At 35.5% G+C, this 133,822-nt stretch overlaps 1 protein-coding gene across 1 annotated transcript; it reads right to left on the bottom strand.

Moving 5' to 3' along the window:
- Positions 1–36,936: 36,936 nt before the first annotated feature.
- On the bottom strand, positions 36,937–103,547 carry LOC148947207 (exportin-2-like). Its single transcript, XM_089097320.1, is given in 14 exon segments — positions 36,937–37,282; positions 58,170–58,310; positions 60,313–60,480; positions 62,054–62,151; positions 64,317–64,549; positions 70,147–70,455; positions 76,336–76,581; positions 81,166–81,355; positions 85,299–85,439; positions 88,110–88,430; positions 89,814–90,160; positions 93,464–93,653; positions 97,881–98,029; positions 103,426–103,547. Coding segments are annotated over 14 exon segments (2,931 nt in total). The 5' UTR covers positions 103,511–103,547; the 3' UTR covers positions 36,937–36,969.
- Between the last annotated feature and the right edge of the window lie 30,275 nt (positions 103,548–133,822).

Here is a 133,822-nt window from a genome sequence, read left to right as displayed (position 1 = left end):
TTTAAGTTTACCCCTCCCCCAATCCCAAACTAGCCGGCTGCCCCTCCCTAGGATAGGTCTCTAACTATACCTATGGAAATAAGTTATAGACACTAGAGAAGAAGACACTGGGTGTCATCTTCACTAATTTGAATGCTCACTATCAAAATTGACCAGCACCACAGTTGATATTTCAAGGTACTGGGAATTTTACAAGGACTAAAATCTATATTTTCTGGTGCATCAATAAACAACTTTCTAATACCTGAACTGACTAAGATTTTTCTACAGTTGAAGGAATGCTCTAAAGACTTTTGGACCCACTTCATTTTGTTTTAAATTGTTGCAACCAGTTTTAACCAAAAAATTATAAAACTTCTTATTTATTTTAAACAAAATCAGAATAAGCCATAGGCTTGTCTCGTTACAAAAAGGATTAAAAATACAGTAACTAAACTATAAATGTAGCATTCCCATAGGTCTGTCGCATTACAAAATAGCAACAACAAAAATATAGACAACGTTTCTTATTCTGAGCAACGAAGCTATAGATGTAATAGTCCTCCCCCATTATAAAAATAACAAAAATGTCAGTAAACATGTAAACAACTCAGTAAACATGAGTTGGTTATCTGTGTATTGATAGGCAGCATAAATAGTAAATTCTGTTGGTCTATCACATGGCAAAAAAAAACAAATACGTCACGATGAACAAGGACAAAATTTCCTATTGCTCTTTTAGGAGGCACTAAGTAAAATATACCATTCTAAGACCATAGACATTATGGTTCCATATGGTTCCTTCCGTAAAAAGCTTTTCCAAGCACAACTCCTTTAAAAGCTGTATTATTTGTTGAAATGACATGATTATGCAACATATTCCATGATTTAATGGACCAATTTAGAAAAGAACCATAAGGGCTCAACTAAAAGAAATCACCACAACATCAATTTCTAATACTTTTATCAACTTTAAATATGTTAACCAAACCTGATCCATCCCCTCCTAAATTGCAGAGATGGTAGGCTCAAACGGCTTAGCCTGCGCTCATAAGGTAAATATTTTAAATAAAGAACAAATCTAAATGCTCGTGTTTGAACTTTTTCAATAAGCTATGATTCAGATTTTCTTGTTTGATACCACACAGATGTGCTGCATTTAACAGTAAGTTATGTCATTGTCTTACACAGTGTAGTAACGGGCTTACTATACTGGCTTCGGGCTTAGGCCTTTGAAAATTCTAAGTCTTCCCGAATTTCTGGGCAATTTTCATTTAAATTATGTACCCTTAGATTCCTAATTTTGTGCAATTTCAAATATTATGGTCACTTTTTTGAAAATGCACTAATAGGATAAGCTTATCGCAAGTTGATAGTAAATTACTTAGTTGTCTTACGAAGTTATAAACAAATTGAATATTACTGAATTATAATACATATTTTTAATATAAGAAGTTTAGTGCGTCATTTAATTTTAAAAGCTAAAACATCATTGATTGGGAGTCATTCCGATCAACAATTATTGCTTAAAACCCATCTTTTGCCGCCACAATCTGTTTGTCAATGAATATAATCTCTTTAGAGCAGCTTATTGATACTGACCACCAATATCTTTTACCACGTATTGTAGCTATTCGTATTAATCACCAATATCGTAAGCCCATCGTTGATCGCTATAATCCATTTATTGATCAATACCATCCCACTAGGACAGTGAATTGATTACTAATATCGCTGATCACACATCATATTCATCACAAATATCGCTGATCACACATCATATTGATCACCAATATTGCTGATCAAATTTTGTGCTGAGTATGTTTTATCGATCACCATTATCATTGACTAAATATTGTAATGGTTATATCATATTAATGACTATATCGTGTACCCATTGTTGATTTATAGTATATTTAATAATCAGTTCTATCTGTTAGAACAGCATATTGCAGGGAAAGCTTGGCTTTTCCAAGATTTACATTCTGATTTTTTTTTGGCTGCTGAAAAAAGTATGGAGGAATAAAAAGGTAAGTGTTAAAACAAAGATTAGGACATTAAAAGCTACGGCAATGACAATAGTCAAGAATGGCTCTGAAATACGGGGCATCTAAGTTTGACCACGATATGCTAGATGCTTTCCAGCGAAAATGTCTAACAGTAATTTTATTAGTCAGTTGAATCGTATGACAAACAATAAGTTCGCAAAAAAATATGGTTTAATCCTGCTTTCTAGGGATGTATTGAAGAAAATGTTAAGATTAATCCGTGTTTTATGATTGGAGGATGATGGGTTGTCAAAAACAGTGCTTTTTTAACAGTTCGAGAAGGGACCAAACGAAAAGCACCACTCCCTCGAAAGAGGTGGTAAAAAGTAATAAGAAATACTTTAAAAGAAGTAGGAACTTCATGGGAGCCAGTGAATAGTGAAGCCCTAAATATAGTGAGATGGCTGAGAACATGAACAGCTGTGTTGGCCACAGGTAACTTGGCGCTGCAAAGAGTTATTCGTGTTAGTTTTTAAGCATGAAATTGTGAAACAGCAAATGAATGATAGTCAACTGTTGCACCAGAATCATATCTAATACAAACTTGATTAGGTGATGTGGCTACTTAAAGTCTTACCATTGTCATTGCTATGTAAAAAAAAAAGGGAAAACGAGTAAACTAAAAAATATTCACTAACCCCAAAAATTGTTATTACGGCTTAAATGTCACAACAGATTGTGATATTATCAAAAATACAAGTTATACAATTTTTTCAAAAATTTAAAAGAGAAGAAATAACGGAGTGTCTCATTGAGTTTTCTGGGAATAATATATTTTACTTCTAGTTTATTGTGCCATATTGAATTTGTTTTTGTTTCAATACCAGCTTTATTTGTTGTCTGATAGAGGACAGAAAGACAAAAGAACAAATTTTAATGCTTTTATTAATTTTACGAGTAATTTCTCTTTTATTTGAAATTCTTTCAGAACATCCAGTCAACTAACTGGCAAACTGTGAGACTGAAGCTACCTCTTCCAGGTACAGATGTTGGCTGGAGAGTTGAATTCAGACCTTGTGAAGTGCAAATCACAGACTTTGAAAACGCAGCCTTTGTTTGTTTTATTGCTCTCCTTACGAGGATAATTATCTCATATAAGCTCAATTTCTTAATTCCTATAAGCAAGGTAAATCTAGATTCTGTTTTGTTTCTGTCTTGTTGTGAACAATTTAAAACGTTTGGGTTAATAAAAAATTGAGGTATTTACACAAATGTGTAATCTTTAACAAAATAAAAACATATTGGGTTAACCAAAGACGGAATTTTACAATAAAAAAGGTAATTCTGAACCTAATTCTACTTACCTTGGGTTTAGTAGTGTAAGAAATTGATCAACAGTAAAACAGAGCCTAAATTCTTAGGAATTATATTATTAAAATATGTAAATTTTTCAGATTTTATTTTTATCCTAATTCTTTGGCTACATCACACGAACCGGGATATAATCACTGGCAGGCATTAAAAAGTCGGTTTTCTAAAATTTTTCAAATCGTTCCGAAGACACACTCTGGGAAAGTGAATGCAACCATTCAAGAAATGAAATTATAGTGATCCAATGAATCTAGATCTCTGGTGCCCACCGTGGTAAAGTCAGGAGTAACGCATATATATGAAATCTGACTCTACTAGAATAAATTTTGATTGTAAGAAAAGCAGATTTGAGGTATTGCTGCACAACTACGTAATTCCAAGTTTTCACTTATGCCAAATCTATTCAGAAATAAATAGATTTCAAGCTTTTTGAACCAATTGGCTCTTGAAAACCAGCCTTAATGTGGGTGTCTTCAATAGGGCTTATTCTGTTTGGCTGATCATAGTTTGTTGTGACATAGTTTGTTATGGAGTTACTTTTGTATATTGAAGCTGACTCTACTGAAATAATATTGATTGTAGGAAAACAGACACAGATTCGATAAATTTGTTGTTTATATTGGGGGTGGAGTCACTTCACACAAAACCTAATGAAACTCCAATATTAAAAGAACTGTTTGTTTTTATAATGAAATAATCGACTGAAGAAAGAAAATCCTAAAGTATAATCGGTAATGCAAAAATATTAAATAAAACATTCATATCCGGGTTGCAGCGGTAGATAGAACCCTAGTAAGAGATGATCACGTCCAATACTAATCTGGGTTGCAGCGGTAGCTAGTAATAACGTAGTAAGAGACGATCACGTCCAATACTAAGAAATATAACAGCCAATAACTCCTAAAGCTAAAGTCAGATCAAAACAAGAAGTACAGTATTAGAACTGCCTTGTCCGAAACCCCTATATAGAAAACTAACAATTCATTGGATTGAATAACAAGGGAAATATATTGGCTTGAAAATCAAGATAAGTGGCAGCTACTACGATATTCTGCATCGAGGGGGATCTATTTTTGTTTTTTTTTTCTTATCCACAGATAGCTTGGCACTGTAATATCGTAGAGAATTGTTCAATGGCTTATTTTAAAGGAAGTTGATGGGGTTAAAAACTTTTTGTAATTAAAACTAGTTATTTATAATATAAAATCCTTTTTTTAACGAAAAAACTGCATATCCATGTAAAAGATTGATGAATGGCGTCATAATCGTAGGTATTTAATCATCATAATAGAGAGCTGTTTAATGGTTCATTTTAAAGGAAATTGCTGTATATAGTAACCTTTTGTAATAAAAAAACATTGATATAAAATAAATTCTTTCGAAAAATTCTATTTAGTATTATATTTCTACATAAAGTATTAATATAGCTCATCATAAATTACATTACAATTACATCAGAAATTACAGGAATCATTGTATAGATGATGAATTTTCCTTAAGAAATCATCATAGGTAAAAATTTCCCATACCGGGAATCGAACTCGGGCAAAATAGGTGAGAGCCAACTATCCTAACCACTAGACTATATATAATTTAAACATCTAATTAATGAAATTCATGTTAATGATAAAAGACGATCACTAGAAGAAGAACCATTGTCTCAATCAAACAGTTCGTGGTAACAAACTGTAAGTAAGGAGTGACCCGGCTCAATAGTAACCGAAACTCTAAAAGAGAAATTTTGAAACCGACAGATGCATCAAAAGAATTATATTTTTATGCTGATTTCAAATATATACTTATCAAAAGTTACGCGCCTGAGAAAATTTGCCTGATTTTCAAAAAAAAAGGAGACACACCCCCTAAAAGTCAAAGAATCTTAATGAAAATCACATCGTCAGATTCAGCGTATCAAAGAACCCTACTGTAGAGTTTTTCAGCTACTATCCGCAAAAATGTGTAATTTTTTATTTTTTGCCAGAAGAAAGATCACGAATGCATGCTTATTTGTTTTTTTTATTTTTTTTTCCCCAGGGATGATCGTATCGAACCAGTGGTCCTAGAATATCGCGGGACGGCTCAGTCGAACGGAAATTAAAAGCTCTAGTGCGCTTTTTAAGTGACCAAAACAAATGGATGGCAACTAGGCTTCTCCCACGCTCATTTTTCCCCAAACTCACCCGATCAAAATTTTAAGATAGCCATTTTGTTCAACATGGTCGAAAAATATAATTACTACGTCTTTGAGGATGACTTAATCACCCGCAGTTCCCGGGGGAAGGGCTGTAAGTTATGAACTTTGCTCTATGTTTACATATAGATTGGAAAGTATACGGACGTTTTCAGGGGGAATTGTTTCTGGTAGTTGGGGGGGGGGCAGACCGGGGGTTACGTGGGAGGATCTTTCCATGGTGGATGTTTTCATAGGGGAAAGGACATTACTATGAAGGGGGCACCGGATTTCCCAGCATTATTTAAAAAAAACGATCAGAAATTAAATTTAAAAAAAACGAGTTTTCAACTGAAAAACTTTTCAACTGAAAACTAATCAGCATCAAAACTTAAAACTAGCAGAAACTATTACGTATATGATTGGGTTCGCCCCCTAGTCAATGCCTTGTTCTTTGCACTAAAGTTCTTTTAGTACTTTCATAAGAGCTATTTATTCTAATTAACGGCTTTTGTGATTAAGGGGTTATTCTTAAAGAATTAGAATAAAATTCGAACTTTAGCTTAAAGAGCAAGGTATTGACTAGGGGGGGGGCGAACTCCCTTAATATACGTAATACACATATACGAATATAGAATTTCGTTACGTAAGTTAATTCGTAAGTTATGTATATTTATTAATAATAAAAACGTTCGTAAATAAAATTAAACAAGTTTCGAGAAAGCCATTTAACCAAATAAAAGTAAAATTAATATTCAAATTTTGTTACTATTAAAACTATATTATTTTTTTTAATAATTATTATATGTAATAATAAAAACCCCTAATATACGTAATAAAAATATACGAATATAGAAGTTCGTTACGTGAATTAATTAGTAAGTTACGTATATTTATTACTAATAAAAAAGTTCGTAAATAAAATTAAACAACTTCCGAGAAAGCCATTTAGCCAAAAAAAGTAATAAAAATATGAAAATTTCGTTTTAATTATTAATATACGGTGAGCCAAAATCAAAACCTCCATTAATTTATAAACGTTCAGAAATTAAATAAAAAAACAAGTTTTTTTTAACTGAAAGTAAGGAGCGACATTAAGATTTAAAACGAACAGAATTTATTCCGTATATGAAAAGAGACTGTCCCCTCCTCAACGCTTCGCTTTTTGCGCTAAAGCTTAACTCTTTCTCACAACTCTATTTTTTAAAACAATAAAAAACTTTATTGACCATTATAAAGACCATAACACCCCATACATAATAACCTAACAGAGAACGGAAGGTACGAAAACCTTAGCTTGATGTTTTACTGTCCAGTTGCAGCCAGAGTCACTAATTTGTAGCTTACGATATTTTAAACGAAGGGTATGTGATTGTTTTAATGATTAGCTTACCCCCTCCCCAAAAGAAAACAAGTTATATTCGTCAAACAGGTAATTTTAATGTTTTGCCAATATAATTCGTGAGAAATAGAAAAAGAGGAGTACATGCAGTCTTTAATGACATATATCTTGGGTTGTGATGTTGTTGTTTTTTTGTTTTGGAGGGGGGGGGCTAAAAAACAATGGTTGTCTAAATTCAATAAACCTAAAACAACTAAGGTCAGACTTTAGTCAGGAAGCCACTCACCAAAAATGTGACAGGGGGGTGATCAGTGAGCAGCAGAGGGTTTGACAACGGAATACGGGGTAATCGATAGCGTTGATTACGAATATTGGCACTATGTACTCGGCCGGGGGGTACTAGTCTTCGAAATTCGGAAAAATCATTTTTTTTTTGCTGTTAAAAAATATGCTTCGCAAAAACTTTCAACAATGATCACGCAGCCTATGGTAATTAATGCCGCTGATTATGAGTGCCATCGCTATACAGTTGGGCTCATCGCTGATGACCTTGAAACTTGCAATTTTATTGTTTTCATTCGTCAAAAAAAAAAAAAAAAAAAAAAAAAAAAAAAAAAAACTCTAATATTCAAGCATTTGGCGAGTAACGGATAGTTATACTTTGAAACTGCACAGTATACTCATTAGTACATACATGAACTCAGGAATTTGCGCACATGACCTTGAAGATAAACATCTTTTCATGCCTAAGTGAAATTACTAATAACATGAACAAAAAAGACTGGCATGCTCTTCTGATAACAACTGCTAACTATTTCGTGTAATGCACTTATTAACAAACAAAATTTAGAAGACAATAGCTCAGCATACCAAACTTATCCATCTCTGAATTATAGCCCGAAGAAACATTCATACATCGCCCCCCCCCTCACAGCCACAACGTAAGTCGCAAGGTCTAAGCCAAGATACTAGCTAATCTTTGATCTTGAAGATAAATCTTTTCATCCCTAAGTGAAATTACTAGTAATATGAGCAAAAAAGACTGATATGCTCGTCTGATAGCAACTGCTAACTATTTCGTGTAATGCACTTATTAGCAAAAAACTTTATAAGATAATAGCTCAGCATATGAAACTTATCCATGTGAGTCCGAATTATAGCTAGAAGAAACATTCATACATCCCCCCCCCCACCCCCAAAATGTAAGTCGCATGGTCTATTTCCCGCAAATGAAATATTTACGTACATGACCTTGAAGCTAATGCCTAAATGAAATTAGTAATAATATGAACAAAAAAGACTCGAACCCTCTTCTAATAGCAACAGCTAACTATTTCGTGTAATGTACTTATTAACAAGTAAATTTTTAAAGATACTAGGTCAGCATATCAAATTTTTCCATCTGAGTCTGAACTACAGATAGAAGAAACTTTAAAAACTATAGAACTAGAAGAATTAATTATAGAGCATAGAAGAAGCATTCAAACATTTCCAACGACAGCCACAAAGTAAATCACAAGGTCTATTTTCCGCAAATGGACTATTTTTGTACAGCCCTTGCACGAGCAGTACTCAGGGGCTGCACCGTCTGGGAATACCTTAAGGATGGACACAACTGGCCTAACCTCACCACCCTGAAATGTCCAGCCAAACTGTAGGGGATCTAGAAACTGCGGCTTTGGTCGGTTCGCTTGTAAAAAATGTCCAACTGGAGGTAAACACGCTTAGCATGGCACTCAAAGGCAGCGTCAGATGGTGGCAAAAATTTAAGCTCCCGCTCTCGAGGGTATAAATGTACTCGCAAGTCATCAAGAGGGTAAAGAGGTGTAGATCTTTACCGTATGCGGCGACGATGACTTTTTTGCAAATACAAAGAAAACTTTTGCACAGAAGGATCGATCTTTGACCTCTATCTCTTTCACAAGCAAAGCAATCTGTTCCTGCAGTCCCCATTTCTCGACAGCCTTAGCCACCACTCTTTTTCCTTTAGAGAACATAAAACCAACTGTATCACAGCCCGAAAGCGTATGAAGAAGGCAAATTGATAAAAATATATGGTTTGGCAAATTCCTGCAAAGTTGGTGTATAGGCACTGAATATTCACGGAATCACGCAAAAACTTACCTCTTTTCACAATTTGGGTGGTATCCAAGGAATAGCTTATAATGATAGAACAAAAGGACAGCAATATCTGTGTCATTCGCATCAACATACACAATATCGCTACCCCTCTTCAAACAGTCCAACATGTGCAACACAACTCTAGTATCCGCCTCTTCATGGGTACAACTCAAATGCTGTTCAAAGTCTGTATCAATACTTCCACTTCTGCTGAGCATCACTACTCTCATCCGGTCTTGAAAGCCTCCAGAGATGTAGACAGTTAAACCTGCTTGAAGTACATGCACTAAGTTTTCGAATTCGTTAAATAAAAGTTCAATCAGTTTTGCCTTTGCCTTGCAATTTGATAGCATCGAGTTCCAATCATCTAGCTTTGAGTGTTTACCTAGAGATACTGCAAATTTGTATGGAGATCTAGCCAGATTCCATCGCTTCGATGGAGTCTTTCTATTGAGCTAAGTCACGGAGATCTACCGCTGAGACAGGCGCATTCGTGTTGGATAGATGCCTATGCTTATCCGAGCTAAAAATTGGGTTACTCCGCATCTTTACCAATAGTTCAAACATGAAAAGGGTTAGAGAATTTCCATCAGTTTTGCCTTTGCCTTGTAATTTGATAGTATCGAGTTCCAATCATCGAGCTTTCAGTGTTTACCTAGAGATACTGCAAATTTGTATGGAGATCCTCGCTGCTCGTGGCAACCACCACAGTCCTTCAAGTAGATCATATTGCCTTCTTTGTCACAATATCCAAATATTCCGTCATATCTATCTGCAAGGAAATGCAGTTCTTTAATGTCACCGTTAAAAGACACAAGAGTAGAAAATGTTCGTTTTCCGTAGCTCTCAATGGTTTCCGATTCAGTTGGCCGGTGGCTTCTCAGGTACGGCATCAAGTCTACCACCCTTGAGTGAGTTGACTCAATGCTAATCTCGACGTTAACGGGCCACTCATTCAAACCACTTTTTGCTTTCAAATACTCCAGAAGAGCTGACTTGGTTCCTGACCGAAGTACAACCTTCCCAGAAATTGCACTTCTCTCAAATATAGAAGGTGCATATGAGAGAAGCTCATGAGAAAGCAAATTCCTCAGATGGAGAAAAACCCCAAAAAGAGAAGAACTATACATGCAAATGATTGTAAGAATACAGAGAGAAGGACACATCAACCATCTTTTGCACTGTGAGTGATGAATGTTTCATGATTTTCACATGTAAAACTTACCGTCAGTAATTATATCACTTGCATCAGGCTCCACTGAAGTAGCAGCAGCATCCTTCTTGATTGATTCTAGCCAGATTCCATCGCTTCAATGGAGTTTTTCTATTGAGCTGAGTCACGGAGATCTACCGCCGGGACAGGCGCGTTCGTGTTGGATAGATGCCTATGCTTATCCGAGCTAAAAATTGGGTTACCCCGCGTCGTCGCTAATATTTCAGAAATGAAAAGGGTTAGAGAATTTCTAGATCACTCATTTTGTACAACAATAAATTCCCTACAGAATCCATTAATAAAAATGTACATTATGTAGGCAAATTTCCAAGATGGATCAAGATTATTCCAAAAACGCTATAAATTATGTTATCTTTTTCGTCGATTTTTAGGGATTAAAACTGAACGACCAAAGATAAAACAATTTTGAAAAAAGAATATTGAGCATTATTCAATTTTCTTTGATTTGAGCTATGGCTTTGAATTTTATAGCTTTGAAGTGGTTTTGAATTTTATATTCATTTTAAGGGAATTTTTGTCGGTGGAAATCGATTTTTAGGGAATTTGAAGAAATGGGGATGTTGCACCCACTTGTCGACTATATAACGTCGATTTTTGTATTCAGCATGGTCGATTACATCAAACTGCTTTCTGAAACTTTCTGCTGCTTGCTGATCACCCAAAACCTTAAATATCAACATTTTTCTCGTGTGGCTCCCTGACAACTTAGTGTCTGGGTGCGAACGGAATCCAACTTGAGAATTTCAGATCCTTAGAAAACAGCAATTTTTACCTTGAAGTTTCTTAGCTCTGATCTGTATTTGTGTTGTTTTTTTTATTCCAAGGCCTTTAAAACACTCGCATATGTTTTATATTCCCTCATCTTCTTTTCAAACTAGGAATTACTAATATTTTTATTTTATATTTTCTTTCATTTGATGGAAGGAATTTGTACTTAATCTTTGTCTAAATTGTTGATTATAATCAGCGATAATATTACTCCCCCCTCCCACAAGAATTAAAAATCCAGGAATCCATGGTGTGGAAGATGTCTTCTTAAACTAACAGCTAGTTCAACCCCATGGTTCGTCAGAATTTTCCTCTAGAGGAGGGGCTTTTCTCCCACAGTTCTATCACTGTTTATAGGCTAAGTCTTCAGTAAGCATATTATCTGTGAAATATAATCCAAATTTTGACAGGTTGACGAAAATATGAAGCGTTCACAAGAAAAGGATGCTATCAAAAACTGCAAGTTTTACTTCAAAAGCAATCCGTTTGATGGCGATAGCAGCGAGGTAACAGAAATGACCATCAACGAAATCATTAACGGGAAGGTAAAACCACAAATAAGTCGAACTAATAAGATTGTCCGTGTCAATAGACTTCCTCTAAACTCTAATCTGTAATGAATTTACTGGTCAAACTGAAATTGGTCCTTCGGTACCGGGTCTATATCCTTAGAAATCTAAAACTGGGAATGTAGTTTGCTTATTCTGGTGCCAGCGTGGTATTCATAGGCATTGCATGTTGTATTGGCTGTATTTGGTACTGAATTGGCCGTATTCGGAGGCACACTTTGCCTATCAACAGCTCCCTCATCTCACGAACAAGATATTGTAGACACTATGATAGTACCTTCATGGATAAAAATTTCCAATATGATTACAAATTAAATATCCATAGGTGTATTTAACCCTTTACTTGATGGCTTGCAGCTAGGTCAGCACGGATGAATTTATTCTTTTATTTGAGGGTCATAAATCAAATCGGGAATAAAATGGAATGATTGCAGAATATTATAGGGAATTATAGAAGCCCTGGTATTTTGAGAGGGCACATGTATAGCGGGGGTATCAATGGGATCATTGTCTGCTAAATCGGTATGCTTGGAAAAATAAAGGTCAAGGAGGGGCTACTTCCAACCCCTCGTCGTCACCAGGAACCAAAAATGGAAAGTGATCAGAATACAAATTCCTTGGAGGCTATAAAGAAATAAGCTTGGTTTAGCCCAAGGAAAAAACAGATACTGAGCTTTCCAATAAATGCCATCCTTCCCCCTCAGAAGACATTGTCAGAAATATTTGTAACTGAAAATCGCCTCTATGCTAAATACCCTGTGCAAATGTGCATATAATCATACCTTCTATGAAATGCTCCCAAATTTTCTTGACTTCCCGGAATTAGTGAGTGGTACCCCTGATTTTAGTAACCTACGAATTCTATGGGTGCCGGAATCAACTGGAACTATCTAGCTGCTGACCCGGCGCTTAATGACCAATTTTAGCATAAACCTGATTTGACGGTTGCATTCGAAAAGAAGTAAGATGTATCGAAAATATTTTGATATATAATATAAAAAGAAGGGGAACTATATGGAATATAATGTTTACGTTTGATTAAACTTCTATTGATTGTGTGTAAAAGAAAAATCCACCTATTTTTTATCATTTCACGGAAATTATGGGCGTTTTCTTTCAAATACTAAACGTAGTCTAACGATGTAACATAAAAAAAAGTACATATTACAACTCTGTGATCCGAATTGGAAAATTAAATCATTTCAGAATAAGATCGAAAGTTAAATTTTGGTAACGAAAAAAACCCTTTTTTGTGTTTCTTTTTTTACAATATACTCTTTAAATATGTTTTCACGTGGAGCCCGAAAATCTAACGTTGCATGCACATTTGAACAAGAGTCAATTCTAGAGAATAAATGCTGAGGGGATATAACAGGATTGAAGCAATAGATATGAAGACTGAAGAAGGAGTAGGGGGAGTTTTCTTACCAGTTCCGGTCCAAATTTTAAATTTCGAACAGTTTTAAATCCTAAACTTTATTTTCATACGACTCTGAATCCTTCATTAGTAAATTAGAACTGATTCCAATTTTGCAGCCATTAGTGAAATTAGCAACCATGCGACAAAATGTTAATTACCTGAAATCCTTTTGTCTTGACGGAAACTTGCCAGAGACACTAGCCTTGTTATTAAGACTCTTCCTTGGGCAAAAGTACCAATTTTTATCATTTTATAGTTTTTTGTATCCTTTTCAACCTAACCTTCTGACCTTTATTATTAACACTTCCACGTAAATAATGGTATCTATATCATTACGTTAGGATATATTAAGTCTAGATGTTCTTTGTTTTTATCTTGATACTAAATTTAGAATTAGCGGGATGATTAATATCTTCTCTGATTTACCTACAACTAAAGATTCGCTAACTGAAGTCCTTTTTGACTTGGATTCTAATAATTACCTTTCAAACAGTTCACGGTAACGAACTATAAGTAAGAAGCAACGCGGCTCAATAGTAACTAAAAAACGGAATTTTGATACCGATGGATATATCAAAAGAATTGGCTTATTATGCTGATTCCAAATATACAAACTTCATTAAGTTTAATGTTACGGAACAAAGGCTACGAGCCTGAAAAAATTTGCCTGATTTTCCAAAAAGGGGGAAAACAACCCGTAAAAATTAAAGAATCTAAATGAAAATCACACCATCAGCTTCAGCGTATCAGAGAACCTTATTTCAGAGGTTTCAACCTCGTATCTGAAAAAATGTAGAATTTTCTATTATTTGCCGGAAGAAAGATCACGGATGCGTTTTTTTCCCAGGTGTTATCATATTGACTCAGTCATCCTATAATATTCGGAGAGGACTCGGAAATTAAAAGTTCTAGTGCCCTTTTTAAGTGACTAAATAGATTGGAGTGTGAGTATACCCGCTCCTCTGCCCTTTTTTTCCCAAAATCGTCCGATCAAAATTTTGAGATAGCAATCTTGTTCACCATAGTTATAAGGCCCAATAACTACGCCTTTGGGCATAACATAACCCCCCAACAGCCCCAGGGGAAAAGTCTTTAAGTTAAAGAATTTGCCCATTATTTATGTAGCGATGAAGGTTCTATTCGCGTGACTATATAACTGTGGCTGTAAAGATATTATTAGCTATAAAAGAAAGGGACTGTGCTTAATTGTGGTCATAAATATTGACAGCATCAAATCTAATATCGTACTTTAAAACTGCGAACTTACACCTTATAAGTTCTCCGATAGCGCCGCTTATAGCGCCAAAGATTGTGCCATCGATCCCTGCGCCACAACAATGGGGAGTGAAGTAAATTTGTAACCGCGCCACCCTCAATTATTGAGAGAAAATAACATGTGTAGCAATATAAATGTGACCTGTTTTCTTCGAGCGATCTGGAGATCAGATTCCCTGGGAACGTCCTTGGAGATTTGCGAACTAATTACCTGTTATCAGACTAGATGCAGACACATAAAATGAAATAAACACAGGTAAAAAACAATAGATTTATTGGGACTTACATATTTAGGTGCACAGCAGTGAGTCACTTCAAACGACAACAATGGTGACAGAGATATAACAATCAAAGAATTGCAAAGATCGTACGCCAAGTAATTCTGTCTAAGCGGTCCTGATTCTCAAATACGAATATTTCCAAAAAGCACTTTTTCCCCACTATCAAATGTAGTTTTTTTGCGCTGTGAGAACTGGTTCACCATTGGCTTGAGTGGCCCAAGGATGTGAACCCTTCGTCCAATAGATTGTTTTAAATATTTCTGATGATTCAAACATTCGCACGGTTCTTATCATTTAAACTTCCTTAGAAATATTGTGCGTAGAACCTTTCTTATTGCTCACTGTCTTAGCGAAATCCAAAGCTTGGATAGCACCGTTGTTTGTCTGAGGCTAACTGCGGTTTTTTTCTCTTTGCTGATTAAGGACTTTTAATTTTCGAAAATAGATTTATCTTAATTATAGGAGTCGGAATTATATTTAGATAGAAGGAACTTTGTTTCGGTATTTTAAATACATCGTGTTTTACTCCCGGTACATATTACCCTTCCTATCAATTAATGACGTCCCGTCATTAGTACTTGCTTGCCTTTGGGCTTTTAAAATGTTCGCAATTTATTAACTATTTCTTCTACATAATTATTTTATATTTATGTTATGGCTTAATCAGGAGTGCTAAAAGTTTTCTCTATTACTTTTCTTATTTTGTTCTACGTCCCTATCTAAAATTCATCTACCGGACTAAGATTATTCATGGTCATAGGCTAGCTACTATACTAAAGATTTTTTTCTTCTACATCTAACACTGATTACTTTTACATTTCCAACAAGGTTGGGGCTATTCTACCTTCACATTTTTTTGAATTCACTTTTTACAAGGTTTTTTTTTATTTTGCTGTTAATATGGCACAATATTTCTATCTATGCTACATTAAATGAATAGCTCGACATCTAACATTACAACGCTACACATAACTCTATCTGGACATCTAACATTACATATAAGAACGATTTACCACACACAATATTGGGTTTAACATCTTCACTGGTAACATTAAAACACTTTCACTGGGTATGTTTGCTACGCAACGTTAATGATAGGATATTGGGATTTTTGAGTTATCAAAGTTGTTAAGAAGTAACATATATAAATTCACATCTATTTTATCACCATTCGAGTCTTTAGTGTACTCAATCCTTCTGTTGTAGATTATTGTCCTTCACTCTTTTCGTCTTGGCAAAATTTCTTAAAGCACTTACGTTATGGTTTCTTCATGGGACAGTTCAAGCACGATTGTGTTCGCACGACAAGCTTTCTCTAATTGTTAACTGGGAAATGATGCTTCCAACTACAGGTGTGGGAATATGCTATCAGGGTTCATTCTCACCTGCTTTTTGATAGTTCATAGGGTGCCTTATCATTAAGGGGTCGAACACTGGGAGTGCGTTTATTTTCTTCTCAGCATATCATTTTTGGGATATTTTGAGGCACATAGAGAATGTATTCTCGCACAAAATTGTTCATTTGTGTCTCTTATAAAATTGTTAGCTCATGGCTTGCATCTATTATCCTTTGAGGTAATTCCTAGGTTAATCATGGGGGAATTGAAGTTTGGGTTTGGAACAGGTCGACATCAAACTATAGTGACTCCTTCAACATATTGTCTTTATCTTGTGGGAGGGGTATATTGTCACTGAGGGGTTGGTCACTGGGGTTAATTTTGGTTTCCAGGTCCATTGTTCAGAAATTATCTCGTAACATTTATGGGATAACAGAGATATGAACTTTCCACACAGAGGGGATAGGATGTATTCCGAGAGATGGTCGAAAGGGATTCGACGCGTAAGTCTGTGACACATAAATAGTTTTTGGGGTCATCAAATATCATCACTATACAGTCAACTGGTTCTTGGGTCCATAATGATTATCAAAGGCGATATTTATGTATTTATATCTTGTACTGATCGATGGGGTTCTCAGAATTTATGTGATTATATAGTTCGATAAAGCACTGGATACTGAAATTCGAATGTAATGTTACCTGATACGTAATATGGTTTGTGGTCGAAGAAACAATGATCGAAGAACCAGTGATATCTGCACTGGGCAACTCATTGTAATGCTCGATATCCAATGTGTCAATCCACTTCCTGTAATAAAAATAACGAGGCAGAATCACACGTTCTTTAAAGTAAATACTCATAGTACAAATAAGTCACGTATTGATCGGGTACATGAATTTTACGCTATGAGACAGAGTTAAGTAAATACACTAATATTAGTACAGAAAACGAAATCTTTATCATGTTGGTTGAAATATATGTGTAAAGTTCCCCTTGGGAAATTCAATGCATAGAAGTTTCTTCTAAGTTTTTATAGCCTAACGACGATATAAAAGATTAATTCTTTAACTTTAAGTGTGGTCTCTTATTATGCTTTCTAATATACACTACTACATACACTTTATTTTAACTTCTTTCAACACTTAGCTTATTTTACATTAGATTTAAAATAATCATTTAAACAGAGTTTATACTACATGACTAATTTTGAGGTCTAATTTTACAACATATTTCATGCCTGCATTGTTCACGCACGTCCGTGCTGTTTAAGAAACGCATGTTGCAGCGTAATAACCACACGGATTGACGTAAACGATACTACAATGAGGGAACAAGATATATCAAGGACGAGTGGAGACCTCTATACCCACTCGTTTTCTAATGTCTTCCCTATTTTCTGACTTAGATGTTCTCATTGGGTTCCGGCTTTAGCCTCTGCATTTCAGCTATTTCCCCGTGTTCTTTGCTTGGTTTTTACCTTCTTAGTCTCAGGATTTTTCCGTAATTAAAAGTCAATAGGGTTCTTATGGTCAGGGAAGTCTTGAATATGAAACATACGGCCAATAGTTGGTTCCACCAGAAATTGGTCGATTCTTTGAGTTCATTCGTGTTTCTTTCTAGTCTTGTTACTTGTTGAAACAAGGTCTTGAAGGGTTTGGGGTCCAATTTCATAAAGATCTTCCATGCGTCATGGCTAGCTAGCAATGAATTTTCCTGCTTGTATATTACTCCATGTTTTATAATATCTTGGGCCACTGCGTGAACAAGGAGGATTATGATGATATTCTTAAGCATCATCTTATTTTTGTTTCTAGAATTAATTTATCATTAATTTTACCCATTTTTTGCAAAATTTTTTTGTTTACTGCTTTCTTATTATTATATTTTTTTGAAAGGCACTTTACTTTTTACTTAGGTTATTTCTTATTATGTAATCATTTTGTGGTATTGGCCAAAGAAAACTGATTTATAGGTGTAAAACAGAATAATTATTTTATGATTAGATAGGTTAGGAAAGTAAAGTTAGGACTTCCGAGCTTAATTCTGGTCGTGATATACCTCTATGACTGGTTGAGATATAACTTTAAAGCTTAGCTAGTAATCGTTATACAATTTAATTTTACATTATATTTCTCGAGTAAGAAACACATGAATAAGCAAGCGTGCAGCACGTAATTACACTGGTATCCTATTTTATGTGTAGGCCTAAAATAATTATAATCTGCAGTAAGACAAAATATTTCATATAATTAGACGCTTCTGTACTGGTAATTTCTTGTTTTGGATAATATCCATCTTGGTAAGGACATGGGTCGATTTTTCATAGAAAATCCGAGGGCGATTACGCCCACAACACATTAAAAGCTGCATGGGCTTTGAGTTCCTCCCCAGGCTTCTCACAAAACGTGGTCCAACACCACTTGTCGTTCTCAGTAGACCACGAGCTTCCTACCTTTGGTTATTTTCTGTTCCCACCTTTCTCTCTGATCACCAATGTTTTGACATCACTCGTATTATATATATTTTTTTTCATTAATATTTACTTGGTTAACTTTACTTGCACACGGTTAAATTTATTATGGTGGAACATAAGTTGATTTTCATAAGGAATTTGAAATTTTTCTTTACATTAATTAGGGATATTTCCATCTGTCAGGTTTTTTAACCGTTCTGCCTGACTGCGTCGTTATTTTCTCCGCGGTTTGTTGGGTTTTTTTGTTTTTAGGGTTTTATATTGAAAAAAGGTAGAAATTTTTTTATTGTTTTTTAAAAAATTATTTGCCTTTTTATTTCGTTTGTTTCGCGTGTGCGGCTGCTGAAGTCGGTCTTGATTTCCCTATTTCTTTAACTACTACATGGTCTGATTCGCCGTCAGACTCTTCGGAACTAGTTTCCGACGAATCCGGATTAGAACTTTTAGAGGTGGCACTTTTTGAGGTATCGCCTGCCCTTCCTTCGTAAATTTCTACTCCTCTAGAAGTAGAAGGTTTATTCTCTAAGTCCTCGCCTTGAGTTTTCAACTCGGGAGATTTGAAAGATTCTTGAGAGCTTTGGGAGGAATCAATAGTTTTTGCGGGGCTCCTCCATTGTTTGAAGGCCATGTCCTCAGGGGGATGGGGCAGTTTTTGCACTAAGGTTTCCCTCCATGAAGTCCACTGTTTAGACTTGACCTTTGACACAGTTATATCATGATATTGTCTTTGCTGGTCATCCTTGGGAGTTTTATTCTCGGGCAATGTACTTTGACTCGTTTTTATGGGAAAATTTATTAAATCCATAGCTTCTCGCAGGTTTGTTTTAGTTGAATCTTTGGGGGGAGTTTTCTTTAAAGTAATACCGGGGGTTTCTACAGCTCTGTTTAATTCTTCCTGTAAAGACAGGGGTCTTTCTATTTGAGTTGCAGGGGAAACCATATCGTCTGGAAATCTTTTGGGGGGACAAGGGGTCAAAATTCTATCGGGGAAAAATTGGGTTTTGGAGATATTGTATAATCTAAATCTCCTGGGCTCGCCGATGAATAACTTTTTGGATCTTTTGGTGTTTTTATTTCAGGAACAAATCCTGGTATTAGAGACTTTTTCTTGGGAACAACTTGATTTTTCATAGCTGAATCTTCTTCAAAGTTTTCCTCACCGTTGCCATCTTCAGAATAGTTTCATTTAAGATTCCAGGGTTGCAGATCGGATTATTTTAAACTACGTGGTTCTTTTTCTGCATTTCACAAGTTAGCCGAATATGGGCGTACTAACAGCCTCTTCCAACGGATAGCTCTTTTTATTCTGCTATCATGCGCCTTGTAAGTTCTTCCGCTATCGGAGTTCTCCATTTGAAAAGTATAGTCGTTATCGTACTTTTTGACTATTCTGTACGGTCCAGAATATTTGTTGGAAAGTTTTTTTCCTTCCGTTTTTGCTTCGTTCTTTAGGTAGACGCAGTCTGCTACTTTGAAATCTATACTCCCCTTGACTTTGGGTTGGTTTCTTAGCTCTTGGTTTATTTTACATATTTCCAACTCTTGCCTAACTATTTCATAAGTTTTCCTCATCCTATTTATGAATTCTTGTTTGTAATCTTCCAAGCTATTATAATACTGCCGAGATTCAATAATCTCATTATACGGGAGTCTAAAATCACGACCAAAAAGTGAATAAAATGGATTGTCTTTGGTTGTTTCTGAATAAGCAGTGTTGATTACGTTAGTTAAATAAGGTAACAATTGATCCCAGTCGCTCCTATTGTCTTTTGTATAAATACTTAGTACGTTCGAAAATATTTTATGCCTATTTTCTATTTTACCATTAGCTTTTGGGTGGTATGGAGCTGTCACCATTTTCTCTATATTAAGAAAACTCATTAAATCTTTTGTTACTTTTGAAAGAAAATTGCTTCTGTTGTCGCTCAAAATCCTATTTAGAACGCCAAATTTTGAAAATAATTTTACTAACTCCTTACTGGTGGCATAAGCACCTTGATTTTTTAATGCTTTTGCAAAAGTAAATCCTGAAAAATTGTCTATAACTGAAAGAATACAAGTATGGCCTCTGCTAGAAACAGGCAAGCCTCCGCTCGTTCCGTATAAGTCAAATGAGATAATATCGAAGGGGTATTTTGCTACCGGGACCCTTCCCATTGGAGGATTAGGATAAGCTGGGGGGATTATTCTTAAGTTACAAGCTTCGCATGTACTTACAAATTCTTTAAGTTTTGTCATTGCCGACGGCACGTAAAAATATTGTTTTAATTTATGGAATATTTTCATTACTCCTAAATGTCCACCTGTATCTGAATGAAAATATTCAAATGCAGGCACCATTAAGTTTTGTGGTAATACAGGTATTATTGAACTTTGGTTTCCATTTGTCTCAGCAGTCACAATTCTTCACAGTATTTCTTCATCAAGATTATAGTAAACATTATCTATCTCTTTTCTAAGAATTCTGAATTCATCCGGTAGCTCGTTGTTATTCACAAAAAAATTAATAAGTGCTGAACACATATCGTCCTTTTTTGCTTTCTTATTATATTTTCTAAAGACAAGGGACAATAGTTAACCTTATTTTCCTTTACTGCGTCTTTGACTTTGTTTTTCTTACATTTGTGTTTGCTCTTAGCATTGATAGCGTTAACTTCATTTTCTTCAGCTTCCGAAGCAATATTTTCTGGGCATCTACTCAAAAAGTTGCAAGCTGCGTTTTCTTTACTTTTTAAATGTTCAAATCAGTAATCGAGGTCTTGGATTTTCATAATCCATCTAACTAAATTTCCCATGAGGTTTTTAAATATGCGCAGGTACTGCAAGCTTTTATGGTCTGATCGTAGTATAAATTTTCTACCAATTAAATAGTGTCTAAATTTGTCCAAGTGGTGGATTATAGATAATAATTCTAAGTTTGTGGCACAATAACTACTTTCGCCTTTTGATAAGGTTCTAATCGAATAGCATATAATTTTTTCTATTTTTTTTATTAGAAGGTCCTTGTAAAGGATCAGGGTTTCCTATGGGAATTATTTGCAAAAGAAAAGCCCCAATGCCTTTTGAACTAGCATCGGTTTTGACCACAAATTCTCCGTTTTTGAAATCAGGAAGTGATAATATTGGTTCAGAAGTGAGCGCCTTTTTGAGACGGTCTAGGGAAGTTTGAGCTTCCTGGGACCAGGTAACATTTTGGGAGTTCCCTTTAGTTAATTCCGTGAGGGGTTTCGCAATTTGGGCGTAATTGTGCACGAATTTTCTAAAGTAGCCAGTAAGACCTAGAATTCTTCTTAATTCTTTCATAGTTCTAGGGGGTTGGAGGTTTTCAACATATTTTATTTTATCAGGGTCTGGGGATATCTCTCCTTGTGTTACTACTACCCCTAAAAATTTAATTTTAGGTTGAAATAAATTTACTTTCTCAGGCCGGCATTTTAAATTGCTCTTGTCTGAGCTTCTCGAACACCTTAGCTAACGTTGCTAAGTGTTGTTCAGTGTTTTCTCCCACGCATATGACATCATCAACAAAATGAATTATATTCTTTAATCCTCTCAACAGGTGTAATAGGGGTCTACATAGCGCGCTTGAACTTGTTTTAAGTTCAAATGGTACCCTTAAGTATTCATATGAACCACATTCACATGTTAAAAATGCAGTTTTATGGACATCTTTTTCGGCTATTTTCACTTGGTGGTAGCCTTGGGTAAGGTCCAAGGAAGTAAAAATTTTGTTTTTGCTTGAAATTGAGTCAAGAATTTCATCTATTCTTGGTAGAGGAAATTTATCACTAACTACTTGTTTGTTGAGGGCTCTATAATCTACTAAAAGTCTAAGATCACCATTCTTTTTTGGCACTAAGATCACTGATGCGCTATACGGACTTATAATTGGGCGTATAATTTCATTTTTTTCTATATTCATGGATTTTATTTTTTAACCATTCTTTGTGCTTATATGGCAAACGATATGACTGTTTCGCTACAGGATTACCAGTCGTTAAAATTGATTGTTCATAAAAAGGTATAAGCCCGATTTCATATTCAGATGCAGAGAATAAATCCTTAAAAATACATAATAATTAGCATAATTTGTTCTTAAGTTACTTGTTCGTAATATGATCCATATTAAATTTTTTTTAAAAATTGCAATTTAGTTAGCGGGTACCTGTTATTTGAGGTTTTAATGCCATTAACTAGGTTTCTTTTAGAATTTTCCCATGTATTTAAATCATTCTCCGTTAAAACCTGGATTTGAACTAAACACGTCCCCTTTTTTATCGTAATTGTATCATTTTCGTGGTTATTAGTTACCCAAATAAAACCTTCTCCTTTGTCATAAGATATAATCTGTTCCTCGCATAACAGATTTTCGGGTATTTCAGATGGGGTCGCAAACCATATTTCGGATTTGCTAACCACTGGTTCAATCATCTGTGATATTTGAATTTTTGCATCGTTTTGGGGATGGGGACTTTTGTTTTCCTTATCGCGAAACCGTAATATTGCTCTTTATTTTCATTATTTATTAGATTCATACTGGCGCTATGCTGCGCCATTGCGGCATCTTGCGGCGTCACGTTGGGTTTTACTATGTTTTTCCATAATTCCGCTATTTTCTTGATTTCGTTTGACCTGTACTGTTGCATATCTCCTATTTTTATTTTCGCAGATTCAATACTTTTATTATTTAAATTTACTTCATCTCTGTAATGTCTTTCAGAATAATTGGACAAGTTAAAGATTATTCCTTTTCCTCCTTGCGAGATATGAGGTCCAAAAGATTGCGACATTATACCGTCAGAAATTTTGTTTACTGTTATGTTATCTTCGTATCCTCTGTTACGATTTCTTAAGGTAGAAATTTCTTCCCCCACCTTAGCTAAGTAGACAAGCCTCTTGTTTGCTACGTTTAATAGTACTCTAGTGGAACTTAAAAATTGTGCGCCTATAATTGCTTCATACGGGAAGTTATCGCATATTATAAAATTTTTCGGGAAAGTCCTATTGTCCCTTTTTACGTTTAGGCAAATTGAACCCCTTGCATCCAGTTTATGCTCTGTCACACTACTTAAATTGGGATTATTAGGGTTCCTCTGTTGCCTAATATGCAGAGGCAACATATTAAATACGCATGAGTTTATGATACTAATCGTTGCACCAGAGTCAATCAAAGCTTTAAAGTAAACGTTTTCTGCACAAAAATCATTAAATATAGGTAACGTATTATTATTATCACAACAAGACTGCACTACCTTTGCTTTGGACCTATTAAATATTTCTGGCTACCACTGGGTCCAATTTATATTTCTGAGGAGTCTGAAACGTTTCCCTGAGGATTTATTTCATGTGTCGGTGCCTGTAATAAATATTCAGACGTATGAGTTTCCGTAGGCATATCTAATTGATTTACGTCTGTCTGCCTTCGCCATGTATTATTATGGTAACGTGGATGTCCTGTGTCAGTGCCGCTTGCTGGCGCTGACTGCCAATGCCGTTGGCTTGCAAAATTTTCATTTCCCATCGGCAAATTTTCGTGATTTCTATATAGCATTCTCGCATTATATTGGCTTTGGCTAGTATTTGGGTTTTCAAATCGGTAATTAATTTGTCTGTTGGGGGGAGGGTTATACAAATTTGGTTGGTACGTGTTGTAAGGTACTGATTGGCGCAATCTTCCCTGGTTATAGCCTAGTGCACCACCGGCGCTAAAATTTGTTCTTCCGAACAAATGGTTGCCGTAATTTTGCGTATTACCGACAGCGATTCTTGGTATGCGATTGGGGACATAACGGCACTCTCTCGCGATGTGCCCAAACCGATTGCAATTATAGCATCTTATTATTGTATGGTTATTTTCGTAATTGGATTGTTTGACAGGCTGAAAACGTACTGTTTTTTGCCTAGCGAGTTCTTGCGTTTTGTTTCTTTGTCGTACTGGGGAGTTATCCCTTGAAAAGAAATTGGGGGACGCCTGGTCGCTCTTGAAGTTTATGTTCACATTTGAATCGCCTAGGCTATTTATTTTTGCTTTACTGTGATTTGCGACCATCGTGTCGACTTCGATCAATCGCTCTACCTCCTGAACTGTGAGATCCAACGTCTGAATATTTATGGATATTACCACTCTATATAGTTTTGGGGGTAGCCCTTGCAAAAAGGTATTTAGTTTGAATTTTTGATATAGTTGCCCCAAACCACTTCCGTATTTTGCCTTTACAGAAATGCGTATATTATCAAGGTATTCTCTTATATTCTGGGAAAAGCCAAAGCTAACTGTTCCGTGTTTTAATTTATTTATGGAACTGGTTTCTATAAACCTATCTTTAAAAGCTTTTAACAAGTTATCAACCGTATTTATTGGCAAGTTGGCGTTATTGCCTATGGTATGTTCAATCTTTTTCAGAAAGGTTAAGGCCTGGCCATTAAATCGTAGTAGGAGGATTTTTCTTAACGCTGCTGGGTCTATTTTTGTTAGTTGTACACACTGGGATAATTGAATATTAAATTCGCCATCGTCTGACAGACCATTGTACTCCGGTATAGACTTTGGTATTTCTTCATTTTTGCGACCAATATCTGCACTATTAATAACTCGTTAAGGTCGTCCGACATTTTCTTTTTTTTGCGTTTTAATCAACGTAAAATAAATTTATTTTTTCACTTAACCTATTTTGGGGGAGCCTATTATCCCTATGAGATATTTTAAAGGGTTTCCTGTGGTAGCTTAGCGGTTATAGGCCTAATCACTATTTTTATATGTCTGTATCTCCCTAATGATTAAATTTAAATTACAAAGTTTTATAGCCTAATTAGTTCGCAAGTTTTCCTCCAATTTCCGACCGTGCCATTTGTAGCGATGGAGATTTTATTTGGGTGTGACCATATAAATGTGGATGTAAAGATATTATTAGCTATAAAAGAAAAGACTGAGCTTAATTGTGGTCATAAATATTGACTGCGTCAAAGGTAATATTATGCCCAAAGGTCGTGAACTTACATCTTATAAGTTCTCCGATAGCGCCGCTTATAGCGCCAAAGATTGTGCCATCGAGCCCTGCGCCACAACAATGGGGAGTGAAGTAAATTTATAACCGCGCCACCCTCAATTATTGAGAGAAAATAACATGTGTAGCCATATAAATGTGACCTCTTTTCTTCGAGCGATCTGAAGATCAGATTCCCTGGGAACGTCCTTTGAGATTTTTCGAACTAATTGCCTGTTACTAGACTAGATGCAGATATATAAAGTGAAATAAACACAGGTAAAAAAACAATAGATTTATTGTGACTTACATATTCAGGTGCACAGCAGTGAGTCACTTCAAGCGACTAAAATGGTGACAGAGATATAAAAATCAAAAAATTGCCCAGATCGTGCGCCGAGTAATTCTGTCTAAGCGGTCCTGATTCTCCAATTCGAATATATTCAAAAAGCACTTTTTCCCCACTATCAAATGTAGTTTTTTTCTGCGCTGTGAGAACTGGTTCACCATTGGCTCGAGTGGCCCAAGGATGCGAACCCTTCGTCCAATAGATTGTTTTAAATATTTCTGATGATTCAAACGTTCGCACGGTTCTTATCATTTAAACTTCCTTAGAAATATTGTGCTTAGCACCTTTTATATTGCTCACTGTCTTAGCGAAATCCAAAGCTTCGATAGCGCCGTTCTTTGTCTGAGGCTAACTGCGGTTTTTTTCTATTTGCTGATTAAGGACTTTTCATTTTTGAAACTAGATTTAGCTTAATTATAGGAGTCGGAATTATCTTTAGAAAGAAGGAACTTTATTTTGGTATTTTAAATACATCGTGTTTTACTCCCGGTACAAGCCAAATTTTCTCAGGCGCGTAACTTTTGATGGGTAGGACTAAACTTGATGAAACTTATATTTTTGAATCAGCATTAAAACCTGACTCTTTTGATGTATTTACTGCTATCAAAATCCCGTTTTTTTTTGTTTTTTTTTTCATTGAGCCGGGTCGCTCCTTACTTACAGTTAGTTACCACGAACTGTTTGATAGCTACTACACCTATTGACTAGTTTGAACAAAATTACAATCTCAAGTTTCAATTAGTGTTAAGCAGAGGCGGTACCTAAAAAGAGGAAGAAGGTAGGGCGGTCATTTACAATTTGCAATATTGTTAGGTAATTTGCCTAACAATAGGCAAATTGCATAATATATCGCCCTTGCTCGCAGGCTGGAGGGGGGGGGAGATGTGTCAACCCCGGAGGCGTATTTATTTGACCTTTGAACTGTTTTGAGCACAATGGCCCAAATTTTGATCAAATCTCAAAATTTTGATTTGATGCATTTGGAAAAAAAGCTATGAGGGAAGAGGGAGGGGGGGATGGTTGTCCTTTGATCCCTTTTGACTATTGAAAAAGGCGCTATGACTTTCAATTTCCAACTAAAGTTTATGCGACCACCCCTTGAATAACAACTTTATATATAAACAATAAGCAACTTGCATAACTTATGACACTTGCCCCAGGGGCTGGGAGGTTCAACCCTGGAGGCATTGTTTATTTGGGCTTTACAGTATTAAAAAAGAACTATCTCACAATTTCGACCGGATTTATTTGGGGAAAAAGACTTGGGGAGGGGCTGGTTGCCCTTTAATCACATTGAGTTCTTGAAAAATTAACTAGAATTTTCGATTTCCATTCGAATAAGCCCCATCTAAGGTTTGTACGACCAATCCCTCCACCAAAATCCTTATATGTTAACAGTGGGCAATATGCATAAGTTACAGCCCTTGCCCTAGAGCCTGGGGTATTTGTCAACCCCTGAGTTATTTTGATTTTCCGACTATTTTGAACAAAATAGCCCGAAAAGTGAATCCAAAATAATCGGTGGAAAAGGGCATGAGAGGGGGCGGGCTGATTACCTTCCGACCATTTTTGACTCATAAAAAGGCCACTAGAACTTTCGATTTCAAATCGACAAAGTTTATTGAATGAGTATACTGAATGAGCATAATATATAAATTGAATGAGTATCCTCCGCATCTTATACAACCACCCATTCCATAAGAATCTTATTTGTTAACAATGGGCAGCTTGCATAACTTTCAGGCCTTGCTTAGTGGGCTGTGAGGGGCTTTGTCAAACCAGGAGGCATAATTATTTGACGGTTGGACTATTTTGAAAAAAATGGCTATCTAAAAATTTTGATCTGATACATTTGGGTAAAACAGGGCATGGGGGGGGGCTAGTTGCACTGCGATCACTTTGAAAAGACCATCTCTTCCATTAAAACTTTATATGACAGCGGGGCATAATTTACAACTCTTGCCACCTGGCTCTGGGGAGGGGGGGGGGAGGTTGTGTTAACCCTGGAGGTATCGCTATGCGATCTTTGAACATTTTGAACAAAACGGCCATCTCAAGATTCCGATCGGATGCATTTGTTGAAAAAAGGGCATGGGGGGAGAGCTAGTTGCCCTCCCATTACTTTTGAATCTTAGAAAGTGAACTAGAACTTTGAATTTCCAATCAAATGAGTCTCCTCCTAAGTTTGTTTGACCCCTCCATAAACACCTTATATGACTCCAGGGCATAATTTACAAACCTTGCCCCCGGTCTCTTGGGGGTTGTGTCAGCCCTGTAGGCATTGTTATATGCCTCCTTTGGACCATTTTGGACAAAATAGTCCAAATTCATTTTTGGACTATTTTGGACAAAATGGCTATCTAAAAATTTCGATCGGATGTATTTGTGGAAAAGAAGGTATTGGAGTTGCTCTCCGACCATTTGTGGCTCTTAAAAAGCACACTACAACTTTTAATTTATAACCGAATAAGCTCCTTTTGAAGTTTCTAAGACAACTATACAAAGTGCTATGGTCAGAAAAAAATAAATATAAATAATACATTGTGCCCTCTGTAGTAAGGCAGCGCTATTGCACTGCCTATGATTTTTCACCCTGCTTTTCCTTGCATAATTCGATTCTTTGTTAGTTGGATATTTTGGGTTATTTAACTTTATTCCATTTCTTTATTGCCATAAACGCTTCTGCGTGAATCATTATTTAAAAATGAATCAGAAAGAATGAGGAATTTCCTACTTTATTTTTCGAATTTAAATGAAGGAAAAAGAAGGAGCTGGCAAAACCCTCCTCAGGGTCTTAGAGACACGGTAACTTATTGCAGAAACCAAGTACACAAGCAAGATACTTTTGGGAGATGGGGGAGTATGTCACAGAAAAGTGTAATTTCTTAAATCTTTGGCACTTTAGGAATCTTCCCTCCTTTGGCACTTCCCTCAATTGACTTACTCGTTTAGTGTGCAGTGATGCACTATATATAATTTTATTGAATATAGTCCGTCATTTAACTCACATTAAGTGCTAAGAGGAGATTTGTCTCATTTTTTTTTTCCTGCTTAACTAGTTGCCAGAGATGTTTTCTAGTCAACTAATCAAATTGTTTGAATTTCTTAGTCACTCTAGTAATTTCTGTTTGCGAAGCCATTAAGTAACTCTTTTTATGGTTAAATGATGGGCTTCTCTCTATCGACTGGTTCTGTCTGAACTGCGAGGAGTTCATAAATGACTATATATCTACCAAACATGCGGTATCTCATAAAGTGGCGTTTACATACTTGTCAAGTTAAACTTCCATATCTAGGTACGTGTCTGTCCAGACGTCCATCATTCAGGCAGTGACCATTAATTACAAAATTCAGTGCTTAGCTGGAACAAGTTACAACGAAGCATCGAGCTCTAGATTCTAGAACTCTGTGCTGAGGATTTTATATTCTACCCATTAGGAAGCTTTTTTTAACACTATAATTATCATTTGCCCTCCTTAGTGGCGTTCACATGTACCTTTGGCTGGATTTCTATGCTAAAGCAAATACATGGCCAGACATACATGTCTAGGCATGGAACTCTTGCTGGACCTGGAATTGAACGCCGCTTCGTGGAAGAGGCAGTGTGTATAGCTCCTTTGAAGTTCGGATTTTGCTAGATAATGCATTTTGGCCAAACTCGGTTTCTTTTGTCTGTCATTCTGTCAGATTTAGTTCGAGATACCGTCTTTATTTATTGCACATTATTTTGGCAATATTTTTAATGTAACCTGGTATATATATATATATATATATATATATATATATATATATATATATATATATATATATATATATATATATATATATATATATATATAGTCTTGATCTAGAGCTTATGGTGTAAAGAACTCTTTTTTTTGGATAAAACCCAGTAATTTCCCAGTGGACACTTATTTGAAGACTTTTTATAATCGGCTTATCTATGGTTTTGTTATTTTGACCACTGTGATTTCCCCTGGGAACAATTATTTCGGCTCAGTTTTGCCGATTAGAAGTTGCCAACAGAATATTTTATTACGCAAATCATATAAGCAATTTTCAACCTTTCTTAAGGTGCGTTGACAGTAACGCCTTGTTTTCAGGATGTAGACAGAATTAAAGGACAAATTATTCTTGAATGCTGTGTTGAACTTCATGAGCCGTAGTATGGAAAGAGGAGAAAAACTGGAGTGAATAATTGATACAGGCGTCAGATTTTTCCCACCAGAAGAAATTCTGAAAGCCAAAGAATCGTTCCATTAACTAATGCAGTTTGCTACACGCTGTAAATTCACGCTAAACATGAAGAGAATTTTACCGACATTGGTAGATGAATTTACCAAGCTCAAGTCAAAAAGACTATATTGTCGACCTTTGTTATCGATTCTCCCAACTACGTCTCAACTACTAGTGAAGCTACTGCAGCAACCGTAGCTATTAAGATGAATGAATTGTCTCGAGTTATTAAGAACCATTTTGCTATTAATGCCAACAAACCCATCGAATGGCCAAGCGCTTCAAATCAGCCTGATAAGCCCTCCTATGTAATCGTACTGAAAAATCTGACCGAGTCGCTTGATACCCCGAGTGCTAGGAAGAGATTAATAGATTCGGTATGTGCGGATACTAGTGACATATCTGAATTACGGAGAGTCAAATCGGACTGGAAACTGGCGGTTCATTCGAAAAACACAGCTGAAACCATTGTTGAGTCAATCAAGACCAACCAGCCGCAGATCTCTGCTGCCATAAAGAGTCCTAACTATATTGGTGCAGTGAAACGAGTCCCCTCTGACGTACCGGCAGATGAGCTAACTGCACTGATCCCCAGGGCTACGAAGTCTGAACAGCTTGGCAGTTCCCGTACGTTCAAAGTATTTTTCAGCTGTTGATCGGATTTGGATAATTTTCTTAAAGACTCTGTGAAGATCTATTACAAAAAACTGCCCACTGAAGAATTCTCTTTCTTACTCCATCATTGGTACTCATGTCACAGCCCAGGTCACCTAACTTCCGAGTACACCAGAAGCCCAGTCTTCTTCAATATGCGGCGCGTCTGACCACGCCTCTAAAAAGAACTATGCAGAAAAGTGTAATTGTGCTGTGTTTTGCGTTTCCTGTAAGAAAGTGGTTCATACCTGCTATAGCGTAAAGTGTCTAGAAAACCAACTAAAAGCAAGTAATTAACATGATGAATAACGAAATCTCTAACATTTCACTAATTTCTTGGAATATAAACGGAAATTTTTCCGAGCGGTCTCTTGTGGTAGACCAGTTAGTGAATAAATATAATGTGATTTGCCTGCAAGAACATATCATCACAGAAATTGGCCTAAACCTACTAAATCTCTGGCCGTCCGTCTGGCGGTATTGCCACGTTGGTTAGCAATCGTCTCGCCTGCGATGCATACGAGAACAGTGACAATTTTCTTGCAACTAGACTCGATAACCTGCTAGTTATAAATGTGTACCTTCCAACTGATTACCGTGACGATAAATCTGATAGTGCCTTTGCTATAAGTGCTGCTAAACTAGCCCGCTGGCTTAAAAAAGCCAAACGCGAGTCCCTTGAGTGCATAATAGTGGATGACTAACTGTAATTTAGAAGTTGATATTAGTACCCAAAATAGTCGTTGTTGCATTCTAATAGGGATACTTGAGAACCGTTTTACTATTCACCGGAAGAACCAGAACTTTTCGTATATCCACCAATCTGGTTCTAAGTCCAATCTAGACCATATTGTTAGCTCTAGTTCTTTGCCAGTACGCGAGGTACTTGTCCTTCCGAATAGTTTCACTTCGGATCACTTCCCAGTTCAGTGTATTATCAGTAGGTCTACCTCGTTTCTCGCTACGAAAAATTAATCGGTTCTCCCTCAAAGGGGGTATGAGGTTCCAGTCAGGTGTAAAATTCATAAAGACAAGTTCTAAGTTTCTTGTGATCTTATTTTGTCAAAAATTTGTTTACCGTTTGACCTACTTATGAAATTCTAACATCGTGATGAAAGAGATGCGCGGCTACGTCTTAAAATTTATTACGCCGAACTGACCCATGCTTTTCTGTTTGCCGAATCTCAGGGAGTACCCAAGTCTCGTGCCAGACAAAAAACTCAAGAAATGGGATGGTCTTCTAACCCTCTGTTACAATTAGCATGCGACTGAGCTACCTTCTGGTACGGGATATGGAAAGAAAGAGGTAGACCACGTTCGGGAGTAATTAAAGAAATTAGAGTTGTACCGAAGTATAAGTTTTGAAAGGAGCTTGCTTGTCCACACGCGAAGTTGAAATCAGAGCTTTCTGAGAAAGTCGTCAAAAATTCTAACCTGCTGTGAAAAATGTTTGATAAGAAGGAGTCACTGGGTCCGATATCCCATCTTTAACATGGATAAACTATTACCTTGATGAGTTTTCAGCCCCAAAACAGGATCTTAACATTTCTGTTCAAGAAAAGCTTTTATCCTTCCTCTGATTTATACCATATAGAGATTTACTAATTACCCAACCACAAGTTGCGTCCGCGACCCAACGTTTGAAAAAGAGGAAGTCGGCTTGTATTGACTCTGTGTCCATCGTTTACCTTAACCATTACAGCTAAACTTTTATAGGCCACCTAACTCATCTCTTTCAGGTGATCGTCACTACTAGAATTGTACAATTAGCATTCAGTATGGGTTTACTTCTGCCTATTTCAAAGACAGGACACAGTAATTCGGAATGTGCTTCGTTCAAACCAATCAAAGTGGCACCAACACTTAGCAAAATTTTTGAACTTTCGGTCATTGATGAATTCCAGGAAAAAATGCTGGACTCCCCCTTCACAGTTTGGGTTCCAGAGGGGTCTTGGTTGCGCCCACGCCATTTCTGCTTTGGTTTCAGTCTTGAATGACGCTGATGAATCAAAGCAGTTCATTTTTATAGGTTTGAGCATCTCCCGCCGTACCTACGACTTGCTCCTCAATAATCAATTCATTTTGTGTTTGGAAAAGAGAGATGTACAGAAAGACATCCTACTACCCATCAAAACCACACATGCCCACCTGCAAGATAATCTCTGACTTTCTGACCATGGTTAAACACTCAATTGTTATAAATCAGACATGATGCTGTCATACAAAGGTACTCTTGATGCCACAGCAAAAAATAAGGATTGACGAGGACCAATCACATCTCCTTGTGCCTTTAATAATTGTTTTATTGAACCAAAGTCTACTATCGAGACAACATGCATAGCTCGTGGCATGGACGTTACAATGAAAGCCTACGACGATGACATTCTGAACCCTAGCCGCAGAGTCGCAGGTACAGAGTCCACGTTCTCCACACTACAAACAAATTGCAGTCGCATTGGCCTTGAATTTAACCCGCAAAAATCGGATATTCTTCTGTTCAACTGGCGCTAAGAAGAGATCTCGTCTCTTAGGCTGGGAAAACTTTCTGTAGCCTATATCTCAAAAACTATTTACCTTGGTTTACTAATTGGAAAGGATCTCAAAACTACCCGCTCCCTTCTTATTCAACATCTCTGTAAACGCCTGGCTTTTGCTTAAAGTAGAGTAGTCTCATCTAAAATCCGTTTCAACTGTTCACTTATGGATCGACTTTATAACGCAGTATCGCTTCCCCCTTTTCTTTATCTAAGCCCTTTTTGGAGAATTTTTCCCGAGCCAAGGAAAAGAAAACTCAGACCCGCGTTTTTTAAGTATATAAAGTTATTGTTGCGGTTCTACTATGGATAAGAAATTTGCACCTTGTTAAACATTTAAAAATTATTGACCCAACTGCAGTTATAATTGAAAAAACTAAACAGTAGAACAAGAAAGTTTCTTACCACCCTTGGTACCGTTTGCTACGACAGTGAATCACTGTCCATTTAATATTATTTGCACATATCTTGTCATATTTAGTCTTTTTACCATCTCTTGTCATATTTAGACTAGTTGATTGAGTCCGTTGATTTTGAATTGAAGTTATAAAGTATTTTGCTGTAGGTTAGTTGAATTCGAGTTATCAATCATATTGCTTATGTTTCTTCAGTACTTGGGAGTTTAAAAAGTAAAATTTCTTACGTATCTGCAGTGCAGTGTGTAATTGAGTTTTTGTTTCTCGTTATTTGTAATTTGTTCGATTATGTGCAATGTGTTTTATTTTTTTTTGTGTGTGTTTTTTCTTTTTTAGTGATACTCCGTCTTTTGTACCTTTTTTTTGACGGGTAATAAATAAATAAATAAATAAATAAATATATACTTTATATGTGAGTAATACTTGTGTATGTATATATTTATTCTATTTCTCGAAAACGACTCCATATTTGTTCGAGAAAATTGATATCTAGGGATACTTTTGCATAAGAAAAACGATCTAGATAGGTCAGAAATCTGAGAAAAATCGTTCAGAGCCGGAAATTTGGTTTTTCCAAATGATGTCATGTACTATGTTAGTACATCATGTAAGCATTTCTTATGAATCATATAATTATTTTCTTATATGATGTCATGCATAGCATAAATAAGATTGTTGAGTTTCCAACGCAAATGTTATTTATATAATATAATGTCTGTTGGAAGGCCCAAAAAACGAATATTTGCAGTTGCAGTTACTATAAATGATGATTCTTTGGAACCAACACCTGAACTATCGTGTCAAAAATGAAGAGCAAAGACATAGGCGGTTAGAATATATGCGAAAACGACAATTAGAGCGTGTTAAAAATGAAAATGAAGAGCAAAGACACACGCAATTAGAAGACATGCGACAACGAACAAGTGAGGGAGTCAAAAATTAAAATGAAGATCAGCGAGTCAATGAAAACCAACCTGGACAGTGAGAATCAAAACCTGGCAAAATTGAAAATGATATAGATGATGATTAGGTTTAGGATTTTGACATGGGTAGGGTCATCACTGCTTACCATACCTTTGTTAAAAAAAAACAAAGGTTCGGCGACATGTATTTCAATGACGAAAGATAAGCCGAGGTGTAACGAAGCAAACGAATTGATAATGATAGCAATGATGATTGAGTTTTGGATTTTGACATGGATAAGGTCATCAATACCTACCTTACCTTTGAAAATCAAAAATATGGACTGGATAAATCGTTGGAAGAAAAATAAGTTTTTGTCCCACCACCTCAACAATTAAAACAAACAAAGTTTTGGCGATATGTCTTTCATAATGATAAAAGACAAGCCGAGGCAAAAGAAAAGTTTTCGTCCCACCACCTGAACAATTAAAAGAAACAAAGGCTCTGTGATATGCCTTTCATCAAACAGTTCGTGGTAACGAACTGCAAGTAAGGAGCGACCCGGCTCAATAGTGACCGAAACTAAAAAACTCTAAATTTTGATACGAATAGATACATCAAAAGAATCAGATTTTTATGTTGATTTCAAATATATAAGTTTCATCAAGTTCAGTCCTACTTATCAAAAGTTACGTGCCTGAGAAACTTTGCCTGATTTTCGGAAAAAGGAGGAACATCCCCTAAAAGTCAGGTCAATCTTAATGAAAATCACACAATCCGATTCAGCGTATCTGAGAACCCAACTTTACTTGGGATCTTTACATGGAGGAAGTTTTCATGGGGGAAGGAACATTGCTATGAAGGGGGCGCCGGATTTCCCAGCATTATTAAAAAACGATCAGAAATTAAATAAATAAAAAAAAATTCAACTGAAAGTAAGCAGTAACATCAAACATTAAAACGAACAGAAATTATTACGTATATAATTGGGTTCGCCCCATAGTCAATACCTCGCTTTTTACGCTAAAGTTTTTCTTAGTACTTTCATAAGAACTATTTATTCTAATTAACGGCCTTTGGGATTAAGGGGTAATTTTTAAAGAATTAGAACAAAATTCAATTTTTAGCGTAATCGAGGTATTGACTAGGGGGCGAACCCCCTAAAATACGTATTACAAATATATGAATATAGAAGTTCGTTCCGTAAGTTAATTCGTAAGTTACGTATATTTATTGCTAATAAAACAATCGTAAATAAAATTAAACAACTTTCGAGAAAACCATTTAACCAAAAAAAAGTAAAATTAATAAGCAAATTTCGGTTTAATTATTCATGTAGGTTGAGCCAAAATCAAAACCTGCATTAATTCAAAAAACGTTCAGAAATTAAATAAAAGAAACAAGTTTTTTTTTAACTGAAAGTAAGAAGCGACATCAAAACTTAAAACGAACAGAAATTATTCCATATATGAAAGAGGCTGTCCCCTCCTCAACACCGCGCTCTTTACGCCAAATTTTTTATTGTTTTAAAAAATAAAGTTGTGAGACAGAGTCAAACTTTAGCATAAAGAGCGAGGCGTTGAGGAGGGGACAGCCCCTTTCATATACGGAATAATTTCTGTTTGTTTTAAGTTTTAATGTCGCTCCTTACTTTCAGTTAGAAAAAAACTTGTTTTTTTATTTAATAATGACAAAAGAAAAGCCAAGGCAAAAGAAGAAGTTTTTGCAGCACCTCCTGAACAATTAAAAGAAACAAAGGGGGTCGTCAATACCTTCCATGCCTTGAAGAATCAAAAACCTGGACTAGATAAATTATTGGAAGAAAAAGAAGGTTTTCTCCCAACACTTGGACAATTAACCGAAACAGATGCTAGACGACATGTTTTTCATAATGACAAAAGACAACCCGAAACGAAAGCTAAAGGTCAAATAAAAAAACCGTAATTTTAGAACGGCACCACTTCTAATTTAAGGTCCATTTGGACGTCATGACATCAAGAAAAGGCTCAAATTGTCTGCGTTTAGAAGACAAGCGACAGTGAGAATCTATATATAGAAGCCTGCCGAGTGCGGGGCCCGGTACTATATATATATATATATATATATATATATATATATATATATATATATATATATATATATATATATATATATATATATATATATATATATATATATATATATATATGTGTGTGTGTGTGTGACTACTTATTATATCATATACTGTTCGTTCACACATGCTATATACAGTTCTGCATAGCACCATATATATATATATATATATATATATATATATATATATATATATATATATATATATATATATATATATATATATATATATATATATATATATATGATGTTATAGACTGTAGTGTATGATATTTGTGCATTATATGACTAGTAAGTAGTCACATAGAGTAATAGTAAGTAGTCAATAAAGAGCCTTAACACTAAAATATAACAAAGTATAAAACGGCAATTTGGCTTCTGAACGATCTAAATAATTTTTGATGCATAGTCTTCAATTATATATTTTTATTAAAAAAGAAGTAATGCGAATCACAAAAGACTTACATTAAAAGCAGTCAAATACTTTTGCAACACAGATAAAGCAGCTGGGCTCATTTTTGAAATAACATTAGGATAGAAGCCAGGTTTGGCTTCACAGGCTTTTCTTAAAAGCATTATAAAGTTGGCAACAGCGTTAGGTACTTGAGGCACAGGATCCTCTTCAAATTTTGCAGCATGTTGAAGTTTTACAAAGCCACCAGAATAAAGGCTTTCTTCAGCATCAAAGGACAGTAGAAATTCACTCTCTGTTTCTTGGACAGGTAGCTCGAAAAACGCTAACAAGCCTTCTAGTAATTTAGCCCTAAATTATACAAAGATCATTAACCCTTTTTTTAGGTACTGGTCACCTCAGTTAGAGACAAAGAAAAGAGAAATTAAAAGTAGTAAGGCAATAAGGACCACTGAATACACAAGGAATTACACAAGAATATGTGTGCAGTTTCGAGTATACAAGACCTGCCAGACAGGTTTCTGCAACTACGCCCATTTTCTGGACCAATCAGAGACAATGGATACAGAGGGTACTCCATATATGGTGACTCGATTATCATAGCTATGATGCTATAGCATCCAATCCATAGCAACCAGAATCAATAGAAGGAGAGATTTTCATTGTAGTTAATATTAGTAAGAGAATTGAATTCAGAGAGAGAACAGTTTATTTTTTGTGCTCTATTATTTGACAAGATATTAGCATAGAAAATGAGTGATATTAGCATAGAAAATAACCTTTTTTTTAGATACTGGGCACCTAAGTTGGAGACAAAGAAGAGAGAAATTAAAAGCGCTTTAACAAATAGAACATTCTAGAAGTGAAAATTGTGATACAGCATGATTAGATAAAGTGCATTTCAAAGTAAAAAATACGGTCATGTACACAAAGAAACATAAAAATTATAAGCTTTCATTAGCAGCAATCATCAGAAAACACTCAAGTAAAACACTAAATTTATTAATACTAAGATTTAATATTTAATACTAGAAAATACGGCCATGTACACAAAAACACAAATATTATTAACGTACATCAGCAGCAATCATCAAAAACACTTAAATGAAACATTAAATCTAGTTAAAGTAAGGATTTTCTTTTAATGAGCAGAGTTTCTAAATACCTCGCTGTTCTACAAATAAATGTGGCTAGACCCCGGCGCCACGCCGGCGCATCGACCGAACTCCGCCAATGAGAGGTCCGTTTGACCGCCGCCGAAGTGTCGCAACGCCAACCGGCGTGCCGCAAGCGCGCCACCGCCGGCAGAGGCGGCGAGCATTTGGCTGACTTTGAATTAATTTTGCGGCAATTCTTTATTGCGTCAACCGCAAAGTCTGAGCTTTTTTCTCTCGTGTGGTTAAGTATTTCAATTGTCCTTATTAAAAATCAAGCAGGGCTTGCACTATCCCACAATTTTCGGGAATTTATCCACAAATCCATGTGTCACCCCGAAAAAAAATTTGGTTCCCCGAATCCCCGAAAATCACCCAATCACGGTGCCACGTTGCCACCTCAAGTGATATATCACTAGTGACTGTCCCTGCTAAATATTACGTTGTATACTATAATTCTTGTTCGTCAATTTTCGTCTCTTGTGTTACTTAGCATATAAACCAGACAGCTACAATTACAATATACATGGCTCTTCATATGTTGACAAAAGTATCGTCTTTATGAAATTAAATATAAAAAAAAAACAAGCTTTTTAAAACTGAAAGTAAGGAGCGACATTAAAGCTTAAAACGAACAGCAATTATTCCGTATCTGAAAGGGGCTCTCCCCTCCTCAACGCCTCGCTCTTTATGGTAAAGATTTTATTGTTTTAAAAAGTAGAGTGGTGAAAAAGAGTCAAACTTAAGCGCAAAGAGCGAGGCGTTGAGGAGGGAACAGCTCCTTTCATATACGGAATAATTGCTGTTCGTTTTAAGTTTTAATGTCGCTCCTTACTTTCAGTTAAAAAAAATTCGTTTTTTATTTAATTTCTGAACGTTTTTCAACTAATACAGGTTTGATTTTGGCTAACCGTGCATGAAAAATTAAAACACGATTTGCACATTAGTTTTGGCAGATTTATTCCGTATATGAAGGGTCGCCCCTCCTCAATACTTGCTCTTTACGCTAAAGCTTTTAGCACTTTTAAAAAAGCTTCCTACTCTAATTAAACAGCAACTGTGTTTCAATTTTAGTAAACAGTCAAACTTTAGTATAAGGAATAAGTTATTGAAGGGGACAACCCTTCATATGTGGCATAATTTTTGTTCGTTTTCCAAATAATGCCGGTGAATCTGGCTCATCCTCTATGAAATATACCCCTTCCCCTCACGGAAAACCCTCCGTGGAAATTTTACCCAACGTAAAGTGCACCCCCCCCCCGCCGTAAAATTTCCTCCAGACAGTTCCTTCCTCGCTGATAATCCCCCTCTGTGTAAAATTGCTTTTATACGATTCACGCTGAAAAATTCTCGTTAGAATTTTTTAATTGGAATAAGACTTTAATCTCTAATCGATTTCTCGATCACTCCAGAAATGCCCCCTTCCGTGGAAATTATTTGCCAGCAAACAAAACGCACGAAAAAAATAATTCCCCCGGATAATTCCCCCGGAACACCTCCATTTAAAAAATTTGGCAAAGAGAATGTAAGACAATTAAAAGGAATTTCCCATAGTAATTCTGTCAAAACCCTCCAGTGTAAAATTTCCCCTCGAATATTCACTTATCGGATATTTTTCTCTCAAAGAAAAGATTCTCCCCTTAGAAATCCATCCCAAGCACCCCCCCCCCCCCGAAAAGAAATGGCTGTATACTTCCCAATAACAAATACTATATGTAAACAATGGGCAAAGCTCACAACTTGCAGCCCTTCCCCAGGGACTGTGGAGGGTCATGTTACACCTAAAGACATAGCTATTAGATATATCAACTATACTGAACAAAATGGCTATCTCAAAATTTTCATATGTTGGAGGGCCTAGTTGCCCTCCAATTTTTTTGGTCACTTAAAAAGAGAACTAGAAATTTTGATTTCCGTTCGAATGAGCCCTCTGGCGATATTTTTTTGGGACTACTGGGTCGATACGATCACCCCTGGGAAGAAAAAAACGATAAAAACAAACACACATCCGTGATCTTTCTTCTGGCAGAAAAAAAAAATACAAAATTCCACATTTTTCCATGTAGGAGCTTTAAATCTCTACATTAGGGTTATCTGATACGCTGAATCTGATGGTGTAATTCATTAAAATTCTATGACTTTTAGGGGGTGTTTTCCCCCCTTTTCGAAATAAGGCAAATATTCTCAGGGTCGTAACTTTTGATGGGTAGCACTAAACTTGATGAAATTTATATATTTGAAATCAGCATAAGAATCCGATTCTTTTGATGTATTTACTGGTATCAAAATTGGTATTTGTTTATTAGAGTTTCGGTTACTGTTGAACCCGGTCACTCCTTACTTAAAGTTCACTACCATGAGCTGTTTGATAAGGTTAAACCGTTTTGAATGCAGTTTTCCGATTACTATAAGATTCTTACGTCAATCGCAGTCAAGAATTTTATTCTTAAGTTGAACGGAATGCATACACTGTACAAGTTCAGCTGGATTTTGAAATTTATAGTAAACAGATTGTTCCGACAGCTGAATCGTAAGTTTGTAGAATTTTGTTTTCTTTTGCTATTTTTAGATACATTTGCTTAATGTTTAATGCACAATTATTGAACGCCTGATAGATTAAAGAAAATACAATCTTCTTTCTGAAAATTTTTTACCCCCCCCCCCCAAAAAAAATAACCTTCTATTGAGACAAAATTTATTTACAGACTATGTACAAGGTTCAGGAATTGAAGATTCAAACGGAAGTGACCCCACAAATATGATTTATAAAAGAATTGTATGTTCTTGCCTATAGGGGGGGAGGGGGCTATCATTTAAACAGGGATGCCAAAAAGCTAATTATTTTTTCATTTAAATCGAAGATAGAAAAAAACGCTATCAAATTCCCTGGAAAACTGTAGAAATATTTGGATACACCCAGGGCCCCCCATTTGGACTTGTTCATTGTCTTGGATATTTTGGATTGCTCACAGGCTACTGTCCTAATTTGGCTTTTGTGTGTGCTCCTTTTTAATTAGATTCCTTGGATCGTATTGAATACCACGGCGAATCTATTATCTATAATTTCAACTATTATGCAAGGTTTCTGAAACACCACAGCTATTTCGTTTCTACCAGATGTCTACTTCTCTTGATCAATAACGAAGAAGACCAGCGTCCAGCCAGCGACTTGAGAAGTTTTTAACTCATGAATAGACCCGAATCTGTTGTAAATTCAAACTGGGATTTGAGAAAGACTAATGAAAACATTAATGTTTCCAGTCAACATTGATGACGCCGGCGGCGCGCCACCGCTGCCATTGTTGGCCCCAGCGCCGCCAGCCTTCCTTTATCGGTGCGGCGCCGGGGTCTAAATGTGGCGATGTTTCAGATTTAACACATCTGGGAGTATCAACTCAGTTTTTCCAAACATAGTTCCCTTATCGTAGAGAGCCCCTGACACCGGTTCAAACGATGCACCAAATCCTCCTCCGTAACTTTGTAAAGCGGGCAAGCATACCTGTCTTCATCGCCGCATCTTTCTTTTGAGTATCTTTTAAATCTTGGGCTCATTGGAAGGCAATTACTTGTTTTTCTCGGGTTTTTGGTAAATAAAACTTTAAACTCAAAGTTTATAGGGGGAACTTTCCAGGAGAAATTCTTCACGGAGGATTTTTGTCCTCGCTTTTTTATTTCCTGGCCTTTTTATCCACTTTTACAACTTTAAGCACTTCATTATTCCCAGCTTGTTTGATTCAATAAATTAATAAGTATATAAATTGATATTTAATATTGATAAACAAATTAATAGATTGTGGTCATGATAAGATTGTTGTAGGCTAATTAAAACTAATGATAAAAATAGTAATAATATTGATAAAAATCACCATTAAAATCAATTATTGAAAAATATTACATATCATATTAGTTAAGTATGTCATAGTGGATTCATGAATCTACTGTTCAGTAGGGGCCTCTCCCAGGATACTCAGCGTGTCCCCAGGTGGCGACAACGAAACGCCCTACATATATGTAGGGTGTCTCAATAGGAGATACGGACCAAGGGGGACCCTTTTCCTAAGAGTCCATAATAAACACTGGAGTACCCTCGCCCGGGGCCATAAATACAGGTGGAGGAGGAAGAAGGCCCATCAAATATAAACTCAGTAGGTCCTCCGGTGTGGGGACACTTCCTATGGGTACAAACCATCTTGAAGTAATGGGTTATATGCATGGTGACGCAGAGCACCATCGTGGAAGGATACTCTACAGAAGGACAGCTGCGGCAAGGCGCAAGATCCAGATCTATGGACAACGGCCTCTGCAAAGGGCTGTCTCAACCCTTTCGGGGTAGTTGCATGACTGGGGACCTTGCGGTCAACTCTATTCCCACTTGAGGAGTGGCAGCCCTCGAGGAATTTAATAGCCTAGTAAACGACACAGCATTCACATGGGATTCTGATTAATGAATAATTTTTCAGGGCTTGGTCTGTTTTCGGGCGGAAAAACCTCTTCCTAGCTAATCTATCTACTATGGGTTGCCTCCCAATAGTAGCATAATATTTGTAGACATGAATATATAATGAGTCGGAGGTAATAAGCTTCAGATTGTCTGTGCAAGATTTCGACTCTTTTTGGTAGAAGAACATCGCCAAGTGCTGAAAATCATGTTGCGACCAAGATGGGCACATGATTGCATAAAAGCCTCCATTTAACTGGGGGTCCCAGGGATTGTTTCTGTCCGGTTCTAAGCCGGCTTAAGCGCTTCGTTGTAGACTTGAGAAGATGTTTTGGTCCCTGTCCTGTACTGGTATCCGAGACCATTGCTTTTCCTGAGGCCAAAACAATTTAATCATTTAAAGAATACGAAAATTGAAAGTTTCAATGTTACGACGTAAAGAATAAATATCGTATCGACATCTTGACTGACGAATTCAGATGATTCGAACTGGACCTATGCTTCTAATTCTTGTTTGGGCTCGGAAGATATTAATAATAGAATACTAATAGCTCATTTTATGCCTAGAAAGTTCAGGGTATCCCTTATAGTAGAATATGCCCCTGTAGAACCGACTGACGGAGATACTGATGACTCAGATGAATTTTACTAACAGTTACAGGAGCAAATAAACAGGGTCCCAAGTAGAAATATGGTGTTTTTATTAGGAGATTTTAACACCCAGGTCGGTAGAAACAAGTATAAGTGGTAACCTAGCCTAGGTAAATTTGGTGTAAGAAAGGAAAACAGTAATGGCTACAGACAACTGCAATTTGTCTTCAGACAACTCCGACTACAGACAACAGACAACTGCAGGTATAACAATTTAGTTATAACCAATATAATGTTTGGTCATAAAATGGCTCACAAGTTAAAATAATATTCACGTGATCGTAAGACAGCAAACCTTATTGATTATGTTATTGTAAATCGAATATTGGCAGGATCAATACAGGAAATTAGGGTGTGTATGAGTGCTTCTATTGATGTTAAAAGTAAAGATCACCATCTAGTAGTGTCTAGGGTTAATTTAAAGCTGAAATGTCGGAGGGGTAAGTACCTCCAAGAAAATTGTGATGTTGGTAGACTCCAGGAGAAGAACTTGAGAAAAACTTCCCAGGAACAGCTGAATATGAAGCTAAAGAGTTTAAAATTTGACTATGTAGAAGATGGATGGAATAATTTTAATAAAACAATTTGTGCAGTTGTTGATGTTGTCTTACGGAAGAAAATCATGAAAGGAGCTAGGACTATTAGTGAAAAAACTTTGTGTTAAACAGAGAGGGGAAAAGGACTGTACAGGAATTATCTGAGCGACAGTGCCTGAGTTATCAAACACTTTTGATCCTCAGTTTTATAGATTATGAGCAAGCGTTCGTTAGTAGATTTCTTTAGCTCCTACCTCTAGTTTTGGATCATTTTATTTTCTAGCACCGTATTAAGAAGGTAAAACGGTAAGACTTCTTAATACTCATTCTCCCAATTTCCATGTATGTCTATTGGTCCTCTACCTTCATGCCGAACAAAAGAAACCCCTCATGATATTATGTAGTTTTATTGTGTATGAAATTTTTATGTATTATTTTTTTTTTATTTTTTTTTGTTACACGGTTTCGCACTCCTGCTTCTTATAGATTGAACTTGATGTTTTTTTTGTGTTCTTTTTTTTTTCTTTTTACTAGTAGCACACCCTCGCAAGCAACGTTTTTGGTGCACTACCGATATTTTTTGTTTCTGTTTTTTTTTTTTGATAATGAATTACTATTACTACTACTACTACTGCCTGTTTTATCTAAAATGTCTTTTATTTCAAGTAATTTTCATCTCTTTTTTTCTCTGTGAGAGTAAATCTTCGTAACCTGCCTTAAGAAACCCATCACGTAGGTATTTTCGAAGAATGCTCTGCCTTTCCATGACGTAAAAATAACAGTTTACCAGTTTTTTTATTGCACATGTAAAAACAATAACAAAATCTCTGGATATTTCGGTTACATACACAGTGACCATCATCAGTAGATAAATTCTTTATCTGCTGATGACAGTTACTGTGATGCGACCGATTTATCCAGAGATTTCGTTATTGTTTTTACTGTCTAATAAAAGGATTTGTCTTTATTATAATTTTACTTGTACGCAACATATCACTCGGTAATTGAACAACTCTCAATCAAAATTTAATCATTGAGACTAGTATGTAAGTAGCAGATATTAGAGGCTATACTAATGAGCACCATCTTTGTATTTACCTTCTTTGGTTTATACGAGTTTCAGGAAATCCTGGACAGCGCAGTAAATAGCGAAGCGGGTACTGTGTATTATTTATTTATTTTATTTTTTTCTTTAAGAAGGCACTTCGTATGGAAGGAGTTGTGGTGGAAATTTTGGAAGGGGCTCCTTCGATTGGACATTGAGCATTCTAAGGTTCTTTTCAAGGTCAAAAGTAATTGTAGGGTAAACCCCCCCTTCCCCCCCCCCAGACACACACCCCTTTTCCCAAAGTACATCTGATCAAAATTTTTAGACAGCAGTTTTTTATACATAGGTCCAACAGAAAGGCACAACAACTGTCCCTCTGGGGAAAGCACCCTATAATAGCCTATAGGGCGAGGATTATAAACTGGAAATTTCCCATTGTTTATATATAATACTGTTTATTGAGAAGGTGGGGCATGTTTGACCCTTGGTGTCCAAAATACCCAAGGGCATTAAGGTGAAGCTTTCAGGGGATGTTGCAGGGAGTGTTGAACTAAATAAAAACACCTACGCATACTGGTTATGAAAAGGGCGTATCTCAGGAATACCTTATGGTATTAAGCTGAAACTTTCAGGGAGTTATGAGGGGGATGATCAATTAACCAAAAGGCAATATTTGCACGCTACTATTACTAGTACTATTACTACTACTTCTATTGCGACTACTACAAAGGCTAAGGGTATTAAGCAGAAAATTTTTAGAAATGTTCAGGGTGAAGTTGAACTAAATTCAAACACATTATGTGCATCAAGGTTGCCAAAAGGGTGCATCATCAATATAGGAACGATTTAGAATATTCAGTTAAAACTTACTGGGTATGATGTGGGGGGCGCTGAACAAACCAACAGTCCATATTTACATGCTACTACTACTGCTGCCACTGATACTCCGACTAATACTCAAGCTCAGAGTAGTAAGGTGAAAATTTCAGGGAATGTCGAGAGGGTACTAAACTAAATCAAATGCACTGTCTCGATGTATGTCGCCAGAAAAAGTTTAAAAAATATCGCCAGAACTGCTTAGATTATGGAGTCGAAACTTTTAGGGTATGCCGAGAGGGATGTTGAACTAACCAAAAGCCACTACGAGGATATTAGTCCGGCCGCTGTTAAAATTACTGCTACTACTGAGGCTAAAGTGAAACTTTTAGGGGATGATTGGGGGCGAGTTACAACTAAATCAAACCATCCTAAGTGCATGCAGGTTGCCAAAAGGGAATATAAGCAATACCTTAGGAACAGTTTAAAATATTAAGTTGAAGATCCGAGAGCATCTTGAAGGTAGGTTTTGAACTCAGCAAGAGAGATTATCTGCATAATGGGATGGTCAATTAACCAAAAGGGAATATTAGCACGCTACTACTCCTAGTACTATTACTACTACTATTACTGCTACTTCTATTGCGACTACTACAAAGGCTAAGGGTATTAAGCAGAAAATTTTTAGAAATGTTCAGGGTGAAGTTGAACCTAAATTCAAACACATTATGTGCATCCAGGTTGCCACAACTACTACTACTACTGTTACTAAGGGTATTAGGGTGAAGGTTTCAGCCAGATTTAGGGTGAAGGTTTCAGCCAGATTTAGGGTGAAGGTTTCAGCCAGATTTAGGGTGAAGTGAACTAAATCAAAACACAGAATGCAAATGAAGGTTTTTCAAAATTAAATGAATAGTAAGCCAAAGGGTACAAATCTCGCCCATAGCCCGCCAACATATTATCATACCCAACAGGTGGGGTCTGCACCCTACATTGGGAATCACGGGTCTAGAGTAATAAGCTGAAACTTTCAGGGCTTGTTAAGGCGAATGTTAGAATAACACTAAGTGGGAATGTTGAGAAGGATGTTGAAATAAATCTAAACACACTATCTCAATTCAACTTATTAAAAAGCTGACAGTTATAGCCTAACCAAGCACTTGGGGTATTAATCGAAACTTACAGTGCATGTTTAGGGGTATGTTGAACTAACCATAAGATACAGCTTCTGATACTTCTACTGCTGCTGTTAATACTATTTCTAATACTAAGGTTATTAAGGAGAAATTTCCACGAAATGTTGGAACATTTTTAATTAAATTGAAAAAAATAATGTATATCCAAACTGTAAAGAGTGCGTATCAGAAGTATCTCAAGGACATTATAGAGAATTAGGCTGAAAGTTCCAGGCTATATTGAGAGGTATGCTAAGCTACTAAAATTATATTATGTATATAGTGTGACTATAAGTAGGAGTAGTAGCAGTATATTACTGCTTCTGCTATTAGTACCACTATTACCAAGGCTAATGGTATTCATTTGTAACTTTCAGAGACTGTTGGGGAGAAGTTGGGCTGAGTCAAAATTCTATGTGCGTGCAGATCATCAAAAGTGCATACAAGCAATATCTCTAAAACAAATTAAAGAATTAAGTTGAAACTATCCAGGGGTGAGGAGAGAATGTTCAACCAGACCAAAAAGGCACAGCTTGAATACTATTACTGCTACTACTAATGATCCTATTACTACTATCCCTAATACTATTCCCAATGCTCTTGCTAAGATGACTACTACTATTGCTGTTGGCAAGGTTATTAATAAGACTTTTAGGAAATGGTGAGGGCAGTGTTGAACTGAATCATAAAAATAATGTACATGTGGGTTATTAAAGGGATGTATTAACATTATTAACCGGATGTAGTAACGCCTTAGGATATTAAGCTGAAACTTCCAGGGGTACAATTATTACTGCCAATTGTGTTAGTACTTCTTTTACTAGTATTACTGCTAACTAAATCAAAATAGTTTAAGTGCATCTAGGTTGTCAAAATAGATCAGTTTGTTAAGATATCCAGGCGGAATATTTTAGGACTGGAAAAGGATATAAAGTAAAAACTATCAGGGAAAGTTTATGTTGCTTTAAAATTAGATCAAAAGGCAGCATTTCCATGCTGCTTGTAAATAACAAATTTCAACAATATCTTAAAAATTATTGAAGGCAATAAGTTGAAACTTTCAGAGCTACTACTATTAATTTTTCTGTTCATACTACTGAACTAAGCCAAAAGGATGTAAGTGCATCCAAGTTGTCAAAATAGAATAGACAGAATGTTTTAAGAAGAGGATAGAGCGTTAAATTCTATTTTTCATGGAAAGTTGAGGTACGAAAATAATGCAATATGTAGAGTCTGTATCCAGGTTTTCAAAAGGCTGTATACTGTTAGAAACTGTAAAATATTTTTGTCAAACATATAAATATTGAGCCAAAATCTAGATTCTAAGAGAGAAAAATCGAAAACATTTAGAATATTCTTCTGTTAACCAATGAAAAAGATTATGTCTAAAAACAAACAAAAATTAATTAAAAATAAACTTATTCCCTAAAAGAAGTTTTCCAGAGAAAAGTAGAGTTACATTCAACAGAGATGAGCAGAAATAAAGTCAAGTTATTTTCCAAGCATAAAATCAACGTAAATCATCATAAAAAAATAAATGAAATACAAAACAAATGGAAATAATAAATCCAGAATTATTAAGACTTTCTGGAATGAATATCAGCATATATATTAAGTCAATCCACAATCGTTTGGTTATTTTTCAATAATATTGGTTATGATGGTATTTTTTTCGTTATTATTAGAAATTAATACACATAGAAAGAAATAAAAACTGTTTTCAGTAAAGTACAAATTATGTTCTGGTGTTCAGAAGGAAAGGGAATGGAGGATCTTTACTCTGCTTAGTTTAAGCTCGTTTGAATATGGGTCGGCTATGCAACGTGATTACTTTTCTTTTTGGGTTTTATTTATTTATAGTTAAAGTTAATAGTAGGAGTATGGTGAGTAATGTTAATAGTAGCAGTAGCAGTAATAGTATTCACACTTTACATTATTGGTCTAGTTCAAAATTCCCTCTTTGTGCCCTGATAGTTTCATCTGAATACTTTAATCTGTTTCTGAGATCTCGGACTTAGCTGATACGTCCTTTTGACAAATTACATGCGCATAGTGTTTTGATTTAACTCTCTAATATCCTTAATCTCCTTAAGTAGTAATAATAATCATGCTAATATTGGCTGTTGGTTAGTTCAAATCCCACCCCCCCCCAAAAAAAAATCAATTAAAATGTCACCTTCATACCCTTAGCCTTATTGATAATATTAGGAACCGTAATAGCATTAGTATGCCCAAATTGCCTTTTTGTCAGTTGAACATCCTTCTCATCATGTCCTGGGTCCTCAAATTGAACACTCAAAACCATTCCTAAAATATTGCCGAGATTTCATTCTGACAATCGTTTGCACATGTGGTGTTCTGATTTTAGTCCGACTTCGATCAACATATTTTCAATTTTTACCTTAATACCCTTAGCCTTAGTAGTAATCACAAAAGAAGTACTAGGTGTAGAAATATAAGCGGTGATAATAGCAGTGTGAGTAGCAGTAGATAATTCCCTCCAACATTCCCTGAGAATTTTACCTTAATGCCATTGGTTTTTTTTACACAAAGTGTCAAACACGCCCCCTTCCCCAATAACAAATTCTATATGTAAAGAATCGGCGAAATGTGTAACTTACAGTCCTTGCCCGAAGGACAACATATTTCGAATTTTACACCTTAATACCTTTAGCCTTAGTAGCAACCATAATAGAAGTAGCAGGTGTAGAAACATAAGTGGCGACAGTAGCAGTGTGAGTAGTAGTAAATGACACCCCCAAAATTCCCTCATAACTTCACCTAAATGCCATTGACCTTTTTTTTTACACAAAAAGTCAAACACGCCCCCTTCCCCAATAACAAATTCTAGACGTAAAGAATCGGCTAATTGTGTAACTTAAAGCCCTTGCCCGAAGGACTGTGTAAGTTGTCATCCCCAGAGTCATAGCTGATGAACATTTCGACTGTGCCGAACAAGATGGCTGTATCAAAATTTTGATTGGATCTTTGGGGGACAAGGCGCATAGAAGGAGAGATGTTTACCCTCCAGTCTCTTTTGACTTTTTAAAAAGGCACTAGATGTTTCAGTTTGTAATGAAATGAGCCCTTTCAAAGTTTGAAAACATGTGAAGTATTAAAAAAGAAAATGAGACTGTGATCTTCTGTAAGCCCTTAAAGGCTAGAATATAATTTTTAAAGTACAGAAACAATAGATATTTTGCAGTGTCTTTTATTTTATTTTGTTATAACCAGTGGAGAATTTATGTACAATTTAAACAAGCTCTAGCTCACAACCACCTCTTTATTTTGAACACCGTAAAATATATAGCCCAAGAAAACACAAAACCCTTTTTTTTTGTTTTTTTTATAGCAATCTTTAGTATTCTATCTCAATCAGTATCCATCGTCAACGAATTATTTGGAACTTGATGTCATTCTTGATAGTACTTAAAACATCTTTCTGTAATTGTAAAACTACAAAACTTTCTATTTTCGTCGATAGAGGGTAGAGACTTCTGCAATATGGTTCTCTGATGTGATGAATTTAATGGGGCAAATTGCATCAAGACAAAATACTCTTTGTGGGTGTTTTCTCCCTTGTTAGATCCCTGACAAATAATCACAGGCTTGTAAGTTCTGGTGTGTAACTTAAATCTAATTTAATCGTTGCATATCTTTAAACCAAAACTCTTACCTAACTCACGTCGAAATCTAAACTAATTTCTATTCTTTTTTTAATATATTTTGCTTCAACTATTCCAAAGACATCTTCGGTATAACTAATATGCCTCCAGTATTGCTCCAGCAAAAAAAAATGCCTTGATTCCTAAATATTCTAAAACTCAGAAGATTTCTTCTTCATGTGTTTTTAAGACGAAGGTGCTATTAACCGATATTCTTCCAAAAGTGGCTAACCCACTTTTAGGTCTACACAGGTAAAACCCATGCAAGAAGGGGGGAGGGGTACAGAGATATAAAAATACAAAATAACTCTTTACTATTAGCCCGAGTCAGTCTTTAATAGATTCTTAGCACAAAATGTCTGACTTGTAGTCAATGGAGGTAATGCTTGGTTAAGGGGTAAAATAATTGGCAATTTAGTCGGCTTCTTGCTTTTCTTAAAGTAAAGTAATTTTTTTTTTTTTTTTAATTTAAACAACGATAATTTAGACACTACAAAATTGGAAAGTGTTCACTCATATCATCAACTTCTTCTATTGACAAATTCTAAATGTTATCTTTTGAGCTTCAATATGAATATCAATCCCCTGTTCACGCCGTTTTGCTACCAATTTTGAATACATTCCTGGATTCAGTGGCCTAGTAGGTTTTCTCACACATGGACGATTTTCTACAACTCTTGGTCTATTAACTATAGAGTCAGGCGTGGTTTTATAAAACAAGGATGGCAGTTTTCTTGTCTTTTCCGTGAACTTTCCCATTATCTTTCTATCCACTTTGTCTTTCGTACTTCCACGAATTGATGTCACTGGAAAGATTTCCACTTGCTCTTTATTGACTTTTGCTTTAGTGATTGCACGAACTGATGGTAGCTTAAGAGACTTCCTTCCTCTTTTTATTGATTTCATTTCTTCTCTTCCATCGTTGGTAGACATAGGACTGGTAACCATAGATAAACCAATTGTTTTTCCAGCTTTCATTTTAGAATCTTTATCACTGGGGTATAAATTCACTCTCTCCCATATAAAGTCCATATTAGTTTCATCGTCCGACATAAACAGATCTCCCTCTCGTACGGGCAACAGTGCACAAGCGGCTAACATCTTTTTCTAAACTTATCGTCCAAGTGTTTGTAACAAACTATTCCAATTCACAATCTAGCATGTGATTTATAGCACAGATGACAGTCATTTTATATTGAGAGCCATTTACTACTTATAGCATTATGCTTATTGTATAGATGACGTTACCCAACAGTTCGTAATAACGAACTGCAAGTAAGCAGTAACTCCGGCTGGACATATACCAAAACTCTAAACAATTTTTATAACAATAGACACAATGAATAAATTGGCTTTTTAAGGTGATTCCAAAGACAAAAATTCATTAAGTTTAATGTTATCCGTAAGAAAAGACGAGTCTGAAAAAATGTACCTTATTTTTTTTAAAGGGGGAAACACCCTTAAAAATTTAAGCTATATTAGTGAAAATCACACTATCAGACTAGGTATATTTGAAAACCTTGCTGTAGAGGTTAAAAGCTTCTATCTACAAAAATGTGGAATTTTGAATTTTTTGCCAGAAAAAGATAACACATGCATGTTTATTTTTTTTTTTTTACAGGAGTAATTACATCAAACCAATTGTTCTAGAAGATCGGAGAAGAAGCTAACTGGATTGGAAATCAAAAGTTCTAGTACCCTTTTTAAGTTACCAAAAAGATTGGAAGGCAAGTAGACCCCCTTCTACGCTCCTTTTTCCTCAAAGACATCTGATCAATATATAAAACATCCATTTTATTCAGCCTAGTTGAAAGGTCCGATATTTATGCTTCTGATGATGAAATTACCCTCCCTAGTCCCTGGGGAACGGGATGTCAATTACACAATTTCCCCATAATGTTCACATATAATATTTGTTACAGGATAGCACACTCATCACAGTGGAAGAGCGTTCAACCGCGGATCGAGAAACCAAGAGTTCAAATGCGTTTGTACTCATTTTTTTTCAAAAAAAAAAAAAAATAAATGAATAGCTATGATAGTGACTAACATCAAATAGTTAATTTTTTTTTATTTTTTTTTAACTAACTGTAAGTACGTAGCGAATCGGTTCAATACTAATCGAACACTAAAAAACAGAATTTTGACAACAATAGATTTTGCGGGTTCAGGATGCATGAATAGGTTTAAAAATGAATGTTAAGAAGATTACGTCGTTAAGACTAGGAATAAGTTAAGGGAAAGAGGTGATTTTTGGCAACGAAAAAATCGATCAAGTGGACAGCTTATCTTACATAGGTAGTATTCTTAGTAAAGATGGTGGTTTCAGCGAAGATATTAACAGTAAAATAGCCAAGGTCCTGGCTATTTTTCACAGTTAAAAAGTTTAGAAGAACAGGAAGACAAGTCTGTGAACGAAGATTATAATATCGGAAGCTAGTCAATACAGTGGTCAAGTATGGTTCTAAAGTGTGAGGGCTCCAAAAACCAGAGGAAAATTTGCTATATGTTTTTCAGAAATATTGCCTACGGATTGTTTCGGGTACCCAGCTGAGAGACTGTATCTCAATCAGCAAGCTCTACGAAAAATATGGTGAATCCGGCTTTCTATGGCTATGAGTGATAGTATGAGACCGATTGTCTAAAATTGTCCTTGTCGGCCAACCGTCCAGGGCCAAACGAAAAGCAGGTCGTCCCCGAACGGGGTGGGAGGATGTCATAGGAAAAATTTAAGGAAAATGGGAACTTGTTGGGAGGGTGTAAAGAGGGCGGCTTTGAATAGATCGGGACGGAGGGGGAGCGTGCGTAGCTGTGACAGCTTCGTGCTGTAGTAAGCTGTTAGTAGCTGTAGTACATGTTAATTAAAAAAGCCTTGGATTTCATTGAATTTATTCTGTAAACAACAAAATATACATGATTTTTAAGAGGAATAAATTACTATTTGCTGATTTGTTTTTTGATTTATCCATAATTTGTACAAAAATACTTAAGAGGTATAAATTATTTTCCGTTATAGGCGTCTTCTATGATAGAACAGTGAGAATAAGAAAATGACTGGCCGTAAAAACACCTCTCCCCCTCCCCAACAAAACATAGTGGTTCAGATTCATGAACAGAATAAACCTGACAAGCTCTATCAATATCTGAGATCAAGGATTTGTGACCTGGTAGATCATATATGGAATTAATCCATAGAATTTGAAGAACACAGTCCTTTTTTAGGGGGAATGGGTTCTCGTGCCAAAATTGCCCACCTTTCAGGTTCTTTCTCACAGTGAGAAAATATGACTTAGTCATAAATATTTCACGTTTTTCTAATTGACGCGTTTTTCTAATGCCCCTCCTCTTTCCCCCCTTGCGAGTGACTTTGCTTCTCCTTGCTTTCTTTAGAGGCATGCTCGTCTATGTATCGTATCATGAGAAGCTTGGATTGTTTATTAATGGCAGTAAGTAAAGGATACATGTTTTAAACCAAATTGGCAGCAATCTCAAGAGTTTGAACAATTAAAATCAATCAAGCACTTTCCACTAGTAGCTATTTTAGCCCTCATAAACTGGGGAGGCAAAATATACGAAAATATTTTTTTTAATCAATCAAGTACCCTAAAGGGAGCGTAAAAATATAAATAAAAGGAAATTAATGTCAGATGTCAGAAAAAAAGGAGAGGGGGTAGCTACCCCCCCCCCTCCGCCCAGAACCGTAGCTGTTTACCAGTCTAGTAAATAAAAAATAAAAAAGATTTTTTAGTATTTAGTTTACAGATTGTGCTATTGTGACACTACTTCCAGGATCTTCCAATTTTTATGATGGTTTCATGTTCTATTTTGATTAGCAGGATAAGATAGGTGGTGCCCAAAATGGATAAGGCAGTAAAACTTCTATGTGAAGAAATAGAAATACGGCGATGAGAGTGGTCAAGTATGACTTCGAAAAGCGGGTGCTTGAAAGTTTGAGAAAGATATACTTCATGTTTTCCAGAAGAATTATTTGAGGATAGTTTCAAGGTGCTAGTTTGAACTACTGTGCATCCAACAATAATCTGTACAAAACCTTGTTTTGATTTCACTTTCTAGGGCTGCAACGACTTTTAGATAGTAAGGTCAGATTTGTTGGATGATAGGTCAATTGGGTTTTTAGTGGTCCATCTGGAACTGAATGAAAATGAAGGTGTCTTCGAATGGAATGAGGAAGGGTCGTAAGAGAGGATGTAAAGGTTGAACTGGTCCCAAAGTTGACTGGGCTCCGACCCATCTAACAAAAATTTCCGATCCTGGGCCCCACCTTTTTGCTGTAATAGAGAAAAGAGGTAGTATATGCTGTACTCTACAACTAAATGAGTCTCTCAATGAGAGCTTACGACTTTTTCGATGCTTTCACGAGGCTGTGGCCTTCTGAGACAAATTTAGGAAGGCTCCTTAGAGAATCACAAATTTTTGAAAAGCTATTTAGGTAACTACAGTTCAGACATATTCCTGAGATGAAAAATGCAATAGGAAACAATACATTGAGCGAGTATCAGACAAAAAGGCAATTTTTTATTCCTTTTAAGTTCAAATTTAATCATATTTATTTTTGCTATTAGTTTTGTCTCTCTCCTTCCTATCTGATTTCTGAGTACATCCCTATTTGAAGTGAGTTACACACTGGTGGGTCCTCTCTGAGATCACGAAAATGTAACCATTCTTTGTGTTTTCTTTAAGAGTCACATACCTTAAAGTTACATAATATTAAAGTTGTTTAAGTCACACTATACTTTAATTCGAGGTTGAGCATTACTTCTATCATGTCTAAGTCATCATTAGAAGGACAAGAAGGATCCTTGTCAAGTTGAAACAGTCTACTGTCTACTGTCAATCTACTGTCAAGGCACTCTACTGAAACTGAGCTTTTGGAACCACAGTTTTTTAAAAGAGTTTTTAAATTCACAGCTTGCTGTTGTAAAAGAAAATGAATTCCAACATGAAATACATTCTATGCTGAAGATTTCTTTCTTTCTTTTCTTTAGAAGATGTTCAGTGGTGGGGGGGGGGCGAAGCTATTTTGAAGACCAAGGTGTTTCATTTTTTTTTTTTAATCTGACGTATTCTCAAAACGTTTTTATGTCAGGGTTTTCTTATCACTTCTTGTCTCTACTGGATTGAAAATTTAAGCTTCCTTGAATAATTGCAGGAGACTTTGACTCAAATGCAAGACTTTGATTCGACTGCAGAAGTTTACATTAAAACATTTGTAGTCAGATGAAAAGTCTATACATTATATATATATATATATATATATATATATATATATATATATATATATATATATATATATATATATATATATATATATATATATATATATATATATATATATATATATATATATATATATATATATATATATATATATATATATATATATATATATATATATATATACATATATATATTATATAATCAAACCTTGCATGCTTTGTTTTTTTTTGTGAATTCTTTTTTCCTTCTTTTATATTAGCGAGGATAACATTATTACTAAACTATTGAACACATTTGAGTTTCTAAAAAAGCAACTAGTTAAAAACATGGCAAGCGTATTTTCTAATATTTGCATTTTGCCCAAAATGTTCTCAGTCACTTGTTATTGCCCAATGCAGAAAGGTATACCCCCTCCTCCTCTCTCTCTCTCTCTCTCTGTCTAGAGTCTGGATTTGTGCACCCACAAAGGAAGTAATGTGGCTATGAGACTGGAAAAGGGGAGTAAAAAAGTGCGAAAAACGTAGTAGACCCCTATCTTCCAATTTTCTGGGAAGGAGGGCGTCCTTTGGACCAATCTTACGACTCCTAAATGAGACAATGTTAAAACATAGATTAAGAGCTAAGAGATCCAGATGGTTTGGTAGTTATAATTTACTTTAAAAAGTCAGAATGTCGTATTTATTGACTAAAATAATAGATTCAAAGACTATTGCCTGACGGTATGATTTGCTTACATACCAGATGGTTCACAAACTACAAGGACCGCATCTTTGGCTAAGCTTACTAAAAACATAGCAACACATCTTCATGTTCATTAATTTAAAGTCCGAGTATAACTTCTCTGAAAAGTAGAGACCAACAATTTCCTCCTCCTTGAAATTTTGAGTGGATCTTCTAGGAAAGGTTCCTGGATCATATAAAAAAAAACAACTCGAAGCTCATGATGGGACAAAAAAGTTCGTTGAACTTTGGAATTCTTTAGATTAAATAAAAAAATGCAAAAAACATTAAAAAATTTGAGTTTTTCATTAAAAAATAGTCATTCATCTGGGTAAACCAAAAAGTAGGCCGTCCCCCATGTTGAAATAATTTAAAGTAAATTCCATAATGTAAAAACAGCTTTTGTTTATGCACCCTTATTCCTTGTCTTTACGCATGATGAATGATATCTTATTTTTCTTCGAGTTATGAGAGCATAAAACAGTTGGTGGGTAAGTACAATCGCGCAATGGATAGCATTCTCCAGCTTGAAATAGCAAAACCAGCGCAAAGATTGAGCCAACAACCGTCCAGAGCATTATTAAAACACATTTTGCAGCAAGTTTATAACCAGTCAGTGACCGATCCTGAGCGGCTGAACCAATGTGAACCATTTTCACTAGATGTAAGACTTGAAAAAAAAAAAGAGTAATTCTGTGCAAAGTTAGTATTTAGCCTTGTGGGTAGAGTTTCCAGTCATTTTAAATTTTACTGCTTTTGTCGTTTTGTTGCTGTTAGTTAAAAATAAAGCCTGGGGTGTATGAATGTAAAGGTAGGTCGCAGTCACTGGCCCATCTCTTCTATAGTAATGACTTCGTTTACTGAAGCAGCCTGGTTACATATTGTATAATTGCTTCTGTTACTTGTCGCGTTACCAACAGTAGCGCGACTTTGGTATATTACAACAATAATGGTGTTCTGTACAATTACAAGATTCTTGGTAGTTGGTAACTTGAGTTTGAGTTGGCAACTTGCTGTAACAGGAGAGACAGTTTCCCAAAACAGGAGCATTGGATGTATTTACTGAAGATAGTTGTTAACGCCACATCAATTCTTGTCCACTGAAAAGTATCTTTAGCAGGACATCAGTCTAGTCTACCAGACGTATTCAGGAGCATCAAGAGCTGCACCAGCTCCAGTTTGCTGCACCAACCATGAGCTGTACAAAGCATAAAACATGCAACGCCAATTGGGAATAGGACTATGTAAGGCATATAAAGAGTAGTGAAGGCGGAGCATACGAGAAGAACAAGGAGCGCAGGTGGGTTCAATATGACAAGCATTTTTTACCAACTGCCTAGTATGAACTGGCGGCTATTTATATAAGGTTAAAACATCCATTGAAACTAATCAGACTAGGCAAGTCCACAAAAACCGACAATTTTTTAAACTTCTTGTTGTTTTTGTAACAGAATGCGGTCAATTTTCAAATCCACGTGCCCCAAACAAAATATGGTGGGCGGGATAACTAATCTTCTTAGAAATTTTGTCTTTGTTCATAAAACTCGGATGCCGCCTTTAAAAGACTTGTACATTTATACTTTATCGCGATGTTCTTTTTGAGAAACAGTATCTATTAATTCTCATTAAAGGGGTTCTGAGAAAAGACGAAACTTTTTTGAAACCTGAGGCAGAGTATCGCAACAGTTCTTAGACGCTAGTTGAATATTCTTGTTACTCTTTAAGGCATAACTATAAGCAAAGTAAAAGAAAAAACACAAGCGGAAATTTTGATAAAATTGAAAGAAAAAACCTTACCAGAGCTCTGGAGAAGATACAACAAGATCAGTGTTACACAAAATGAGGGAAATACCAACTGCGCTTATTTTCCTTTCGCTCTTCTGGGACACTTTCTGTAATTCAGCGATGAAAACTCGTTCTACCACCATATCAAACATACTACAAGACAAAAGGAGAAAATGATCAGGGCAAAACATTCGAAAAAACAGGTTTCAACCCCACTAAGTGTTTCGAAATAATTAAACCGAAATAATAAAGTATGAACGACTTGTTACATAATTTTGGAGATATATGGATAAACTTCAAAGATGAAGCATATAATGCCCTATGTCAGTCAATAAGCTCTAGAGATGTTAAGAACTTCATGACGGTCAAGGATGTCAACTAGTGGAATAAGTCCTTCCACACTTTGCTATTGATTTATCTACCAATACCTTCCAAAAAGAGCCTACACGATACCACAATGCTCATTACTGATCCCCTAATGCCCCCACAGAAAATTCCCTAGTTGGAATTACAAAGGAATCATCGTGCAGAGAACTCAACCATACGAGGGGACTCAACTTTCACTACTTGTAGTTTTCAACTGAAAAGCCTTTCCAAAATTCTTAGGGCCTATTCTTCCCTATCCCCAAATACCAGTTAACAATTGTTAGGTTTCTTTTTATAAGAGGAAATGCTTTACCTCAAGTTTAAAGACCTCAACCCTCAACCCTGTTGATTAGCACTACAAATGCAGGTATATCTTGGGTATACTGAAAAGCAATATTTTTTTTTTTTCGGTTCAGTTTTAATTTTGCTCTTTATTGACATCAGAAAACCTCTTTTTTATCTGTTATTCTTTACCAAAATATAACTTTATTTGTCTATTTGTTTGATTTGAATAATATATATTCCATTACCACACTGACTATACATGACACATGAGGTATGACAAAACAGTTACATTGTTAGCTAAAAGATAAACATAACACTCAAAATACTTTTCAGTACTCTTTCCATTTATACTACTTAATATCCTAAATAACTTAATACTCCTTAATATCCTTATACTACTTATTATCCTTAATCTATAGTACTTACTATCCTACTTAATAACGTACCACAAACAGTTACATTCTTAGCTAAAAGATAAACATACCACCCAAAATACTTTTCAGTACTCTTTCCATTTATACTACTTAATACCCTAAATAACTTAATGCTCCTTAATATTCTTATACTAGTTAATATCCTTAATTTATACTACTTAATATCCTAATAAGTAAATATACCTTAATATTACTTAATATCATACTTAATAACGTATGAAAAACAGTTACATCATTAGCTAAAAGATAAAATACCACTCAAAATTTATATAAAACTATCTTCACTCTTTACTTGTCAAAGCCAACTAGCTAAGCGAGCAAAGCCGCTTCAGAACGAGCTGCAAGACCCTTTTCATGCTTCAGCAAAAATCTATTAGAATTCGGTAAGTGAGTCACAGCAGTTAGTAGAGAGAATGTTTAGGAAGAGAGAGAATTTGGCAAAATGAAAATCTATTTAACTCAAATCTTCATTACAAGATAAACTTTTTTTTCAATTAAAGAAAAATATTACAGCTGAATTCAAATACCTTATTTCCAAGTCCGGTATATTTTAAGTTTAGTACACTGTATCTCTCAAAATTTGCCAAATCTAAAAGTTGAAAAATTTGGCAAAGTTGTCAAAACCAGCTAACAAAGCAGGCAAAGCCACTTCAAAGCGAGATACAAGATCTTGTTAATGCTATTACTACTACTAACAACTCCCCGCAGCTGCATGCTGTTTGAGTGAGGCCAACACAGCTACGCACTCTCTTCCTTCATCCCAGTCTATCCAAAACCTCCCTCTTTACGCCCTCCCGGGAAGTCAAAATTTGGGTAAAGCTAAAATAATATGCGAACTATTTTTACAAGTGAGACAATTTCTTCTACAGCATATCTTTTCGCATTTTGGTGAAGTTGTCTGTTATAGAAATTGTTCCTAAGATCCAAGGAAAATTCCCTAAGAAAATGTAGCCTAGAAATATAATTTTCCATATTTCCAATATCTCCCTACCCCTATAAAAAGTCTGTTAATAAGCCCATCTTCCAACAGTTTAGTCTTACGTGGATCTCTGAAAGATGCTACTACTTACTTGGGCTGTAATTCATTGATGATTTCAATTAAGTTTTGAGAGGAACGATGAATGGTAAAATAACTGAAGAAAACGATCAATCCCTTAACATACTGGACTGTCTTCTTAGATGACAAACGCTGGAATATTACTAAGAATATTTGCTTCAAGTAAGCATCGATATACTCCCTGAAAACAAACAAAGGAATTTCAATTCAAAAAAGTTAGTATAACAAGAATGGTAGATAGAAGGGTAGACATTTTGCATTCCAGCCTTGTAATTGTTTTTTGATATTTGAATTTGCTCTGGTGACCTTTGCTGACTTTAAGTCGATTACTAACCATTCTTTCAATTATTTTCCGATATGTTTTCCAAGAGTTCTATCAAGCTCTTTACTAAGATTGGTTAGTCGTATCGCGTATATTTTTGGGGTCAACTTTACGTTTATTTTCCAGTATAGTTTTCTTCTTCTGAATTTTCTTTCATAATTTCTGAAAAGAAAAGCATATTCTTCTTTCTAAAAAAACAATTTTATGATCAATTTATAAAGAATTTGAAGGTTTATGATATCCTACATTGACCTTAGTACAACTTGAAAAAAGTGCTTGAGAAAAGACAGCTTGAAAAAAATGAATATAGTAAAACATATTTAAACCATCAAAAATATTAGATGTTTGAGCAGGGAGGATAACTTGAGCATATACCTGACGGCAAGTTATCTCTCCTTATTAAACGAACTCCGATAGTTGATAAAAGATCAAACATTACGACATTTTCCCTTTTCCTGTTTACATACATAAAAATAAATAAAAGACTTGCATTAGAAGACCAATAATTCAAAATATTCACGGCATCGGCTTACCCTGGAATGAAAATGAAGTTCCTGAGATACTGAGATCCTGAGAGATACGAAATGTGAGAGATATGAGAGGATACGACCTTTCATCCCCACGCTACACTCTGTAATTTTTCTTTTAGGATTTTTTATATTACCAAGATAAATTTCTGATTCCATGCCTAGGTCAAAATTCTATTTGAAAATTCTGACGGGAGATGTTGACCGTACTCCCCCCCCCCCAAGATGGCTCTCTTTTAGTTTCCTAAATAGCACATAGGCATTCAGGATTTTAAATTTAAATAGTCTAGTTTGATTTTTGACTAAAGAATGTTCAAAAATTGTAAATATGGAGCTTTAAAAAACTCTGTTCTTGTAATATACTTACTTATCATAAAACACTTAATTACTTTATTGTTGTAGTTGAAGTTTATTACTGTACATACTTATTTTTCTCTACGGTATAATACTAGAGCAATTAGTCTTTCTTAAACTTCAAATTTTATACCATGTTGTGTAGCTATTTTGTTAATATTTTACTGTTTACCGTTTATGTGTAATAGTAACTGTTCGCTTTGTTTTACTAAAAAAATGTATAACGGTACAAAATGTGCCACTGTGCTAAAAAAGGCCTAAGGCCGACAGAAACTGACAAGTAATATAAATAAATTTTATATAGACCAAAAATGACTGGCAGTTTTGGAGTTTTCATTCAAAAAAGTTAGGCCAAAACTGTCTTTATAGGGCGCAACAATTATTAATCGACACTAAGATCCAATCAGTCTAGTGAAAAAAGTAGGAGGATAAATTTTTGCAGAGGGAGAGGGAGAGGGGGAGAGAGAGAGAGAGAGAGAGAGAGAGAGAGAGAGAGAGAGAGAGAGAGAGAGAGAGAGAGAGAGAGAAGTGAAGAGAGAAAAAAGACTTACTTGGGAATTTCAGCCACAATAGTGCTCAAAAGGTTTAAACCTTCTTGGTCGTATTTTGGCGAAGAAATAAGTTTTTGAAACACACCCAAGAGACCATCCTGGAAATAAAAAGTAAAAATTTTAATTACTTGTACTACTTTAATTTTAATTGCTGGTTTTATTATGTGATTTAAAAAAAAAAAAAATTATGAAGAAAAACCCTGATAATTCACAGCTTCATATAGAGGTAAAGAAAGCTTACAACGCTGAAGCAACCAATATTTAGAGAGGAATAATGATTTTTTTTTAAACCACACGGGCAGATACACATGACCAGAAGGAAGGGAGAGGGTCTAAGACTCAATCTTAAAAGTCATAATTTTCATTCAGTTCTCTTAACCTTCAAAAAACCTTCTAGCACATATCTCCAGTACCATGTATTGAATCAAAATTGGCATTCAAATTTATCTTGTAAGTTCAAAGTAACTTCTGTCTCCCTACTTATACATATATACTTCCTATAACAAAGGGTATGAACTATTCTATTATAAACTTTTCATTATTCAACTTGATGTGGCTTCAAAAATTAAACGCAGAGCAAGGGCATATCCTGGGGGTTAAGGGGTTCGACCCCTCCCCCCCCCCCCCGAAATGTTTGTCTGATACTTAAAACGTAACAAAAATGAATATATAAAAAATTTTGATCCGTTTTAAAGTTTTTTTGTGAACACACTCCTCCCCCCCCCCAAAAAAAAATTCTTTCATAAAACCACCCCTGAAACAAATCCCTGATATGACCTCTCTCGATATGTTCGTCCGACTCGTAAAAACGCAACAAAAATGAATATAAGAAAATATTTGATCCGTTATTTAAAGCTTGTCTCTGTACCCCTCTCCCCCTCGAAAAAAAATTCTTTCATCAAAACCATCAGTGAAAAAAAATACCTGATATGACCTCCCCCGAAATGTTTGTCCGACTGGTAAAAACGCAACAAAAATGAATATAAACAGATTTTTGATCCGTTTTTTAAAGCTTTTTTCTGTAGACCCACCCCTCCCCCCGGAAAAATTCTATCATAAAACCACCCCTGAAAAAAAAATCTCTGATAAGACCTCCACCGAAATGTTAGCCTGACTCGTAAAAACGCAACAAAAATGAATATAAACAAATGTTTGATCCGTCTCTTAAAGTTTTTTCTGTAACCCCCCCCCCCCCAAAAAAAAAACTTTCATAAAACCACCCCTATAAAAATCCATGATACGACCTCCCCCGAAACGTTTGTCGGACTCGTAAAAACACAACAAAAATGAATATAAATAAATTTTTTTATCCGTTTTTAAAGCTTTTTTTTCTGTAAACCCACCCCTCCCCCGAAAAAATTCTTTCAATAAAACACCCCTGAAAAAAAAATCCTTCATAAGACCTCCGCTTAAATGTTTGTCCGATTCGTAAAAACGCAACAAAATGAATGTAAACAAATTTTGAAACTTTAAAAATGCTGCAATAGAGGAGTAAATAAAGGAAAAAAAATACACAAAAAACAACAAAAATATAACATAAATAGTAAAAAAAGCAAGGAAATACGACTTTACGCATTACGAATTACGCATCGGAAATTCTAGACTGGTACGTTTTGTGGTAATACCTCGACAGTACCTCACCCAGACTATGTATTATACTATTTTAACTTATAATAAATCTACTATAATTATATTATTTATGATAACCTCGGCAAGAAGGAGACATCTAATAATGAAAAGACAAAGAGAAAAAGATCCCAAAATGAAGAACAAAATCACAAATATTTCGCCTCTCTTTAGAACTAAATAGAAAATAAATTAATTAAAAGAGTAGAGATAAAAACTAAAATAATCTACAAAATCTGAAATAAAAATAATACAAACATAAAAACAATAAGAAAATAAGAAATATTTTTTGTAGTATTAATTGTATATATAAGTATTGGCTTGTTTCTTATTTTATAGCTATTTTAAATTTTCATATTTTAATTTTGTATGTTATAGATTATTTTAGATTTTATCTTTCCTCTATATTTAGCAATAAAGACGCCTAGCTTTATACAGGCGAAATATCCATTATTTAGGTGGTCTTTTCCGTTCCTTTTACTAGCCTCAGACCCGTTGTTTGCCCTTCATTTTGAGATTTTTCTCTCTTTGTTTTGTAATGGCTAGCCAACTCAGCTTTCCATCTTCTAACAGTGGAAAGACAAAGAGTAGATACAGAAAAGAATTAGAAAACAAAAGTACAGAATCATGTACTTACTAGTTTACCGATTCGAGTACATATTTCTTTACTATTCAGCTTTAAGTAGGCTTGAATAAGCCTAGCAAGACCAATAATGTTGGCCGAACTTTCCCAGAGAACTGGAGATAAAAGAAGGGGATACAAAGCCATATACGCATCTGGAATAGTCCTATCGGGGCTATCAGCTCCATGCATAGCACTACGCAGCTCCAGTAACAGTGCCAACACTTGGAATACATACGGAACGAAATCTGAAAATAAGGACATGCCGGAATTAGAATTTACATGATAAGTCGTTTAGACTCGCGTCGCGTATAGCCATTAATGCATGGCATTTAATCATTATGGCATCACGTTTAGTCGGTATTGCATCGCTTTTAGTCTTTATGGCATCACATTTAGTCATTAATACATCACCTTTAGTCGTTAATACATCGCGTTTAGTCATTAATGCGTCGCTTTTAGTCATTAATACTTCGTGTATGTTTCAAGATTCAAGCAAGTGCTATACCTTTCAGTATAAAGATTTGAGTTGCTACACTTCCAGAACCCCCATACTCCCATTTGCATATTACCTTGTTCTTTTTCAATGTGAGTTTTCTATTGGGAAGACAGGACTCAATTTATAGAGAGAGCATACTCACTTGATAGAGGGAGGGGGGTAAACACAGAAACAGTGTTTTTATTGTCACTATGTCAAAATATTGTTACAGTATATTACTATGGCCATTACGTTTCATTAGCCCCTTATATCGGTGAGTGTGCCTATATGCGATACAGAAGCGTCGGCACTTAAGATAGGGAAGAGATATTTGAAGGGACAGACTTGTCCAAGGGGACTGGTGAGAATTCTCCCTTGACCAGTCAGACCCAAAAGTTGTTTTTGATGGAATGATATTACTTATTACCTTATCTTCACTTTACATTTCCGAGCAATTAAATAGGCTTTTAAAAAGGTATGATAAGGCTTAAAAATCTATTATAAATTCTACCATCAATCATTTTTACGATAAAATTCTATTCAGAATATTATTAAGAATAGATTGGTGTGCATAATTACCCAGATTCCCGAGTGAATTAAAACCTAGTTACGTAGGGGAAGGGTGCCCCCCCCCCAAAAAAATAAAAATAAAAACTAGATATTTTACAACTATTTGATTTCCAAACAACTGGACCTTCTTTTATGGTCCCCGACATAATGACTTCGTACGCACCTGCACCATGCTGTCAAAGTGATATACTATGTTTGGGGATATAATTTTAATACAGTTTAACAAAAGCCTATAGTAGTCTTTTAGGCTGTCGAAACGAAAATGGATAGGCCTGGTAGTCAATATGGATGCAGGGGCAATTTCTTTAAGCGGCGTAATAATTAATTAATAATTAATAACCTTACTGAATCTGATACATACTGTTTTTTCTCTTTTTCAATTTTTGCTGCTATTGAATATACCTAAATCGTTCCTGAAACAACAAAATCGGAAGGAATCAGGATTCGGCATATAGTAATTTTAATATAATGTTTGCAGCTGGAATCCATGACCTTGGTACACTGGTTTTACGCATAAGTAAAATGATGGTTGCATTCAAGATTGTCTTACAGAAGTATTTAATGACAAGTCTATTGTTCATTGTCATGGTACTCGGAAAAGAAAATATATTCTGAGGTCCTTTTACTAATTTCAAGTAGGACTGCTTTTTCAATTATATATACAGGGGGCTAATCTTTAGAATAAGCTTAGCTCTAATGGTTAGGAATTACACATTAATGAATCTAAATTTGAGCTACATATGGGGTCTGGTCTCTGTAGGTAGCAAATTACTTAGTAATATGATACTTTTTAGACTGAGCGATGCTACAGACATAGTTTTAAGAGACAAACAGTGCGGTTTTAGAAGAAGTAGAGGATGTGTCGACCAAATTTTCACTCTTAGGTTAATAATTGAGAAGTGCCTGAGTTGTCAAACACCTTTGGTCCTCAGTTTTATAGATGATGAGCAAGCGTTCAGTTCTGTTGATAGAAGACCTTTAGCAAAGGTCATATCCTTGTATGGTATACCAGACAAATACATTAAAGTGATTAGTGCTATGTACGAGAATAACACTGCCGCGGTTAAGGTAGGAAATGAGATTAGCAGCTGGTTTTGTACTAAATCAGGAATTAAGCAGGGTTGTGTTCTATCCCCCTTATATGGATTATTTTTATGGACTTTATCTTAAGGAACACAGGAAAGGCAATGAGAGACCACGGAATCAAATGAGGAGGAAAAAGTCTCCTGGACTTAGATTATGCTGATGATTTAAGCATCCTAGATGAAAGTGTGAGCAAAATGAATGAACTTTTAGAGATTATGCGAGTTCAGGGTGCTAGAATAGGTTTGAAAATTAAAGTTAGGAAGATTAAGTCACTAAGGCTAGGAATAAGCGAAGATGAAAAGGTGGCGTCAGGTGGGCAGCTTCACCTAGCTTGGTAGTATTATTAGCAAAGACGGTGGGAGCAGTGAAGATGTTAAAAGTAGAATAGCCGAGGCTCAGGATGTTTTTACACAGTTAAGAACAAGTTTGGAAAAATAGGAAGATAAATCTGCAAGCCAAGAATAGAATATTAGAAGCTACAGTAATGGCAGTGGTCAAATATGGCTGTGAAGCGAGCGTTGGGACTCACTTTGAGTTTCTGAACACCAAAGGAGCTTGATCCATATAACGATCCATATAACTACAAATTAGCGCTGAAATTCTCTGATTTATGAAAAAACGAAACAAAGCCACGAGAATCTATGCCTCTTCGAGTCTCTTTATATACTTACTATTTCCACTACTTACAATTTCCTGGAACAAATATTTCCAGAGAGCTAATTTTTGGTTATTCTCATAAGTTGGTTTCGGGAGTGGATTTCGTCGTTGGTGACGCCAAAGGGTTTTTGGCTATCAACAAAAGCAGTTCTTTTAAAACCACTCCTTGTCGATCCCCAAAATCCTTTGGTATCAGAAAGGACAAAATCGTGTCACTTAAATCCTCCTCTATAAGGTTGTCCATCTAAATTTTAGTACTAGAGGACCAAGCTTCACTCGGGGATGCAAATCTTGAGGCATAAAAAAGGTGTTCGCGTATTTCCCCCCATTGAACTACCTTTCACCGCGGAAATGCATTCCCACTTACCCTGATTCACACGAGAAAAACCTTTTTGTATAATTTTTCTAGATTTAGTTGTATTGATATTCATTTAATTTTTTGGCCAAGTCAATTCCCGGATTGACTTTACTAAAAAGGAAAAATAAAGTCAATTTGTACTTTTAGAAGAAGAAAAAACTCACTTTTAGAAGAAGAAAAAACTAACCTTTAGAAGAAGAAAAAACTTACTTTTAGAAGAAGAAAAAACTCACTTTTAGAAGAAGAAAAAACTCACTTTTAGAAGAAGAAAAAACTCACTTTTAGAAGAAGAAAAAACTCACTTTACTTTTAGAAGAAGAAGAAACTCACTTTAGTTTTAGAAGAAGAAAAAACTCACTTTTAGAAAAAGAAAAAACTCACTTTCAGAAGAAGAAAAAACTCACTTTTAGAAGAAGAAAAAACTCACTTTACTTTTAGAAGAAGAAAAAACTCACTTTACTTTTAGAAGAAGAAAAAACTCACTTTACTTTTAGAAGAAGAAAAAACTCACTTTTAGAAGAAGAAAAAACTCACTTTTAGAAGAAGAAAAAACTCACTTTTAGAAGAAGAAAAACTCACTTTACTTCTAGAAGAAGAAAAAACTCACTTTTAGAAGAAGAAAAAAAACTCACTTTTAGAAGAAGAAAAAACTCACTTTTAGAAGAAGAAAAAACTCACTTTTAGAAGAAGAAAAACTCACTTTTAGAAGAAGAAAAAACTCTCTTTACTTTTAGAAGAAGAAAAGACTCACTGAACTTTTAGAAGAAGAAAAAACTTACTTTTACAATAAGAAAAAAATCACTTTTAGAAAAAGAAAAAACTCACTTTTAGAATAAGAAAAAACTCACTTTTAGAAGAATAAAAAACTCACTTTTAGAAGAAGAAGAAACTCACTTTACTTTTAGAAGAAGAAAAAACTCACTTTTAGAAGAAGAAAAAACTCACTTTTAGAAGAAGAAAAAACTCACTTTTAGAAGAAGAAAAAACTCACTTTACTTTTAGAATAATAAAAAACTCACTTTTAGAAAAATAAAAAACTCAATTTTAGAAGAATAAAAAACTCACTTTTAGAAGAAGAAAAAACTCACTTTACTTTTAGAAGAAGAAAAAACTCACTTTACTTTTAGAAGAAGAAAAAAAATCACTTTTAGAAGAAGAAAAAACTCACTTTTAGAAGAAGAAAAAACTCACTTTACTAAAAACGTATTCCAAAATAACAACATTTTAAGTTGAAAATGTTGCTAAGATTACTCTCAAAGTTCAATTGACCTATCTGTCGGGAGGCGGTGTTACCCGTCCCCTGAAAATTCCTCAGGCCAACCCCCCCCCCCCGCGGAGAATTTCTCCCGAATAATTTCCCCAAATTAAAATTCCCCCATAAGCAAAATAGATACCTCAAAATGTTGATCAGATGTCCTAAGGGGTAACAAAAGGACCAGATATAAAAAAACAGTTTTAGAACAGGGGCTGTTTGGTCTCCAGTCACTTTTGACTTATAAAAAACGACCAGAACTCTCAATTTCCGATCGAATCAGCATCCTCCTAAGTTTCTACGACCACAGGATGGAGGTCAGGGATGAGGAAGAGGCACCCCCCTTCTATACAGAATAAAGTCTGCTAATTTTGGGGTTTCATGTTACTCTTTATTTTCATAATAACAGCGTAGAACAGAAATATTCCCAGAAATTAGGAGGGGTTAAATATTAATTTCTACCTCCACACCCCTCTCACCCCTTCCTTAGAACTAATTATGTATTTACCTGAAGGCTCAATGAGAGTTAGAATGTTTTGGCATTAAAATGCACCCTTTGAACCATCTGCCCCCCTCCAAAGCTTATACGACCACACTTCTCATAAAAACCTTATATCTTAACAATGGGCAACTTGCAGTTTACAACCCTTACCTCAGGTGCTTAAGAGGGGTTATCAAACCCAAAGGCACGGTTATTAGATCTTTGGATTATTTTGAACAAAATGGCTATCTCAAAACTTTGATCGGATGCGGTTGGGAAAAATGGGGGGGGGGGGGATTTTTCGGGGGATTCAGTAACGTTTGTCCAACTGTTAGTCTTTATTTCGACATTTTTTCTCCGGTTGATGGGCCTAACTTCATTTAGCAGATGATTTAAGAAAAATATTTAAAGGACGCTGGGAGGGGCAAATGAATTTTCCCAAAGCCGTGAATAAACTGATCCTCAATTTTCCCCAACAGAATCCACCATCAGCTTTTACTTTTGTAAGCCAATTTGACCAGCAATTGCTGATCGAGAATTTTTTGTAGGATTGCTGAAAAGTTTGAAACACAAAGTGCACGGAAACGGCTTATTCACCAATAATCTTCATTCAATATTTTTGTTAAGACGGTGGAAAAACACCTAAGTTTTATGTCTTTGTTAATATTTAAAATGTTTTTTTGGCGCGTCTATATAAGTATCTACTATTATGAAAACAATAAATAGTGCAGTAGTACAACTAGTGGAGGTGTAAGTGCTGTGATGCGGAGGTGTAATAATGTCTTACCTAACCTAGCCTAACCTAACCTAGGTACCTTTTCCCCGCTAAACCCCAAAAAACTAAAGTTTTAGATGTTATGACGGTTAGTGGTTCTGACGGATTTTGCAGTGCTCCTGACGTTAGTGCTCCTGACGGTTAGACGTTATGACGCCTTCCCATGCGGAGTTATAATAATGTCTTACCTTGGACATCTTGCGTAAGAATCTCTTGAAATACAGGAAAAAGGAGATCTACAAAAGCAGCAACCGCAGCAGGAGTCACTTTGCAGACAATGCTTATAGCCACACTCAGAGATTCAAATATATAATGGTTGTAAACGGGTTTGCTTGGACTCTTCACCGCCAATTTCAACCTCTCAATCAGTTGAGTTACAACTGGTGTTAAGTACGGAACAGCTGTCTCACGGAGCACTAGGAGACTTTTCATCAGGGTGCGCATAAGATGCTCATTTTCTCCCGAGCCAGGTAATGAGAAGGCAAGTAGAAGATTGCCTACAAAGAAACAACATTTGAGGCAAGTTTTTATTCAGAATTTTAAAAGTTTACATCTTTTTGAATTTCGCACAATTCATTAACGAATAGATGCACCAAAGCCTATACAAACTGATCATGTCCCTCTAATGAATTCTTCTTAATAATGTGGGGCTCATTTACTTGTTTCATTATTTTTGTTTATTAATTTAGCAATAGTCCATTTTTATTTAGCATCTAATACTTCATTCATGAATAAAAAGCTATAAGGACACTATTAAGTATTTGACCATCAGAAAGCATATGCTGATGGGAAAAAAGCAATAAAAATACAACAAAAAAACATGACAAAATATAACATAAAGAGCTAAAGCCACATAACCTAACAACGCATACAAGTTTTACTGTAAAAATAATTATTATATTTTAGGTTATTCAATCAGGCTAAATGATTAGATTTTCTGAAAGAATAATTATTAATTTTCTTAAGAGTAATTAGATATTAGGGAAGTCACCTTGATGTTACAAAAAAAACATAAGAATCTTAAAAAAAAGATCTAAAATATCCCTAACATCAAGGCGTAAAATCATCTAAAATTTAAAGTTCTCTGTGCAAATTTGAGAATTATTCCAGTGTTTCAACACATGACAGCTTTGGTAATATGGATTTGGTAATCTGGATAGGCCTATTTCTTTTTACTGGGCTAATTTGGTATAAAGGTGATAAGTAGAAAACACGAGGCCTGATAACTGCATTAAATGCAATAGCAAGAACACATCTTTTTAAACTATATTTACAACTATTTTACATCATCCCCTCCTAAAATAAAACAATGTATTACCTCGTGCCGGTGTAGTGGAAGAAGCCGAGCCTTTCAGTTAAAAGTATTCTGGTTCAATCCCGCCCGGCGCAAGGAAGAATATCGCCATATGATTGTGTTCTAATTTTTTTTCTTATATGGGACAGATTTTGTAACAGTAAGGATTACTCATTTTGCACTTTCCCTATTTATACATAAGCTCTAGTGTAGGTAATCTTTATTTTGCAGTGAAACCTTGGTAATCGAGTTCTCTGATTAGCTGATCAAAACATAGTGAAATTTATATATTTGGAATTCATATATCAGTTTAGTATATCATACCTGTTACATTTTTGACTTCGCTTTGCATTTTGTTTTTCTTTTTAGATCGAAAAATATGTTGAAAAAAGATAAATCTCCCACTTATCAGCAAGTCTAGATCAATCTCTAAAATTTTTTTTTAAGGAATATCAAGATTCTTGGTCAGTGAATGAATAGATCTAAAACTAACGAATACAATAACATAAGTATCCTGTCTTTTTGATGCAAGTTAAAGATTTAAGATTGTCCCTAAATCGCACGTTTCACAGGGAGCATAAACCTTAAGGTAACAAAGGCAGTGAAAATGAAATCACATTTCCTGAACTGGTTAAGCGAAAATTTACACTACCATATATCTTAAAACCAGAGAAATCAGAGAATTGATGATTTTTAACGAAAATGACCTGCTTATGGATGGAGTTATGCAGCTTTTTTTTTTAATTTAATAAATTTTAAATTTTATTTAAATTTACTACATTTGAGACACACAAAAAAAATGTGCAACCAATTAAAAAATAAGCTAAAAACGAAATGCCAAACAGCTTAAGAGTGTGCAGGTTTCCCTTAAAGACGTAATTATCTCTAGGAATCAGCGGATCATTAATTTTTTAATTTTTACGGACGAAAACCATCGTCAAATTTAAATAACAAGTTTTGGTATATTTTTTTAAGGTTCAACGTGGCAACACTGATAAAATGTGGTTCGATCCTATAAACTTCATAATTTTGAAGCAACCTAAAGAAAAATCTTATAAAATTGCGGTTTCAGGGGTCAAAAATGTTTTATCTTGATGCCCTTGGTATTTTCACACATGTTTATTCCCGTTTCTATATAAAGAAAAACCCGAACTGTTTTCCATCTATCTTCAAATACACACAACAAATGTTATAAATTGTTGATTGCAGCTCCCATAGTGGTGGGCCTTGAAAAAAAAAAATGAAGGCAAAGAAATTCATATTAGGTTATCCGTAAATAAAGGCACAAATATAGCCAATAGGAAATGGCTTCAAAGCCTACCATTGTCAGCCCTGCTAATATTGAAATAACATAACATATATTGTTACTATACTGCTAAACAATTCCTTTCTTCTGGAGGTAATTTATGCGGTGTGAAAAAAGCTGAGAGATACGTGGTTTCCACTTGATAACACGTTTAAAGAATTTAAACTTTTGCAAACAAGAGTTTAAAGAATTTAAACTTTTGCAAACAAGAATTTAAAGAATAAGACAGCTTTCATAATATCCTGTCACAGAACAACTAATTCTACATCCGATCCGAAAAAATAGCCTCTATTAAGTCTCAATGCAATTTTTTTTTGCATTTAAGAAATATTGGTTGGGGCCGAAAACACATTTTGTATATTTTCGGGACACAGTAAACAGTCCTTATCCAAATGTATTAAAGGTAACTTTTAAAAGAAGAACAAGAAGAATAGTTGACTCAATCGAGGCAAACCATCTACTGAAGATATTAGCAATAATTTAATCATCTCTACGTTCAGCAACATTTTCCTCTTTTCCTCCTCAAAAATAATCACAAAATTCAGCTCTTACTATAAACGGCTATAACAGAATTTCTTTATTTAAATCTAAAAGTAGTTTCTAAGCTTTTGCTGATCAATCCCATTGATTCTGATTTTTACGAACAAGTTGATACACTCTGAAAATATACTTATTTTGAGATCATTGCAACAAATCTGCGATAAAAGGCGTAGTTGCTAGTTTAACCATTTAACTGAATTCAAAAGTGAAATGCTTCATTTCTGTGTGAGTTTTGTTTCGTTTGTTTTTTTAGTGCTCATTCAATTCAATGTGTTTGAACAATAACTGAGGAGCAAAATATAAAAACTTGTAAGCCTATTTAGGCATCTGTTTAGCCTGTTAGGCAATCCAAAATTTCTAGGAGCCTGACTAAAATAAAAAAGAAATTCCAGCATAACTAAGTCCCATTTACTGAACTATCCATGGAAAGTGGGCCAATTTTCTGAATAATATCATAAGAAGAGATTCCCATATAGAAGGATGAGCATGGCGAATTGAACTTGCAGACATCGTAAATCAACTCCATTAACTGAACTAAGTCCCCAATTTCAGAAAAAGAAAAATGTTCCTTCTCTGTAAAAATAACAATCTAATCTTCTGAAAAAAAGGCACTAAGCTCAGAAGTGTAAGCCCAAGTCACTACTATACAGCTTCAGACTTCTTTAACTCTGGATATTCTTTCGCAGCGCTACTGCACTGCACTAGACAGTGCAGTAGTGCTATACTATGTAGGAAAAAGTAAAGTCAAGAACATACGGCAATCCATTCTTTACTAGGTCGCATCTGATGCTGCAGCTATGAGTGTCCGCTTTACATTCTTGAACACTTTTTGGAATTAATGACAAGTACAATCAATAAGTGTATAATCAATCAATATACTACAAACAAAACTTAATTTTTTTGTACATTACGATCAATGATCATAGGCTAATTATTCAGTATATGAGGGGGGGACGTCCCTTTTTTAATCGTCGCTTTTATCAATCAAGTGGCTATCTCAAAATTTCGATCCAATGTCTTTGGGGAAAAAAGGGGCATGGGATGGGGACTAGTTACCCTCCAGTCTTTTTAGTTACTTAGAAAAGAATTATAACTTTTAATTTCCAATCAAATGAGCCCTCTCCCGATCTTCTAGAATCACTGGCTCGTTACGATCACCCCTAGGAAAAAAAACAACATTAAAACAACAATAAATAAACACGCATCCATGATCTTTCTTCTGGTCATAAATGCAAAATTCCACATTTTTATAAAAACGAACTTGAAACGTCTACATTAGGATTCTCTGATATGCTGAATCTGATGGTGTGATTTTCATTAATATCGTTTCACGAAAATTTTCGAAAATAGAAAATAGGACAAATTTTCTAAGGCTTTTACTTTTGATGGCTAGAATTTGGCTTAATTAACTTTATATATTTGGAATCAGGATAAAAATTTAATTTTTTTGATGTATCTATTGTTTTCAAAGTCCTGTCTTGTAGAGTTTTGGTCACTATGGACCCGAGTCGCTCCTTACTTACAGTCCCACTAACTTTTTGATACATCAAATCGATTGCAGCTTCTGTCTGTCTGTCCTGTATGCATTATTACACGGTTCATCCGATCCCCAAGAACCTTTAAGAAATTAAATACACCCTTGTGAAGGTTTTAAGAATTAGAACTCCCCCGCAACCAGGTCCACTTAATACTCTTCGCATATAATGAAATTAGAGATCCCAAAAGAAAAATACTTATCAGTTGCTTCCAGTCGCATTATTTACATTTTCCATATCAAAATGAATTTGATTTGTATATTTTTTCCGACTTTGATGCATATGCAATCAAAACTTATTAATTTGGTAATTTATATAAATTACCAAGAAGTTTGTATAAATCACTGTTTGTATTTATCGATTCAGTGTGTTATCGTATTTTTCTATTTATGGGCTCGATTCCCCGATGAAGGGAAATTGCCAGGGGGAGGGGGGACAATTTGCCATGGGGGTGATTTTCCGGGGGAAGAAATGTCCGCATGAGAAGCTATCCGTGGTGGAAGGAAATTCTTATATACTTTTAAATTTAAAGATACGATGGTTGTTAATAATTGGAGGAAATTTTCTTTGGGGAATTTCTACGGGAGAGAGGTGATACATTTTCCAGGGGAGAGGGGTCTTTGAATTCCTTTCTTTCACATCAACACGCGATGGCTAAGCTAGTCATAAAATAAAGAGAAGAACCAAAATTATAATTTCATCTTGACTTCCACTAACCAAGTAACGTTGATACCACGCCTGCACAATCTAAGAAAACAAGGTAGACGCTAAATCTACACAAAACTGATCAGATGGACCCCAGAAGAAAAAGAAAGAGAAAAAAAAATAAAACAGAAAAGACTGAATTCACCATGCCCTTGATTCAAAGCTAGAAGGTCATGTTTGACACAATACCTGAAAACACGGGATAATACAGCAATCTTGCCAATAACTGCCACTAAATAGGCCCTCCCCTCTCCCCTCAAGAATATTTGTTAAAAATGTTTGTTCTGGCTTTTAAATATTTGAATTTAGGTAAAAATTAATGTCCTTCTTACTTAGAAGAGACTCTGCAAAAGGTGAAAGATGAATCCCCGATGACTTGTGTAAGGTTAGTTTTTGTCCAGTGACTGAATATAAAAAAAAATGTTGCAGAAACAATTTGGCTTGATTGGACTCTCTAGGCCAGTGCTGAAAAGAAGTTAAAATTTACAAGATCTTTTCATGGATCTAAGAGGTTGGACTTGCAACCAAAATACTTGCAAGGGAGCAAAAAGTATCAAGAAAGGAAAGGAATGAAGGAGGAGTGTACATTCACTGCCAATTCACGGCCGATCCGAATGATGCGAATCAAGAGAGCTTTGGATTAGAGCGCATAAGGCTTTTATGTCTATGTTCGTCGCGGTTAATAGGAAATCTTCATATTATGCACCTTAATTATATCTTCGTTTGTAATGGCATTTGCAGTTCTATGGGTTAAAGTAGTCACGTGGGCGCTAATTTTAATAGCTTATTGTGCTTTGTTTATCATCCTCGATGAGGATGCTCAGGATATTCTCCCTAAATACAATGCTTTAGTAGGCTCAACTGCTGGAACTGCCTAAGTTAAGGTACCTAATATTATTCTAAATTGGCCCTCCCCACTCCCCCAAGAATGTTTGTTAAAAATGTTTGTTCTGGCTTTTAAATATTTGAATTTAGGTAAAATGAATGTCCTTCTTACTTAAAACAGATTATGCAAAAGGTGAAAGCTCTTCCTTTTGGATCACCGGTTTCTTCGTATCTGCTGTTTCCATACTCAATATTTTATCCAGAGCAATGGCTGCATAAGAATGGATAACTTGATTTGAAGCAGTTAAAAGGTTTATGAGACAGGGGATGGAGGCCAAAAGCTCCCCATGGCCGAGCTGGCTTCTAAAAGTCATCACATATTTGATCGCATCTGCTTTAAGAACAGGAAGTTCATTCACTGAAATTAAAATTAAGAAGTTTAATTTTCTCACATGACAAATTGAAGAAGAGAAAAAGTATAGTTTTAGGTTACTTTTCATTTGCATGGACATGAGACCTTTCCATAAATTTTCAGTTCAGTTTTAACTAGAAGCATAAATCATTGTAACAATGAACTAGGAAATACTTCAAAAATTTCAACTGACATTCGATTTTCATTATTCTGAGGGTTATTGATACTGAGCAGACACATTATTTAACTACAGGTAGCCTAATATCATTTTCAAATTTTAGAGAATAACAAATAGTAATCCTTCTTAAAAACTAATTTAAATTTCGATTAATTGAATCAATATAAATTATTTATTTACTTAATTAATAGCCTAATAAATGAATAAAAAACTAAAATAATGTAATTAATAAAAAAGATTAACTGAATTTAGTCTTTATTGAAAGAGATTCAGTCATTTTTTAAAGAAGAGAAACAATATTATTAAATTACAGGTAGCCTAATATTATTTTCACCATTTCAGAGCCTAGCAAATAATTACTCTTCTTAAAATTAGTTTATATTTAGATTATCTAAATTAATGGTGTTAACTAAATAATAAAAACTATAATTAATTTAATAATTTAAATTAAATAATAATATAAACATTAATCAAAAAATTATAATACAGTTAATTTGTTAGTCAGATCTATAATAAATTAATTTATAAAAAATAATAGTAATTAGAATAACCACCTTAGTAATAAAGATTAATTAAATTTAAAAATTATTGAAGGAAATTCACTATTAAAAAGAGTAGTCACATTATTGAATTACAGGTAGCCTAATATTAATTTCAAATTTTAGAGCACAACGAACTATGCTTCTTCTTAAAGATTAACACAGATTTCAAAGGCGTTCGAAAACTACATTATTCTTTACAATTTATATAAAAAATATATTTAAAAGTCCTATTTATCCTCTTTTTACTTTTAAGTAAGTAGGAAAAGGTTAAATAAATGTTTAATTCCTTAGGAGTCTTTAGGGATATTTGACTCACTAGGATACTAGTCTCAGCCATGCTTCTCATGTGCCCCTTGCCAAGACTATTTGTCTGTCTTAAATTAGTCCAAGGGAGGGGGTCCAAAAGAATAATAGTGTGCCTTGTGTTTGTCTCAAGGATTGGAGAGTATTGTCACCGTCATGTCTAAAGATCTTATCTGATATTTTTCATAATTCTCAGATAATTGATAGGACCGTTTTCTAAGCTATTCTCAAAGGGAGAGTCAGCAGGAAAACGTCCCTTTGATCCACCTGATCTACACTGCTATGCGGATGCTCCCTTTTAGAACTGCTTAACAGAGTATTTACCTCAAAAGTAAAAACATGTCAGATATAAACTGTAGGCATCACATCGAAGATATGTTTCACTCCGTTTTAGAAAAAAACTAGTCCAATTAGTTTCAAAGAAACCGGTGACAAATTTCTTTTATTTCCTTACGTAATTATCTCTTTTAAAGAACAAATTTCTTTTCTGCTTTTAAAGAATCGTCTTTATGAAGAAATTTATGAATAAAAAATACATTGATGCTAAAGTAAGCACAATTGAAAGGGGGGAGCGGATGAATTTGGCTACTGAACAGCTCACTTTTTCATTATACTCTAGCCGTAGAAGAATTTGAGTGGACACAAGCTCGCTCTTATATACGACGATTTTTTATTTGGCCCATTCAATTTATTTTCATTTGTTGAGTCATAGCATTTTCTGTTGGTTTGAGTTTGGCTACATCATTCATTTTGATTTCTGTTCCTTTAAAATTCCATCCAATCATTCACAGTTATATCTGTTTGTTTAACTGCTAGCATTATAAGACTATGTTTCCTGTCACCTTATAATTGAAAGTTTTAAAATTCAAAATAAAATTAATTTATTGAATGTTTATTTTCTTAGCAAAACTTTTTTGGGAAGTTTTGTTTGTTAATATGTTTTTTAGAACACAATGGATTATTAATTGGAATATTTCAACGAGTTTCCCAGGTAAAGTTTATTCTTCTCTTTACTAAAATTTGCAAGGATCATTAAAACTTTATTGCTGAACATGCAAACATAGATGCCGTTTAGAGACGCATAGAAGTAAAGGCTGCCATCTATATTCCATGTACTCCAGACTAAACTCAAGATATGTCCCTAAAAGATCAGCTATAAAAGATTACTTTATTCTGAATAAGTATTCTAGTCTTCTCAGCACCACCGCTACCTAAAACAGTAGTTCTTTCTCTAAAATCATTTTCTAATTTAAAAAAAAAAATAGCCACATCATTCATTTTTTCTCTCAACATTATTAGGCAAGACAGAACATTGGATAGAAACATGGGCAAAAGTGAAGCGACTTTTACATCAAATTAAGTAAGACTTTGTTAACCCAAAGTTGTAATAGTAACAGATAATAAACCTTCCAAAAATGTATCTACAATCTCCCAAGGAGGAACTTCAGAGACTTCCTGTCCTCCTCGATTTCAGGGCCTTGAAATATTTTGTTGAAAATATTTCTCCACATGGAGTTATAACTCCATTAGGGTTGTAAGGACTTTTTGTTTGACTTGTCTTTTCTCAAATTTCTTCATAAATGTAGTGGTTTTCTAAAACTACTACATAAACACTGTTTGAAATTTTTTTTCTTTTCCGTGAAGTGGAAGAGACAAAAAATATACACTTTCGCATAATTTCATCACTGGAATCGATTCAGGGGACACTGGCGAGTTGCTGCTGCTGAGTTTGATTTCGGGGTCCTCTATTACCAAACAGAAATAAATTCTAATTCGTCTCAATTTCTACATTTCTACACATCAATTTATACATTTATGAAAAAATTGATAAAGCGTATATTCAAAACAAAAACAAAAAAAAAATATAAAAAATTAGTATTTTAGCGACAAGTCGACTTCACTGTAACAGCAGGCCTTGGCCAAGTGTCACCAAGAAAATTAGCGAGATTTTGAGCCGAAATTGAAGTTTTTTGTTCTAAAGTTAAGAGCTATTTTTGAAGTATTTTTCATGCCTAACAAGTAGTAAAGTAATGGAGTTAGGAGCTTGAAAGAACTTTCCCACCGCTTAACCTCGGCTCTCACCTTATCTGGCACTCACCTGCCTTCTTCACTCACCAATTAATCCCTGACACTCACTCCCTAAGGCTTCAATCACCTAGCGCAAAATTTACCAATCTTGCAAGAAACAAGGAATCTCGGCGTGAGAGGATGGAAGTATAAACTTGAATATACCTTCCGTGCCCTGATTTAGATAGTAGATATGCTATTCAATGTGTGAGCTTTTGTCTAATAATTTCCCCATGTTTGGCATTTTAAGCTTCCCGAAACTAAAATTTTCTTTGATATTAACAATAGCCTATAAATCTTTAACCTAGAAATCAAAGACTTTAAAAAAATCAGCAGCATTAAGCAAAAGTAGGCAATAAGGGGAGGGGACTATTTTTGATGGGCTTTAGACCGCAGAATACTAGGGAAAAAACAATGATTGGCGCATTACACTTTTCTAACTTTGCAGTCGAACTTAACAAAAAATAAAACTGAGAGAAAGAACAAAAGGTAAATAGGACCTAGTACATCAGAACGTAAATAAGAAATTTTAACAGCTATTCAAAGACCCGATAACATTTCGCTATTAAGCTTAATTGTATAGCTTAATTAGCTTATTAAGCTTAAGCTTAATTAAGCACAATTAAGCTTAATTGCATAAAAAGTATAAGTTTTACTCTTGAAATTTAAATTTCAAATGAAACTGCAGTCCCATTTTGAACATGAGGTATTAGGATTGCATGAATCGATTTGCGGTAAAACCATACATACAAACATCAATAACTAGGTCTCACAAGAAATGTGGCTTAAAATATTTTGCAGACCCTTCCCCTTCCTTGCCTACTCATTTAATACTTTGGAAATAGAATATTTACAACACTTAAATAATTAATTAGGATGGAGAAGGAATATGTGCAGTTGTTTTGGTATTGCAATAGCGGCTTGGTACAAAGCAGTGACTTATATATAGTAGTGGCATTATAGAATAAATCTTGACACTTATGAGTTTGTTTTCTTCAACAAGAAAAGAGAGTTCATAAAACTCTTTTGCTGAAGAATCGTTACATAAAAATAAACTATCTACTTAAATGACCATTCCACAAAAGCCATATATTTATTTCTTCAAGCAAAGTTTGAAAAACTGCACAAGACCAATGAAATACGTCCAAAATACAAAATAAAAAAACAATCGTGTAAAGGACAAGCGGTATACTCGGTATTTTTGACGGACTTGAGATCATAAAACATTGAGAGAATAAAAACTTGGCTCAGGGTAAAATATTCGAGTTTCCCAGAGTCGTAATAAACGATCTTATAATGGACGAATTTCGCATTTATAGCCTACCTATCTACTAGTCCAAGCATGTTTAGGCGTGATTTAGACAGTGCAGGATTTTACAATTCCTAATATACCTTAAAACTACTATAGCAACCAAAATTAATTTGAAAGCACCATATCAAATTAGTTTGACATCAAAAATTGAATAAACAAAATATAGATGAACTTGGATAGAAACATACCATTTGTGCTTTTCAAATCAGGCACTATGTTTTGATGAAAGAAATCTGACAAGTTGACCAAGGGGTTTGTCTGGGTCGTACCATATTTCTGCGTTGCCCCCTTTGATGCCAGTGCAATGACCAAGTAAATGGCAGTATCTTTGTTTCGCCAGTTCTTTGCAGGGTCTGCAGCATAGCTTGCTAGCATGGTCTGAAAGAAAACACAACTAGACACAAAAAAAAAGATATAAAAGAAAATGAGTCACTAATATTGAATAAGCAATTTCGAAGCCTCAGCAAAAACTATTTTTAATACACTGATTTAACTTCACATACGGTATATATAGCCACGGAACTGGCACGGCTTTATGTTTTATTTGTTTTGTCTGTGCTTATATTTGTGCTTTTATTGGTTCTTATATACACCTATACGTTTATATATCTGTGTTTCTCATGTGACTTTGTGCTATGACGATTTATTAGTAATAGTAATTATTGTTTCAATATTAATCTAAAGGCCCATTAGCAAGCAATATAGTAGGGATGCGGCAATGAATCAGAATCGTGACAATCGTAGTTTTTCGAAGGATTGTAATCGTGTCAGGAATTGAATTGAATAAAGGTGTTACTTGACCTCTCTATGACTGGATAACTCTTCAACTTCGGATAATCTGAAAAAATCAACAATCTTCAGCATTGAAAATAATCAAACGACGTTGTACAGCGCATACGATTGTCAGCGCATCGAGTAATTTTTACTGATTCATAAGACGATTCCATTTTGCAATTCAGCTTTTACTAACACAAAAAAACTAATTAAAAAAAAAAAAAAATAAAAGTATTACTTGAAGTTTCCGAAACTGGATAATCAAACTTATATGTAGAGACTTATATGTACGGACGCCGTTTTATCATGAAAAAGGTCAATTGCATAATTAGCGAATGATTTTTTTTTGCTTTTTGGCCGTTTTATTTTCATTTTCTAGTATTTCCTTTAGAAAATTCAGCTCTAATATTATTTATTTTAACTGGTGTTTTGTGTTTCTTTTTCTTTTGCGCTTTCTTGGCTTAGTGAAGAAGGCTTATTTTCCTTAATGCATCAAATAAGTTTAGCTTAAGGTGAATTATTTTTTTACCATAGCCTTATTACGCTTTGGATTTTTTCTAATGCAATAAAAAAAAACGGATTACAACCTGGAGTGTATTTCTATTCTTATGGAATGTCCATTTATCTGGTAGCGAACAAATTATTACAAAATAAACAAATTATGCCAAAAAAATACGATATTGGAGAGAAAAACAAACCCAATTCCCTGACTTCTCTGGTGGCAATTGGCCTGGACCTCCCCTTCCCCTAAATTAATATTAATAAACTAAAAAAGGTTAAGAATAGGGCAATGGACTTTAAAGTCCCTACTGGCGGAGCTGGTCTTCGTTTTATGGTCCTTCAACCAGAAAGCGCAATGGGAGGGGGCAGCCATCCTCTACTTTCACACACCCTTCTTGTTCACCTCCTCATATTTGTCCAGGTGCCCATTTAGAGCTGGGTCGATTCTGGCTGAGCTTAGAGAGTCACGCCACTGACTCCATTCCAAACAAAATAACCAGCAACACCAGGATTCGAACCCCTGCCCTCACGGACAAAGGATTTTAAGTCTAGAATGCTAATGTCTAGAATGCATAATGTCTAATTCAGTTTAACGTAAATTGTAATATTTAATTTAACGACCTTCAATTAAAAACAAAATTAAATAATCAAGTGAATCTCAAAACAAGCAGAATTTTTATAGAAAATGTAATTTGGGGTTGGGGGGTGTATTTCCCCTGGTACCCATTTAGAGTTGGTTCAACTCTGGCTGAGCTTACAGTCACTCCACTCACTCCATTCCAAACAAAAAAACCAGCGACACCAGGATTCGAACCCCTGCCCTCACGCACAAAGGATTTTAAGTCTAGAATGCGTAATGTCTAATTCAGTTTAAAGTAAATTGTAATGTTTAATTTAACGACCTTCAATTAAAAACAAAATTAAATAATCAAGTTAATCTCAAAACAAGCAGAATTTTTTATAGAAAATGTAATTTTGGATAGGGAGGTGTATTTCCCCTGGTATCCATTTAGAGTTGGGTCGACCTCGCTGAGCTTACAGAGTCACCCCACTGACTCCATTCCAAACAAAATAACCAGCGACACCAAGATTCAAACCCCTGTCCTCACGCACAAAGGATTTTAAGTCTAGAATGCGTAATGTCTAATTCAGTTTAAAGTAAATTGTAATGTTTAATTTAACGACCTTCAATTGAAAACAAAATTAAATAATCAAGTGAATCTCAAAACAAGCAGAATTTTTATACAAAATGTAGTTTGGGGTAGGGGGGTGTATTTCCCCTGGTACCCATTTAGAGTTGGGTCGATTCTGGCTGAGCTTACAGAGTCATGCCACTGACTCCATTCCGAACAAAATAACCAGCGACACCAAGATTCGAACCCCTGTCCTCACGCACAAAGGATTTTAAGTCTAGAATGCTAATGTCTAGAACGCGTAATGTCTAATTCAGTTTCGTAAATAGTAATATGTAATTTAACGACCTTCAATTAAAAACAAAAATAAATAATCAAGTTAATCTCAAAACAAGCAGAATTGTTATAGAAAAAATAATTTGGGGTAGGGGGGTGTATTTCCCCTGGTACCCATTTAGAGTTGGGTCGACTCTGGCTGAGCTTATAGAGTCACGCCACTGACTCCATTCCAAAAAAAATAAACAGCGACACCAGGATTCGAACCCCTGTCCTCACGGGCAAAGAATGTCTAGAGTGCTAATTGCTCGTCCAGGACGGCCAATACTAATACTATTAACAACTTAGTGCAGATCCAAGCCGTCTGAAGTGAAAACAACTATGCGCTCCCCCTCCATTTTAATGTAGTCAAAGCTTCAGTCTTCACTCCCTCCCATGAAGTTTCGATTTTCTTGAAATCCTTTCTTATAACCCAATTCATTAGGGATGATATAGTTTTCGTTTGCACCCCAATGAATGGCCAAAAGGAACAATCTCTGACAATGTGCCATTCTTTACACGTAAACGTGACTTAGCTACCTTAACTTCTTTTTTTTTCCATTATAGCCCGAGAAAGCGGGATCGAACTGCAATTTTCATATATATTATTTTTTTATATTCACGTGCTCGTTCAAACGAGCTCGTTCTCGTTCAAACGAGCACCAAAGACTATCCATGGACCATTTCTTTGGAAAACTCCTTACTTGGTCCATTCTTAAACTAGACCACTGCCATAACCGTGGCTTCCAATAATGTAATCTTAATCACCAGATGAACCTCCCTATTCTTTCAAACGTGTTTTAACCCCCCCCCCCCAAAAAAAAAAAACATTCTGTCTTGGCCATTCTGCTTTTTACATCTTTAGTACATCCACCATCTCTACTAATGCTAACCAACTAATTATAAATAACCACTTGATCGACTTCGTTAATATTTAGCATCACCTTTTTACTCTCCTTTATTCCTAGTCTAAGCCATTTAGTCTTCGCAGCATTAAGATTCAAGCTTCTTCTTGCAGCCTGAACTCTCAAAACAACCTAGAAATCCATTTTTTTCGTTTACATTTTCACCTAGGACCTTCAAATCATCTGCGTAATCTAAATCTAGGAGAGTTTTACCTTCCATTTGATATCATGTTCTCGAACTAGCTTTACCCTGTTCCTTAGGAAAAAGTCCATAAGAATAATCCAATTAAGCTCGGACAGGACACACCCCAACTTAACTCCTGACTCCATACCAAACCAACGACCAAATCTTGCTTTGACGTCTCGCTTGCGTTGTTTTGACGTCTAAACTAATCAATTAACTGTGTCGTATTTTCCCCCAGTACCCTTTTCATGGTTTGAAAATCCTCCTTCATTATTTGCAAATAAGTTTTTTTTTAATTATTGAACCTTTTTTTTAACAAGATTACGTATTATTTTATTTATATTTTTTTATTTTATAATCTTTAACGAGATAGTTCACAAAAATATTTTATTCTATCAAATGGGAGGGTAGTTCGTTGAGCCGAATTTTTACTCATCTATTTCAGCCGGTTTTTTTTTCAGAAATACATAAGGTATTACAAAGAAAATTTTAACAAAAAAAAAGTATACCTGTATGTAAGTTCCAAAAACCTGTGTCATTTTTGTCTCAAAGAACTTGGACAGGGCCCTGACTAAGTCGCAGGCAGCTCGCCTTCTCGTATCCACATCGCTACCTTCAACATCCCGCCTAATATATTCTTCTGGATTATCCTAAAAGTAAAAATTAATAATAAAGATTAGAATTATATCATTAATAATTGATACCAAACAAAAGAAAGAAAAAAGAGCAGTAGCTATCAGTTGACGCTTAATAATCGAAAAAACTTTGCAAGAAATATATTGGTGTATTTTTTTTTTTTTCATAAAATATATATTTTTACATTTTTTATATAAAATATTATTTTTATATAAATACAATTTTATGCAAACGCAATTTATTTATGATTTACACTTAATATTTTTTATTATCTTTAGCGAGATTATTCATTTCAGTAAAAATTATTTGACTTTATTTCTGCTCATCTTTGCTTTAATGTAGCTCTTTACTTTTCTTTGAAAAACTTCTTTTGTAGAAAAGTATTTTTTTAATACTAATATAAATAAAGGAGAAGCTAATAGAGAAGAGCTACAGAGACAACAACAAAAATCTAAAGTAGCAATTGGATATACAATGTCAACAACTTCAGATATAGAGAAATATTAAGGAATAAGGTCAAAAATTAAAATGGCGTACAAAATATTGCACAAAGAAATTATGTGACATTTTCGGTGCTGATGTGAAGTTTTCTTCAATTAACCATCCACTGGTGTTAGTCTAGCATTTAATTTCCAAGTTGTCGGTAGGGAAAAAGAATATAATGATGAAATTCACACTCCATGAATTCCAGTCCAAAGCCCATAATAGGTCTATGTGTCGACTATTCTACGGTTGTGAAATCAGAACAAAATACAAGAAAAAGTCAAAAAATTTTAACATGACATTGGTCGCTATGCTCAATTTTTTTTTCTTTTTATTGATTATTATTGTTACAAAAATATGGTACAATCCAGGATTGCAACTAACGTTTAAATTGCCAATGTCCAACCCATTAACCTTCAGTACAAAGACAGTATGTACGAGATTTTGTATAGCGTACTAAAACAATGGTTTCATGTGCAAGAAGGCTGTATTTGACTTGTAGGAGAAACAATTTAGTTTTGTCCTTCTTTTTTTTGCTCCTATTCCGTCAATTCCAGCTTATTGCTGCGAAGTGGTAAGTGGTCAAACCTCTGCAGGCTAACGGAAAGCGTGGACCTCAAGCCAGATTATATTTTGGAAATCTGCATATAATTCTTGCCTGGAGCCAAAAAGGATGGTTTTCACTAATTGAGCTAGTGCCTACCGTGTGTCAGTTCAAGTCGAACTTTATAGTTTATGTCGGAGAGGACCATCAGAAGCTATGCGCTTAAGCTTCTGTTCAAACCATGTTTCTACTTTCGACTGGAAGGCTCTGTTCTACCAGAACAGTAGGCACGCTCCAGTTTTAAATCGAAGTTGGACTAAAAACTAAACGTTCTTAAGATTAGCAACGGTTACCTAGCAACCGACAAAGAGTTTGGAGCTTTCTCTTTGCACCTTTCTAAGTAGTGATATTGGAGAAATGGCCCGCGACAAGACGTCTACTTTTGAACCAAGACGGATAGATTTTTTTTAATTCTGAACAATCGTCCTTGATAAGCTGATCCAAGCATATGATGTTTGTTTTTTCGCACAGCAATTGGTTCATGTGATACACCATTTTAAAACTGCAAAGGGTTGAAAACTTTATTGTGTGATACACATTCGAACAAGAGTCTGATTCATATTTTAACCAATGGAGGGATTTGTAAATACCAATTGGTTGTTACATCCAGGTCATCTTGGCGATGAGGGGTTGGCACCTTTTTCTAGTTAGTCTACCTAATTTTGGGTCCTGATACATATTTTCGGCTAACACAAGTAATTTATCTTCTTTTTTTTGTTTCACATACATTTGAGGGTAAGAAAATTTGTCTCCAAACGGTTGAGCAGCGCTTCTAGATAAAAATATATAATACCGTGGTTTCGCAATTAATATAGTATGGATTGGCTGCAGAAATATGATCCTGAAAAGTTAGAGATAGATAAATAGCACCAACTGGACTCTATAAGATGTTATTTTAAGCTTTAATCCGTAACGATTAAAACGGATGAGGTTTAAGTGGCTATAAAAATTAATATATATTGCTTTTTTATCCCTTCTTATACCAAAGTCATCTTCGGTGATGGAGGGGTTGGAATATTTTACTTATGGGTCTACCTATCATTTGCTTCCGATTCATTTGAGGATACAAGAAATTTAGTTTCTTTTCCTTTACAATGAGGTTTACATTTCCTTTACAATAAGCTTTTCCGATACATTCGAATGTAAGAAACCTAGACTCCATGTAGTTATATATGAAAATGTGTGACAATGGGGTAGTTTCTGAATTATTCTAGCAAAAAGTAGCTGCAGTAATATGATTCCGAAAAGTTAGAGATAGTACATAGCACTAATTAGGCTTTATAAAATCCTATTTTAAATTTAATTGGTAATGATGCAAACGGTTGAAAAAGATTCAATTGGCTAAAAAAAGATAAGGTTCAATTGGCTACAAAGTCAATGAAATATTTCCAAATCCCTCCCTCGGATCCTTGACCAAAGTGTTGATCCACACTTTCTTTGGCGAAGCCGACAAAGGGCTGCTACAAGTTTCCTAGGCAACATAAATCTAGTTTTGATATGGGGACAGGCGGAAGTTTTTTTTTCCCCCATTATGTTAGTATGAAAGCAGCACAACAGGTTGTTGCCAAAATTAAACTAGAATAGCCCAAATTCTTACCTCAAACAATTCTTCATCAGTTTGTCTAAACTCCATATTTGGTAAAATTACACGCTTGCATATACCATCTAAGACATTTGGCGCTTCAAATAAATTTCTATTTGGGTCTTTGCTGGCAACACAGGAGAGAAAATTGATAGCATTGCTAATCAACAAGTCAAATTTCGGAGCTTTCCCTGTCGTAGTTAAGAGATTCCAAACAGATGTAACAAATTCACCTAAATATGGCTGAAGATCTTCACCGTATTTTGAAGCAAACATTTGGGCTATGGAGCAAATGACAGTCTTCATTTCTTCCAAAATTCCTGGTTCTTCCTCATTCTGAAAATAAATGAAAATAAATATAAATTCCAAGGGTGTATGCTTTAAATAAATTTCAATGCAATAATAATTCAATGATAATACAGCAACATATGAAACTACTATAAAAAGGGCTTGAAAAAAAATCAGATTTTTGAGATATTAATATTAATTTAAAAAAAAGAAAAAACCTCCTTAAAAACTAGAATTAAAAGTTTTTGCCATTATTGTGCTATTTTGTGTAGTAGACGTAAAGCTTATATCAAATAGTGAGCAAGCACGTCATATAGCACTAAACGATATATAACATTACAAAAACTGTAGAAATGTAAGGGATCCGACTCCATGACTCGGAGTTATCCTTAGAATATAAATAGAATGGGAAATAAAGAAAAATAAGCGGAATGAAATAAATATCCCAAGCATATGTTTAATGAACTTACCAAAATAATACGTATCATCACACAGTGAATACATAAAACCTCTAACTGGCAAAACGGTTGAAAAAAGGTTTCTTTTTTTAACCGAAAAGGCTTTTTCTTTTATTGCGCTATTTTTCGAAGTTGATGTATACCTTAAATCAAATGGCACAAAAATCATATATCACTATACCCAGATTGAAATTATATTGAGCGCAAGACGGGAAGCGATCATACCCCGAAACGGGGAAATTGCAAATTTTGTGTCTATTCTGGTGTCAACACGAACGTGCATGTAAAAAAGCAATCCGTTTCAAGAAGTATCTTTCATTTGTTATAGAAAGGGAAAACGTACATACACAAAAATATTGATGAATAGAACTTTTTTTGAAATTTCGTACTGTTTTTTTTATAGTTTCTTAAACCACATTACATTTGCATTTACAACTGAAATGAAAATACATCAAAAGCGGGAAAATTTATTGATAAAAAAGCGAAAAACAAAACTTTCAATATTTAGGCTTCACATCCGGAAGCCTTTATCAACGAAAAAAAATAACAGCAAAATAACTAGAATAAACAAAATAAAGGTAATCACGAAATTTAAATCAACTTCAACTAAAACTATCTTTATTCAAAGCTAGAGCCGCGTTTTTAGTTGCCGGTAGCTACAGTATTGTGTGCATAAAACGAAAAACTATAACAAAACTCTAAGTGCTTTTTGACCTTCTTTTCATTACTTCAAGATATGCGGCCCAGCAGCAAAAAAAAAACATAGCAGGGTTGCCGACGCAGTACATTTGTACCGTTTTTGGTACAATAAAAAATTTTCAACCTGCTGCTCAGATGGTAAAAATTGATCTCTTGTGACATAATTTTAGTCGGAAAACTGGTACAAGTTATTTCAAAGCGTTGGCAACACTGAACCAAAGTAGGTTATTGTGGCGTAGCCTATAGTTTAAGAGCCACTGATCTAGATACATACATCTGCATTAAGAAGAGGAACTTCCTCTGTAAGAAGTTGCAATAATGCCTTCATCCACCTTTCCATATTGTCTTCAAAATATTCAGGAACATCTTAGGAAGTCAACGCTTCAAAGATTTCACAGCAGAGCTTCAGGGATCCAAAAATAACTTTTAAAGCTTCTTTGTTTTCTTTGTGTACAACTGTCAAGTCCTTAGTTGCAAAAAAGAGTTCTGTAAAGGGATGAGCAAAATTGGCCATCACATATTTGATTTCCATCCAGAGCTTGTCTGATCGATTTTCAAATCGGTAGCGGGCAAATAAAGTGTTGGCAGTTTGCAGAACACCGTTAATTATATTAAAATCACCTGAAAGAGAACCAAGAAATCAGGCTTGAGATGGACAATCAGGGTGGAGTATATTCATTATTTAAATGATTAATTCTGTTTTTTTTTATTATTTAGAAGAGCCGCTCAATATATATTTGATTTCCACCCAGAGCTTATCTGATCAATTTTCAAATCGTTATGGGCAAAAAAAGCGTTGTTAGTTTGCAGAAAACCATTAATTATGCTAAAATCACTTAAAAAAAAACAAATCAGGCTCAAGATGGACAATCGGAGTGGAGAAAATATATTTAAGATTTTATGATAAGTCTGTTTTGGAAGGGAGCTGGCCATGACACATTTTATTTCCACCCAGAGCTTGTTCAATTCATTATCAAATCGTTAACCGGCAAAAAAAGTGTTGGTAGTTTGCAGAACACTATTAATTATGTGAAAATCATCTGAAAAAGAACCATGAAATCAGGCTTGAGATGGACAATCAGGGTGGAGTATATTCATTATTTAAATGATTAATTCTGTTTTTTTTTATTATTATTTAGAAGAGCTGGTCAATATATATTTGATTTCCACCCAGAGCTTATCTGATCAATTTTCAAATCGTTATGGGCAAATAAAGTGTTGTTAGTTTGCAGAAAACCATTAATTATGCTAAAATCACTTAAAAAAAAAAACAAATCAGGCTCAAGATGGACAATCGGAGTGGAGAAAATATATTTAAGATTTTATGATAAGTCTGTTTTGGGAGGGAGCTGGCCATGACACATTTGATTTCCACCCAGAGCTTGCTCAACTCATTATCAAATCGTTAACCGGCAGAAAAGTGTTGGTAGTTTGCAGAACACTATTAATTATGTGAAAATCATCTGAAAAAGAACCATGAAATCAGGCTTGAGATGGACAATCAGGGTGGAGTATATTCATTATTTAAATGATTAATTCTGTTTTTGTTTTTTTATTATTATTTAGAAGAGCTGGTCAATATATATTTGATTTCCACCCAGAGCTTATCTGATCAATTTTCAAATCGTTATGGGCAAATAAAGTGTTGTTAGTTTGCAAAAACCATTAATTATGCTAAAATCACTTAAAAAAAACAAATCAGGCTCAAGATGGACAATCGGAGTTTAGAAAATATATTTAAGATTTTATGATAAGTCTGTTTTGGGAGGGAGCTGGCCATGACACATTTGATTTGCACCCAGAGCTTGCTCAACTCATTATCAAATCGTTAACCGGCAAAAAAAGTGTTGGTTGTTTGCAGAACACTATTAATTATGTGAAAATCATCTGAAAAAGAACCAAGAAATCAGGCTTGAGATGGAAAACTAGTATAGGGCAAATTCTATTGCTTAAATCGATGATCCCCTTTTTTGAATTATGATTATTTAATCAGTTTTAAGTCTTTTGACATCTTTAACATTTTATATCATAACTGTTTCGGAAGGGAGCTGGCTATGGCAATTTGATTTCCACCGAAGCTTGTCTGACTGATTTTCAAATGGGTAGCGGGCAAATAAAGAGCTCTAAATTAGCAGAGCACTATTAAATATGATAAAATTACTTGAAGCAGAATTGCCAGGGGTAGCAAACATAAACTTTATCTCATCAACATGACAAAAAAAGGAAACAGATCAATAAAATACAAAAACTAAAAGTAAAAAAGAAAAGTAATGCTGGCCAAGCGGCGCAAGCAAGATGAACTCAAAATCAGTAAACAAAACGTAAGCAAACTGCTTACTTCTTCTGACTGTTGTGTGATTCTTCTAAGAACAAAAATAGTCATCAAAGCTAAACCAATGACACAGATTGACATATTCAGTAAATTTGCAATTTATGAGAATTCCCTCAGTTCAAAACGAGTGACAATTACCAAACTCCCAGGTTTTAGTATTCTACTTACGACATTTTTTATGTACTCTCCCAGGGGAGGGGACATTCGCGCCATAGTCCCCTTGCCCCGTATGTGCATTAAGCTATTGACAACTCATAATAAGCCATTGGCATTTTGAGCTTATTGACAAAAACGAATACAATCTTATTTCTTTAAGATGTTCAATCCTAAATTTTTTCTACAATAAATGAATTGACTTACTGGAAGAGAGAAAGACAGAGAAATAGAAAGGGAGAGATAATGAGAGAGAGAGAGAACATGAGAGGGAGTAATAGAGAAAAACACAAAGACAGAGAGAGGGAGAGATAGTGAGAGAGAGAGACAGAGAGGCAGGGATAGAGAGTGAGAGAAAGAGGGTGAGAATGGGAGTGAGATATGAAAGATGTAAAGCAGAACTGACCAGCCATGACAAAAAAACCTAAAATGAAATAAAATCCAAAAGCAAGAAATAAAAACAACAAACATCTGTATCTACAATTGTCGCCACTGTGACTGAAGTAACTCGTTGTTTCTCATTGAAGCAACTTGGAAACATTGGCGCCACATGAGCTAAATAGAGTTGCTTCAATGAGAAACAGCGAGTTGTTTCAGTCACACTGGCGACAATTGTAGATACAGATGTTTCTTGTTTTTATTTCTTGCTTTTGTATTTTATTTCCTCTTAGGTTATTTTAGTTTTTACCTTTGATTTGTTAGTGTTGAAGACACATTTAGAGGCAAAATATCCGCGTCGCTTTAGTTTTATCTTTTCCTTCTACTGGCCGTTGTTTTGTTTGTTTTCGTAATCGTTAGGTTTCTCTCTCTCTCTCTCTCTCTCTCTCTCTTTATTTTTGGGAGAGAGAGGAAAAGGTAGGGAGGGAGAGATAGAGAAAAGAAGGAAGAGCGAGAGAAAACTAATACATGAACCAGTGGTACCACAGATTCTCCCCTTTCTTCTGAGGTTTTTTTCAATATGCATGTACTAATATCACTATTAAATTCACTGTTCTAAATGAAAAACTCACTTTTAATTATTGGACCACAAACAGGCAAAACCCCAACTTAAACTGACCTGATAGACAGAAGCAAAACAAAGTAAAGTCACCCCTTTCTCAGGCCAAGAGGATGTGGACCAATCAGGGAATAGTAACGATGAATGAGTTTCTATACCTCAATTCATCAACATCCCGGGAATAAAATAAACAGAAACTAATCAAACAGCTAACATGGTGACACATGCTTACAAAACATTCAAAGAGAAACTTAAAGTATTAAGCCGATCTGTTCAACAGATTCAAGGGTTTCGAAAATCAAGGCATTTAAAGAATGTTGGAAAAGCGAAAGCATATAAAAGGAGAAAGGACATTTATCCGGTAATAAAATGGATGACATCTGATTCGATTATTTCATAGTGTTATTGTAATTAATTAAAATTAGTTATATATAATTAGTACCTGTTGCAAATTTGTCAGTCATGTCCTTGATCAAAGTAGGCCATTTTTCAGGAAAATCAGATTTGCCTATTTCAGCAATGGCGTCGGAGAGTTGTCGTTGGATCTTCTCTGGCGACTTGAGCATAAGATCCACTATCAGCTCTTTGATTTTCTCTCTTGCTTCTTCATGTATATTATTTTCTCTTCCTTCCTGAAAAATGAATTTTGTATTGCAAAACGATTAAGCTAATTAAACTCCTAATGCAGCAAGGATTGAGCTAATTATACAAAACAGATAATGTTATCAATTAAAAGCAGAGTCAAAAAAATCTTTTTTAAATTATTAAAAAAAAACAACTTAAAACAAACATAAACAACTCTGAATTGACTTTGGGCCGCCTTTCTCCTTATTCTAAGATCTAGCTACGGTTCAGAATCCAAGAAATTTAGAATTAAAGTGTCTTTGTAACCTAATGTATTTTTTTTGTTATTGAATAAAAATTAAACTGCTGAAGATAGTACTCAAAATCTGACTTACAGCAATATTTTACTTAAAGTGCAAGTTATTAAGAACAATTATTCTTGAAGTATTTTATATTAGGAAAAAAAACCTTTGAAAATAATCTATTAGTCCTAGTAAAATGCAAGTTCATTTTTGGTGTAAGGAGAGAAGGTTGCTGGACTGTTCCCACCAACCCCCCCCCCCTCTTCAGAGCGTTTGATTTTCATCGAAATCTTCTTATTCTTTTCAGGGAGGGGGGGGGTCAATCAACAATTGGGATGATGTACCTCTTCTTTCCAAGTCTGGCAAACACACATTCATGTAAACATTATTCACACTGTTATATGACCTAATGCCAAAATGGTATTATAATACCTGTCATTATTAACTCCAGGCATTGAAATAAATATATATTTTTCTGCAACTTATGAGAAATTTGGGGATAAATTAACCCTCCCTTTCAAGCTCTATTAAATATTATTCCAAAAATAAATTGGAAAACATTGATAAAGAAAAATGGCTTATAAGGTTCAAAAGAACACCCCCCCCCCCAAAAAAAAGAACACAAAAATTAAACTTATCACTAAGCTAAAATCAAATTAAAGCACTAAATTTAGCTAAAAACTTAACTGATGAAGATACAACTTAAAATTGGACTTAAAACAACATATTAATTAAACTGTTGGTAATTACTACTACTAACAACTCACCACAGCACCAAGCCGCCTGAGCCCAGCACAGCTACGCACGCTCCTCCTCCACCCCAATCTATTCAAAGCCTCCCTTTTTACACCCGCTCACGAAGTTCCTATTTCCTTTAAATCTTTCTTTATGACGTCCTCCCACCCCAGACGGGGATGACCTGCATTCCGTTTAGCCCTAGATGGTTGGCCGAAAAGAACAATCTTCGGCAATCTGTCATCCTTCATCCGCACAACGTGCCCTAGCCACCTCAATCTTTCTTTCATTATAGCCCTGGAGATCAGTATTGAACCACATTTTTCGTATAGCCCATTGTTTGAAATACGGTCAGTCAGTCGGGTACCCAGAACAATCCTTAAGCAATTTCTCTGGAAAACATCTAGCAAATCTTAATCCGCTTTTCGGAGCGTCCATGCTTCAGAGCCATATTTAACCACTGTCATCACTGTAGCTTCTAGTATTCTAATCTTGGTTTGCAGACTTATCTTCCTATTCTTCCAGACTTTTTTTAACTGTGAAAAAACACCCTGAGCTGTGGCTATTCTATATTTAACATCTTCACTGCTCCCACCATATTTACTAATAATACTACCAAGGTAAGTGAAGCTGCCCACCTGATCAATCTTTTCATTACCCAACGTCACCTTTTCATCTTCACTTATTTCTAGCCTTAGTGACTTAGTCTTTCTAACTTTAATTTTCAAACCAGTTCTAGCACCCTGAACTCGTAAAACCTCTAAAACATCATTCATTTTGCTCACATATTCATCTAGGATGCCTAAATCATCAGCATAATCCTAGTCCAGGAGACTTTTTCCTCCCCCTTTGATTCCGTGGTCTCCCATTGCCTTTCCTGTGCTCCTTAAAACAAAGTCGATCAAAATAATCCATACAAAGAGAGATAAAACACAACCCTGCTTAACTCCTGATTTAATACAAAACCAACTGCTAACCTCATTTCCTGATCTTAACCGCAGCAGTGCTACTCTCGTACATAGCACTAATCACTTTAATGTATTTGTCTGGTATACCATGCAAGGATAAAACCTTTGCTAAAGCTCTTTTATCAACAGAATCGAACGCTTGCTCAAAATCTATAAAACTGAGGACCAAAGGTGTTTGACAACTCAGGCACTTCTCAATTATTAGCCTAAGAGTGAAAATTTGGTCAACACATCCTCTACTTTTTCTAAAACCGCACTGATCTTCTCTTAAAACTTTGTCTACGGCATCTCTCAGTCTAAAATGTATCATATTACTAAGTAATTTACTATCTACAGAGACAATACTAAGGACTTGATCATTACCACGCCCGTGTTCATCAATTTTTTTATGAAGTTTATTAATTTAGTTTTTCCTTAAATCTTTAGATAGTGAACTTTTTTAAAAAACAGTGTTAATAATATTCAGTGACTTAATTCAAACATCAGAGACACAATATCTCATAAAATCATGTACAACACTATCAGCACCTGGAGCCTTATTATTCTTTAATCCTTTTAGTACTGTTGCTAATTCCTCCTCACAAGACAAATCTTCCTTTACATCCAAGGTATCACAAACTTTTTCATTTTCCTCTATATTTTTTCCTGCAACTCTATCTTGGTTAAGCAAATTCTCAAAATGTTCGGCCCATTTCTAAGCAGGGTCATTTTCTAATATATTTCAAGTAAAAAAAACTTTGAAAATACCAATTAATTCCATTGAAGTGCAATCTCAAATTTAGTGTAATGAATAGATTAACTGTTGTTTTTTTTTCATAAAATGGTTGAATCTTCAGTTTTTTCAACACTTTTGTAAAAATTTTTTGCAACTTTGGTAAAAAATCCTAATCCTTAGTAGGCTATATACTGAGATTGCTAGTATCTTCAACATGATTTGTAACAATTAGAATGAGCTGATACATTTGTAAATGAAAAAAAAACAACAAGCAGCCAAATTTGGGCATCCTTAAAGCTATTCATGGGTGCTTTACAGTTGTTCTATTCACCATACTTAGTAAACCCCAATGGATTGTTTCACAGAGATTCTTGATTAGTTTGGGAGTTTTTATGTTAGCAAGTTTACACAAATAATCTTGTTCTAGGCTTTGTGGATGATCACCTTTCAAGTAGTTTAAACCTTCCACTTAGCTGTCACATTTTCCTAGTAGTTTAAAAGCACTATTCAGTAAAACTTGTCCAGTCAGCATGAAGACTTCTAACATGAAATGCTTGAGAAAATTACCTGTTCTGTTTCAACAAAATTACCATTTGTAAATGTTTGACAAAAAGACCACAAAGTCTGCTTTGGTTAATGACAATTTTTTAACCAAACTACATTGTTTCAATCAGAGTAATAGCCTATTGGTACCTGAGCTCAAGTGAATCAAACACAATGAGTTGTTTGAATCGTTAAATTTGGAGGTTATCAGCAAGACTTAGTTCTCTATAAGTATTAAGCTTCTAGAAAGCAGAAAAAAGTTTGCTTTGATTACTAATGGCAGTATTTAACCAGGCTATACTATTTCAGCCAGAGTAAGAACCTTGTTGCCAACAAGACCTAGTTCTCTATAAGCATTAGGCTGCAAATTTATGGTAAATGAATAATCAATCTAGTATTGATTTTTTTGGTACTTGTATGATCTATGCTCTACCACTCTATTTGTTCATTCATTAACGTATTGCAGAACCGTTTTTTTTTGTTAGTTTCTTTTAGCTTTGCATGAGGCATGGCAAAGAGTAGTGACAGAGTAGTGAAAAATATATAATTTGGGCTATATATTTGAACATAGGAGGGGGGGTAAAGCATTGAACAGTGGGAAGTTAGAAAACAATTCTTACTTACTAATATGAAGAATAATTGTACCTAGTACATTAGGCATGCAGACCCACTACACTTTACCCCCCCACCCCTCCTAATGTGCAAATATATAGCCCAAATTTGTTTCTATAGTATTTTATTTTTATCATACTTAGGTATACTTCATTAGGATTGAGTGTCCGAGAAACATATTAGAAGAATACTAGGTAGGGCGTAGATCATACAAGTACCATTTTACTTTTTGGGTCTATGGGTTTATCAACTATAGAATTTCATTTGCTTTGGTACTGCATGTAAGGACAATATATTCTAAGTAAAATACAATTTGAAAAAAAGTGCTACTGTCAGGAATAAACCTGATGGTTTGTAACAATCCTGCTACTTCTAGCCTACAAAGCTCAAGCACCAAAGAAAAAATAGTAAAAAAATTACCTCAGTAGCCCAATTTCTTTTGATAAAGTTTTTGAAATTGATTGCTCCAGCTGTCCTAATTGTAATATCAAGGTTGGAACTTGAAACCAATGTCAGAAGTATCAATGAATAATTTTTTTCCTTTTCAATGGAGGCTATATATCTTTCAGCTAAATAGAAATAAAAAAAAAATCAATAAACAATGGCAATTTTTTTAAGAAGTAGAGGCAAAGTTAAATTTTTAACATAGCTTCAGGAATGATGATCATATAGTAAAAGTGAATGGTCTATATGTTTATCTTTTCATTCCCTGGGCAAAGATCTTTAGCTGTACAAGGGCTAATCCAAACTCCAGAGGCATAGTTCCCATTCAGAGGGGATGTTTTAGCATTGTGTGTAGTAAAGAACTTTCAATGTATTCTGCATTAATTATTTTTTTGAAGGTTTTTCTTCTAGAAAAGCCTTCAATTCATTATAAGATTGCCTCTTCCATTTGAAGTGAGTGGGAAAAAAGCTTGTTGGTGCTTTTCTGGCCCTATTTAGGGCTGAATTTTGAAAGGTACTGATTTTTTCTGTTTGCATTCAGGTTCCCTTACCCAAAAGTTTCATATAAGTTTAAGGTCATTAAAAAAAAATCTGTCCCTTTTTTTCAGCCCTCTCTGTTAGAGCAGGGACTAATCCTTTTAATAATTTTTTCTACATTAATGCTGCTTTGCCCAAGGACTTACAGTTGTATGTTTCAAGCTGATCAGGAAAAAATAAGTTTTTGAGGGTCCATTTTCCAGGCCCAAAATTCCTTCCCCCTCCCACAGCAAAATTTTGATGATCCTTTTGACCAAGAAAATAATGCAAGTGGACTTCCAAAATCAAACAAAATGGGGTGGGTGTTCTCCCTTTTTTTCTACTATAAAATATGTCTCTAAAGAATTGACAGTATACATAGTTTATACTTAGCCCTTATCCTGGGGCCTCTGTGAGTTGTGTCATCCTTGGATGCATATGAAATGATTATTTTCAACTATTCTGAAAAAACGGCCCCCTCAAAATGTTGATTAGATGTCCTATAGGGTTATAGGAGGACTAGATATCAAAAGAGGTTTCTAGGATGGGGGCTGATTGCTCTCTAATAATTTTTTACTCTTAAAAAAGTCACTAGAACTCTCAATTTCCAATCAAATGAGCATCCCCCAAAGTTTCTAAAATCATAAGGGGGGAGTTGAGGAGGGGGATGTTGCTCTTCATTTTTGTGACAATACTTGCTGCTCTTTGTTTAATAGCAGAAAAGAGACTGGTGTCTAGACTTGATTGTCTTATCAGCTATGAGCTTCTAGGGACTGTTTGCTAAGTTTAGATATCAGCATTTTGCTAAGGTTAAACTCTGAAAACTACACCTATAGCTGACTAACTTAAAAGATGCTATGCACATCTGCAACTTCCCACAAACTGCTTGGAAGATTGAGTTGAAACTTCCAAGTAGTGATGGATGTCAATTGGACCTCAAGTTCAGAATTAAGAGAGGGAGCAGAGATAAACTAAGATGCAGAAACCCTCTTCTTTGTAAAACTTGACTAGCCTTGTGATATTATTATATTTCATTTAATTAATTTAGAATTAAAATCTAAGTCAAAACCAAACAAATTTAAAATTGAAGGAATTTATTATTCCAAATTTTAGTTTCAATAAGGAATCAAACTCCTATTCAGAATCAAGAAAATTTTAATATGAACAGAACTATGTATTTTAAAAAAAAAGCAAGCAAATCAATTTCTTTAAGCTTTATCTTACCCTGCTATGATCACTCAATCCCCAGCCCCAAAAAACAAAAAAAAAAAACAAAAAAAAAAAAAAACAGACACCAATTCTAAAGTATAAATTTAAAAAAAACACAAATTTGAAAAGCCAGAAGCTTGGAAATAAAATTAAAAATTTATGGGATTGTTTGTGGGGCCAAGAGGGCTGCAAGACATGGAAAAAATATATATGCTAAGAATATCTTGATAAACAAAAATTTGCAGTCCTGGACTCTTTATTACTGCCCTTAGCATAGAAACTAGTCATCATTATTTGCATGAATTATCTAATTTTTGGTAATCTAAGTTCTCTGAGAATGATTCAATTTGTTAGAGAAATTTACCAACAATGCTAACTAACAATTTTTGCTTGGATGGCAGAAATGCAATTGTTGGAAAAATTGTAAACTAACAGTTTTATTAAGATAGGACAAAAGGAATGGTACTACTTTGACTATTTCTCCTTCCCCCCAAAAAAAGAAATTATTTAAAATGGGCTTGGTCAGGATTTAGCAAAAGTGTAAGGCTCAAAACAACTTCCTTGTGTTTAATTTGAAAAGCAGATCTATTTTTCAAGATTTCACTTTTATTGCACAAAGACTGTCACAGGTCAACAAAGGTTAATGGCCTTTGGAGTGGGAAGGGTTGAAGTTAAATACCTCAAAATACCTTCCTAAGGGGTCATTGCAACCCTGGTCTATTCCTGAAAGTTTTATTCCACCAACTCAATTGTTTTTCAAGCTTGACAAAAGCCCCTCATCTAGAATTTTACTCAAAATTCTTGTATAGCCTAGGGTATATCTTGCACTATCAGGGGGAAGGGGCGTTAAGACACAATTACAACAGTAAATTAAGCTAGCCAATTAGAGCAACTGTCCCAGTACTCAGACAGTGCTTAGTCTTGGACAAAAATCATGACAAAAGTAAATTTTATATAAACATGGACAGTAGGACTTAATCATGGATATGACATCAATACTTGGGATTAGGTAATGCTTAGGGCCTGTTAAGATTGGTTGACTATAATCTAGGAAAACTTTTTTATTACAATTAAATTTCAACAAAACTTACATACTAGCCCACTGAGGACCAATTAATCTGATTCAATATCAAAGCTCACATGTCCAAAACTGGGCAATCTTGTTAAATTTTCCAAGTTTAGACTTAAGTTTAAAGTAATGTCTAAGATCACTCTGTTGACAAAGCATTTAATCAGTAATGAGGTAATCAGTGCATTTAAAATTGTTATTCTTTAACATGGTTAAAATATGCAAGCTGTTCACATACTTTACTAAGACAACTTTAACTAATCCAACAATGAAACAACCCTCTTTCTAGGTAATATAATAGAGATTCTACAGTTATTTAATAACTGAAGTGGTAACTATCTGCCTGAGTACTATTAGGGCTGTCTTACCCTACATTTTAGGAATGGAAAGATCATCAAATGGATAATTTAATATCCATTGTATCTTTTCTTACTATCCTATTTCAACCCTATAATAAATTAAGCATCAGTTTAACATTCCTACTCTCCACAAGGAAACACTATGAAATCCTGAAAACTCCTTTAAAAAAAAATTACTGTATTTCCTTAGGCTATGTTATTCCTTAAGGCATGTCAATAAACTTTGCCCATACCATTGCTCCCTCAATAGATAAATATAGGCCTATAGCCTGAATTACATACACCCAATGAATTTCACATGGGCAAACTCTTCCCTTCCCTCAGGTTGCTACCATTGCTGTGTTTTTTTGCTGGCAAACTAGGCTACTATGAGTTAACACAGGGAAAATTCATTGGGTAGGACAATATATTTGTCCATTGGGTGGGGGGAGGAACCTATGGGAAAGTTTATTGGTATCCCTTAAGAGGAGATGGACAAATGTCTAGAATAGCAGCTCTCTTGAAAGAGACATGCTAGGAAAAAAATAAAACACCTACCTTATGTTCATTTTTGTGGTTCTGTCTACATTTTTCATCAATTATCATTTTAGTTGTTGGTAAATTTTTCACAAATCGTATTATTGACTTATAAATAAAGTAAACATACCACTCAATGCCTTTTAGTATGCACTTCCCAAATATAATAATCATTTTTGTCAGAAATAAATTTTACCCCCACCCCTATATATACCAATTCATGGTATAGGCTATATTTACAAATTAGGGGGTGGGGTAAAGTTTAAACTTACCTCCCATTTACATCAGAAATAAAATTTACCCTTACCCCCTCCCCCCCTAATGTGCAAATATATACCCTGAATTGGTATATATAGGGGTTTGGGGTAAAATTCATTTCAAACAAAAATGATTATTATATTTGGAAAGAGTATAAAAAAAGGCATCAAGTGGTATGTTTAATTTATTTGTAAGTCAATAATATGATTTACAAAAAACTTACCTTGTTGTTTTAAACAGCCTAGGGCTATATTAAAGCATTAAGGTCTAGAATAGGCTAGCAGCTCTCTAAAAGGAGGCATGCCAAAAATATAAAATACCTAGTTTAATGTTCATTTCTGTGGTTTTGCCCACATTTTCATCAATTATCACATTAGTTGTTTTCAATAGCCTATGGCTATATTAAAGCATTAGGGGGGGGCTGTGGATGAACAGTCAAAGGAAAAACAAATAATCTGAAGTGTCCCTTATTCTAGCAATTCTCTTTCAGAAGAAATGTCAATCCACACCTTTACTGGAATGACATTAGCCTAGTAAGTATTTTAGAATTCTTGTTAATTAGGCTATCCTAGTTTTTTGGAATTTCTTTAGGCTGATTAGGGTAAAAGACCTCTTTTTGGGAAAGACCACTTTTCTTTGGCATTTTGGAAACATAGCAATGGATTTTTGGACTGCCCCTTTTTTACTACAGTATGACATAATGCAAGTGTAGACCCAATCATCTCTCACTAGAGCCAGCCCAGTGAGAGTAATTTGTCATCATAAATCCAATGTGTGGTCTCTGTTTTGACAAGCAAGTGAAATGAAAAAAATATATATTGAACATTTGTGATTTATGGAATAAAAATCAAGAAATAAAAGTTAGATTTTTAGAATCAGAAGACAATCAGCTTTCTATTAGCCTAATAGGGTAAGACACCCAGTAGTCGGCCACCTGCCTATTCTCGGACAGAATGTAACTAACAGGGAACCTAGCTCTTGGCTAATGTGCTTAGAAAGTTTTTATGCACTACTATAATACTATAAAGGAAGTTTTATAAAGGAGCTAGGTTCCCTGTTAGTTACATTCTGTCCGAGAATAGGCAGGTGGCCGACTACTGGGTGTCTTACCCTATGTGAATAATACTGAAACACTAAAAAGATATTTAAATCAAAATAGGACAATTGGCATTTCCAAAAAGAGTTCTAGGTAAGTCAATAAACTAATCATTTTCAGTGAATGATCTTAACTAATTTTAATAATAACCATGTTGTTGCATAGCTTGGATTTTTAGCTATTCATTGGCCTATACACATCTTTTCAACTCTAATTTGATAACAAGATAGGCTATGAGGTTTTAAGTTTTACATAATTTTGCTCAATTGGATACTGGTCTTTTACCCTAGTTTTTACAACTTTGTAGCATTTCCTTCAGAAGAATGGAAATACTAAACTGATATTATCAACTAACCAGATCCTGGCCTTTAGTTGCTTTGGCTGCAACTCATGGTAGCTTAAGGTAGCCTAGGCTATGAACTTTATCAGGATATACTACAAATAAGTTACTATCATGACCATTTACTGCAAAAAAAAAATTATTTTAAGAATAAAGACCTTGTTTTCTATTAGCAGCATCTGGTGATAGCGTTTGCAAAAGACACTCAGCAAGCGCAGTCATACTCCCTTGGTTGATGTCCATTTTAAATACAAGTGGATGATTAAAGTTCAAATTCTGAAATTTTGTGGAAAATATTGTAATCCCGTCACACTGCCTGTAAATTAATCCCTTTTAATTGTATTGTAATCCCTTTCAAACAACCTGTAAGTTAGCGCTCAGGTTTCCGTGGAATTTTTAGGGGGACAGGTCACAGGTTTTCATTTTGTATTATGTTTTTAGTTGGTAACCGAGCAGTTTGCGAATCAACTGACGCATTTTAAAACGGTTCATAGAGTTAATCCATAAAATCCAGGTGTGATTCTGCAACGACGATTCGGATTTTATCATATATGACTCAAATTCTAAAGAGAACTTTGAAGTTCGAAATAACCCAAAGAAGTCTTGAAGGTATTTAGCCACGGCAGATAAAAACTACCAAAATCAATTTTTTTTTCCAGGATTCCAGAGTTTTTTGTTGGTTTTGGAAAGATGTGTTGTCGGGAGAGGGATTAAATTTTTTTTAGATTTTCCGAAGAATTGGGAACAATGGAAACACTTTTTTTTTTTTTTTTTACAAATTTTGTTTTTTTAACTAATTTTATTTGAATAAAATTATTTTTTTTGTTATAACCCTTACCATTAAAATATTAAAACAGCTATGCACTACTGTATATGTAGACACTTTTTGTTTGTGGTTTAATTGGAATTTTTCACAAGACTTCTGTTATTTGTTGAACTTTACAGACTTTCTTAAGAAAAAGTTCACCTTTTTTTTCCGGCAGCAATAAAGTCAATAAAGTTCTGCGAGGAAAACGGCTTATTAACTTTATGGACAACCTTAATAACTTTATTGACGCCATGGGAGCCGTGGAATAGGGTGATTTTCATGTCACCGCCATAATTAATGATAGTTAATGTTCTTGCTGAAATTTGTTCCACGTTGCCAAATTTTTTTTGCAAGGAATACTTTAAGTTCGGTAGTGCCACAGTAGGATTGATCTCTGTTTTATAACTCGGACCCGATGTTCAATCTTAGGTGATTAACTTTATTAATCAATAAATAATTAATTGAAGCCGTGGAAGCCCTGCATTAGGGTGTTTTTCATGTCATGGCCATTAAGTCACAAATTAGGGCACAACCAAGATTAATGATAATTAATTTTCTTGCTCAAATGTGTTGCACGCTACCAAATTTATTTTTGTGAGCAACAATTTAAGTTTGGGAGTGTTAAGTTTCACAGTAGGATTGATCTTGGCTTTGTAATACTTGGATATCGACCCAACGTTCGATATTAGATGAAGTAATAAACCACAGGGCTCAGGATTTTATTCCTTTAATGTGATTATGCGTAAGTGTTTCTATAATAGTCCAAACAACGAAAAGAAGGAAATGAAAGATTGATTCACCCTGTAGTTGCACAGAGCGATTGATCTCTGCCATCATACGTCCCGAAATTTAATTCTGGTGGGAAAATCATAAGAAAATATTTACATAAGAATCTAAACAAGAAGAAAAGGGAGAGATTAAAGTGTTAAAAGTTTTCAAAGCATAGGAGAGCTACCCCTTTTTAATAAAAAAAAATAATATAATTTTTTTTTTACAAAAATAAAATTTTCAAAGAAAAATAAAGAGCTCCATTAAGCAGCAGAAATAAAGTCAAATAATTTGCAAAGCGTAAAACTACCACAAATCACTATCAATAAATGATAGAATGAGCCCCTTTTAAAGTTTCTACGACAACTCCTTCTATATAAAGTGCCTTGGTCAGAAAAAAAATACATTGTGCCCATGTCGTTCTTAAAATCTAGCAATCGATATGTAGGATATCTGAAAACAATCACCTGAAAGGAAATTAATTCAAGTAGCTAGGAAAGTGGCTTCCATCCTATTTTGATTAAAACCAACTATGCAGAGATAATAGAACATCTGTAAAAAAAAAAAAAGCGAATACAATGTTGAATACTATGCATAACTATACAATTGTTATTAATTTATTTGCCATTTGCTTGAAAAATGCCCAAATACAAAGACCTAAGGACACTATCATGTAAGCATATAACTACTTGAACTTCATTTTTGATACCAAGTCTACGATATTTTCCCTCAAAGTTAAAAAACAATAACTTTTAAATTGACAAAAAAAATAAAAAAATGTGTTATCATTCTCGAAGCTTGAAATAATATTTTTTGGGTTAGATTGACCCCCGTAATATGACGTCAATCATTCTTTACAAAAAATTAAATTATAAAAAACAAGTTTTTTTAACTTATAAAGTAGGGAACAGGATTAAAACTTAAGGCCAACAGAAATCAATCCGTAAATGCGAGGGGATGCCTTTCTCTCAAACCTCACTCTTTTAATGGAATTAAATCCAAGAACTCATGAGAGGAAGAAGGTCAAGAAGTGGATTCCTAGTTGACCTACTTGTATTTAAGCACCCCCCCCTCTCTAGCATCTTTGAAAAAATAAATCAGAATTGATGTCAGTTTCTGATTTCACTGCGCATCCTTACCAATTTTGCTTTTTCTCAGGAAAATATAGTTCTAATGAGTTTATTAGATACTTCATTGAAAAATAACAGAAATAAGGTTTTCTTTTTATTCATGAATTTATTCATGATTTTTGCTTTAAACCATTCATTTGTAGAAAGGTCTTTCAATTATTCTTCATGCATTAGTAGTGACGGGGTTCTAGACTTCACGAGCCCAATAAGGAAATTAGCATGGGAATTCTGCCGGTCTATTAGAGAATTATAAGCAGAACTACTAGTCCCTCAAGCCGTCGCACCTGTGCAATGTGGTCCCAGTTTTCATATGTTATGAGACAATTTTGTTTCAGTATTGGCAAGATTCCAACGACAAAGCCCTGTTTCCAGGTGACATGCAAGCGCATGCCCTGCTTTAAAGGCATCCCTGTACAACCGGCCAGCTGGCAAGATTCCCATGACTGCCCCTGTTTCCAGTGGTCATGGCGTAATTGTGTTTCAGTATTAAAGGAAACACACCTGGCAAGGTTACCGTGACACCCGGGGATTCCCATAACCAGGTGTAATAGAGGATGCCACTGTTGTGTGTGACTTAAAACGTTTATTTAGGGTGATGTAATCATACATGGATTTATTGGAAATAACTTAATGACGGCGTAAGCGTTTCCTAATGACGTGGCACGCGTTGCCTAATGACGACGCACACGTGGGTGCCGAGAAATAACTGCACACACCTGGGTCTTATGTAACGACGGTGCACACGTTGCGTAATGACGGTGCACATCTTACGTAGTGGTAGCGCACACATCACTGTCACATAATACTTTTTTGAGATTTTGTTTTTCGCCGAAACGTTCAAAGCGTTTCTTTTTTATTTTTATTCTTTGTTTTCTTTCTTTCACGACGTTTTTCTTTTTCTTTAGGTCTTGGTCCTCGCTAGAACTCGAAAGGTCAATTTCCTTCCAATGGAACAAAACCTCAAGCGCCAGGACTAGCCTGCTATTCCCACTATTTTGTTCTGGTTAATATATTCTAGAAATAACCTATTCCACGACACCTTAGATTCCCATGACGTCACAAGATATACCCCCAGAATTCCATCAACTTGTCCGGTTTTAAGCGCATGTTATGTTTTCGTGACTAGGTGTAACGTGGATGACACAAAACGCGCAGAGGGGTAATTCTATTTCTAGACGCCATTGTTTCCAATGTTTCCTTAGAGAATGATACCAGATAATATTGTGGATTGTTCTTAATGTACTTTTACTAATAAAGGTGAAAGGGGACTACAAGACGCTTAACAGAAAACTAAAAAAAAAATAATATAAATACGACAAACAGGTATATGGCCAGTAAATGAAAATGAAGAAAAAGACAAAAACGAATATTTCGCCTGTATTAAACAAGGCGTTTTCTGCCATGGCTGGCCGGTTCACCTTTAGAACTTTTATGCCTTGTTTGATATGGGCAAAATAATTATATTCACCGACCATGACAATACGCGCATTTGAATAGTATTTTCTCATCACCCCCAAATACATTTTCAGACATTTCTGGTTAAAAATTATATTTCAACCCATTGATTCAAGTTTTTCACCAGCCTGGACTTTCATATTAACCTCCGCGACATTACACTCCTACCCCTTACCACCAACGTGGCATTGAACAACAGAACTTGGCATTTCATCACTAGAACGTGATACTTCAAGCAATTCACGCCACAGTGTGGCACTCTAACTGCTCCATGGCACCATTCGACACCTTCATTAACATTTTAAGCTTCTTCTAGCGTTTGAACACCCTCAATGGATACATTTGATATTGCTATTATTTTCCAATGGTTCCCGGCCCTTTGCCACACACTTACTGCTCCGCGGCACCCTCTGACACAACTTCATTATTCCTAAGACATTTTCAGACATTTTTTAATAAAAATTATGCTTTCAACTCATTGTTTCAAATTTTTTCGCAAGCCTAGCCTTTCATAATAACCTCCAAAAGACACCCTGCCACCGCGACATTACACGCCTAGCCCCTACCATCCACGTGGCATTGAATAGCGGAACTTGGCATTTCATTACCAGAACGTGATACTCCAAGCAATTGACGCCACAGTGCCGAACTCTAACTGCTCTGCGGCACCTTTCGACACCGTCATCAACATTTTAAGCGTCTTCTAGCGTTTGAACACCCTCATTGGATAAATTTCATATTGCTATTATTTTTCAATGGTTCCCGGCTCTTTGCCACACAATTACTGCTCCGCGGCACCCACTGACATTACTTCATTATTCCTAAGACATTTTCAGACATTTCTTGTTAAAAATTATACTTTCAACTCATTGATTCAAGTTTTTTCGCAAGCTTGGCCTTTCATAATAACTCCAAAAGACACTCAGCCACCGTGACATTGCACACCTACCCCTTACCATCCATGTGGCATTGAACAACGGAACTTGAAATTTCATTACCAGAACGGGATACTCCAAGCAATTCATGCCACAGTACCACACTCTTACTGTTCTGGGGCACCTTGCAACAACCGTCATCAGCATGTTAAGTGCCTTCTAGCGTTAGGACACTTTCAATTGGTATATTTTCTATTGGTATCATTTTCCAACGATTCCATGCCCTTTGCACTACTATTACTGTTCTGCTGCACCCTCTGACATAACATCACTATTCCTAAGACCTTTTTCAGACATTTCATGTTAAAAATTATGCTTTCAACCCATTGATTCGAATTATTTTGCAAGCCAAGCCTTTCCTAATAACCTCCGAAAGACACCCTGTCACCACGGCATCAAATGCCTGCCCTCTATCATCCATGTGGCGTTAAACAGCGGAACTTGGCATTTTATTGCCAGAACGTTATACTCCAAGCAATTCACGCTACAGTGCCACACTTTTACTGCTCTTCAGCATTCTCTGACACCCCATTCATAATTCCTAAGACATTTTCAGACGTGTCATGTTCAAAATCTTACATTCCATCAGATGATTCAAGTTTTAGTAAACCAGGCCAATCAAGACGCTCCCCAAAACACTCCAGATAATCATGGCATTACGCTACTGGTAAATTTAAGCCCTATTAAGGAGGTATTTCTAAGAGCTTTTAACGAAAATGGCACATTTCTTTCAGTAAAGACTATTTCACACCATCGTACCACGCTATTGCAGGCTCTCAGACAACGTTTTCTAGTGTGGTATCGTGGTTTATCTTGTCTGTGTTACCCCAGTTGATTTTTCAGAGTGCATTTTGGTCTTTTTGGGTTGAAATCTGGGACTCAGGATGTTTTTATAGTGGTGTGTTGTGGCATATCTTGTCTGCGTTACCTTTGTTAATATTTTCAAAGTGCATATTGGCAGTTCTTCGTTTGAAAAGTATAACTCAAATGTTTTTTAGTGTTGTGTCACGCTTTATCTTACCTGTGTCACCTCACTTGATGTTTCAAAGTGTATTTTGGAAGTTGTTTTTGTTTAAAACGTATGACTCAGAATGTTCTTGTAGTGCTGTGCGTGGTACCTCTTGTTACACATCTTGTCAGTGTTAGCTCTCTTGATGCCTTCAAAGAGCATCATGGAAGTTTTGCGTTTGAAACATATAACTAAGAACATTTTTTTCATATAATGTTGTGTCCTGGTTTATCTTGTCTGTGTTACCTCTCTTGATGTTTTCAAAGTTTATTTTGGAAGTTTTCTCGTTTGAAACGTATGATTTATGATATGTTTTTAATGTTATATCGTGCTTTTTCGTGTTAATGTTACCTCTGTTGATGATTCAAAGTGCATTTTGGAAATTTTCTCGTTTGAAACATTTGACTTTGAATATTTTTGTAGTGTTGTGTCGTGGTTTTTCCTGTCAGTTTTACCTCTTTTGATGTTTCAAAGTGCATTTTGGGAGGTTTTTTTCGTTTGAAGCTTTTGGCTTGGGATATTTGTTCAGTGTTGTGACACGCTTTATCTTGTCAGTGTTACCTCTGCTGATGTTTCAAAGTGAATTTTCGGAAGTTATTCGCTTGAAACGTATGACTCAGAATATTTTTATAGTGTAGTGTCATGGTTGTCTTGTCTGTGTTACCTCTCTTGATGCCTTCAAAGTGCATTATGGAAGTTTTTTCACTTGAAACATATGACTCGGGATGTTTTTTAGTGTTGAGTCCTGCCTTATCTTGTCAGTGCTACCTATGTTAATGTTTTCAAAGTGCATTTTTGAAGTTTTCTCGTTTGAAACTTATGACTCAGGATATTGATTGTCAAAGGGGGGACATAGTAATATCTCAAAAACAGCATATATTATGAAATTAAACCATTCAATGTATGTTTTTGCATATTTTGAACTAACCAGAAGGCACTATGGTGTAGACTTTTAATGCTACTACTACAAGTACTGTAACTAATGACGCCAAGGATATTCAGATGAATCTTTTAAGGAGCTTTTCTGGGGAGTTTCAATTAAACAAAAATATTATGTGAATGCATATTTCCAACAGTTTGTCTTGTCTGTGTTTCCCCTCTTGATATCTTCAAAGTGCATTATGGAAGTTTTTTGGCTTGAACCATATAACTCGGGATGTTTCCTAGTGTTGAGTCCTGCCTTATCTTGTCAGTGCTACCTCTGTTAATGTTTTCAAAGTGCATTTTTGAAGTTTTCTCGTTTGAAACGTATGACTCAGGATATTGATTGTCAAAGGGGGGACATAGTAATATCTCAAAAACAGCATATATTATGAAATTAAACCTTTCAGGGTATGTTTTTGCATATTTTGAACTAGCCAGAAGGTATTATGGTGGATACTCTTAATGCTACTACTACAAGTACTGTAACTTTTGAAGACAAGGATATTCAGGTGAATCTTTTAAGGAACGTTTCGGGGGAGTTTCAATTAAACAAAAATAATATGTGAATGCATGTTTCCAACAGGGCATATAAGCAAAATCATAGGTAACGCCGCTCTATAATAGATAGCAATTTCATTGAAACATTTAAAGGAGCTAATTCGATAGAAAAAAAAAAAAAAATAGATTCTAAAACTAAAATCATGTAAAAAAATATACATAAAACTAGAATAAACTAAATACATATATAAATATACACTATTACTCACATATTACTGCCAGCTACTCTCATGAAAACAAAAAATAAACTAGATTATAAATTTAAAATTACAGTTGGACCTGATTATATTGTTGCGACTATGCTATGATATGCCTTTGAGGCTGCAATTCTCTTGGGTTTACTATTTAAGTTATTCCCTTGGACATTCTGTAAAACTTTTCTTTTGAATATAGGTTAATTTTTCAAAGTAATGTCTTAAATAGAATCAATATTTATAGTACCAGTGTGTTTATTAATTGATAAATCTGCGAAAATATGTTTTTTTTTTATTTCTTATTATTGTATTATATTAAACTTTATATCAAAAATGTCCCTTAAAATATGAATATACTTAAGCCATTCTGGTGTGATTATTTTATCAAGACCATTGCCTGAAAATCAGGTTTATTTATACACATTAGATTACACTCTGGAGAAAAACCTTATGAATATGATGAATGCAAAATGTGCTTTGGAGATAGATCAGTCCTGGATAGAGACCAAAAAAATTCACGCCTGCTAAAATCTTAGTAATGTTTAACCGGCCGATATATGTGCAGATGTATCTTGATTAGTTGCATTTTCTGATATCTCTTGGCCATTTCTGCTTGGCCATTTTCTATTTACACTCAGAGAATTTCTAAGGAGTAATGATAAATATGCCCAATTACTTCTTATAAAAGACTTAAGCCGAGAAATATACATTCCATTTGAATCTTTTGAGCACGTTTAAGATGTAAGCATATTAAAAACAAACGTTGAAATTTAAAACAGAACTTTTTTTGAACTTTCGATCAGCTCTCTAATGGAGAACTTTGCAGACATCTTTTACGCTTAGAGTTACGTCTTTTTCCTTTTTTAAGGTTGTATATTTCTCTCAAAAATTAATAAATATAGATAATATTATTTTTAATTCAAAGTAAAACAATTCTATCTGGAATGTTCCCAAAAATTCCAGCACGAATCTTACGAATTAGAAACATACAAGATTTGCTACGGTGATATCATGGTTGTAGTAATAAACTGCAGCCTAATAGAGAACAAAACAATTGAAAATCAATTTATGGAAGATTTGACAAAATGTCTGAAACCCAGTAGCGGATCCAGGTGGGGGGTTAGGGAGGCTCGCCCCCCTAAAGTAGTGGGTGATTTGGGGTTGGGGCAGTTTGCATTGGTAGGGATGATATAACTCTTTAAAGTTATTCTTTGCAATTGGTTTTTAATAGTTGAGTTATTAATAATTTTTCAATTGTTAAGACTGTTTCTTTTTCCAAATAAGTTTGAAATAAAGTTTCAGTTACTTTATGTGGTCTCTGTTTGATTTTACAGATGACGCATACCACCTAAAAGTATTTAACTAAATTTAGATTTATTAACGGAATCTGTCCGTATAACCCACATTTTATATAATTATCCAGTATGATCATTCCCTATCTCACCCATTATAAAAACCCGGACCGGGGTGCGAGTGCTCCAGAGAACGTAGAAACATAAGCGGCATCAGATCTTTTCACGGGTAAACAAGTCAGATTTCTCTTGGACGCGAAACTTGGCTTCAACGTTGGAACACTAATTTTGAAGAAACTAATTTTAAATTAATTTATTCCAATACATACATGAAAATCGTTAGTTAGTAGTGTAATGTTATTATTAGATGTTTTTAGGAATTAATAATAGGTTTCGAAGTCTCAAGTTAGTTTCAAAGGCATTTTGAGAAAGTTTCTGCCAAAATACGTGTTCCAGGATAATTGGACCGCTGATGGCAGATCAAATGAGAGGAGCTGTTTGTACGTGCCGATATATATATATATATATATATATATATATATATATATATATATATATATATATATATATATATATATATATATATATATATATATATATATATATATATATATACACTACGAAAACTTTACGAAAAAGAAAGTTTTTTTTAAAGAAAAGTAAAGGCCATATTAAACTTAAGATCAGTAGAAATAGAAGCCTACAATAATTCAAACTCAAAACGACCAGAAATTATTATTAAGGAATAAAAAAGGAAAGGATAATAATTGGTATGGCGGTAACACTGCATATAAATTTATATGAATGTATATATAGTGGGCTATAATAATGCAAAAGGTAAATATAACATTGGTTTAAGAATGGAAAGAAAGACAAAGAATAAATTTACGACGATAATCCAGTAAAAAATAAGTTTATTTTTTTCTGGTAAACAAACTGGAAGAATATTCTATAATAGGAGCTTTTCTAGCGTAAAGCGCCGTCAAATTTTGGATCTGCCACTAAAATGTGTGATGTCCTTCAATTTTCTGAAAATTCCCTAAGAATTTTACGAAAAACACTTCTTAACAGACGTTTGGTATATTCTTGGATAGGGCTATTGTGACAACTTTTACCACAGCAACAAATAATTAGAACCCAAGTTCTAAAATTGGTCTCAATCAGGAACCCTTGTCGCTATCTAAATTCACAAAATGCAAAGATTTTCAAACAGAGGTGTTTATTGTTTAAAGTTCAGGAAAGATCTGCCCATTTCATATAAAAACATTGATTGAAAACAAAACTAGTCTTATCTAGGCTCTCCGCCAAAGCAGGTAACTAGACTTTTCAAATATCACAGGAACTACAATCTGAGAAAATAAATATCACGACGTGAAAAAAAAGATAAACTATCCAGTTGCGGATCCAGAGGGGGGGGGGCGAGGGTTACCCCCGCAAAGTAGTCAAAAGTAGTGTAATTTACCTAATTAATGCAAGTTTGCATTAATTAAACTTTCTCCTAACGTAAGTTTGTCGGATCAACCTACTTTGCGCCCCTCCCCTAAAAAAATCCTGGATCCGCGCCTGAAACCATCACACCTATTCCACCAGTTATTAGAAGAAAAAAAAATCCTTATTTTCACAAATTTCATCAACCCCCCGCCTCCTTTTTTACAAAATCCTGCATAGGCCAATCATTTGAGTCCACTATATGTAAATAATATATTAAGTCATAATTTGTATATAAATTAAGTCATACCTGTGAGATGGGACAGTTGCAAACCACTTGGCCGGCTCACCAAGTTTTTTTTCTGCTTTTGCAATTTCGAATAATGCACTTTTGTAACCATTTCTCATTGATTGACGCAAACACACTGATCCATAACTGCACGAAGAAGTGGGAGGAGCTTTTTGTTCGCACCGAGAACGAAGACCAGAAATGATCTGCGATAAGCTTACTGGATAATTATATAAACTGTGGTATAACCACAGAGGCCAACAGGGAGGTGAAAATCATTATTTTGTAAGAACAATGAGGGGAACCTTAAAATCCTAACTTGTTTAAGATGTTAAAATGATGTTTTAGGATTGTGCTGTCCCAATGGGGCTGAAAAACTTAATATTTAAACTTTTTTTTACTGTCAAAGATTTGTTTCGAGTCTTGTTATGGCACAGAAGCAAAAAATTGATATTGAATTGAAATTGAATTTATACTTTTTTTTGGTTTGAGGAACTTTTGGGTTTGCTATTTTTTGCCATGCAGGGCGTTTTTTACAACATTGTTTTGTTGGAGGGAATTGTAAAATGAAAAGTAAACGCACGAGAAGCGGAGATATTATTAATTTACGTTTTGGATTTTGGTTAGCAAATGATGGCCACTTTAGTGGCCATTTTCATCTAATTAAAGCTCTGCGTTGTATGAGTCCTCCTGAGTCATGTTCTTAGTAGGAGGCCTCCCCCAGGCCAGTCAGCGCGTCCCCAGATGGCAGATAGGGGAACGTCCTACAGATATGTAGCATACCTTCATAGAAGGTGTGGACCTAGGGGGACCTAATTCCTGGGGGCCATAATTGAAACTGGGACACCCTCGCCCGGGGGTCTGAAATACAGGTGGAGGAGGAGGAAGGCCCCTCCGATGTACACCATGCAGGGTCCATCGTCGTGTGGACATGTCCCGCTGGGTACACACCTTCCCCCAGCAATGGGAAAAATTCCTCTGCGTCGCAGACCACCGAACGGGAAGATCCCTTCCTAGAGGGACAACTGTGAAGGGCAGTTGTTCCAGCTGCATGGACAATGGCCTCTACTAAGGGTAGATAGGAGTGGCTTATCGCTACCCCTACAAATTAGCCATGAAACTTCTTCTCTTAAATATAAAATGAAAATGGCGAATAAGAAAGTAAGAACCCGTGCTACCGCGTCTGGGGTAGCCGACGGTATGAGACCCAGAATTGCAAGTTGCGAGAATGATATTGTTGATAATGATGATAATGAAAATGATTTTTTTTTTACCGCGTCCGGGGCAGCCGACGATCATTTATCCGATTTGACGACTCTCCAGTCGGAGAAGACTTCGTTTATCCTAACCCTTAAAACATATCTCTCACTCGGAACGCTGAACATACGCACATTAGCCAAACCAAGAAAAAGGGAACTAGTCCTAAGCAAGATGAACCATCACCGCTGGGGCATCGTTGGAATATCTGAGACTCACCTTCCCTCCACAGGAATAGAAAGAATAAACGACATCACGCTCATCACGTCTGGAAGAAGTGATGAAGTTCACCGCCAAGGTGTCAGTTTCCTGCTCTCCAAGCAAGCCAAACACTCTCTTCTTGCCGTCCATCCTGTCTCTGAACGTATTATCCCCATTCGTCTGAAAAGATCCATTGCCAAGAAGCCGAAGAATTCTACAGCCAACTACAACACACCGTTGACACTGCTCCCACGAAAGATGCTCTGTTCATGATTGGGGACTTCAACACCATTGTCGGACGCTCAAATGATGGACTTGAAGACGTCATAGGCAAGGTCGGGTATGGGCAGCAGAACCACAGGGGTGAAATGCTCATCGGCTTTTGTCAGGATTACGAACTTTTCATAACGAACACCATGTTCCGTCATAGAGAACGAAGGAAAGTTACTTGGAGATCCCATGGCGGCCACGCTGCAATCATGATTGATTACATACTTGTCTGCAAGCGATGGAAGTCATCAGTACTGAGCACAGTCTCCATAGCCGGTGGCGACTTCGACTCGGATCATGTTCCAGTCTTATATGAGCTCCGTTTGCGCGTTCAGAAGCCCCAACCGCGTAAGGAAAGCTAACCAAGATATCTTCTCGACCTGCTGAAAATTATAGAAACAAGGAATAGGTATAGAACAGCATACCAAATAAATTGTCAAGAATCCAGCCCATGAAAGCTCCAACAGCTGAAAATATTAACCGATTCTTCGACGAAAGCGCATCATCATTAGAAAAACTGCTAGTGAAATTCGGGGAATTCAGACCCACTCGGATAAACCATAGATCACCCGAAATTATTGATCCATGTGTGCAGAAGGGTGCCCATGCGAACCAGGCAGATCGACAAAGCAAGGACGAGTACAAGAGGCTGAAGCGCTTAGTAAAAAAGAAAATCCGGCAAGCTCTACGACACTATGTCAATGACAAATGTCGTGAGTGTGAAGAAGCCTTTCAAAAAGGTAATAGCCACTTAATGTACAAGAAAGTCCGTGAACTATCAAAAAAGGAGTCCTCTACCACTCCTACACTGTTAGATAAGCACGGGCTCCCAATCACGGATTCCGAGGGAAGATGAGAACGATGGAAGGATCAATTCAGCGAAAAACTGAACCCTACGATAATGCCCGACCCGAACATCTTACTATCTTTACCACTACCGCAGTACCCAGTAGACCCAAGCCCTCTTCCACTAAGAGATGAAGTGCTCTCAGCAGTAAAATCTCTAAAAATTAATAAAGCCCCAGGCCCGGATGGTATTCAGTCAGAACTAATAAAAGCAGGCCCAGAATAACTGGTCGATATCTATCGCTAATTCATAACAAGTATCTGGGAAACGGACCACTTCCCCAGATTTTGGGTGAAACCCACCATCGTCCCCTTTTATAAAAAGGGGTAAAAGGGTGACTGTAACAGCTACAGACAATAAGTTTAACTAGCCAACAAGTGAAGATTCTTACAAAAATACTCCTGGACCGTCTGAAACCTTTGACAAACTATATCTTAGAGGAATTCCAAATAGGCTTTTGAAAAGACCACTCTACCTATCTACCTATCTATAGACCAGATTTTCTCCACTCGGCAAATGATGGAGAAGTATATCGAAAGAGCTGCTACTGCTCTTCATCGATTTCAAGCAGGCTTTTGACTTGATATTGCGAGATGGATTATGGCACATCCTGCTACACTATGGAGCCCCTGAAAACATAGTAATCCTGATAAGAGACATGTATTCACACTTCGTCAGCCAAGTCCAGACACCCGAGGGATATGACAGAGGAGTTTCTGACATCAGCGGGCGTTCTTCAAGGTTGCCTCTTGTCACACCACCTCTTTAACCTATTTCTCAACGCAGCGCTATAATTTGCTGAAACTATTGACGGTGCAGAGATTGGACGGAAGCTTATCGATAAACTGGCATACGCAGATGATATCGAGAAACTCAATAGTCAAGAGCATCTACTCCAAGCTGACACTGACGAATCAGTGTCAGCAACCGAGGCCTTTGGGATGGTTGTTAGTACAGCCAAAACTAAGATTATGCGGATGTCTGGAGACCCTGCTTCAAGAAACGTGTAGCTAACAGGAAAAGGAGAGCCAGTAGAAAATATTGAATCCTTCGTTTACCTAGGGAGCCTCCTAACTTCTGATAACGACTGCTCGAATTCGATCAAATGAAGACTCGGCCTGGAAAGCGCCAGCTTCAAGAACCTCTTGCCAATCTGGAAAAACAAGACTCTGTCAACTTCTCTGAAGGTGTGACTCTTCAACTCTCTCATAATCCCAATAGCTTTATGCTCAAGTGAAACTTGGTCAATAAAGACTGATGATGAGCGAAGAATCTTCGGTTTTGAAACTAAATGCCTTAGACGCATTGCGGGGATTACCTACATTGACCAAGTCTCAAATGAAGACCTCCAAAAACTACTCCGTTGTTCCCGCACCATCATGGAACGGGTCAGGACCCAACAACCCCGCTGGCTTGGCCATATCCAGTGAACGTCTTCCAACCAGCTTCAAAAAATCACATTCGAATGATGGGTTCACGACACGCGCCCACGAGACCGACCTCGTAAGAGATGGACCGACAACTTCCCAGCCCATAACCTCCCACAGCTACTTCGTCTAGCGCCAGACAGATCGAACTAGCGTCACCACGTTCATCATTTGCTCAGAAGAGAAGAAGCCCCAACACAGCCACAAAGGCTGGACGGGACTTAAGTCAAGGCAAGTTATATGGCATATCGCCTCATCTGTTCATCCTAAAACATTAAAATAATGGCCAAACTCTTTAGAAATATCTGAGCTTTAATAAAGGCTTGTATAAGTACACATTTAAAATTAAGTGTACAAATCAAAATACATCTTCAAAGGTTGCAGTAATCATTTAAGAAAAATAAATTTTCAAAAAATTGTTTATAAATGAAGGCAAATAATTATGTGCATATTTTTTTTTATTCTAGCCGATGGGTCTCTAAATTCTCAGTGTGAATCAGTGGACGGACATCGATTTTTCTTTCCCAACATTTACTAGTGAAATATCGAAAAAAAAAATTGAAATTCGCACCACATGAGTCAGCCACGGAAACAGAATGCAACTACAATATTATGTGAAAATTTCTCACTTTCTCAATACCAACCAGTCACAAAATATAGTTACGTTTATGTATAGGCAATGCATGTATTTGCACATAAAATTTTCGGCTATATACTACAATATATACCGCCGAGGATTTTATACTTGTTTTGGTACATGCCACCCAATCATATTTCCACGATTGTCTATTAATCAAAATTTTTACAGGATAATTCTCTTACTTATTGCTAAATATGAGCCGAATTTAATGTTTAATTTTTTTCTCAACAGATATACCGAGATTTAAATGTTTGAATTGAATATCTGAAAATTTTGAGATGAAAAAAAAAATTAATTAAAAATCTACCACAGCTTGAAACCCTCAGAGTTTAAATGACCAATCTAAAAGTGTCACTAATCTAAAGTGGAAAGATATGTTAGAATGTTATGAAAAGTGAAATTTTGATAAGTAAATTTTTGAGATTTCGTCATAGTTAACACTAAATATTAAAACACAATTTATTAAAACACTATTTTTGAAAAGAAAAAGATTAGTTAATGTCTTACTGTCTATGCTTAAAACCCTCGTTTTAAAAGTCTTCTATGTATTTTTATCTCATTGTTTAATGTTTCTTGTTACACCCCTAAACAAACTAGTATTTAATGTCTTTTACACATATACAATTGTATCTTAATCTTCATTTCCTTCTCTTCATTCCCATCATAATTACTAAGCAATTACATTATTGTTACATAATTACATATTACATAATTATTCTATTATTACATACCTGACAATAATATTTGACAAAAAAAAGCTCTACGTCATGATCGACGTAGTCGACACGCTCTATGGTTTGACAAATACATATAGTCACAAAGAATGCATAACTTCAAAATATGATTCAAGACCAATTTTTTTGACAATACAAAGCTTAACTCATTCGCGGTAGAGGTCAGATGTGCAAAGGCTAAAAATTATACAGAAAACATTTAATATCTCATTTTTTTGTAGATAATGAACAGCTATTTCTTTTTTTATGGCGGGGTGATTTTTATAACTTACTATATTTCGTAACAATACTTTTACATCATTTTAATTTTTAGAGATTTATTAGAACTTTAACCCTCAACAGATTTTATATTCAATGTAAAACCATTTTCACTACTTACTTAAGACCACAGTTTATAGAATTATCCAGTAAGTTTATCGCAGATCATTTCTGGTCTTCATTCTCGGTACGAACAAAAAGCTCCCCCCACTTATTTCTACATTAGCGGGTTAGTCTGTTTCCATCAATCAATGAGAAATGGTTACAAAGTACATTATTCGTAATAGCGGGTTTCCACCTGTTTCGTGTCCAAGAGAAATCTGACTTGTCTACCCGTGAAAAGATCTAATGCCGCTTATGTTTATATCTGCAAAAACGTTCTCTGGAGCACTCGCACCTTGGTCCGGGTTTTTATAATGGGTGAGATAGGGTATGATCATACTGCTAATTCTATAAACTGTGCTTAAGACGTATAATTGTCGAGGTTCTCTTTAAGTTAAGGGTCTTACTTACAACGACCTTTTTACTCGAAGATTCATATGACAGAAAATCTTACCAAAGACAAGCAGTGGCGTCAATGCATGAAATTACATATGGGCGGGGGGCCCGGGATTTGTCTCTTTTTTAATGAAAATACCAAAAAAGGCATTTTCAGTGGAAAATACCCCGATTTTTTTTATTTATTGGGGGACGAATATTTAGAGGGGGCAAGCACCTCCTCCCAATTTACGCCACTGAGGACAAGCTTTATGTAAATTAAATGAGCTGAGTGCTTCAACCCTTAAAATTTGTGGTTTTGATGAGGATGTTAGCCCATTGCCCAGTTCTTGACTTTAAATAGTCTAGCGCAAAAATAAAAGTTAAACTAATTTTAGCGGCTGTACAGTGTAGTCTACTCTCGTATGTAGTTTTGCTTTCCTCCGTATGTGTGATTATAACCAGACTGTGACATAAATGTTGTAATGGTGTCCAGACCCTGGCTTAAGCCTAGATAGTGTTCCGGGTCAAAATAATCTTGTTAGAGATTTTAAGTCCTGTTTTATAGTTGTTCTTTTTTTTTAGTTTCTGAGTGATTTCTCTCTAAATCATAATTTTATGATCAAGTCTAATGCATTAATTATAGGCTGTTATCATAATAGCTTATAATAATAATAATATTACATAAACCATACGATCTCACTTGTTATTGAGCCAAGAAGAAGCTTATCGGCACAGCTTCAAAAATTTGTTATTAAGAATGTTCTTCCCCTATATTGTAGTCTAGATTTTATGTCGCAGCTAAAAACGGGCCAAGGACCAGGGGGGTGGGGGCTTTGTTCCTGGGGGTCTATTAAAGTAACTGGGGCACCCTCACCTGAGGTCATAAATACAGGCGGAGGAGGAAGGATGCCCCTCAAATGTACACTCAAAAGGGCCCACTGGCTTGTCCACAAGTTCCATGAGTTACAAACCTTCTCCCAGTAACGGGTTCAATTGCATGGTGACGCAGAACACCATCGGGGGAGGATCTTCTATAGGAGGCCAACTGCGGCAGGGCGTAAGATCCAGATCTATGGACAACGTCCTCTGCAAAGGGCTGCCTCGACCCTCTCAGGGTAACTGCAAGACTGGGGACCGTCCGGTCAACTCTATTCCCACTTGAGGAGTGGCGCCCCTCGAGGAAATTATAGCCTAGTAAGGGACACAGCATTCGCACGGGATTCTGACTAATAGACAATTCTTCTGGGCTTGGTATGTTTTGACGGGCGTCTTAGGGCTGAAAGACCTCTTCCTAGCTACTTTATCTATTGTGGGCGGCCTCCCCGTAGTAGCATAATATTTGTAGGCATGAATACATAATGAGTCGGAGGTAATAGGCTTGAGATTGTCTTCGCAGGATTTCAACTCTTGTTGGTAGAAGAGCATCACCAAGTGCTGAAAACCGTGTTGTGACCTAGATGGACCCAGGATTGCTCAAAAGCCTCCATTCTTGGAGGTCCCAGGGACTTCTTGCTGTCCGTTTCAAAGCCGGCTTAGGCAGTTCGGTGTAGACTTGAGAAGATATTTGATCCTCACTGGTATCCGGGATCATTGCTTTTCCTGAGGTGAAAATAATTTCAATGATTTAAAGAACATGAAAATTGGAACTTGGAATGTTACGACGTTAAAAAATGACCATCGTATCGACATTTTGACTGACAAATTCAGAGGATTCGAACTGAACTTATTAGGAGTTTCAGAAACTCATATCTCAGGGGTAGGAAGCATGAAATTAGGTGATACAAAATGTGTTTACTCAGGCAGGAAGGATGGGGCACATTGACAGAGAGTAGGGCTCATGATGAATAAGGAAGCTACTAAGTCTTGTTTAGGCTGGAAAGGTATTGATAATAGAACACTAATTGCTCATTTTATGGTTAAAAAGTTCAGGGTATCAGTTATAATAGTATACGCCCCTGTAGAACCGACTGACGGAGATACTAATGACTAAGATTAATTTTACTTACAGTTACAGGAGCAAATTGATGTTTTTACTAGGAGCTTTTAACGGCCATGTCGGTGGAAGCCCCTGTAGAACCGACTGGACGGAGATACTAATGACTAAGACTAATTTTACTTACAGTTAAAGGAGCAAATAGACAGGGTCCCAGGTAGAAATATGATGTTTTTACTAGGAGCTTTTAACGGCCATGTCGGTAGAAATATGGATAGATGGTATCCTAGCCAAGGTATCCTATCCTAGCTTCAGTCGCAAGGAATATTTGCTGCTTCTCCAAATGGGCATAAGTCTATTGAAAGCTCCAGTTGACTGACCAATTCTGCGTTTAATCTCGGTTATTATTTTACCATCACAATCGATCCAGCTACCCAGTTTTTTGATATCCTTCACCTGTTTTAGACTTTTATTCTTGTTATGCAAAACAAGCGGTGAGCTTGTGATGGACATGCTCTTTGATTTGTCAACATTTATGCTTAGCCCGACATTTTCTGCATTTTCTGTAATTGTGTCAAGTAGCTGCTGCAACCTCTGTTTAGAATCTTCTAGCAAGACTACGTCATCCGCGAAACATAAGTCACATAGTTGCTTGCTGCTTACTTTTACGCCATATCCAGAGTTTCGTCTTAATATGTAATCCATTATAATAACAAAAAGAAATGGGGAAAGTACGCATCCCTGGGGCACACCCGACATTATCTTGAAAAATCTGGTTGTGGCATTCTCAGTCTTAACGCAGCACTCGGTCTCTTCGTACAGGGATATTATGACGCTCACTAGTTTTTCTGGCACCCCATAATACTTAAAGACTTTTCACAAGCATTCTCGGTCAACTGAGTCAAACACCTTTTCGAAGTCAATAAACAGTAGATATAACTTGTTGTTGCACTCTTTTGATTCCTCGACAAGCGTTCTCAGCACAAATATCAAGTCAGAGCACGATCTGCCGGTTCTAAAACCATGCTGCTCTCCTCGCAGATGTGTATCTAGTGCATCTCGTACCCGGTACGATATAATGGAGGCCAATTGTTTGCATGTTACTGGCAGAAGGTTGATACCTCTCCAATTTTCACACACCAATGTGTCTCCCTTTTTGAAGATTTTCACCAATATCCCCTTGGTCCATTCACTAGGAACCTTCCCTGTATTCCATATATTGGTGAAAAGGGCGATCCACACAGAGAGGCATGTTCTTATTGAATACTTTAGCATTTCTGCTGGGATTCCGTCTATGCAAGGAGCTCGTCCATTTTTCAGCTTTTTTGCTGCATACATGACCTCGGCAGAGCTTGAAGTGTCTGTATTTATGTCAAGTTTTAAAAAGGGGGTATCAGGTAGATTTTCGCGGTCGCCCGGTCTCGGTCTATTTAATAATTTCTCGAAGTGGACAGCCCACCTTTCGTCAATTTATCAGGATCTGATAAAATCACTCCATTCTCGTCTTTTACCAGGGTGATTCTGTTGCTCTATTTCCCGACCATCTCATTTGTCAGCCGGTTAACAGTTTTAGAATCACCCTTTTTAGAAGCTTCCTCTGCTAGAACAGCTTTAATTTCGAGAAAAAGTCTTTTATCCTTCCTAGCACTCTTTTTAATTTCTTTGTCCTTCTCCTTGTAGAAAAGCTGTGAAGCTGACATTGCACACCGTGTGGCAGCAGTAAGCAAGTACCTTATGCTCATCAATCAACTTCCAGGTGGTGTCGGAGATCCACCTTTCCTTCGGTTTCTTTCTGAACCCCAGATTTTCTTCAGCGACCGTAGTGTATACACTTTTTACCGTGTCCCATTTCATTTCAATGCTTTCTGGTAAGCTGGCTTCCACTGCTAGAGCATCAAACTTATTTTTTAGAGTTAAACGAAACTCTCTGTGAAGCTTACGGTCATGAAGTTTTTCCGTATCGTAAGGTTTCTTTAGGTTTGAAATCGGTATCTTAGGGGCACGAAGTTTGATCTGCACGCGAGCGACCATAAGCCTATGATCGGACTGTGCTTCAGCTCCTCTGTACCCATGTACATCTAAAAGGCTTGCGCGCCACCTGCGGGAGATCAGACAATGGCCTATCTGATTCCGATTTGAGCCGTCTGGTGACGTCCATGTGTACTTATGCCCTGTTTTGTGGCCGAAAAAAGTTCCGTCAACGACATGGTCAATACTTAGTGCATAGTCTACTAATAACGCGCCGTTTTCATTTATTTCGCAAAGTCTATGCTGACCTAGAACTTCAAGACAATACTTCCCACTTTTCCATTTAAGTCACCATGAACACACGGTACATCATGCTGGGGGGTGTCTTTAGTAACAGCGTGTAATGTTTCGTAAAAAAAAAGTCCTTGGCATGCTCATCCGCCTCATTTGTAGGCGCATAGCACACGATCACTGAAAACTTCGTGTGCTCTGTAACGAATCGAGCTAACATTATCCTGTCATTCACAAGTGTCTATTTGAAAAATAGATCGATGAGCTTCGGGGGACAACAGTATTCTTACCCCTGATCTATGATGGGTGTCATCACCACTGTAGAATAACACATATCCATCCTCCAGGCTCTCATGGCCAATACCTTTCCAACGAAGTTCACTTAGGGCCAGTATGTCGATTTTGTTCTGTTTCATCTCTCTGAGAACTTGCTCGGTCTTTGATAACTGACTCATAGCTTTCACGTTCCAGAATCCAATTTTCGTTGTTTTTTTCGCAGTCAAGAATCGTGTCCGGGGGCGCGCTGGTTTCGTTATCAGGGGAGAAGATGGTTCATCCGATTAAATCAGAATTCATTCTGTTAAATCTTTAATACAAACACATAGAATTCACACTAACTAAAATATCCAAACTGTTTGTGGTGTCTTGATTGGTATCAATCATGAATCAAATGCATGAATAACAAAGAACAGCACATTGGATCTGCTTCTTTTTCAAAGAAAATCCTAGTATACTCTTTAGAACTATCCTTTCCTGATATTGATTAAATTTAAAAAAACAAGTTTTTTCAACTGAAAGTAAGGAGCAACACTTAAACCTAAAATGAACAGAAAATTATTATGTATACGAAGGGGAGTGGCCCCTACTCAACACCTCGCTTTTAAAGCTGAAGTTTTTTAGTACTTTAAAAAAGCTTCCTGTTGCTCTAATTAAATGACCCTTGTGATTCAGAAGTCATTCTTAAAGAATTGGGATACAATTCAAATTTTAGTGTAAAGATAAGATGTTGAGGAGGGGCAGTGCCCTTCATGTACGTAATAGTTTCTGTTTGTTTTAAGTTTTAATGTTGCTCCTTACTTTAAGTTGAAAAAAATTGTTTTTTAAAATTTAATTTCTGATCGTCTTTTAAAAAATGCTAGGAAATCTGATTCCATATCCACGGAGAAATACCCCTCCCCATTTAAACATCTTCTAGACAATTCAATCCCGGTGAAAATTTACCCCCGACAATTACCGTTAGCAATTTCACGCGTAAAATTGAGACGGAAAAGAGAAAGCAAGACATATGAAAAGAATTTTGTTTAGAAATTCTGGCAAATTCTCCCAGTGTATAATTTCCCCTGATAAGTTCACCCCTTGAAACTTCCATCCCCATGGAAAATTTCCCCGTGGAAAAGCACTCAGCAGAAAACTCAACCCCCCACCTCGTACGAAAATGTATACATATTTCCCAATGACAAATATCATGCCCTAAGTAATTGGAAAATTTCATAGCTTAAAAACTTTTCCCCTGTGGCTATGGGGAGAAGGGGCATTTTATACCCACAGGCATAGTTATTGGGCCTTTCAATTGTGATTAGCAAAATGGCTATCTCAAAATTTTGATTGACCGATTTTGGGAATGAAGGGGCGGGGGCCCTAGTTGCCCTCCAATCTTTTGGTCACTTAAAAAGGGCACTAGAATTTTTAATTTCCGTTTGAATGAGGACTCTCACGATATTCTAGGACCACTGGGTTGATGCAATCGCCCTCGTTTCTATTAAAATAAAATAAACACTCATCCGTGATCTTTCTTCTGTCAAGAAATGCAAAAGTCAACATTTTTGCAGATAGGACCTTGTAAGCGTGGTTTTGTGATACGCTGAATGTGATGGTATGATTTTCAATAAGATTCTGTGATTTTAGGGGCTGCTGTACCCTTTTTTCAAAAATCAGGTAAATTTTCTCAAGGCTCGCAACCTTTATTGGGCAGGACTAAATTTAAGGAAATTTATGTATTTGAAATAAGAATAATAAGCCAATTCTTTTGATATCTCTATTAGTATTGAAATTCGGGTTTTCAGAGTTTCGGCTAATATTGAGCCGGGCCGCTCCTTAGTTACAGTACCATACCATGAACTGTTTGATTGCAGTTGGTAAGAGCTTGTTGTAAAATCGGAAATTGATACCATTTATGAGGGGATTTTCAAAGTTATTACAGAAAAGGGGTCTCTAGCATATGATAGGTTAAATAGGAATTTACTGTTTGTCTTTGCCCCTTCATTGAGTCTTCGAATTCAATTATTTTTAAGATCCAAAAGAATAGCTATGTCATATTTAGTTAGGGATTGAGGGGGAACAAACTACCTTAAAGCATTATTGAAAGCAGGAATGCAAGTAGTGACAGAGTTGCAGACTCCACGAGCCCAATAGGATAGTTAGCATGGGATTTCTACCTGTTCATTAGGGAATTCTAAGTGGAGCTACTAGTCCCTCAAGCTGTCACACCTGTGCAATGCGGTTCCATGAATTAAAGTTATCAAGTATTTTGCAGCACGCTAAATCAAGACATGGCTAATTGTAGAAAGAGAAAAGCCAAGACAGTTAGTCCAAGTAATTGAGAGGCAATTGTTTAAATGTCTGCTCGGGTAAATGGTGGGATTAAGTATAACTCCCTTATTGGACAAATACTTGTTTGTTAGTTTTTGGAAAGGCACGTCTATCTAGCCTAGAGTCTCAGGCAGGTAAACTAAGAATTTAAAATTGACATAGGATCGTTAGATTGCCTGGAATGAGAGGATATATGATGAGAGCAAATAATGGGTTCAATAAGAATTTACTTTTTGTCTTTGCCCCGTCATTGAGTCCTCAAATTCAATTCTCTTTAAGATCAAAATGAATTGCTATGTCAGATTTACTTAGGGATTATTTCCAGGTGTTATAAGACGATCTTTTCTCAGTATTGGCAAGATTCCCACGACACACCCCTGTTTCCAGGTGAAATACAAGCGCATGCCCTGTTTTAAAGGCATCCCTATACAACCGACCAGCAGGCAAGATTCCCATTATAGCCCCTGTTTTGAGGTGTTATGAAACAATCTTGTTTCAATACTAAAGGGAACACAGCTGGCAAGATTCCAATGACACCCGGGGATTCCCGTGACCAGGCGTAATAGAGGATGACACCATCGTGTGTGACTTAATAGATTTATTTAGGGGGATGTAATCATCAATTATTAAACATATTAATTTATTTAACATAAATTTATATTAAAATTTATAATAAATCATAAATTTACTACAATCATTAATCATAAATCATAAATTTATTATAAATTTTAATCATAATTTTATTAATCATAAATTTATTGGGAATAACTTACTGAAGGTGCGAGCGTTGCCTAATGACGGCGCACGCCTTGCCTAATGACGGCACACACGTTGCATAATGACGGCGCACATCTTATGTAATGGCAGCGCATAAAGCACTGTCACATAATACTTTTTTGAGAATTTATTTTTCACCGAAATGTTCAAAGCGTTTCTTGTTTTTCTTTCTTTCAAGATCTTTTACTTTTTCTTTAGTTCTTTGTCCTCGCTAGGAATCGAAATGTCAATTTCCTTCCAATGTAACAACGCCTCAAGCGCCAGGACTAGCCTGCTATTCCCACTATTTTTTCCTGGTTAATATATTCTATAGATAATTTATTCCACGACACCTGAGATTCCCGTGACGTCAAAAGACACACCCCCGAGATTCTGTCAACATTACCTGTTTCAAGCGCATGCCATGTTTTCGTGACAAGGTGTAACATGGATGGCGCAAAATGCGCAGAGGGGATACTATTTTTCTAGACACTTTTGTTTCCCATGTTTTATTGGAGAATAATATCAGATAATATTCTGGATTGTTCTGAATGTAATTTTACTAATAAAGGCGAAAGGGGCCTACAAGATATTTAAAGTACTTAAACACTTAGGTATTGAAGATTCGTCCTAAACAATCCATCTAAAAATACTGACTTTGTAAATAAAAGTTTTATTAATTGAAATAGAAAAAACACTTAAAACTCGGCAAAAAAAATGCCTGAATAGAAGAAAAACAAATCATAAAAATCATTTCCAGACGGGCAGGGTTGCTATTAGATTTAAAGTTAGACCTTTTTGAGGGATTTCCGAGAGTCCTTAACGAAAATCATAGCGTTTTTTTTTGCCAAGAATATGAATAATCACCCACCATGACAATACACGAATTTGAATGCAAATTCTGTATATGCCTACATATCCATGAGAGTTAGAATGTTTTGGTATTAACACAAGTAGAGTGGTACCTTATACTTCTCGGCCTTTATGTTCCTTCCTATGCTATTCTCGGCCTTTATGTTCCTTCCTATGCTATTCTGGGAGTTTATGTTCCTTCCTATGCTATTCTGAGGGTTTATGTTCCTTCCTATTCTATTATGGGTGTTTATGTTCCTTCCTATTCTATTCTGAGGGTTTATGTTCCTTCCTGTGCTAATCTAAGGGTTTGCGTTCCTTCCTATGCTATTCTAAGAGTTTACGATCCTTCCCATATTATTCTAAGGGTTTATATTCCATCCCATGATATTTTAGGGGTTTATATTCCCTCCCATGCTATTCTAAGGGCGTATGTTCCCTCCCATGTTATTCTAAGGGTTTATATTCCCTCCAATGCTATTTTAAGGGCTTATGTTCCCTCTCATGTTATTCTAAGGGTTTATGTTCCCTCCCATGCTATTTTAAGGGCTTATGTTCCCTCCCATGCTATTCTAAGGGTTTATGTTCCCTCCCATGCTATTTTAAGGGCTTATGTTCCCTCCCATGCTGTTCTAAGGGTTTATATTCCCTTCCATGCTATTAAATAGCGCCATGTTCCTTCCATTGTTATTCTATGGGACCTCTACACGTGATTAAACACGTTATGAAACTACGTGCTATTTGCTTATGCCTCATTGGTATCAGTCCAAACGAGCGGGGATTCCCCGCCTGTTCCTATACATTGCAAAAAAGTTAGCAGTATGAATGGTGAACCCCCACATAAGTTTATTTCAACTCTAAGTTTTTCAACCAGTGTGTTTTTTGAGCCGAAATCCGTTTTTTAGGGAGTCAATCAGATAATTGCTTACACATGATTTCTCCTTTTCATGACAGTTCGTCCTAGGGATTTAGTATATGGGACATGCGTTATGATTAAATTATCAGAAAGATCTGTAGTAAAATGGGAACAACAATGAATAGTATTGATGATTTAGAAGCCTTGTTAACAAATATTTACAATATGAGTAAACTTTCATTCTTTATTTCCAAAAAAAATCGTTTTACCAGTAAAATCAAATTTCAGGGGGACTTAGCCCCCCCCCTCCATCACTACAAACCTTAAAATATGATGAGTATATTTGCTAGAAAACGCATTTTACGCTTTTTTTTCCATTATGTAAATAAAATAACATCCCCACAACGCTCAGTATATGAGCTAAATTCCCTAGTTTTAGATATTTTCTACAAAAAAAATGCAAGTTTCCTCTTTGATTCTAATTAAGAATGCGTTTTCTTTATCTGCTTAAATGGAAGCTTCTGTGTTACAAAGGAAGGGGCAGTTTTGGGAATCAAATTTCACACGTTCCTGTTATCATAAATTAACGACATATGCTTATGAATTAGCAACGAGGATATTCCTTGACAAAGAGAGAAATTGTATTCTAGCCTTATTAAACTAAATATATTATATTTTCAATTTTATTCAATTATTAAATGGGTTTTACAATGTGAAAAAAACAAAATATTTCAAAGCATGGAAAGTAAGGGAGGAGGGAGGGGGGGAGGGGAATTCTTTGTGCAGACTAATTTTTTCTTCTGTAAAACAGGGAATCATTTTTTCCATACTAAATTTTGTCTTCTTTTTAAGGAAGAGGATTCCTACAATTACTCTCCCCCGGAAAAGAGAGCTAAGGCTATTGGCGTTGCTCCAATACAACAACTGGAGATAGCCGAGTCATCCAGGGCTACGCGAATACAGTCTGGTCAAAAACCGAAAAGAGAATGGATGGCTGCTCACAGGATGGGGAGCCACACTGGCTCACCTGTACAAGTCAGTGACATCGCCGCAGCATCTATACAAAAAACTGATTGCACTCAACGGCAGTCTGAATATGAAAATATGGGTGTCTCCACCTCTAGATTCTACCTATTTCTATACAACTTTTTTTTTGTTTTTTTTAAGTATTTTCCTTTCGCCATTTTTAAACACCGTAAATGTGTATGTCAGAGATATTAAAATTATAATCCCCCGCCACCAACCATTGTTTTAAATTTATCTGCTCCCCTCAGAGATAGCTGAATATAATGCATTTTTATTTATTGGCAAAGAAAGCACTCTTTTGCGTCTTTCTGAACTTTCTGTGGGAGGGGGATGAAGGCAAGTATTTAGTTTAAATAATTCTAGGAGGAATTGAGTTTTGAGGATGGAGTGAAAAAATGAACATGTTTTTTTACTTTATAAAATAATGGCTATTTCACATAGAAAATAAAACCTTTTTTCTATAGGTTAATGAATTATTCTTTTCGGCATTTTTCAACATCGTAAAAGTGTATGTCAGAGATATAAAAATGTAAATCCCCCGCCCCCAACCATTGTTTTAATCTTATCTGCCTCCCTCAGTGATAGATGACTCTAATGCATTTTTTTTATTAGCAAAGAAACCGCTCTTTTGTGTCTTTATGAACTTTCTGTAGGAGGGGGGTGGAGGCAAGTGCTTATTTTAAATAGTTCTAGGAGGAATTGAGTTTTGAGTTTGGAGTGAAAAAATTAACATGTTTTTTTAACTTTATAAAATAATGGTTATTTCACATAGAAAATAAAACCTTTTTTCTATAGGTTAATGAATTAGCCTTTTCGGAATTTTTCAACACCGTAAAAGTGTATGTGAGAGATATTAAAATGTTAATCCCCCGCCCCCAACCATTGTTTTAAATCTCTCTGCTTCCCTCAGACATAGCTGAATCTAATGCATTTTTTTTATTGGCAAAGAAACCACTCTTTTGCGTCTTTCTGAACTTTCTGTGGGAGGGGGGTGGAGGCAAGTATTTAGTTTAAATAATTCTAAGAGGAATTGAGTTTTGAGGATGGGGTGAAAAAATGAACATGGTTTTTTTTTAACTTTATAAAATAATCGTTATTTCACATAGAAAATAAAACCTTTTTTCTATAGGTTAATGAATTAGCCTTTTCACCATTTTTTCAAATCTGTAAAAGTGTGTGTGTGTGTGTGCGTGTGTGTGTACACGTGTGTATGCATGTGTGTGCATGTGTGTGTGCGCGTGTGTGCGCATGTGTGTGTATGTGTGTGTGTGCGTGTGTGTGTGTGCGCATGTGAATGTGTGTGTGTGTGTGAGTGTGTGCGCATGTCTGTGCGTGTGTGTGTGTGTGTATATATGTATGTGTGTGTGTGTGTGTATATGTATATGTATATGTGTGTATGTATATTTATATCTTTATTTATGTTTGTGTTTATGTGTATGTTTGTGTCTGTTTTTGTGGGTATATGCGCTTGTGTGTTTATGTATGTGCGTGTGTGTTTGTGTGTGCATATGTTTGTGTATATATGTGTGCGGATGTATGTGTTATGAAAAAAATTTGTAATTTATTATGCATTGTTTTGTATATAAGACTATAAGCAAAAATTTGTAATCTATTAGCAATTTGTTTTATAAATAATGCTATAAGCAAAAAAAAATTAAATTTATTATGCATTTGTTTGATAAATTCGAATCCAATTAATAAAAAAAAATTGTTTGATAAAAAAAGTGTGCTATAATTGTGATAAAGCTTTCTTCAAAGAAAAAAAACTTAATCCATTCATTTTATAGTTTCAGGGGGAACCTATGAACACTGCTGACTTCCCTGGCCCTGGACTCCAAATTATCATGGGTAATTGTCCCCTCTCGCCGGATGATGTTAGTGAAGGTATGTCATTTAATATCCCCCTGGATTTTCAATTTACAACTGAAGAAATGGACAGTCTTATGCAAATTGTTGGACCTAATTTTTCTGGGGACATTTTTGACAATTACCTTACTTATTAGTGAATTGGATCCGCAACGAATGGGTGCAAAATAGGAAAATAGTAGTATGTCCCCGAAACAACGTGACTTTTTTTTGTTAAAGTCTGCGCTAGGTAACTTGCAAACATATATAGTAGAATTTAATCCTCCCGAAGAAAATGTGGTTGTCGAGGGGGTCATTTTAACAGACCCTGTAAATGTTCTCCATAGCTACATCGACCAAATTCGAGCACTTCTTGAGATTCAGATTCAGAAATAGGGGGGTCAAGGGGGGGTTAAAGCATCATTAAATCAAAAAGTTTATTTACAAAAGGGGACATCTGGGGGTATTTTTTATTTTCATTTTTCAACTGGCAACCAAACTTTTTACCCTGGTCTAAATGAATTTGAGGGCAACTTTTTCAACTGGGTAAATAAATTAATTTGGACTTTGGACACGTTTAACGAGAGGGGAAGTGGGTCCACCATTTTATACATTGAACACATGGATCTGAATCTCAGTAGATTTAAAAAAAACTTTATTTTAAGGGGGGAGCGGGTAATCTAAAAATAAAATGCCACCCAAATTTGTTGATTACTAAAGGAGTTCAGGGTTTCAGATTTGGCACAAGGCTGCAATGCTTTAAATACGCATTTTTAGCAGCAGTACATAAAACATTAAATAATGAGTCAACAATGAAAAATCTTGACGGCCTTGCACGTAACGGCGGAGAAAATTTCCATAAAGTAAATTTTGATTGTTTAGACGGGAAGTATCCGGTGTCCTTGAAAGAAATAACCTTATTTGAAAAAGCAAATGAAAATCTTGGGTTGGGGGTGGTTGTTCTTTAGTATGACAAAGATTTTGTAAATGGGGGAAACAAATCGAATAAAAATGGGTTTTTGTACTGACTTTGGACACCGTTGGTAGACAATGTTAAACATTGGGTTTGGGATATTTACTAGCCCCCCAAAGAAATAAATTCCTATGATCATTTTTTCCCCGTTATAGCAAGATGTCGACTCTTTTCCCAAGGCTTGAAGAAAGGGGATCGTCTCTATTGCCCCATGTGCCTTTCCCCATTCACATCTGAGCGAACAGTCACGGCTCACATGAGACATTGCAAAATTGATGGCAATCAAAGAATAAAAATTTCAGCAGATGTCAAAGATACTATACAATTTCAAAACTTCAGGAAGTTCCTGCTACAAGCTCCTTATCTGTGTCTACCTTGTGAATCAAGACTGGTGAAGGTATTGAGTTCCTCGAAGCCAAAACTAGTCGAAATGCACACATTATTATCATGTTTTTATACATAAGCCCGTTGTTATGATAATAACAAAATGCAATTGTAAGAGTCTGTTTTGGCTAAGGACGAGGAGGGCCGTATGGAAAAGTTGTTATTAAAAAAACAGCAA

Source organism: Artemia sp. Qi Xiang Cuo, chromosome 11 (assembly GCF_049724085.1).
Source record: "Artemia sp. Qi Xiang Cuo chromosome 11, ASM4972408v1, whole genome shotgun sequence".
Taxonomy (NCBI): Eukaryota; Metazoa; Arthropoda; class Branchiopoda; order Anostraca; family Artemiidae; genus Artemia; species Artemia sp. Qi Xiang Cuo.
The sequence above is the reverse complement of the archived record's forward strand: the minus strand, read 5'-3'. Positions and strand labels throughout refer to the sequence as shown.